Source organism: Abramis brama, assembly GCF_963993115.1.
Source record: "Abramis brama genome assembly, chromosome: 4".
In the NCBI taxonomy this organism is placed as follows: Eukaryota; Metazoa; Chordata; class Actinopteri; order Cypriniformes; family Leuciscidae; genus Abramis; species Abramis brama.
Window position 1 is genome coordinate 55,849,694 of NC_139966.1, and position 125,285 is coordinate 55,974,978.

Consider the following 125,285-nt stretch of genomic DNA (forward strand, 5'->3'; position numbering starts at 1 on the left):
AAGTCACTCACCAGTGACATGCAAGCTACATCCGCTCAGCTTGTAACAGAAGTGGATCCAGCACTTATTCTGCAGCATTAATGCTCAGCTCTCATCCCAGTGATCCCACATTTAGATCTACTGTTGCATTGTGGGATTTCATCTTCTGATGGAACGCTCTTAATATCCAAGGATGCATCCGAACCCAAAATAAATGACTTTTATTAAGAGAAAGAGCGCTCTCTGCTTCATCTCCATCATGGGTTTGATCCCTCTGAGAGTGAACGAGATCAGTCTGAGCAGAGACTGTCACCTGTGTGTTTCACACGTTCACTTACACATCGTCCTCAAAGTCCCTCGGTGTCTAAATCAGGAATCCACTTCACGCATTTCAGGCTTTGTGTGGACAATAGAGTCAGAATGAACAGCATGATTCATTCTTTGTGTTCGTTTATCAAGGGCCATTCGATGAACAACACTCACATTTCTAACCCAGTAATTATTCTTGTGGTTATGAGAAAGTACAAAAATGATCCTGTGAACCATCGTTTCACTCAAAAAACACAATTAATGCATATAATAGTGGTGTTTGCCAAGTCAAGCATGTGAAGTCACCAGGGTCATGACATCATCATCATGTGAACTCACCAGGGTCATGACATCATCATGTGAAGTCACCAGGGTTATGACGACATCTCAGTGACAGGTGGGAAGATGGCCCGCCGCTCTGGAAGCTGCTGTCCCAGCATGCATCAGCAGCACATGTGGATTAAATGACGGCTCCAGCTGTTCGTGAAAATGCATGCAACCCATTAACCCTCCAAAACAACTACATCTGACTTCTATAAACTCAACCAAAATGCCTAAAACACTAGTAATTATTTTAAAAAAAAGAATCCCTTACACATTGACCGACTACTTGAAGGGATTATGGCTGATTATTGGCTGTAGATTATCCCACCTATTACAACTATTTACTAAATAAATAAATGCGCACGATATTTTGATTTTATATTAAATTATTTTGTTGGAAGAACTGGAATTTACTGTTGAATAAATTATATATTTTATTTAACTCTTTTATTTTAATTGATTGGTTACTCCACGCTAATGAAGTGAAGTCTTGAAGCGCCCTCTGCTGGCTATTACAGTAAACGCATCTAAAATGACACAGCACTGCTGAAAACATCACACAGATACAGTGAACACATCTGACATTCACACATACCGCTAATATATCACTTACACAAAACGCTATCAGTAATGAAAGGGTTTTAGTTCAATGAAATACGAATAAAAAATGTTTTTATGAATCTAAAACGAACTACAATAAAGCAATTACACTAGACTGTGCATAAAACACTTTATAAAAGCAAAATTAAAAACGAAACTAAATAAAACAAACTAAAATAAAAAAGAAATACACTCACATATGCATGAAAAAATGTATGTCTCTAAAACTAACTAAAAAAGGCCACAAATTATTTTTAGGTTTTGATAAATGTTCTATTATAAAACTGTACAACCAAATATAAGCAATCCCACTAGACTTTAATTAACTTTATTTAACACAGTTAAAAATGTTTAAATGATACCAGTCAGAAGCACATTAAAAATAAATACAACGAAATTGAAATAAACTGAAAACCAATGATAGTGTGTAAATTAAATAAACAAAAAAAAAAAAAAAAAAAATCATAACTATAATAACTTTTACACAAAACCAATTTAATAAAAATCAATACTGACGTGCAAAGGAAGGAGAAACAATAGTACAGTCTTTTCCATTTATTTGGTGATATGTCACAGGTGACAATAAACTTACAGGAAGTTATTTCTGTAATACAAATAAAGCATGGTCTGTACACAGCAGGAAATCATCGAGAACAGAAACAACAACATGGATCAGCAGGAGTAAAAACCTGTAAAAAGAGCCTGGGGTGAACACAAAAAAGTGAACAAAACGAACAAAGATCTCAACTAGAAGCCTGTGAAGTGTGCAACGTGGAGACGAACACTGAACAGAGTGTGCATGTGACATGGAGTTTGATCCCTGGTTTGGTGGCAGACGATGGCAGATCTATGGCAGCTTTGAGCTCCGGGACGAAATCTAAAACTCACAGTGAGACGCCGAGCCGGACACGTCTCCGAGATCGAGTATGGCACATTCACTCCAAAGTGAGAAATAAAGACAAACGATGGTGGGAATTAAACGGTCGGGTGTAATCCCTCAGACTCCGGCTGCAGGACCCGCTTGTAAAGGCACGTGGTTTTTTCTTTTTAGTAGTTATTGTTGATGTGAGCACATTCAAAACATCTGATTGGACGCTGTGCAAGTGATCAGGTGACCGAACAAAGACACGTGACGGGGGCTATGGGTGACGGCGTCTGGCTAACACACGTTTCTCTAGAAGTACAAAAGGAAATGGGTTCTTTACTATGTACAGGTGAGACGTTAACGCTCTAATCTACTCTCAGACTATTTGGCTTGTTAATCGTACATCTAGTCTGATGTAACATTGGCAGACAAGAGTCAAGCAACTACAAAAAGTACGCAACAGTATTTCCTGCTACAGGTTTACTAACGCCTAGATCTACTGTTTCCTCCGAGTAATATTAAAATGTGACGCTTGAGATACTGTACACGCTTCCTCCAGTATCCTTCCAATAAATTAAACATCGTTACCTTCAAAACACGACTTACGAACGTATGAAATGCAGGATCCACACACTGTGCTGTTAAAAAAATTAAGATTTAGGATGAAATTGTTCCCGGAACAGTTCTTAAATAATACAAAATTTAACCTCGACTCACAACATCCTTCATTCATTTAATAAAATGTTCATAAAATACCAGTAACATCAGCAATATTGAACCTTTTTTTAAAGTTTTATATTCGGGTCACATTTCAGTCCCAAAAAAACAGAGTTTTAGGACTAAAATGCATTAAGACATATTCACTTTCTTAACATTTCCAAATTCTCATTGCTATAATGCATCCATACGCAAATTTTATTTAAATCAGTACAAATTAAAGGCAGTACAATAAATACCATCACGTACAAATACTTAATAATATCTCATTTTTTGGGGGATTATATTATAGTAATGAAAACATTTTTTGTTTTTTTTGCACTTCAGTCATGAGAATTTGGGGTGAAATGTGCTTATTTGACATGAAAATATCATATCAATAGGTTTTTTGTTTCGTTTTTTTTTACCTAGATTTGATGATATTCACCCATTAAGTGTGTATATTGACTGACGTCCTCCACTACGCTCACGGAGGGGTAAAAACAGTGCTAAAATAAATTAAAACCATTGGAGGCTGATGGAGAATTTCCTCTTTTTGAAGAATAAAAGTAAACAGTCATTTCTAAAACATCCCACAATGCACTTCAACCACGGCTTGATATTAGCCGACGATACGAATTCATTAAAAAAAACAGAACGAATGAAAACCGAATGTGATGGTGAGGTGGTGCTAAAGGAGTCTCCCGTTTGAGGAGACCTGGACTCGTTTACTTGAAGATGAAGTTGAGGAGGACCTGGACGAAGATGAGGAAGAGGATGATGGCGAAATCTCTGTGAGTGAGGAACCAGCTCTCCGTCGTCGACTGACTCGCCACTCGACTCCTCAGGGCGTTGACGCTCCTGGATGCAATGTTAAGAGAGGTGAATACTCTTGTTGTTCACTGTGATGCGAGTGTGTATTAGAGATGCGGCGTCACCTGTTAATGTCTTCCTGGGTTTTTCTGATCGACTCAATGGCACTTTGGATTTCACTCAGATCTGTTCCTTTCTTCCGGAGGCGGCTGTTGTGTTTGCTTTTGTGCCCTGAAGGAAAGACCATGATCAGGTGGGGGCATGTTTGAGCATGTGTGTGTGTGTGTGTGTGTGTGTGACGTACTCTCGCTGCCCGACGAGTCCTGTCGGTCCGGCTCCGGAGACGAGCAACCACTTTCAGGACTCTTGGGTTTATCACTCTTGTGTTTCCGTTTTGGTCCCGTCACCTGCAGAAACACACGCAGACGAGAGCCGGACATTCACACAGTTTATTCTTTATATTGTGGTTATGGCAGTCTGAATTATATATGCGATTCTCAGATATTTTTGAAAGGCTGCAAACAGGGTCCAACATGAACTTTTTGCCAGCCATAAATATTTAATACTGGCCATGAAGCTGTATTTTGCATATTTGTTTCCATCCAAGTTGGAAATTTCTATTTTTTTTTAAAAAACATTTATTAATACATTTATTGCTTGTTCAAATGCAATTTAAATACATTTATTATGTATTTATTTAAATGCTAATTTAATTTCTAATTATTTTGTATTTATTATTATTATATGCATTATTTGTTTAACTCAATTTAATTTCTAATTATTATTTTATTTATTATTATTATTATTATTATTATTATTATTATATGTATTATTTGTTTAACTCCAAATTTAATTTCTAATTATTATTTTATTTATTATTATTATTATTATATGTATTATTTGTTTAACTCCAAATTAAATTTTTATCATTGCATTTAATATTAATTTTTACATTTTAAATGTATTATTTAAACGTATATATTTCATTCTACTTCCCTAACCCTTCATTTATTACAACATTTATTATTTAAACGACAATTTAATTTCAAACTATTTATTATTACATTATGTATTTAACTCTTACATTTATTTATTTAAATGCAAATTCAATAATGAAAATGTAACTTCTAATTATTATTTTATTACATATTACTATTTATTTGAAAACAAATTAAATTTCTAATCAATTTTATTGTTACACTTATTTTTTCAAATCTTACATTACATTCATACTTAACTTTTTATTGAATACAACATTTATTATTTATTTAAGCATAAATTGAATTATTATATTTATTATTTATCTAAAATTTCTGAATATCACAAAAAATATTGTTTCCATATTGTGCGCATTTATTCCCATCTTTGTAAAAGCTTTTTTATACGAAATCCCAAGATTCACAAAACAATTCATTTTGGACCCTAGTTTCAAAGACGCATCCCAGATGCAACCAGAAAACAGAAAGATCACACTGGCACGCATGCGAGTCAGTTGCAAACGCCAAAGAGCACAAAGAAAAAACAAAAGCTGAAAATGAAGCAGAGTGGTCATGTGACCAGGTCAGGCAGCAGATGATTGGTTGCATTGCAGAACGGTGAATGGAAGGTTGAAGAATGGACAGAGCGCAGGCGACGGCAGGCGATGATGAGATGGAAGCAGAGAGAGGGATTGTGGGTAGAAGGAGGGAGAGGTGGGGACAGAAGGACGTACCTGGCTCAGGTAATTGTCCCTCCGGGAGCCCTGCTGGGTACTGAGACTAACTACACTGGCTGAACGTACCATAGGCGTCCTGTGGCGCACTTTGGTCTGAATACAGCCGTCTTTCTCGAACTGAATCAGATCGTTGAGCGGATCCCACGGACGAGTGCTAGGACACAGAGAAACACACCATCCTCACAGTAAACGGGACACGCTACAATGCACTTCCTGTCCAGGAGGGGGCAGCGTGTGTTAGAAAACCAACAGTGAGCGCTGGCTGAACTGCTCTCAGATCTGTTTTAATGCTTCAATTCAGTTTTATTTTGATCAAATTCCGTGTTTTCCATAATCAAAAATCATGTCTAATCAATTGAATTCACAAAACGTTAACAACTTAATTAATTAAAATGTCAATAACATTTCACAATAAGGGCCTTGTGAAATCCTGTGTTGAAACATTATATATAAATAAATATATATATTTTTTTTTAAGTTGAACAAAAATGACATTTTTTCACAAATTTCACAAATTCCCTGTTTTCCATTAGAATTTTTCTGGATTCTATTTTTGATGGTTTAGTTAAAAAAATTAATTTAATTTAATCATAAAAAAATCATGTCTAATCAATAAATTCATCAAGCTTTAACAATTTAATAATTCAATACAATTTTAATAATAATAGTTTTTTTTCCGTGTTGTGATTAAATTTTTCTGTATTTATGATTTAATATAAATTTATCATCAAACACAGTGGCAATCAATTGAAGGCATACAACATCACTTGAATGAATCGTAATGAAATCTAAATGTGTGCTTACTCAGCGTAGCGGTAATGCCACTCTCCGGTGGCGGGGTCCTGCTCGAACAGCGCGGGCATCCACTCCTCACACTTGGCCTTGCGCTCGCGCGCCGCCTTCCTCTGAACCTCCTCCAGGATGAACTTCTCATTGGTCGCCTCCGTCTGGTCCTTGTTGTTTATGGCCCGTGTCACATGTTGCCACAGCCTGAAGACGACAGAGAAACACTTCTGTAAATGTGTTCCTTTTCATAATCGGGAAACTATTTGTTATTTCTCATGTCACTGAGCATTAGCATTAGCGTAGGGCCCTATGAAATCCGTTTGATTTTGTCCCAGATTTTTTTCCATTTTAATGGTAAAATTTAATTTAAAGCTTAAAGTTTAACAAAAATTTAATTTTTAGGGCACTATTAAGTAAGTTTTATTTTACCATTTTATGAAATGTGTCTGTTTTAATGGTTTAATTAAATTTGAATAATAAAAAATCATGTCTAACCAATTTAATTCATAAAACTTTTAACAATTTATTTATATAAAAAAAAATTCTAGAAATTCTGGGTTGTAATTAATACAAATGTATTAATTAAAACATGGTGGTAACCAAATAAAAGGCATAAAACATTATTTTATTAATCTTTTAAAGTGTAATAAAAAATGTATGTACAACAGATGTTTACTGTTAAAATAATAAAATAGGAAAGCTGTTTGATATTCCAATAATGTCCAATAGTGATGTCACAATCTCTTCCAAGTTAAACCGAACCGGGTTGTAGAGAAGATCTTTGAGTTTCTTTCTGTGCCGCTCGCGCAGAACATCCAGACTTCAGATTTCAATAGCAGTGTTTTGTGGTGTAATATTCACAGACACTAGTCCATATCACGATTCCATTACATGTACATTTTGATTTATTCCATCCAATTTTTTCCAAATTCCATGGCATTCCACATTATACTGTGTATATATATATATATTTATATATGTGTTTACGAATGAATTTCTACCTCTCGGACTCAAACTCGCTCTGTTCTTCAGGAGGAACGGTGCCTCGGATCAGTCGGTTCTGCCTCAGCTCCGGCGTTGGGTTCCAAAACGTCTCCATCTCACCCGTCTTCTTATCGTTGATGAAGACTTCGCTGTCCTGTAGAAAACACACACAATGACAGTCTGAATCTCAAAGAGCTCTAAGAAGACTTAGTTTCAGATCAAAAGACATTTCGTTTTGCTAAAATCATTAGTTGTGGCTAGACCACATGCTTTAGACTATTCCGGCCAAGAACGGCTCACTTTGACGTTAAAAACGTTTTGATTGACATGTAAAGAGCCCCATTTTGGGATTTATATGTAACCTTCAAGGTCTTTACACACTGAGTCCGAAATTTTAGTTTTTTCGTATTCGTCATTCGGTGGCTCTGAATTGTCAAAACTCCTCTCAAAATGCTTGTTACGGATGCGAAAAACGTAGAAAATCGAACCTGATCCAATGTTTTTTAATGACGGATGAAAGTTTCGGAGGGAGTGTGTAGACGTGATTGACACAACGTGAGGTCGTATTTATTTTTTAACATGCGAACATTTCTGACGAGGACTTTTACAGTTGATTTCTTGTTACTTTTGTACACACACACACACACACTACTCACCCAGTGCCCCTCGAGTGTCGCCAGCACCTCCTTCCCAAGTTTGATCTTCCCGTTGATCTGGTTGACACTATCACTGCTGCCAAGGAACGGCTGAGATGACGGGGAAATATCAGTCATGCCATTGAAACAGGTCATATAAAGCATCATCCATTTGTGGATGTCGTTATCAGTGTGGCATTTAGTATGATGTGTTACGGATGTGATGTCTGTGGCCTTTCTGTCTGCGCCCCACTGTTCCTCTAAATGTCACAAAAGCTCAAAAACACACTGACATGAACACACACACACACACCTTGAGTTTGAACTCCAGCTGAGCGCTGTAGCCCGTCTTCTCACAGGTGATGGACACCTGTCCGCCCAACTCCAGAGTCATAGTACCGTACAGGATCCCTGAGAGACACAGACACAGAATGTGTGTTAATCTGCGTGAGTGAATGGTGTATCTGACTGTTAGTGAATAAACCCATGTGTGTGTGTGTGTGTGTGTGTGCAAGGACATTGAGATTTATTTTATTTGCACAGGTTCTCTTATAATAATAATAATCATATTAATAATAATAATCTTATTAAAAAACCCAACAACGCACATCACGTTTCTGGACAAACAGCCGTAATACATGACGCTTGCTAAGCCAGACCTCAGTCTGCAGGAGAAGGTCTTTGGTAACACTCTATGATAACAATTCAACATTAACAAATACTATTGAAGCTTAACAGATCAAATATGAAAAAAGTACATTATTAAATGCATATTATATATAAAATACTGTTATAAAAATGTATTTAATATACTTTTTCATATTCATATATATATATATATATATATATATATATATATATATAAATAATTTATAATATTGTTATAGTGTATTTACACACAAACATATAAATGTATAATCTTGTTATATGTATTACTATATGCATTATATATATATAATACGATTCATAATTGTATTTGTCATGTATATTTATAAAGATCTATTCATTCATTTATATATATATATATACACACACAATTTTAATAAATATAATTACATAATTTTATAAATTACAATATTTATAATAATTATGAATCATATTAATAATATGTAAAAATAAGTATATATATATATATATATATATATATATATATATATATCATACATTTAGAATTATATTTATTTATATATATAATTAACATTCTATAAATATATTTACATTACAAATATCATTTTACAAGTAAATTACATAAATATAAATCATAAATACATATCCATATAACTAAATATTATATATATATAGAGAGAGAGAGAGAGAGAGAGAGAGAGAGAGAGAGAGAAAGAGAAAATATATATGATTTATGATATAAATAATAAAATATACACACTTTGGGAAATATATATATAAATTAAAAACTATTTGAATGTACATTAGCTAAAGATCTGTTAAGCGTTACATAATGAGCTAATGTTTTTCTTGTTATTATTAAGAGATATACTGTATAAAGTGTTACCAAACCGTCATATTCTAACTAAAATGCAAAATCTAGCCTGGATACTGCACATGTATCTAAACCAGTCCAAACGAGTTACTAGACATGTAAACATACCTAGATGTGTCCCTACAGAAGACAACGGGGATAGCGTTAGTCGTGCACTCTGAGTGTTAGCTGTGCTAACGGGTGATAGTTCACATTAACGTATGTGCATGTGCGCAGACAGACCTTTGCAGTGAGCGTAGGGCATGTTCATCACATAATCCTCCCCTCGGTTCAGAAACGACAGCCTGGCTTCTCCGTCCAAGATGGCCGACAGCGAGTTTCCTAAAAAACACCAACAAACTCACAATCAGACGTGTGTGTTATACAAAATCATGCCATTTAATAGAGCGTATCTTATGTCTCACCGTAAAACTTGGACTTGGCCAGGATGCTGCCGCTGAGACAAAAGCCATCCTTCCTGTTACTGACATAAAAGGCTGAAACTGGAGGATGATGGGATACCTGGAGGACAACACATGTATCATCTTGGTGTGTAGTTCAATAATATACTAACTGGAATCAACGTGGATGTCACTGCTGTACCTGCTCTGCGATGTAGAAGGTTTTGCTGTTTGTCTTGGTGTGGATCCATAAACAGCGAAATGTTTCTCCGATAATGGGGTTATACGGTTTCTTTAAACCCTGTCAATGACGAAAAGATGAAAATATGAAGTAAAATGACAGATTTGAAACGCCTGATGGCTGTAAGTGAATCTGTCTTCACCTTTGGCTTCTTGTAGAATCCAGAAATGTACCATTTGACCACTTTCTTCATCCGGTTATAAGCGTTCTCCTCCACCGCCGCTCTGATGACATAAAACACAGACAATTATGATGAAGCTTCTTTAATAAAACAAACTAAAATCAGATTTTATGTATATTATTATTTTTACATTTTATTTTGCCTTCACACTGAGGACTATATGTGGACAAACAATCCAATGAAATAAAGTACATTTATTTACAATAATAATAATGATCACAATAATAAACAATATACTGTGATTATTATTAATATGAATAAATGTCATTTAATTAATTGGATTATTATTTAGTCACCATGTTTGTCCCACTTTATCCTAAATAATGCTAAAATAATTTTAATATAAATTATATTTAAAAATATAAATAAACAATTTTTTTAACACATTTTTGTTTGTTTTTAAACACAATTTATGGTTTTTAAATCACTTTAATTTTAGAACAACGTATGTTTTTTAAAACACAATATATTATTTAAGTCAAACCTAACAATGCACATTTTCGGAACACTAGATTTGTCCTTTTATTATTATTCATAAACTACTACTAGATATTAATATTTCAAATTGATATTGATGTTAATTGTTAGGTTCATTTTGTAATTTTATGATGTTCTTTTATTAATTGTTATTACTTTATTTATATGTTGCATTATTTTTATTTCAGTTTTAGTAGTGCTTCAACTCTTTATTTCACTTGCCAAGGCAACATTTCTAATGTTTCCGATTTATTTGGGAATATAAAGGACCATCTGAATACTCAGAACGTCACTGTGCCTGTGTGTGTGTGTGTGTTCTCTTACTCCGACAGGAAGTCCGCGTGGTAGTAGTAATCGGACAGTTTGTCCAGGAAGGATCGTGGCTCCAGGATGAAGGTGGGCAGGACGACTTTGGACAGGTCCATGCCGGGCCGGACCTGCTTCAGTAGAGTCCAGATCAGAGATTTATTCTCTTCTGATACTGTCTCTGTCTGAGCCGCTTCGCCAGCCTGATAAACACACACACACACACACACACACACAGATTGAGTGAACAGATTGTGTCATATCCACCACAGACTTTCTGTTCATCTCCCCAGCTGTCTGCTGTAAAAATAGACGTCTGAATATTGTGTTAGCATCTGTGCATTAATAGCACTCCACTCGAGCCAAACAATAATTCATCATGATGATGTCATGATTTACAGATTGTATTGAGCCGGACTTCACTCGCACACGCACCTCTCCGAGCTCCTCGTGGCTCTGCTCAATGTACGGCGTTTCTCGCAGCGTCTCGTTGGGATCCATGTCGACGTACGAGTCTTCCTGTCGCTCCGACGTGTCGCTGTCGCTCTCTTCACTTTTATCCATCACCTCATTTTCCCACTCCTCCTGCTCCTGCTCATTCTCACGGTCCGACTTATCGGAATACAGGTCTGGATCCTTAAACTGGTCACTGTCATTAAACCTGGTGGATCACGCAAACTCTCAGTTAGTACACAAACACAGGACTTGCATTAATCGGTGACTAGTGATGCGCTGACTACATCAGTTATGGTCAATGTAAGCGTATAGAGTCCAAAGGCTGAATTCTGGAAGTTAAAACAGTGGGTTAATAGTGAAAATGCTTTTTGACAACAAGTAATAAACGTTTAAAGACAGACCTACTGTGAGCTAAGAGGTTGTTAATCGATTGTATAGGCTTTTGTTGAAGCCGTCAGCCCACATTATTTCAACTTATTTTTTTAAATAATCATGTTTACCAGCTGAATTTGTGGTGAAAAACTACATTACCCATGATGCAGTACAGAAAATTCCACCAATCAGTGGGCTGCAACAAGCAAAATACGCAAAAAGAGCTCGTTAGCTGTAAAGCATGATGGTCTTGATATGCTTTCCTTCTTTTTTTGCAATAAACTTAAATATATATATTTTTTAATGTCATCGCAATGCTTTCTTTTGTAGTTCTTTTCCTCGCTAAAGCCGTTAACCAAGCAGTCTTGTACAATCAAAGTTTGTAATGTTGTGATTCACCTCATAGCTGGCTGTTTTAGTTCATGGTGTTTAACGCTTTTATAAAGACTATTTTTAAATCCCTATGGGAAAAATTCATGGAAATTAATTATTATTGGTTTTCATATTCCTACCATATTGGTTATCATATTTCTAGTGTACCATAACATAAAAAATAACTATCTGCTATTATATTAGCCAAGACTGAGCTCTCACTAAAGATTTCCAAGTAAATGTCACGGCACTCTGCCGCTGATCGTCCGTCATTAAAAATGAATATGCAAGTTCATGAAGTGTCAGTTTTTATCAATGCTGAATAAAACATGAATCTAAAGAGCCTGTCACATGACAGCTCAGAGTGTTAATGCGTTCTTACTGAAAGCCCTGCATGTTGTGCGCCCGCAGCAGACTGTAGAAGTTGATGTGCGAGTGCTCTGCGGTCTGTGGCGTCTCCTCTTTGCCCTCTCTGATCATCGTTCTCTTCAGCAAACTCGAGCATTTCAGAGCCAGCTCAAGAGCGTCCATCCAACATCGGCCTGCACACATCACGCAAGAGATTGAAGCCGCAGTAAAATACAGCGCTCTGTTTTGTCAGTGTGTTGAGTGTGTGTCTCACCGTCAGATTCTGAAGCCGCTCTGAAGATCAGGTGGCTGCTGGGTAACGGCTGTGTGATGGACCCCACGGCTTCTCCTTTAGGGCCCTGAGACACACACAAACACATTAACACTTCATCCAACTATCCAAATGGCACTTTTTACACTAATAAAAGAATATTAAAAGTATTAATATTAAAGAGTCCATTCTCATAGCATTTTCTTTTTATATACACTTTATATTTCTAAATATTAATTTCTTTATATTTTATATTACACTACCGGTCCATAGTTTTGGGATGGTATGAATTTTTTTAATACTTCAGTAAGGACACATTAAATTGAAAATAAAGACATTTATAATGTTTTCTACTTCAAATTAATGCTGTACTTTTGAACTTTCTATTCATCAAAGAATCCTGAATAAAATGTGTCACGGTTTCTACAAAATTATGAAGCAGCAAAACTGTTTTTAACATTGATAATAATAATAATCAGAAATGCTTCTTGAGCATCAAATCAGCATATTAGAATGATTTCTGAAGGATCATGTGACATAATTTTTTACTCTATTTTTTATCAAATAAATGCAAATAAATCTCAAATAAGAGACTCCAGACCCCAATCTTTTAAACGATTGTGTGTTTTTAAATATTTAATGTATGTTTTATATTATATTATGTTTATATTTAGATTATTATATATGTTTTGTCTTACTATGCCTATAAGACTTCTTTTGGCACTTCAAAGATTAGAGGTGTGTGTAACATAACTGCTCCGAGAACCGAGGGTTGAGGATCCAAACGCAGTTATATTAACCACAGACATACACAAAGGCCAGGCAAAGGTCGAAACACAGATGAGCAGTCCAAACAAAGACAATGTCCAGGGCTAAGGCAAAACCAATGATATCCGGGGAACAGAAATAACAAAGATCGGGGGAACAAGGCTCAGAAATGGAGTACTTGCATACTAAACAAGACCTAGTGAAGAGTGACTGAATTAACCAGGGTAATATAGGCAGAAACTAACAAGCAACAGCTGAACACAATCATGGCTGATAGTCTGTGCAGTGGGTTATGGGTAATGTAGTCTTTGCTAGAGTGATGATACTCTGAGGTGGAGTACTCTCTGATGGTAATCAAGGGCCACTCTCACTGGCGATCATGACAGTATGTCTACTCCAAACATTTAATTTTCAAATGATAATGCAAAACAATGCAAATCCGAAAAGGTTCAGGTAAATCCGAGTTTTCTCATGTACCTTGACGGCCCAGATGGACTGCTCGAGGGGGTGGAAGAGCTTGAAGCAGAACCCGTCCTTCTTCGACGGTCTCTCGATGAGCTCACAGGCGTTGAGCAGCACGGTACCGACCCACTGGCCGTTCTTATTGGTCTTATAGATCAGCAGGACGCCTGGCTTCAGCACACACCACAGCTTGGTCCAGCTCTTCAACGTGCCACGGATCTGAGAGAGAGGAAACGGGCTCATATGAGACTGGAGGTCATTTTAAGGATGTGGTTTGATAACTTGATCCAGACCTAAGATCGATTTTAACTTCCCTTTCTCCTGTCCCTGAAGGTCTTTTTTTGCATACTATCACATTGGTTTAATCATTGTGAGTGTCACTGTGATTATTAAAATCAGTGGTTTACCCCTGCAGCGATGTAAAGACCGAGGAGGAGAGGAGACGTCGAAATGAAAAGTGCTGTTCAATTTTTAATCATGTTTTTGTCCTGTTGGGTTTGACCACCGAAACTCAATAGTACAGCACTTGCATCTGTCTAGTGTGGATGAATTACGTGAGATCCAATGAAGAATAAGACAATTTTTAGATAATTTATGTGTAAATGGACATGCATTATTCTACTTATGCAGACTGTATTCCAATCAAAGATTTTTTCTGCAAATTAGGCCGAATTGCTTTCATATTATTTGTGAACCATACAACCAAAACGCAGACTAGAGCCGCACGATTCCGGATAAAATTTGTTTAAAAAAAAAAAAAGATCACGATTCTGAACAGACAACTAGATAAAATAGCATGTAATTTACTAGAGGTTCTGAGAAAATGTTAAAGGGGTGGTATAATGCCCTTTTCATAAGATGTAAAATAAGTCTTTATTGTCCCCAGAGTGTGTATGTGAAGTTTTAGCTCAAAATACCCCACAGATATTTTTATATAGCATGTTAAAATTGTCACTTTTTGAGGGTGAGCAAAAACGCACCGTTTTGTGTCTGTCCCTTTAAATGCAAATGAGCTGCTGCTCCCGGCACAGGGGGCGGAGCTTCAAGAGCTCGCACACACATGCACTGAACATTTCAAAAACTTTTAGCCTTTTATGTTCAAACCAGATTCAGACAATGATGGAGAGACTCAAGAAGTGACAACATGTAGAAGCAACAGGACATTTCTGAATGGTTAGTTGATGAATTTATGTAGCTTATGTGTAGTTATCTTCTAGTCACTGATTAGCATATTCTGTCTTGATAATCTATAAATCGTGTTCCGGGGGCGGGTTTATGTAAATTTTAGGGTTGGTGATGTCACTAACCCGGGAGGAATGTGGTGTAGTCTCTACCAGCCGTTTGTTGTAGTCCTTAAAAAGCCATTCCTTTAAAAGCAAATATCTCCCTTTGCTTTGAACTTTGAGCGTTGTGACTTTGCAGATGTTGTTTACGCTCAAACAGCAACATTACACACTAACTAAAGTTAAAAAATTTAAATCATAATCAACCATCCCTTTAATTGCTGCAGTGTAATTGAACATCTGTTTGAGTGAATGATTCAATGACTCACTCATAAAGACTGAACGAATCTGTCGAATGAATGATTTAATGACTAATACATTTTTAACAGTTGCTTGTCGCCACCTACTGGTGTACCGATGTCACTGATCCAATCTTTATTTGAAGCATCAAGTTACTTTCAAAAGGTGATTTGCTCTATTTTTATCACTATCAGTGTTTATCTATAAACTTTTATCCCAGTACTTCTGTGATAATTTGAATGATACTGTGTGGTTGAAAAGACTGTTTCATACCTATACATGACAACTGCTCTCACTGATGGACATATCGCCAAATCGCTGTCATTTATGAATATCGTGTGGGCGTTTGAATCGAGACTGTAATCTTTTAACAATTAATTGTGCAGCTGTACCGCAGACACTCATTTTTTCCTGATGCAACTAACTTGATTCCACACTGAAACCTCCAGTATGAAAAAGGCCTATAAGAATAAACACATTTTAATGACACACCTTGAGCCAGTCGGCCATGACGATGACAGACGGATCAGTGATGGTGCTGAGCAGTTCTTTAGTGGCGCGTTTCTTCTCTTCCCTGTAGTTCTTCTTTTGCACCTGAACAAGCATCACAGCCACAATCATTGGTCATCAGTACTCATAATGCATAAACATAGCTATTAAATGCAAGATAAACACAGTGAAACTCTGGGTGCCATTAATGAGTGTGGCTGTACCTTGAGAGACTCCTTCTTTGTAAGTTTGTTTCCAGACGCAGATACGTCCTTGTCTGAGCCATTATAGAGCTTGGTTTCCGACTGTGAAACCAACACAGACTTTAGTAATTAGCACAGCATGCTGTAAATCATGATATTTTGAGCTGCACTTTAGCTTGACCTAAATAAATGTCATAATTCATTATACATGCACACATATAACTATTAATTAAAAACAAAACCATAAAAAAAACATTCATTACATGAAATAAAACCAAGTGAAATGTTACTTTGGCTACTAGCTGAAATAATGTTGTTTTTTTAAATGTTTTTTTTTATTGAAGAATTAAAATAACTATAAATAAACTAAAACACAAAAACTATATGGACATTTAAAAAAAAAAAAAAAATTTTTTTGGTTTAAAGGGACTATGTGTAGCTTTTTAGGTATTTTATTATCTAAAATCAATATTTTTATTAATAAATATGCCCTCAATGGTGTACAAATACCTATGCCAATGATCAGACTAATCCTCGTAAACTAATAATTTATTATCTTTATATACATGGGACGGGTAGGTCCACGGAGGCTTCCATGTAGTTCCGCCATCTTGAAAAACTATAATAGCAGAGAGGGACAAAAAGTACTAGGCCAACGCGTTTCCACAACGCGTTTCGTTCAGAACCAGCGTCACGTGACTGAAGCCAGCAGAAGCGGAGGAGCAGAGCAGTGAGAGGCGCTTGTCACTAGTTTAAAAGGCTGCACTGTACGGTTATTTATACACCGTTCATTCATACATATGCTGAGTCACAGGATGAGTCCTCGTCGTCGAAAAAGTCCAAAATAGACCGTAAAAGGAAACGTCACCGGAGATTACAAAAACAAGGGTTAATGTCGGGATAGCTAATGCAGGAGAAAGCTTTCAGAAGAGACGCTGAAGTTGCCTTGTTAATGTCAATGTTACGGTCTTAATTACAAGCTTTTTTTTTTTCATTGCTTGGTTGTGTGCTTTATTATACAGACAGTAGAACATTTATAGTTAAAAGTTAAACAGGCTCTTTGATGAATAGCAGCTATTGAGTAAAGTAACATTAGAGAAGGCGCTGCCGCTGATGATGATGATGATATCTAACAATGCACATACTTCAAAAAATATAACGAGTAAAGAAGGCATGTCCAAGAGCAGAATGTGTCTAAATATTATACAGAAAACATAGAGAAGAATGTATATGTTTAGTATAGAGCTTAAAAATATGGCTTGTTGGAAAATGTATAAAAATTTAAATAATAAATTTATAAACATGTAAATTAATTAAATAAATAAATAAAATTCGGGAGAAAATTCATTAATAAGAAATAAAAAAGTTATAAATATTAAAAAGAAAAATAATACATTATACAAATAACATTATTAATACTACTAATTACCACAGTTAATGTTACTGTCAGTAATTCATACTGTAGCATTCTTTTTTTAGTTGTTTCAAGTTCCAGTTTGTTTTAAATAACAAACCTGTTCACCCGAAGAACAACTCAAAGTGCTATTATAAGACATCCTGTCATAGCTTTTTGGTACATAACGGCTAGGGTTAGGGTTAGGGTTAGGGTTAGCTAACCCTAACCCTAACCCTAACCCGTAGATGCAACGCGATGCAATGACTCACTCATAAAGACTGAATGAATCTGTGCTTTTGAACGAATCTATTAAATGAATGATTTAATGACAAACTGATTTTTTAACAGTCGCTTGTCGCCACCTACTGGTGTAAAGATGTAATTGATACAATCTTTATTTGAAGCATCAAGTTAACTTCATAAGGTGAATCGTTGTCATTTAAAGGGACTGTAAGTAGGAATTTCTCCCATCTAGTGGTGAAATTGTATTTTGCATTCAAACGAATAATGCTCTCCAGCGCCTCACTTTTTCAAATGCGCGTTGCATCTACGGTTGCCGTTATGTACCAAAAAACTATGACAGGATGTCTTATAATAGCACTTTGAGTTTTTCTTCGAGTGAACAGGTTTGTTATTTAAAACAAACTGAAACTTGAAACAACGAAAAAAGAATGTTACAGTATGAATTACTGACTGTGAAAAACATTAACTAAGGTAGTAATAAAGCCTTCTTTACTCGTTATATTTTTTGAAGTAGGCTACGTGCATTGTTAGATCATCATCATCAGAGCCTTCTCTAATGTTACTTTACTCAATAGCTGCTATTCATCAAAGAGCCTGTTTAACTTTTACTATAAATGTTCTTCTGTCTATATAATAAAGTACACAACCAAGTAATGAAAAGAAAGCTTGTAATTAAGACCGTAACATTGACTTACCTGTCGAGAAGAAAGCAGGCAACTTCAGCGTCTCTTCTGAAAGCTTTCTCCTGCATTAGCTATCCCGACATTAACCCTTGTTTTTGTAATCTCCGGTCACGATTCCTTTTACGGTCTATTTTGGACTTTTTCGACGACGAGGACTCATCCTGTGACTCAGCATATGTATGAATGAACGGTGTATAAATAACCGTACAGTGCAGCCTTTTAAACTAGTGACAAGCGCCTCTCACTGCTCTGCTCCTCCGCTTCTGCTGGCTTCAGTCACGTGACGCTGGTTCTGAACAAAACGCGTTGTGGAAACGCGTTGGCCTAGTACTTTTTGTCCCTCTCTGCTATTATAGTTTTTCAAGATGGCGGAACTACATGGAAGCCTCCGTGGACCTACCCGTCCCATGTATATAAAGATAATAAATTCTTCGTTTACGAGGATTAGTCTGATCATTGGCATAGGTATTTGTACATCATTGAGGGCATATTTATTAATAAAAATATTGATTTTAGATAATAAAATACCTAAAAAGCTACACATAGTCCCTTTAAGAATAAGATCGCATGGGTGCAGCACTATAAAAATATACAAAAATTATAAAAGTATCTCCATGATACTAAAATAACACTGCTACACACATATAATATAATTAATACAATATAATATAAATGTTTAATGTTTCTTGGAAAAATACAAAGGAAAAACAGCTAAAAAAAAAAAGTAGTGTATTTTTTAAAAGAAATAATGCAAAATACAGTTTCATGAATAGTAAGAAGCACTTCAAGTCTGAACATTTACTCCGATCACCTGCCAGGTGGGTCAAAACTTCAACGGACCCTGGTTTCGGGTAAAGATCTATATTTTAATTTCATACCGAAGCCTTTCACAGCCGATTAGGAGAAATATCTTTACGTGAACAGTGATTAAATATGCCTTGAAAGGGTTTGAAAGATATCAGCTAATTCCTCACGTTGCTCTCACGCTCTTCTGCAATCCGGCTCTCGTGTTTGACGGGATGTGTGACTTGGGATTTATTAGGGATTGCGAGTGCTTGTATTAACGGTCTGTCTGGATGTGGCGGCACGCCTATGTCTACAAAACCTTACGAAAACCGGCATGGCTCTGAAGCAATTTGATCATATTACCGAGTGTTGGATGTTAACAGCATCTTCTCGAGGGTTATTTCTGATGCGCTGCTAATCATTGCACCCCCCCGTCACCTCTGAGATGCTCTTCACTATGTATAATTAATAAACAAGGGCTGAAGATTGCTAGAGGACCAGCCGACCCACAATGATCCGATTCCAGTCCTCAGAGGATCATGGGAAGGGAGAATAAACAAGAGCCTGTCTGAGTGTGAGTTTACCTTGCTCTTGGATATGGAGTGTGAGGAGTCTTCTTTCAGAGGCAGGATTTCTTCTTTGCCACGTTCAAAACCTGCAAAAAACAAGACGTTGTAATTCGATTCGACCAGCTAGGCTGATATTTAGCCAATTAGATTACTGGACATATAAAAATATATATCAAATAAAAATATAAAATACTGAAAGGCTTTGGAACCTCTTTGCACTGTTTTGTGTTTGTTCTTGTTTTTTTCCCCTTTCTTTCCTTAACCTGTGTAAAATGTATCACCAAATATATCACAAGTCATGTTATACAATACAAAAAAAAAGTTTTATATAACAATAATTTACAATTATAATAATTTATAATAAGATAATATGTATATGCATGTAGGATTCACATGGTAGCAACACCAGTGATATTTCACTATTCTTGATACAACCTTAAGTCTAATGATTAACTTGAGATAGGTTACGTGTTGCTAATAAACAACAAGTGCAGTTTATACTTTTGTAAAAAGAGACATTTCTCATCAACACTGGTCGAAAAACCTGCATTGGTCAATGTTAAATGTTCACCAAGGTATAAAATCTGATCCCAGACCTGCACTTAGAGGCTACATCTTTCCATTAGAGCAAAATATGAGATTATTTCAGTCCCACGACCCAGGGAAAATATCTCGGTGACGGCTGTATCAACACCCCTGAATGCCGTGAGTCAGAGATTCACAACAGCTGGAGGAACACACACAGACACAAACACACGTTTTATGGGGTCTTTACATAGACATAACGATATTTATAACCCTAAATGTACCACTAAACCCCATCACAGAAAACTTTCTGCATTTTTACATTTTCAAAAAACATTTAGTATGATTTATAAGCTGTTTTCCTCATGGGGACCAAAAAATGTCCCCATAAGATTAAAGATTCCTGGTATTACTATCCATTTTGTCCCCACAATGTAAGGAATTACCTGAACACACACATTTGCTTTGACAGATTGCACACATGCTACCTCATCTGATCTCTGAACGACACAAACGGCTCCTAAACATCACCTGAAAATAAAAGGTGTAGCAGGAATCATCATGTTTAATCTATAAATATTATGTCGCAAAATAAATCATATATATATATATATATATATCAAAAATGTATTTTTATGATTTTAGTTTTAGTTAACGATAATAACTTTGGTGTGTTTTGATGTTGGTGGACGTGTCCTATATCTAAGGCCTTGAAAAAAGAATAACACTTCTTCATAAGTAAAAAACGAAAACAGTTTCATTAGATAAGGCCGAGGACGATCTGTCAATGTCACTCTGTCAAGACTAGTTAGTTTCTTAGGCATGAATAGCACAACTGTCAATTTAAATAACATCTCTACTTGACAGAATCATTGTCTTGACTGTTGGCTGGGAGTGTAATAAAACAAAAGTTGGCAAGTTAATTCAAGTTATGACTGAAGACCTTATAGAAAAGCTTAATAAACAGTTTTCTGTCCAATGCTGACATTTTCTATTGACAGTAAGACCGGGTTGGCACAAACATTTTAAAGAGCTATTAATTATTATTTAAAGTCAATCTCAGACAAGAGAGCACTTAAAAAAAGTGGTAACACTTTGGTTTAGGGTCCAATTCTCACTATGAACTAGTTGCTTATTAGCATCCATATTATATTGGCTGTTTATTAGTACTTATAAAGCACATATTAAATGCCTTATTCTGCATGATCATATTCTACATCCCTTAATCCTCTCCAATGTCCAAACTTAACAACTGCCTAACTAACTATTAATAAGTTATTTGAATTGTAGCGTGGCCAAAGAATTTCTAAGGATGACAACTTTTCCCCTGAAGACAAAGACTATAACATTTTAACTGCGTATACACACTAAAACATTGATATAACATAAAAACAACTTTTTGAAGTTGTAAATAAAACAAAATTGGAGTGCGTTTCACAAGAAAATACCATTACAGTCAATTCAACATGCCACTTGACATTTATTTGTGAAATGTTAGCAATTTCTGAGAGAAAATTGGCCCCTTTTTTAGTGTATCTGCTAAATAGTTAATTTGATCAACTTCATCATTTAGATTATCTCAAAGCAACAACTGCTGAAAACTAATTATACGATTCATTATAACTAAAAACTTATTATATTTCAGCCCAGTTTAATCACAAAGGCACAACAGCAGACACTCTTTCATGCTATAAGAGTCACATAAGATGCTTTAATAAAGGAAACTTGTGCATTTTACTGACAGAACTGGACAATTTTCAAGCAGTTCCAGCATCTGTATCCAAATGAACAGTGAGCAAAGATGCACTCCTTGATGTTTTTGGACCAATCGAACCGCGATGGATGTAAATGACGACCCATCGATCAGGTTAAATGGGTCTTTTGTCTCTATTGTCGATTGCTGGGCCAAGCATTGTGCTCATCTCAGAAAACACTGCACTCCAAGAGCTCTTAAACATGTTAATCATACGCAGAAAAACCCACTTGTCCTCAAGAGAGCATCAGCATAACTCGTCTGTTAGCATATTAGTTACCTATTCTGCTGTCGCATAAATCTGCATTAACCACGCTTTTCATTTAACAGGCTCATATTTACTTCACAATCTGACTGGAACTGACGTCACTTTCCTGATCCTGTTCCCATGCCATCTTTTCCTGTCTTCTCACTGCTATCCTATTGATAAAAGTGGGCAGAAGTAACACTGTGAATAATGGAGGTCTAAGGACGAGCAGCTCTCAGATCAGATGTAATAGTTCCTCTTGTGCTCAATATGCTGATGGGACAGCTGGGAAATTAAGTATTGAATACAACATGTGATGCATACACACACACACACGCACTCTCTCTCTCTCTCTCTCTGATATCTAGTCTATAACCTCAAGTCTGTCCTTAAAAACATCAACAATAAGCAATAAGTGACCTTAAAATGCATGTGTGCTATATCAGTTTAGATAAAATGTACATTGCATTTAAATGCAGAAAGAATGGGAGTCTAAGAGAGCAAACAAAATTGTTTTCAACAACCAAACAGATTATTAAGTGCTGTTATAACAGACATGCAGAACCGTTTTATTTCTCCGTTGACACAAACAACCCCCTAACAACTTGCATTATCAATATTTAATAAAAATGAAAGCAATAATGATATTCCTAAAACATTCAAATGTTTTGTTGCAGTATAATTATATTGAATCATTATTGTAATATTTTTGATAACAAAAACATTGACAGCTCAATATTATGACGTATATATATATTATAGAATGCAGTTAAAATGCCCATAAAAATATAAGATATCAGGGCAAAAAATGCCCTGTATGAGTTTTAGTCGTTTATTTAAATCATATGATATAGGCTAGTTAAGTCTAGTTAGTTTATGTCCTGAAAAGCATGAGTGCAAATGTGATATTGATTTCATTCAACAGTTCAATAAACAGTTAATATTGTGTTATATTTTAGACACAATATTGTCTGTTCTTGCTCGAATTTGCCAACGAAAATATTACCATGTATCAAGATGTATTAAGCCTAACCATGTCCTTTTAGGGGCTTTGTTTCGTGCCTTTTCGAATTCGGATAAAGGCTTTGGGAACATCCCTAATACAAACACACACACACACTCCAACCTTTATATGTTTTACATTAATCTTTTATGTCTTACAGTTTTCTCTGCAAATTAAACTGGGATTGCAGAACGCATTTTAACATTCCCAGAGTGAGTCGAGTTCATCTGTAAATAATGTCTGGGATAACACAGACATTTACCACTGAGGAAGATGACAGCTCACTCCACAAGGAGGTAGAGACGACATCTGTGTGTGTCTTTGTTTAATAAGCCATGACGCCGTGTGAGTAATAATACACACATAAAGCAGGAGCTCACAGACAGCTCTGATCATTAGCCAGACCTGAGCCAGAGAGAGAGAGATGGAGCTAGCTGGGACTGGATATACATAGAAAATACATTTAAAAATAAATATTAGCGTGGACAAAAAACCACTGATAGATTCATGTCAGAAAGCACTGCAGGCTCACCTGCTTATTAAACATTCAACACGCGTGCCTACAGTCACATGCAGAGAGTACAGGCAAAACAACTGCACAATAACACTGCAGTGAAAACAGCCAGTGCTGTCGGCTAAACAACTCTTTTATTTGAGTAATGTACACAAAATTAACCCCAACATGAAGCCTGAGCTTGAGTTTTCTTCCGGGAACGAACACGTCACAATATTCCTCATTTAAATAATTCCCGCCCAAGGCATTCGAGAATAAAGGGGCGGGGCCTGGGTTAGTTAGTTAGTAGTAGTGTGTTGAAACTCACGAGACATTTCCAAAACACGCTCAAAGCGCTTGACCAATCACAACACACTGCTCCAGCCGACCAATCAGAGCACATTGCGCTTTCCGGAAGGAGGGGCTTCATAGAGACAGGAACTAAACAGAGCGTTACTGACAGACTGGGAACGAGGAGCTGCAACCAAGGGGTGTAACGATACCCTCATGTCACGATTCGATACATATCACAATACTGAACTCACGATACGATATTATTGCGATACTCCAAGACATATGATAAAAGGTTAACAAAAAATGTATTGTTTATTAAACTAATAAATTTGATATTACATTGTGTGTATAAATTAATATTCTTGGGCTTGGTGCTGAAACCCAAAGCACAGGACAATAGAGACACCAGAATAACAATATTCATGATTCTGAAGCTGAAAATACAGAATTATTTTAGACGAATATGTTTCTCTGTCACTGACTAGATATATTTAAAATAATGTAGGCCACTTTTTTTACACAGATATTCCCCTATTGCATTATTCTACATTATATTCAACATTATATATAATATTTTAATGTAGTACTGACACTAAACTGACACTAAACTAACCCTAACTCTGAAAACTTAAATTTTTTCTCACATAGTAATTTTTATTTTGGGTGAACTATTCACGATACATATTGTCACTATTCACGATACATATTGTTGCATTTTTGTATTGCGATACATTGTGACACGATATATTGTTACACCCCTAGCAACCATAGATATATACACACACAGATGCCTCATTAGCGGCTGTTTCTATTGGCCGCTTTAAATCTTGGCGGTTTTTACAACCAAACTGTTCGATGTTGTGGCATCTTGAAAAATTCATTGATATTTACTGTGAGTGATGACATCTGATCGTTCCAAGATGGCGGATGCATCAAAGTGAATGTGGTTTCTACATATATATATACATATCTATGTCTGCAACAATGTAAAATGTGCATGTTTTTGAACATGCAAGCCTGAAAACTTGTTCTAGCAGAGCCCACAAACAAAATCAAGACTTTGATGTAAAAGGGCATTTATGACCCTAATAAGCATTGTGCATTAATGGTCTACTTGTGTGTTTGTGTCTCTCTGCTGTGAGACAGAGACGTGTCTGATATTTCCACACTCCTGCGGCGTCCTTGACTACGGCAAACCAGCAGCGGCGGGTGTAATTCCACCCCGATCGGCCGAACGGAGGCTCAGTCCGTCTGAAGGGCAGAGAGCATCGTCTAGAAACAGAGACAAACTATTCCGTATAACACTTAATACGAGCAACGTGCCATACATCATTTTAAAAAAGCATAACGCAACTTACACAGCATAATGACAAATGGAGTGTTATTGCGAGTCATCCGGTCAGCACACAGGTGCCAAGACGGGGAAACGCACCTGTGTTTTTGTGCACGCCATCTATTAATAATCACACATCTGTGCTAATCTGCCACCTCATACAGTAAAGTGCAGATGATCCTCTCGTTCGGAGCGGAGCGGTGAAACATTGATCTGTGGGATAATGAAGCTCAACTTGTTCCGGAAGTAAAAAATACTATTCAAAATGATTTTAGGTGATAAAGCAAAAACCTTTAAAGACAAAAGCAAGCGCTCTCATGTTTTCAACTGAATTCACCTTCGTTAAAATTGTGTTTGTTATGAGTTCAAGGGTTATGTAGGCTAGGATAACGTTACTGATAGTAAACTTGAATTAAAAAAAAATGAAAAGTAACCTTTCATTAACATATAATCACTTGCTCCACCTCATAAACAACTTTCCTTGTCAGCTGATCACCAAGGACACTTTTCACTTTAGGTTTATTAGCTTGTTAGCTTAAACTGTGCAATTTTACATGCAATTCAAATGCATGAATTTTATATTTTTTGTGTGCAGATTTTATTAACACAATAAAAAACCCCAAAAATGCCAATGTTTGATCATAAATCCTTACGGGATGAGAAGTTCTTTCATTCTGCAAATACATTTTACATTGAAAGAAATGTGATTCATTTCTGAGCCGGCCAGTTTAGTTATGCTTATGGAGAAAATTAATATACAAAAAATACTCGTGAAAAAAAGTGGGCAGCCACTGCTGAGCTCTGCATCTTTATCCACTATAATGATCCATCAATCCGGATTTGAGTGATTCAGTATTAAATCAAAGCCATTACCCTTTAAGCGAACTCTGCTATTTTCACACAGGTGAACGTGACGCGCAGACAAGATTTGTGCAAATGCAATACACTCTGGGTCCATTAGCTAATCTCTGCTCAATGGACTCCATTAAAACGCTAAAAAAAGGATAACAATAATGGAAATGCCGGGTAAGCGTACAAATGTGAGTATTAAAATAAAAACACCATCTCTGAAGCATGCTAAATGAAGACTAGCATCTGCCAGCATCCAGAGCACAGCGAGCGGCCTGTGCGCGTAAATAAGAGCTTTTAATGCATCCCTCTCTACTTAAAGTCATAATCATGATGGATAAATGGAGCGGAGGCCACACTGACAGTCAAATTCACTATGAGAGCTGAAGCTACTCAATAGCTGCCGCAGAAACATCTGCGTTCTGCTGAACAGCTCGATTTACTGACCTTGAGTAGATGACAAAGAAAAAACAGTCCTTATTTATGCAACCCTAATGCAAACCATCAAATGAGGTTTCTGAGAACTACGGCTGGGAACTGAGAACTGGCTCTTATTCAGAACCAGCTTGGCTTATTTTAATAATAAAGAGAAAAAAAACACTGAAACTGAACGATTTAGTTCTTGGACATTAATCTTCAGTCAATGTAGACAGAATGCAGTAGTAAAATAATAAAAATAAAGGCAAGTCTCAAATCGGTCGGACAAGTACTTCACTGAAACTGGAAATGAACCGAACCATTACTAAATCAAATGTATATTACTTAATCGTGAGACTTAAATCAGTACAATTAATTAACAAAAATTATATAAATTCAATTTAGGCTCCACTTTATTATTGTTTAACACGAGTAAATAATAATTTATCCTTATGTACTCAACAAAATATCAAACAAAACCAGTGAAATATTTGTTTGGCATATTGTTGAGTTCATAGTTAGGATAAATTCTTCTTTAATGATTAAAATAAGAGTAAAGACGTTCAATGGGACCCAAATCGTTGCAATGTCGATATATAGTATTGACTACTGAAAAATGTAGCTGGAGGTGTTATTGAAGGCTGAAAGAGACATGGTGCGTCACACACTTGAAGGATAGCGATGCAATGAGTAACACATGCTAACGTGCTGTCAGTTAATATGCACTTTAAATTGGAGGGCAGTCAAGAGTCAAACGCACACATTCAGTCGACAGCAAGTTGCCAAAACTGTAAAACTTAATAGACTTTGGCTACACTCATGGTTCACACTGTAACCAATCCTGGCACTAATGCAGAGGAACGTGATCGAAACTGCCTGCCAGAGAAATAAAACATGTAAAAGTTTCCTGATTCACACCAGGATGATGATGAGACCCACCTGGCAAGCAGACAGAAAGCTCGTTGTACCCCCCAAACGAGGCGTTGCGAATGAGTTTGCGTCCGTCTGGATGGGGCGGGCGGCCTGAGATGGTTCCTCCACAGGTGGAGAACCGGCGGCGGCCCAGAATCCCTTCTTGCTTCATCATGAGGGCGGGCGTAGGACGGCCTCACCCCGAGGAGGACGAGGCTGAGGGGCTGCTGTGGTAATTCGGCAGTCACCACAAACACACGTACACACACTCAGACATACTCCACTGCTGCTAGTACTACAGCTGACCAACTGCGCTCTGAAAACACACAGGCTCTCTCTCTCAGTGTTACTCACTGCAGCCCGCCCTCCCTCTCCCTCTCCCTCTCTAGAGCGTCTGTGTGTGAGAGTGAGAGAGAGAAAGAGCCCCGTCTCAGATTCTTGGAAGGCACTGACAATCAGTGGAGAAAAAAAGAAGAAGCTTAGAGCCGTTTCGTCACTAGATCTGTACCTCTTTCTTATTCTTTTCAGTTTCATTCTGATCTGACTGCATGATGTATGTGGTAAATCTGACAAAAACAGGGATGGATGGATGGATACAGGGATGGATGGATGGATAAAGGGATGGATAGTTTTTATTTTATATATTTTGCATAAGGACAAAAAAAATAATTGTATTCCACACACACACACACACACACATATATATAGCAAAGGAAAAACACTGATCTTTTCCTGCATTCTTTTGGCAAAATTAATCTTTTATTCCATTCTCAGTATTCTCAATTACACCGTGATGTTTTATTTAAATCAGCATAAATTAGATGACAATACTATAAAACTCTCATAAATACTTTCCATTTACATAATATATTTCCCATTATAGTATTGAGAAAGAGATTTGTACGCATTATGGAAATTAAAATTGTGCTTAAGCTAAATGTCATGAAAATAATGTGAAATGCAAAAGCACATACAGTATATACATGTATGCAAAATATAAAACTGTTTCTTAAAACATATTAATAAGCCTTTGTCAGATTCACTCAATCATTGCATGTTTCTATATTTTTGTGACTGTGACTCAGATCGGATTTTCTCTTTCCTTGTCTCTCTTTCAGAGATCCTGTATTAGAGAATGTTTAATGAAGGATGCTGTAGCTGAATATCTAAAACACATTCACGCCTCCTTCTCCTTCTCAGTGCTGGTGAAAACAGAATCAATCACACTATGAACTGTCAAATCTCATTCGGCGAAGATACAGCCGCATATACATCCATCTTTCACGAGCCTTTCATGAAACTAAAAGGTGTTATACGGCACTAAAGCAGGTTTATACTGTAATAAAACAATGTTACACAGCCAAATCAAACTTACCATAGTCTTACACTTAGGTTACAATGCTAACTTTTCCAATAAAGCATCACTGACTTCACTAAACCTAAGCTCTACATGAGCAAGCACCACTAATTAAATATACATATGCATAAAATCTACATAAGCCAGTCAAAGATGCCTAAGTACGGGGAATTAGTTTGAATCCCTGAACCTAACTATGACGATAACGGCACTAACAAGCTGTGCTAAACAATCCTAGTCACACTCAGATCTAGGGCTGCACAATATATCGAAATTATCGAACTATCGCAAATGTATATATCGCGATATGCATATCGCAACGGCTTGCAATAACTGGGGTCATGAACAACATACAAAGAGAAAATCACTCACTGCTCTTGTCTAAATAACTTTAGTAGCTTTAATAAGAATCAGTATATATTTAATTCATACAGTGAAAACTAAGCAGTGTTTTATTTTTACATAGGTTTATTTAACAACAGAAACTAAATAATCCTAATGTAGGCTTTCCTGAACCCCTAAACCCCGTGGTTTACACTGATGTTAAAATAACACTTCTAACGCTACAGTAAAACACTGATGTTCACTTTCAGAAGCTGTAGGGATGTTTTCTAGCAACATAAAGAATGTGAAACACGTATGTAGGTTATATAGTTAAATAAGATAATTGAAGTTTGACACACTTTAAGCATTATCGTATCGCATATCGAATATCGCATTATTTAATAAGTTATCGCATATCGCATTTTTCTTCAATATCGTGCAGCCCTACTCGGATCCAAAGGGGGGTAAGTGATTTTCTTCAAGTCAATTTAGAAGCTGTTTGAGAACAGGAGTTTGAGTTGGTCTCAGACTGTGAAGCTCTAAAGCTCAGTACAGCGTACAGTGTTTCTGGTCAGTGAACTGGAGAAGAGCTCCAGATGAATCAGAGTAAAGGATAAAGCAGTTCAAGAGGCTTTTAAACACTTTTTTTCTTTCCAATCATAATTCACACTGGGCATCTTAACCAATCAGAGCATTCCTCCCAGAGTCTTGCTGATGTCACTCTGAAGTTGCTAGGCAACAGTCTCACCAAAAAGAACCAGGAGCACCAAACGGATGAGACAGCAGGATGGCTGTGAATGATGCCCTGATTAACATAACTAATTAAGATGCTCTGGTGGATGTATAATTCAAAGCCTATTGCTCATTATCTTGTACTGAATGGAAGTTATGCTTCATTTGAGCGGCATTTAACAACCCAAGACCTCTCTCTCTCTCTCTCTCTCTCTACTGACCAACCAGTCTATTTACGACCTGTCTGTCTATCTATCCATCGCTCTATCAATCTGTCTATCCATCCATCCATGTATCTACAGATCTATCTATCCATCTGGCTATCTATCAATCTATCTGTCTATGTATCAGATCTATCTATTAATCTGTCTATCCATCCATTAATCCATCCATGTATCTACAGATCTATCTATCCATCTGTCTATCTATCCATCTGTCTGTCTATGTATCTACAGATCTATCAATCAATCCATCCATCCATCCATCCATCCATCCATCCATCCATCCATCCATGTCTCAACAGACCTATCTATCCATCTGTCTATTTATCTATCCATCTATTTGTCTATGTATCAGATCTATCTATCAATCTGTCTGTCTATCCATCCATTAATCCATCCATGTATCTACAGATCTATCTATCTATCTATCTATCTATCTATCTATCTATCAGATCTATCTATCAATCTGTCTATCCATGTATCTACAGATCGATCTATCTATCTATCTATCCATCTATCCATCCATCCATCCATCCATCCATCCATCCATCCATCCATCCATCCATCGGATTCAGGAATTTGGCTGTTTAATTGTTTACTGCACTCTAGCCATTTGGTCTTGAGCCCATCAGGAGAGTCTTTACGGGCTGATTGTGTCTCTGAATTACCTGATATGGCAGGCGAGTCAACGGCTAACTTCAGCAGGTATCTCTGCTGGTAATCCGTAAAGCTAGCGAGCACAATCAAACACAGCAGGCGATGTTCCTTTAGCCAAAGATTGGTGAAAACATGCCCACTTTAGCTCTGAGCCGTAAGCTGTGCGCTGATGACGGCAGTCATAGATCTGGAGGCATTCCTCTGGGGACGAGGATCTGTTTATCCACTGTGGAGGGGGAAGTCAGACCATCTGACCCACACGTATAGTAAACTATGTGGAAAAACACCCGAGGTCAACACCATGTTAATCTTTTCCATAAAAAGCCACCTGACTTGTACTCAAGTGCAGTCTGTTCCTTTAATTCTTAAACCCTTTGTATCTTATGTTGTGCTACGTTCATTGAGCTCAATTCATTTTCTCAGTAGTGTGTTATCTGCAACAGTCAGTGTGTGAGAGAGTTTTTGTAGTAACCTGAACAGGTGTGGGAATTCCTCATGCGAAACTGATCTCCGCAAGAAAAACAGTTACGGTTTGAACTCTTTCCCACTCAACTAAATGAGTAACTCAGCAGGTTAAACTGAACTAGCGTATTAGTGTCAGCAGCAGCCGAGCGGTTAATGATTCAGACCACTGTACTATTCACAAAGACGATTCAGAGAACCGTATAACCGTGCCTGTGGCTGTAACGAGTGGTTGACTATAGTTTACGCGATCCTTAATGACAGCAAAGTAATCTAAATGTATAAATACGGAGAAAAAGCAAGCTCATTTATCTAATATCAGCTGATATATGCAATATTGACCGATAGTGATACATTGAAAAACACTAAAATCAGCCGATAACCACTAGAGTAGATGTATTGTGCATCCCTAAAACAAATAGAGAAGATATAAATTGTAAATTAAAAAAAACTAAAATTGCAGCCAACAAGTGCCCAGCATATTTTAACTTTAGTATTGTGTAAAAAGCATCCCAGGATGCACCTCATGACGCTGGTTGAATATAGCTCAAATATACGACTCCAAATGAGTGATAAAATAAGCAAAAGCAACAAATATGATGCTTTCTGACAGCATGTGTTTGAGACCTGGTCAATGCACTAATGGTGCTAAAGTCTTCGTCTCTGGAAGCCTTATGCAATCCGGCTATGAGCCTGGATTACCAGCCTAACAAATAAGCGTTATGAGTCAGACAACATTTAATTCTACTAAACAAACCTCCCAGACAACTAGTATCCTCAAGAAACCAATCTCATCTGTCATCTTCAAGTTGAAATACTCCACCACAAAATCACTTTATGACATTTTAATGAGTAGATTTACTAAAACTTGAATTCTGTTCTCACCAGGTACCATTGTAGGCAAAGGAGGCTATAACTATACAAACAAACAACATGAAATAATTATACTAAGCATACTCTAACTACCGGTAAGCAATAGAGTACTAGCACTAGTTAAGTACTTGCCTTGTGTGCAGGAAGATTAATAAACAAGTCATTCATACAAAAAAGTTTTACGTCCAACCCTCTCCATTGACGATCAAACATTCATTGGTCCACAGAACTGCCATAATATTCCCAGACAGTAGACGAAATGTGAAAAGCATGCTCACACCTGACCTCCCATATGCAAATTACCCTGCGTCTGATTGGCCACAGTGACGGAACATCTAGGAAAAGCAACTTCTGATTGGCTGAGCTGCGTTCTGTGTGTGCATATTAACCTCATTTACTGACGGGCTGTAATCCAATAAATCCAGGCCAAGCACACATGCTCTTGTCTCAAACAGAGCAAGAAGGCCAGTAAAGAGGATTTGTGCGCATCTCAGTTGGTGTGCTGATGCTATTCCGGGTGCGTTCTCACCGGGAGAAAGCTGTGTCTCGTGTCGGGTTGCTGCTGAGAACGGCACTGAATAATTGAGTGAAACGTGGCCCACATCTGCAAGATGAACTCACAATGAAACTTTCTATTATACATCTGTAATCATCAGAACACACCCAAACTGCCCTGATTCATCCGAGAATACACAGGAGAGGTTGAATGGGCTTTCAAAAGAATGGCGAAGTGCAATTACTGTTGCTATGGAGACCTGACATGATGCGAGAGGGTTTCGAAGGCACTGAAAGGTTTTGTGCAGATGTGATGGTGTGTGTGTCAGCGTCAAGCCTTCCAGAACCGTGAAAAACAACTGTCACGCCACACATATGACGCTCCAAACGCAACACTTGCATCAGGGAACACACGATAAGCTCTACAAACAGGAACGCGGTGCATTTAATCAGATTAAAATCATCATTATAAAAGCCAAATCCTCTGAAAACATTAATAACTGTGGTGTACAGATGTGAGACTGGAGTGTGTGTGTGTGTGTGTGGCTGTAAATGACAGGGATTATGGCGATCACATGGACACACCACATACCATCAGTGAGCGTGAACTTTGACCGCACAGGACTGTCAGGGTCTAGCACCTTTTTGCTCTACTTTTTGGTTTTCAAGGTTTACAATCAGAATTCGCACTTATCAAACAAAATCTTTATTATCTCTCAAACCCTTAAAAAGGATAAATAGATAAATTAAAATATACTAATAAAACAAAATGGTACAAATAAAGTGCAGCACATGCAAAGTATGCAATGACTGGCAACTTTTAGTATGGGAACATTAACAAAGCCCTAGAAGAGAAGAGCAAATAGAAAGAGTGCATGAACGTGAACAAAAACGCACCATTTTTGTGTGTGTCCGTTTAAATGTAAATGAGCTGCTGCTCCCGGCACAGAGGGCGGAGCTTTTACCTCACACAGACATGCACTGAAAATGTAAAAAACGTTTAGCCTTTTATGTTCAAACCGGAGTCGGACAATGATGGAGAGACTCAAGAAGAAGTGACAACATGTAGAAGCAACAGGACATTTCTGAATGTTTAGTTGATGAATTATGTGTAGTTAACTATCTTTGAGTCATTGATTAGCATATTCTGTCATGATAATCTATAAATCGTGTTCCGGGGGCGGGTTTATGTAAATTTTAGGGTTGGTGATGTCACTAACCCGGGAGGAATGTCGTGTAGTCTCTACCAGCCGTTTGTTGTAGTCCTTAAAAAGCCATTCCTTTAAAAGCAAATATCTCCCTTTGCTTTGAACTTTGAGCGTTGTAACTTTGCAGATGTTGTTTATGCTCAAACAGCAACATTACACACTAACTAAAGTTAGAAGAGTGAAATCATAATCAACCACCCCTTTAAAAGACTAACAGAAGAAAACAGGATTCCAATATAATGGCTTGCTTGCACTAAAAAATATTTTTTGTTGTTGTTTTTTAAACTCAAATTACAGATATAAAGTATCCAAAATACTACTTACAACTTATTTAATAATATATATTAAATACAAAGTTTGTGATGGCTATTATTATTCAACAATTAATATTTTATATAATAATGTTGGCTTACTAATCCCCATAACAATTGAAAGGATACTATGACAAATATATTGCTTTCCTCATTCAAACTGCTGTCAATGAAGGAATTGCTCAAAGAGTGATATCTTGCTAATAAAATAGTGCAAAGTGTAACCAGAAAGATTCACTACAGAACATTTCTGTGACATTTTTCAAACTGCTCTGGTAAAGTCAACAAAGTGTTAAAGTCAAGATTGACTTTGCTTCTGGTCCCATTATACATGATCTACTGTTGTTTTCAAAACCTTTAAGAACAATGTAATAACCTCTTTGCAATGAATATTTGTACTGTAACAAATAACTAGAAGTCCTCGTGCTCTGTGTATAGTAGGGCTGTCACTTTTGTGAAAAAATCCTGTTCGATTTTTGAGACATAAGTGTTCATTGAATCGATTGTAAAATCAATTTTCCATGTCTAAAGACGTTTCCATTTTAAACGCCAAATATGGGCAAATCCACGGACAACTAACAGGCATTAGGACGAACGTAAAGAGGGCGCTTGAGACGTGCACAAGTCAGCAAATATTTCTGATGATTTATTGGCGTGAAGTTTCATGCACAATGACAAACAGGAGTGCAACATTCTCGAAAAACAATAAGCAGAGTGGACTGCCATAGCATAAATGAAAAACATCACTGCAGGCTTCAACATGGCTGTGTTTACCATTAGAAATGTCAAACAAATTTCGCCTACGTAGGCGATTGTAGACCGTAGCCCGAATCTGTATCTGCATGCATGAGACTGTCTGAATACCGGCAGAATTCACAGTTTTGTTGTAAAAAGAGACGCATTATGCAGAAGTATAATTTGCTGTTATGTGTGTTTGTCAGAGCCTGCAGTTGCTGTGTGATGGCGTATCGTGACGAGCTGGACGCGGTCCGAGAAAAGACCATTAAAATCGATTCCCTATTTTCGTTTTCGAAACTTGCTTTGGTTGTTCCGATCGATTGTGCAATCGATTTTCGAACGTAAAGTGACAGCCCTAGTGTATAGTGTAATATTGTATTGTATACATTGTTTGCCACTGTACACGTGTCTATTGTGCATATATCCTATACTTGTTATCCATACCATCATGCTTTGGAGATTGCACCACCTGTACACTTCAGGTGTTCATGGTGTAATGACAATAAAGTGATTTGATTTTTTTTTTTACCTCTCAAACCACTTTACAGCTGATGTAACCAGGGAAATGTAACCTGTAAACTGAACTGGTCTGGGATCAGATTTCCACTCTCATGCAGATGAGACCTTTAAAACGTCTCGGCCAGACTGACCACAGAGCCTTCAGCCCCTAGAGACTTCTGGGGGAAATCCAGCCGTGGTGGTGTGTGTTCTCTTACCGTGGGTGTAGCTGACGCCCGGGCTGAGGGAGGGGCTTGTGAGCAGGTCTTTACTGGGCGTGTGAAGCCCCGCCTCCTTCCCACGCTGACTCATCCTTCCCGGGGTCAGAAGCGCCGCATCATCACCGGGCATTAAGGCAGCTGTGGAAAAATAACAAGGACAGAAGATGCATTTAGAAAACAACTGAACGCTGAATCAGTGGTTGTTTTTCACACTACACACAATTTTTTAGGATTGATCTGGTAAAATCTGGTTTTAAGGCAATACTCTACAGGCAAAAACATTTTTTTTTCAGGCACTGGTCAATTTTGAGATTTTGGGCTATTTGGCTTTTCATTACATGTTTATTTTTTCATTCTACTGGAAAGACACAATTGTAACACTTTAAATAAGGTTCATTAGTTAACATTAATGTACATGAACTAACAATGATCGATACATTTGTTACTGTATTAGTTGATCTTTGTTAACGTTAGTTATTAAAAAATACAGCTGTTTATTGTTTGTTCATGTTAGTTCACAGTGCATTAACTAATGTTAACAAATGCAACCTTTGATTTTAATAATGTATTAGTAAATGTTGAAATTAATATTAACTAAGATTAATAAATGCTGTAGAAGTATTGTTCATTCTTAGTTCATGTTAACTAACGAACCATATTGTAAAGTGTTACCAAAAAAAAAAAAAAAAAAAACATTTGAGTGTTTAATACACTATTTATTTGATGTCTGAAGATTTCATTTAAAATAATAATAATAATTATAATAATAATAATGTGTTTAATTTGTATAGTGCCTTTCCCAAGCTCAAGGACGCTTCACAACAACAGTAAGGAACAGACGGTCGCTTCAAACATAATCAGTTAGATGGACAGTAGACATTTGCCAAGTCCAAGACATGAGCGATTGCAGTTGCATATCACATAATGCAAACAGTCGAATACACACAGAAACCATAACATTGTAATTACAGAGAGTAAAGCAGTCCAAAACAGTAATTAAATGAGTACTATTAGAACAGGGAGTGTCGATATGGATGTTAAAGTCACCGAGCAAGATTACTTAGCACAAGCTAACGTTAGCAGTTCATGGAGTTCGCAGAAAAAATCGTTTTGCTGGTCTATAAATTAGGATAATTGTGAGGGGACGGCACATATATCATTTGCCTGATTTACTTCCTAAAAACAGGGTGATTTTTTTTCTGTCTGTTGACAATATTTTCAAATGTATGGAGTGATAAAAAGAGATAAACTTTAAACTCTAATATATCAATAAAATAAATCCTGGCTTCATCCAATGTTCATCTTTCTGTTCTGGAAATGTATGCAAATGAGTGCATATTTAATTAGATAATGCTGCATTTGCATTTCAGAAAACTAGTACAACATTTTTTTTAACTTAATTGGGGAAGTATTGTGAAATCTAGGAGTTATTTGTATACCCTATTCTTAAGGCATCTTGCTTTAATTGGATTTAATTGGACATTGTGATTCTTTTGATTTCAAATGACAAAAGAAATTAAATAGCTTTGAGTTGCATACACCAAAAAGCCATATTTTTTTGCTGTCTGTCTGACTCCGAGATGCAGATTTTGTTGTACAGCGCTCCCTCTAGTGGCCAATGCACAGAATAAAAATAGGCACAATTATTACATGGTATTGTGCTGAAACTCTTATCTGTAATACTATTATTAATTTTCTCACTGCAACAAGATTGCCGTAAATCAGTAATGATTGTGTTTGTGCACGTCTTCAGCTGAGAAAATTAAATGCACATCAAAATATGCATAACAATGATCTAATGACGCAGTGCAAAATGTGTAAGGGGAACTAACACAAGCTTCTTGTGAATACGTACATAGCACCCACACACACACACACACCCACACACCCACACACACAAACCCACGCACACACACTGCTTAATGTGATTAAAAAAAGTAAAAGAGAAGCTGAACCGACAAAGCTGAATCATTTTTATGCTAATCATTCATTAGAGATGCTTGTTTGAGATGAAATCTGAATATTTTACCATCACTGAAACTATGAAACTAATTACTAATTAGCCAATTAACCAAACAGCCATGTAAGAACATATAACACACACACACACACACATTTTCAATAAACATTGTTTTGCATGATTTATAAGCTGTTTTACTCATGAGGACCAAAAAATGTCCCCACAAGGATTTCAGATATTGTGGGGACAATTTTTCCCAAAATGTAGGCTACACACACACACACACACACACACACACACACACACACACACACACACACACACACACACAGATGACACACAGGTGAATGTCAGCTTCTTACCTGTGGTGACAGGGTTCTCTCTGCTCTCTGCATGATGCTGAACACACAGACACACACACACACACACACACACACACACACACACATCAAGGGTCCGCCAGGCAGTGTTGGTTTTGGTGTTGGTGAGATTTTGTGCGTTGTGACACGTTGGCAGCAGACAGACAGACGGCATGGGGAAAAAAGGACAAAAAAAGACAAACAGGGGAAAAAAGAAAAGCAGCATTAGTTAAAAATGACAAACACAATGACACACAAGACACTGGCAACAAAATCAAACTGAACAGACACTAAGCAGAACACACACACACACACACACACACTCCGGACAATGTGGATTAGCACAGATTATAGCTCTGGGATTCTAATTGGTCGGCACATCTGTCAATCACAGTACGACAAACACACTTGTGACAGTAATTGGCAAATGAAGCCGGTTTGAGGTCATGTAGTTTATCGTTTGATTAATAAAGATGTCAGAGCTGCGCTGGATGGGTGTAATTGAATTAAACCTACAGAACGTGTTCATGATAATGCCTGAGCACGAATGACACCTCAAATCATGAGGATTGCTGTTCATTAGCTTGCATAATCAAAAAGAACATATTTGGCATTTAACTAACTAGTCTAATCATGTCCGTCTGTCTGAATTAACGATAAACCAGCCTACCTAATCTGTTGCAATATTTTAGCTCTGTACAAATATAATAACAGTTAGAGCGGATTGAAAAGCTCAAGGATTTATGATGTTTGACCACTTATGACAGTATCAAAGCTGTTTCAGCATTACTGGGATTAAGGATATAAAACACAGAATCAATCCAAAAAAAAGCCTCTTTCACTTTGAATAAATAAATAAATAACAACAACAACAACCAGGCAGCTAACAGAATAAATAAGATGAAGTTGAAGTAATAAAATTACTAAAACTGAAATAATTATTTTTAGTTAATTAAGTTAAAGCTAAATAGAAAAAAAAAAAAACTTCTTAAGATTTCAAAACACTACACTGAAAATATAAAACCAAAAGCCAATTCAAAATATGAATAAATACTATAATAGTATGTAATAATACTAAAACAACACTGCAGAAGGTCATCTGGCTATTTAATGTACACAGAAGATATGAACGCTATAATATGCAATGCACATACTGCACTAATAGGAGTATCCCATTCTCCAGCTCAGTCAATGAGAGCAACTGAAGCCGTTCTTATCAAAACATATTTCTACCATGAACAACGGCATGTTTTCATTGCACAGCCGGAAAAGCATCTGTTCGATAATCCTTAAACAACTCGATGTCGGCTCCGCTTCCTCCTGCAAGAAGTGTCCAGCATCTGTGTTGATGTTACTGCCCATGCTTGTCTATTCTGTTTCCTGATAAAACTGTCGGATGAGCAACAACTTCCTGAAGATTCTGAAGGCCTCAAAAGTTCCCATTCACTGTAGTCTGTAGTGATCATCTGAGCCTTTTAACCAAACCATGACTATTTTCATTAGGCTATCTTCTAGACAACAGAGTGATGGGACATTTCTCCTTAAGAATTGGTGAAGATTTCAATTTGATAATATGTGACCCTGGATCACAAAACCAGTCTCGAGTCACACGGGTAAATTTGTGGCAATAGCCAACAATACATTGTATGGGTCAAAATTATTGATTTTTCTTTTATGCCAAAAATCATTAGGATATTAAGCAAAGATCATGTTCCATGAAGATATTTTGTAAATTTCCTACTGTAAATATATATAACATATATTTTTGTGAGTGAATGCAGCACAATCACGGACATAAATGCACAACTTTAAAGGCGATTTTCTCAATGTTTCAATTTTTTAGCACCCTCATATTCCAGATGTTCAAATAGTTGTATCTCGGCCAAATATAGTCATATCCTAACAAACCATACATCAATGGAAAGCGTATTCATTCAGCTTTCATATGATGTATAAATCTCAATTTCAAAATTGTGACCTATGTGACTGTTTTTGTGGTCCAGGGTCACATGTTAGAATATTAAAAGGTGCACTCTGATTTGGCAGTCATCTTGAACTTGCCAAATGCATCAAGCAAAAGTGTTTTGGCTATCAATGCCACGATTCAAAGCCAGCCCTCTTTAATTTATTCAGAGCGCAAAAGTGTCTGATAATAAGACGGTTAGCAAGATAGTGCAAGTATTATTCAGCTGGTCATGTGATGTCGGCCCCCATGACGTCGGCTCATTACCATGTGAATGAAAGGTTTTTTAAAGTCTTTTATGACTGGAATCTTCCTCTTACATCATTTTAAACCGCCTTTTAAAAAACACTGAACATTTATTTAGGGGTCAAACTTTTATTACAAATTGCAGAGCGCACCTAAAAATGTACATAGCGAAGCAAAACATGCAACTTTTCTGTGACTCAGTCATGCATTACCATTGACATTATGTTTAGCTTTTTTTGTTTTTACAGAAATTAATACTTTAATTTACCAAGGATGCATTAAACGGTTGAAAAGATGTTAACTATAACATTAACTATACTGTTACAAAAGCTTTTGATTTCAAATAAATGCTCTTTTAAAAAATGTATTCATATCCTGATGAAAAATGTATCATGGTTTTCACACAAATATGAAGCAGCACAATTGTTTTCAACATTAATAATAAGAAGATTTGTTTTAAAGCCCAAAATCGACATATTAGACTGACTTCTGAAGACACTGAAGACTGCAGTAATGATGCTGAAAATTCAGCTTTGATCACAGGAATAAATTACATTTAAAAAAAATAATTATTTTACAAAATTACTGTTTACTTTTTACTATATTTTTTGAATAAATAGATGCAGCATTGGTGAGCATAAGAGACTTAAAAAAAAAAAAAAAATGAAAACGACCACAATTATTATTTTGAATGAGCGTGTATGTAGTCAGACTCACAAAGAAGTCACAGGGCTCTACGCTAACTTTTTTCCCAAGGAGTACATGTGCTCCTAAATGAAAAAATTTAGGAGCACACAAAGAAATATAGGAGCACAGTGAAAAAAGTTGACTGAAAAAACTGCTCAATTCATATGGATTAGTTTTATGATCTTTTTATGAACGTTTTTCGAAGCATCAAAGTGGTAGTTGTGTAGGCTGTCAATGGAGGGAAAGAAATCTCTCAATTTCATCAAAAAGTTCTTCATTTGTGTTCTGAAGATGAGTGAAAGTCTTACGGGTTTGGAACAACATGATGGAGAGTACTAAATGACAGAATTTTCTATTTTGGGTGAACTAACGTTACCTGTTTAATAATTATGCAATTATTATTTTAACCTACTTCAAAATATATAAAAAGAATGAACACCTCAATAAAGTATAAAGTGCTAAAAACAAAACAAATGCCTGCTTGCTTTTTTCCTTTGCAGTACTTGCAGTAGCCTATATTAAGTTACATCAAAAATGAGTTTTTGTCGTCTTCCTGTCCTCAGTGTGGACTGTTTTGGTCGTAACTTCAGTTTATGCACTTGGTCTTTTGGTGGGACATAATTAAAATAAAATTTGGTGGGTTGCTAATAAAATTTTGATACTCATTTGCAACTAGGCCTATTGATAGTGTGCGGGAGTTCATTATTTAGTTTTTTTTTTGCACTTGGTCTTTTGAGATAATGACTATAGCCTAGGCTTCATACTGTGTTGCGTATCTAGCTCACTAAGTGTTTACTTTACTTTTTTATGGTGTAGCGGCCTGTTTACACCTGGTCACTGCATACGTTTTTACTGATCAAAATGATTTCATGCGTTTTTACTGATCAAAACGATTCCATTTACACCTAGTCACATTGTGTGTTTTCGCAAAACTAAATCGGATCTTCTATTCCCGCGTTATATGCAGATTTAATGTAGGCCTAGTTCACGTCACCAAAAGCAACAGATATGACCAGCATTTTATTGATCATCATAAGCTCATTTCAAAATCAGCGATAGGAGAGAGCGACAGCAGCACTGGTAACCATTAGCCTAATATAATTTCGTTTCTTTACTATTAATGAATATGATTGTGTGATGAGCACTGTGCTCGTAATTCGCGGCAGTTTGCGCGTTAGCTTGATGAATGGATCGCTCATCTGTCGTGATGCGTGTTGCAGTAGCGTCATCATATCTAGCTATAACATGACATATAGCCAATAACACGCTCTCACACGTTTATTTTTAGCACTGTTGGGAGGACTCTCTCACTTAAAATCCAGCAGTTCCCGCACATTCCCACACTATTTCAATGATTGGCTCAATGGTTGCGAATCGTCGCTCCCATTTGAATAAAGTTAAGCGCGTCATCAAATGTTCACATCACGCAGTTGCGACCCCGTCCTCTTGCTTGCTTTCCATGTGAAATCAATGCTTCGCTTCATCGCGCTGTTGTCTTCAGTGTATTGAGAACAGCCCGTCACTCGCGCACTGTGCTCGTAAATTATTTTTCAAGTTCGCACATAACTATTTTTAGGCGCAAATGCGAGTGAATTACTCGCACTGTAGAGCCCTGAGTCAGTCAGTATATTCTCAGATTGCAGAACGAACTAAATGCTGACGTAATGCTGACGTTCTCAAGGTTTCTCCGGACACATATTTAGTTCTCCTGTGGTGCCGGTCTGATGCAAAATTATGGTAATGACACTCGATTCTGTCTGGAGGAATGAATCAATGCAATTGCTCATCACCAGCACCACATGGAGTCTGTTTACTCCCTCTTCAGCACTAAATATGAGAGAAAAATCAACATAATTCTGCTAAATGAATTTACATATGGTCAAACAGAGCTGAACATATGATCAAATTAGGAAAGATATACAACGAACATGCAAGGCCCAAACATGGTGCAAATGATCCTCCAAATAGCATCCAGCACATCGATCCGATCAATCCGTGCATCAGCCGGTTTCCTTTTGAGCTTCCTCAAGCTTTGCCTTTGACTCATTCAAAGTCAATATACTCACATAGTGGGCATAATGAATGACCTAAACATAAACACACACACATGCCAATACACTGATAACTCCTAAAAATCAGCTAATTGGATTAACCTGTTTACATACAAACCTATAACCTGGCAACGCAAGTAAACCACGTTTACAATACTTTTATATATATATAAAAAAAATGATATGTATATATATACTGACGTCAAATAGTCATCATTCTTGTATCAGACTCATGAGTATTTCATTTGTTATGTGAGATGTGATGTTCAATAAATAAGCAGTATTTTGACTGTACCACGTGATGAGAACATATTTCTATAATTGCTTGCGTCAACATAGAGTCGGAGTTTGCGATATATTTCCTCCTCCAGTTCCACAAACGCTCGCTCTGTCTGGATGCACTTAAATTAGCAGCAAGGTTGGTTTTCTGTAACGTATCACACATGCGCACTTCAATAAACCAACAGAATTCTGGTTGAGTTAGTTAGTAGTGTGTTAAAGGGTTAGTTCACTTTCAAAAAAAATGTTGCGGATAATTTACTCACCCCGATGTCAACCAAGATATCCAAGTCTTTCTTTCATTAGTCGAAAAGAAATTAAGGTTTTTGAGGAGAACGTTCCAGGATTTTTCTCCATATAATGGACTTCAATGGCAACCAACTATTCCAATGTTCAAAGAAGGTTCAAAGTCTCAAAATGATCCAAGTCGAGAAATAAGGGTCTTTTTATTTTATTTGATTATTATTTAAAAAAAAATTCGTGACCTTTCCAACGTGATGATGTAATACTTGGCGCATCTCAGAGATGGTACAAGACTGGAATTTGTGATTAAAAAGTGTATAATTGTTTGTTTGTTTTTTAGAAAATGACGATCGTTTCGCTAGATAAGACCCTTATTTCTCGACTGGGATCGTGTCGAGACTTTGAAGCTGCATTGAGACGGACATTTGAACCTTCTTTGAACATTGGAATAGTTGGTTGCCATTGAAGTCCATTATATGGAGAAAAATCCTGGAACGTTCTCCTCAAAACCCTTAATTTCTTTTCGAATGAAGAAAGAAAGACATGGATATCTTGGATGACATCGGGGTGAGTAAATTATAGTGAATTAATCCTTTAAACTGGCGGTTATGGTAAGGGGCGGGACATTTCCCAAACACGCTCGAAGCACTTGACCAATCACAACACACTGCTCCAGCCGACCAATCAGAGCACATTGTGCTTTTCAGAAGGAGGGGCTTCATAGAGACAGGAACTAAACAGAGCGTTACTGACAGACTGGGAAGAGAGGAGCTGCAACAATTTTACATTAAAGCATGAAAACCTTTTCCAGCAGAGCCCAAAAACAAAATCAAGACTTAGTGCATAAATGGTCCCCTTTAAGCCATTTATGATGACCTTACTCTGATAAAGATGATTTATTTTTACACGACCACATGCATTGTCTTATTATTAAGCATACTCAGGTTAAGAACATGCATGTAAACATGCATAATAGATGTTATTTAACTAAATACAGTAAGAGGAGTATTTTGTAATTCAAGGTGCATGATGTGACTGACTAAGAAAGAATATTTCACAGATGCACATTTTTTGCACACTGATTAATCTAAAGGTGCTTTCGGCACTCGGCTCAGCGGTCTTGTTTAAAGTTTAACTATGTTTCATACCCCAGCTGCCAACATTTTGTGAAACCACCTTGATTTACAGTCCCGTAAACGACTGTTTAAGCATCTTCTGGATGAGTCAAGCGGCCTGCGAAACAAAGACGACAGCTGATGTTTTAAACCCTCAGCGTTCGGGTGTTTTCCAGCAAATCCACAGGGAGATTAATGTGAAACACTCAAGAGCATTCGACGTCCGCTTGCCTGCACAAACACACGTGGATTTCATCAGCAGTCACAGTCGACGGGCCGATACGTGATTCCTGCTGGATCAGCACTGTCATGACCTTAACACCAAGTCACTAAAAAACAACAAGAAAAACCCCACAGAAGCATCGACAGCCAGAGCAGAAGATTTCTGAAACACCTAGAAAGAGTCGTCGCTCATCCGGAGGCGGTACAGTCGGTCCTGAGGGCACAATTACAGAGAAATAAAGCACTCACAAAAGCTTTTAGGAATGTGCAAAACTCTTTTCAGTCGTTCAGGCAAACCACAGACTGGATGATTTTATGGATGAATATATGTATTGCACATTCTTTTTGGTCTTCTGAAAGTCATGGATAATTAGGCTGTTCATTCACGACGTGCATTCAAAAATAGCTTTAAGGAATACTTGTAACTAGACTCAATCTTAAAAGCAAAATGATTGCGACAGGACAAAAACTGCACAGAAATCAGACATAAATTGAATTCTAGATACAGGGGATTATACTCATTGTTTACGGGACTGACACACAATCAAAGTCTATTGGTTTAAAGTTGTGGTTGAATTGAGTTGCATATTTGGTTTGGTCTTGAAGTCATCCCATTATCATTACTTCTTACATTTAGCTGTTTTTAACATGCTAACTTTTGCTGCCAGAACATTTTTAGTCCATCTTTCTGTATATTCTCCACAGTTTCTGTTGATCCAACTGTATTATTCTTTCTGAATAATTATTATATGTTAAGAGATTAAATTTTTGGGTTGTTGTGCAAGGAAAAACATAGCAAATTATGTGTAAAATGATATTTATATGGCCAGGCAAGAGACTTGGTTAAAAGGGTGTAAGTGGTATGCGATAATAGCCAAAACTCACTTTTGTTGAAACCTGCCTTTCAACAAATCATGTTACACAACTTGGCAAATGGTAATGCATTTCACTTCATTAATATTCATGAGCTGCTGATCTTTATTCATGCTCCTGCTTGCTTGCTTATAAATGCATTTCCTGTTCGTTAGATAAGTAATAATCCAGTAATCGTGTAAACAAACTGAGGGATGCACTACAATTATTGTCTACAGCCATTGACAGCATTATATAAATGCTGAAAATACTTATTTAGTGTTTATGTTTAGACTCTTTCACAGTCAAAAACTCTCCTATTGCATAAGCAAATAAGCGTTTGGGTAACAAGAATGCTAAAAGAGAAAGAAAACACATATTGGTGTATACAGTATCAATCTATCACTGGGATGCTTTCAAGCGCTTCTCATTGGCTGGTAATGGGTCGGGATCCCTGTTGTTTTGGTCCAGGGATGGATCCTATTACCTCTGCCGTGTTCTCGCTGATCTCCAGTCAGCCTTAATATTGACCGCTGGCCCATTTCAGATGGTGGGACAATTTTTAGCTCCAAATCTCCTTTAAATTGTGTTCTGTTTGACAGAACATTGTGGAGACAGAGTGTGGTAATGTCTCTAAAGCACTTTCCATCTATTTCAGGGGAGTGAAGATGTCAGTGAAGTCTGGGAAGGCAAACGCATCTGATCGGCTAATGCTGTCAGTCAGCTGGTGGGAGAGGAGTCAGCAAACACTTGCTAATGACAGACGTTTAACATCACGCGCAGCTGACGTGGATGAGGTTCATCTGACAACCGCAGAAGATGCCAAAAGATGAGATGCCAAGAAAAGAGGAATGGAAGAGAGGTGTAGTTTTACTGGCAAAGAAACAGAGCAATAAAAACAAACAGGAGGACAAATACTGACGGAAAATAAACAAATCTTGTTTTGCATTTAAAATGACCCGAGAGTGAGAGCACTAGAAACAGTGTTCACATGCTTATGATGAAACAAATGACACAAACTCTCAAATAAATGAAATAATGGATAATATCTAGTAAAGAATAAAACATTTAGAAACATGTATGTGTATTTTATAGGGATGCACCGAAATGAAAATTCTTGGCCGAAACCGAAAAAGAGGAAACCAAGGCCGAAAACCGAAAACCGAAACACCGAAAGAAATTATGCCAATTATTGTTAGTACCATTGCATTTATGGCTATGACTGTGTACTAAGTTTACTAAAATCAAGGCATTGCAATTGCATAAATTAATATTAAAGTTTCAAAGAATAAATCCATTAAAATTTTATGCAAATATTTATTTAGCATTTGCAAAGTATAAAATTAAATGTTTAACTTGACCCCACTCATGTGTACATTAAATAATAATGTAAAAGCCTACTGGCCTGGAGAAAGGTTTAAAAATGAAATGTTCTCTCATAAAAACAAAGTGCATTTAGGTCAATACTGCCATAGCCCAAAATAATATCTGCAGTTATATGCTCATGGACGTGAGTTGCAAAAACCATAAACAGCTCAGGTAAACCTCTGAGAAATGACGGCTGCTCTGCACACACACGCAAAGGTCTCTCGCTCCCTCTCTCTGCCGCGCGCGCTACGTATGCGCGCTCATGCTCGCTCGCGATTCCGGGAGATTTAAACTAATTTGCGGGCATTAGGGAGCCGGTATCAATACGCGGGAGACTCCCGGAACTTCCGGAAGACTTGGGATGTCTGTGTTTTGAAAATCGCTGTCCGTGGGTCACTCTTAGATATATTTAAATACGTCCACACCGCAGATATGTAATGTTGCTTCAGACAAGCACGTGCAGGTCGCGGTGTCTGCTGTTTGCGTCATCACAACATTTCGGCCGTATTGTTTCGGTGATAAAAGTCTTTCGGTGGCCGAATATTCGGTGCATCCCTAGTATTTTACTCTATAATTCTATAGTAAAAAACAAAATTTAATAAATCCTTTCTAAAAAATAATGCATAAAATAGTCTGAATTCTCAAATATATATTTGAATGTTTGATAACTGAATGTCATTGTTTTATATATGAGAATATATACATATTTTAAATAGAATTATAAAGATATAATATTATTATAAATATTAAGATTTAAGAATTCAATGTTTTGTTAAATATATTTTGTGTTAATATATAACTTTTTTTTATACGTTTGAGAATTATATTAATAAAATAACAAATTATATGTTAGATTGTAGTGAAAGGTAAATCAGAATTTTCATATATTTTTTGGCCATCATGTCAAACACCATTTCGAAAAACATTTTCTTCATAAATGTACAAATCTAGTTTTCTATTGTTTTATTAACACACAGGCGGTGAGACCGGGTCACGCATGACACGGGACTTTCCATATAGATGATGTCCTGATATGGACACAGACGCACACATTCCCAGAGGCCTGCGTTCTGAACAGTACGGTCATGCTTTGGCCAACCATCCGCAGACAAACCACTCGCACAGATTACCCAGCAGCTGTCTCGTGTCCAGAATTCACAACACACACACAAACACACACACACACACACAATGCAAATGCTGTTACTCCAGCATCTAAAGTTGCAACATTACCAGAGCCCACAGATTACCAGAGTTCAGTAACTGTTCAGAAAGAACAAAAATATGAATCACACAATCTGCACGTCTACAGCCCAACAAAATCATACAAGATCATTCAAGAGCATACATCATACTCATCACACACTCATACACCAGTGCAAGACTCAGGATCAACACAGAACGCCGCCTACACCCAGCGATCCATCATCCGTCTGGATGTATCATGAGAGCAACAGAGAGAAACGGAGCCCTATCCTACCGTTAGCAAGCCAGAGCCGTCTGCGCAGACACAGAGATCATACAAACACACACTGTGTGTGCCGGACAACACACTCGCGCTGTACTGATCTACTCTTTCCCACACACTCCTTCATCTCAGACGCTGCTCCTCCCTGTTTCTCTTCCCTCTGTTGATCATTAAATGATCGTCTGTTTGCTCAACGTTTCTCACGACTGGACAGTCAGTGAACTGGACACAATGAAAACTTACACACACACACACACACACACACACACACACACACACACACACACACACACACACACACACACACACACACACACACACACACACACACACACACACACAAACTGATGTTTACATGACATGCAGGTAAAAAAAAAAAAAAGTATTCTTTTTAGGAAGCGTTTTATTTTGATTATGATTTACTTAATTATTAGTTACTTTATGGAACCCCAAAGAAACTGAATAAAACTTGCATTCATAGAAAAGCAAAAAACATTATTAACTAATAATTTCTGTAAGGTCAGTAAGTTAATACTTCAATTCAGCAAGGATGCGTTAAATTGATTAAAAGTGATAGTAAAGGCATTTTTTTTAATGTTACAAAGGATTTCCATTTCAAATAAATGCTGTTCTTTTGAACTTTTGAATAATAATTAAAAAAATCGAATCATGTTTCAAGGTTTCCACAAAGATATGAAGCAGCAAAACTAATTCATATTAGAATGATTTCTGAAGGATCATGTGACACTGAAGACTGGAGTAATGATGCTGAAAACTCAGCTTTGATCACAGGAATAAATTACAATTTAAAATTTTACTGTATTTTTATTTTTTTAATCAAATAAACGCAGCTTTGGTGAGAAAAAAAGACTTCTTTCATAAACATAAAAAGAGAGATCCAAAACTTGAGAACTGTATAGTGTCTGAATGGTTTCTTTATGACAGTGTTGTTTATGTTCTGCACACAGACACACACAGTTCACCTAAAACAACTTATTTTAACGTGTTCTCGTCGACCACGTTCACTTAGACGGCATTCATTCAAACTTTCCCAAAAAGCTTCTTATATTTATAAACCACCCTGAATATGCATAAGTTGACATGTGGATAATTGCACCAACCCATCATGACTCATTTTCCATGATCTGACTATTAATAATTCATCTTTCATTCATTCATCCATTTTAAAACGAGCTTCATGAGGCCATTACAGAAAATACAGAATATAAAAACTCAAGTCACTTCACAATGTGATTAAAGACTATGGCGTTACTTTACAAGTGAAACTCGAAAAATTTGAATATCATGCAAAAGTTCATGTATTTCAGTAATTCAAATTAAAAGGTGAAACTAATATATTTAGTATATATATATAACTACATATGCATGATTATATTTTCAGAGGGCCGACATTTCTTTATTTAAACAGGGGTGCAAACACATGTATGGTCAAAAAAGAGAGAGGTAATCGAAGCCCTCGTCCCGCGGCAAATATCCAGATACTACATTGCCACCATCCCCAACCCACCCCTATAGGCACATAGAGTCAAATGAAATTTAGAAAAACTATCTTGCACTTCTTCTTCTTGCTTTACTGCTACTTCCTGAAAACAATTTCACCTGATGATTTGAATAGCTCTTTTTGTAAAGAATTAATAATTCTAGGATGATTGGGGTAATTGTGTAGGGTAGGCCTAGTGCATTTGCATAAAAACTAATAAACAAAATACAAATATAAATACAATAAAACACAAATACACGAGAAATAAAGCAGTGCTTTATGTTTTTCAGGTAAATTAACTGTATTAAGTATTAATACAGTTTATCTTTTGACAAAACGTGATTTTTCTCTTTCTCTTTTGTTGTTTGATTAACTTTGGTGACACAAACAGCTGCAGGTATATTGGGTGCTGTCTCTTTAAGACGAATGCACGTATCTAATACCAGTACCATCCGTTTTATTTTGACTGCGTTTACGGGGAAACTCGTTGAGACGGACACTGGCTTATTTTTTCGTGCACATGTCTGTTCAAACACAAATAGATAAGAAAGAAAAGGGAATTCGGTGTTCACGAACTTCACGTGCTGTCTGCGACTGCGTGGCTCTGTGCGCCGACAGACCATCTACATTTGGATGTTAAACATAATATATATAGCCTGATACAGCAAAGACAACGTCGGTTGTTTTAAGGTCAAAATAGGCTACAGAATATTTCGTTCTGTAGGCCTATTGACAGGGGCAATATTTGAAAATCGATAATTAGGCCTATTTTTTAAATTACAATTATATATGCATTTGTCAAAAACCGAGAGACTTTCAAGCATCAAAATGTAATTTATTAATATGTTTTTGCGCCTTCTATTTTGTCTGAAAACTTCCAACACTCTTGCGTGTCGCGTGAAAAATAGGCGTCGGTTGCGGTTCTATTTCTAGCACGCGGTTTCGGCGCGGCTCGAGAAGTGTGTGTGTCACGCAGTGTTCTGATTCGCTTATTTCCTATTTACTTGTTGGTGGACGCAATCCAGAATTACTGTTGGTTAAATTATAATCAGACCCTCTCAAACCACCCCCCCCCTCCTTAAAAAAAAAATCTTCGGATCTGCACGATTCACACAAGTCACCCAAACTGACGTGAAAAAAGCGGGAGGCGCCGAAAAGCGCGCTGTTTGCACCCCTGTTTAAAATCCTTTTTTTAAATTGATTTCATGTAATATTCTAATTTTCTGAGATTTTGAATTTGGGGTTTTCATAAGCTGTAAGCCATAATCATCAAAATTATAACTTTTGCACGATATTCTAATTTAATATACAGAGTTTCACCTGTATATAATAATCAGTAAAAACGAGGCTCATTAGTAAAATAATATGACGATGTTGACAAACTATAAATAGCGGAAGTGTCAGAGCAAAATATAGATGATGTTCTGAACTTCAGTAGAAGTAATTACTCACAATATGCTAATAAAAACGAATTAATTTACATAAACATGAGTCTATGAGTCAGGTCACGATGAGCAAACATTTTATTTTCTCAGACATAGCTGAATATCTAAATCAAACATCTCCACTGGTGTTTGTGCATCTCGAAACATCCCGTTGGTGGCCTCCTACGTCTGACATCTACTCTCAGATATGAGACGCTCATCTGCCGAAGACAGGAAACCAGTGGCAGAGGTTTCCTGCCAAACACAGAGTCGTTGTCTTCCTCCATCTGATGTAAAATTATCACCAGCGTCATCCTGCGTTTCCTTATCAGTGCGCATATATAAACACATCAGACGAGGTCACGGGGTCACTCTGATGACTATTTGACAGTTCAAACTTCATTAAAAGTATTTGATTGTGTTTCACATACTTTTGAATGTCAACAAACATACATAAAAAGTTAATTAAATAAAACCCTGAATATTTTTTGAGGTAAAGAAGTAAATGTTCATACAGTCACTTCGACACACCAGGTTGTGAATATAGGAAGAAGTCTCACACACAAACTGAGCTCCAGTGCATCTTGGGATAGCGCTCAGACCGAAAGTATGACAAACGATCCTGTAAATAAGGTCTGGCTCTCGGGTCAAGGTTTACTGGTTTTTCCAGCAGATGTCATAAAGTAGCTGTAATTTTACATCCCTCCAAACTTTACAGCTCATCGTGTCTCTCTCCGTTCAGATGATTCAGAGAGGAGGAGTGTGAGATTTATAACTCAAAGCATTGGAGTAATAACGCCAGTCGATTCTTATTTTCAAACCAATTTAGGCGTCATGGCTGATCAATCATTGTGTGCCCATTAACAGCAAAGAAGAGAATCGAGGACTGGAATGACAATAAAACTGAAAACGTAAAAAAATAAGGGTGAATCTCACAACAATAAAAGCCCAAGTTATTTTTCACCCCCAAAATCAAAAGCAATTTTTGTTTTGTTGAAATTATACTCTAAAATCTAAAAGAAAATGAATCCTACTTCTAGGATCATGAGCGTTTTTGCATAATATTATTATTAAATACATTATTTCCTCCCCAAATTCTAATTACCATAATGTGTTACCATTACTGCAATATTATATTATATTAAATGAAAGGTACAATTGAAAGTTTTTTATTTATTTATGCAACATTTAATTATTTTTAAATGTATCAGGACAGAAAAAAGATATATTTTTATTACAGTAGAAATATGATGCATGTCATTTCATTTACATTTGTACAACGCAGATTATTCATTTATATTAACAATGTTATTATTAATAATATTTTTTTTTGGTGATATTCACCCATAAACCAAAACTACAGTGTATTCTTCATCCAGATGTATGAGGGGTTGTTGAGACACTTCAGAAGCCAATGCACTGCAATTAATTAGCTAATACCCCGATGCTGATGCTTCTGTGAATGAATGAATGGTGTGCGATGGTGCAATTACAACCCATTTACAAGGAACTAAAAGCCAAAATTGTCTGGCACACAGTGACTTCCTTCTCTGCCGCTTCAGAGAGCTGAAGATCTGATCTCAAAGTGGACACTAAACCTTTATGTATTTTCTGACACGTGTGAAACAAATAGAGACGGAGGATTATAAACCACACTTTACCGAAATTAACAATAAACAAACAACCCTCACAGCTCTTGTTCCTATAAACGGCTTTAATGGCTCATGAATAAAGTAACAGCATCTCCTCCTCAACAGACATTTATTTAGGTTAATGAAAGTGACAGAAAGCGCTTCTGTGTATGTGGCTCACAGGTGCATGGTGGGTAACACCTGAGGCTTGTGTGTGAAACGATTCACTGGTAGTTTGTACACTAGCAAAACAGCCAGAAATGCAATACAAACACTTTCAAATGCTCAATAGTGAACATTTAATGTGCTTCTCTTTTTTTTTTCCGGACACATGCATTGTGACTTTATTTTTATGACAATAAAAAATGTTAGCTCTGGATTCTTATTATCGCAATTAATTTTTATGTCAGGCATTTTAGATTTGATCTTTTATCTAAAGTGTTTCTCATTCCTTTAACAGTATTTTTTGTACTGAAACTGGAAACAATCTTTGAAAATTAATTAGCATGCATTAAAGGCAGTGCAACAAATTCTACCATAAATTGCTTCTCTTAATTGAAATATTAATAAAAAAATAAAGATATATATATATATATATATATATATATATATAAAATTGCAATATAATCATTATAGGTAAAGACAAATAATTCAGGAAAACGAAAAAAGGGCTTAAAATGTCTTAATCATCATGAAATTAATCTCACAACGCAAAAAAAAAAAAAAAAACAGGGTTATACATGTTATTAAATCTATTATTTTGGGGCAGTAAGAAGCATCCCAGCATGCATTAGTTATTTGTACTATTCATTATTCACAGGCTCGCTCTCAAACACTGACAGCTGAGGAGCATTTCTGTCTTTTGTAGTCGCTAATGGGAGAGAAAGTGTGGTGTGGAGTTTGGCGTCAGCAGCATTAGCTTTGTTCTTGTCATTGTGAAGGCCGATACATGCTCGTGTGAGCTCTAATGGCTCATTATATTCACATCATTATATTCACACTCACCTGAGCTCTCTCAGGATCACCCTGAGACTCGGCACAAGACTCCATGTTTCTCCAGAGAGCGCCGGTCAACGCTGTTCACAGATCTGCATGTCTGCGGAGACACAAACAGATTCACTTCAGACAAGTACATTACGATGCATGTTTATGCTAGGCTAGCCAAGCAGCTTAATCATAATTAAAGGAATAGTTCAGCCAAAAATTACAATTATTATTAAAGAATTGCACACTTGCACTGCGTTCGAAATCGAATACTTCCCTACTATTTAGTATGCGAAAATAGTATTCACACAGTAGGTGAACAGTATCTGAATGACCTTATACTTGAAGTGTGCATTCGATGAACACTTTACTATCCCATGAGGGCACGGGAAAGGGTTTTGTGAATGGCAATGAAGCAACAGTGCGAGTGACAACATGGCGGATGCAGTACGTCTGAATTTACACACATTCATACTATATAGAAGTAGAACATGTTTATTAACGTCAACAAAGTAAGTTTCAAACCAAATGTAGCACCTAATATATCCAGTATGTGATATTAGAAACAGGGTTAGAGAGGAAAAGACCATCAGACTGGCATTTAAAGCAACCAACCACAGTTTGTATAGCAAAATTCCTCTATTTTCTCACATATTTGCTAGACTGTAGACATTTTTTGAAAGTTATCATTAGTTTATCAGGACATTTCATGACAATATCTGACGCAGACAGCTCTTATTTGAAGCGCAAACATCGATGGCTCTCAGATAATTTGCTGGGCTCTTTATCTCGGCTACAACGCCGTCAGGTGCCACAAGAGCAACGAGCAGCACAAGAGTCCTCAGGTGCCACACAGACCCGGATTCAACGCATGGCCTGTCAACTGCTCAGACCAAACTTTCACAAGCGGAAACTTTTGATCTATAATTAGCAAAGTAGGTCATGAAGGGGAAAAAACGATGGAGAGAAAGCAGAAGCGGTCCAGGAGGCCTCGTAGACTGTGAAACTGTAACAGTGTGACGTGATGCGGCTCAATTTACACCCTTAAACTGACCTGACGTCCTTGCCTTTTTATTGTGCGCATATACTAATGGTCAAAAGTTTGGAATAATTAACATTTTTGATGTTTTGAAAGAAGTCTCTTATGCTCACCAAGGCATTTATATAATCAAAAACAAATCCGGTTTCCACAAAAATATTAAGCAACATAACTTTGACAATAAGGGACATTATTCATAACTAGGCACCAATAATAATTAATAATAACTGAGCAGCAAATCTGCATTTTAGAATGATTTCTGAAGGATCATGTGACACTGAAGACTGGAGGAATGATGTTGAAAATTCATCTTAAATTAGGAATAAATTCAGGAATATTTAATATACATAAAAATAAAAAACAGTTCTTTTAATTTATAATAATATTACGCAACATTTTTTTTTTTCAATTTCATTTTTGATCAAATAAATGCAGTTTTGGTGAGCATACGAGACTGATGTTTCAAAAACACAAAAATATTAAATATTTCACCAGTTTGTCAACTCTTCCCCATTCCTGTCTCAGACAAAGATGTACAATAGTTTGAGAGTCACAGCTTACTGACTAGTCAACACAATGTGTGTGTGACTTCTAGAGAGGCCTTGTCAAATTAACACTCCGCTGCGGGATGCAAAACCTCAACCAGAAAGTGGTAGACAACTGTTCTTCTGAACCAACATTCATGCCTCTTCAATCTGAATATGAACAACAACTGCTGGGAAATATCCAGAGCCTGTGGCTGAAACACATCGGCTGGAGATAATGGTCCGCACACACACACGCACACACACTGCAGACCAAAGGGAATAGAAACAGTTGCAGGCGCGACTTCAAAGGAAACTTCAATGCGTTTTGTGAAACACAAAGCCGGTGCAGGTGAAAGGCTGTGGAGGGATGCGCTGGTCTGAGAACAGTGAAGTCCAGCTACAAGCAGCAGAGAGGAATATTTAGCTCTCTAAACGCCCCTCTGTTTATTTAACACCTATTCTGGCCTGTTAGCATGCTAATTTCAGTCACCGAAAGCACAAACCTTCAGATTTTCTTATGCATATAGGCTGGGTAATATCGATAAAATTCAATATTGAATACATGCATTTGCTCTGAAATGGCACAAATAAATAAATAAATAAAGGAACCCATATTGATCAAACAGTCACTGTAGTAAATTCACTTCAAAATGTTAAATTGTAAAATACAATAAAATGCAGTTACAAAAATAATCAGACGTTTTTCAAAAATTGACCAAGGAAGAATATTTAGCCTAATTTGTTATTTTCTTAATTTAAATGCACCAATATAACAATCTATAGCAAAATAGCAATATCTACCTATAAAAATAAAAAACAATGCCACCATGAGATCAAAACAAACTGATTCCCTAAAATGGATCAAACCTCCCAAATCATATATTAGAGACACTATTAAAATATCTCTCGTCTTAACACTCTCTCAAGTCATATCACATTAAAACTGAGTGCTGTTGTTTGACCTTAAAAAGCAGTCTGAAGCACCAAGTGGACGAAGAACAGTCCCCGAAGGCTGTTTCTTCTTATTGATCCCTCAATGCAATTTTCCAAGGACATTTATTCTTTATTTGAGTTATTGACGTCCTGTCAGGGTGTAGAAACAGTGGCGTATGACAAGAACTAGCCTAGCTGGTTTAGGTCAGTGCCACTCAGTGGTCACCATCAACTCTGAAGATTTTGTATGTTTTCCTTATCAAACACACCTGAATAAACTTGTGAGTAGAGACTCCAAGACCTCAAATGTGTGTATCAGATAAGAGAGACAAGAAAACTGTGTACAAAAAAACGCAAGAATTTAATTTGAGGCCAGAACAAACCACAAAAGAGGAAGAAAGAGGATCAAGAAATGCTAAAACTGGAATATATATTTGCAGAAGTAAAACCACAATGAGGGAGGCGCTGGGTGAAACAAACCAAAAGAGTGCAGAACAACAAACAACGTTGTTTCAAAACCATTCCTTAATTAGCTTTGTGATTTCACACTGAATAATAAAGCAAACATACAAAACCTTTATGCACATTTCCCACAGATGCCTGTAGTGTAAGTCTAGACGTCAGCCTGTGACCGTCAACACTCCCACACTCAATCTGTGTGAACATACGTGACAAACTCTGAGAACTTCATGCGACACGTCGAATCTGTGAGCAGTGTGAGAGAACATGTCCAACCTACTGCCACAGCAGAGCAGTGAAAACATTAGGGTAGACGGTCTAATTTGATTCAACCTGCATGACCCAGTTTCTCTGCATGCTGGAGGGTTTCGTCTTCAACAGCACTAACTCTACAGACGGTTGCTTATGGTTCAGGCCCTGTTTACACCTGGTATTAAGATGCGTTTTTGGTTGATCGGATCAAAAGTAGACGAGAGTCACGTGTTTTAATCCGCCTCTTTTGTCCACTTTCATCCACTTCTGTCCTGATTTCTCCGAGGGGACTCAGGGGAGGGTCTATGTATGGGCCTTTTCAGATCTTTCGATCTAACGGATGAAATAAGCTCCCGCAATTTACATATGAACACGACCGGAGACGACGGGAAAACACACAGAGAGAAGCAGCTTAAAGCCCCTTTCACACAGCGCGTTGATCCCGGGAAATTGCCGTAAAATTGCTAGAGTGCCTTCTGTGTGAACGCAAACACGTCCCGGGATTGATGCCGGGATGGGGACCTAGTAACATAGCCGGGATCAGTCCCGGAACGCACCCTGTGTGAACAAAAGCCAGGACCAATGCCGTAAGGGGTGTGTCGTCGTGATGACGGGAGTTATCACATCTTGACGTCACGTGTTTTTAGGGGATCTTTACGGGATGTGTGTGAATGCACTCAGAGATTCCGGAAAATCACTGGCGATCCCGGGACACATTATCCGTGTATTTTCCAGAATCTCTGTGTAAAAGGGGCTTTAGTTTCTGCTCTGACAGACGCAAGATCAGACGAACACTGTGAGTGTGTGTGTGTTAGAAATCAGGAACGTTGAGAGAACATTGTGCTCTGTGCGTTTTTCATCTTCAAACCAAACTTGGGTCTTCAGCCGACAAAGTGTGTTAGACAAATCCCGTCTGGCTAGAGCTCTTCCTATAATGTTTAGGCATTATGTCAGTAGGCGAAGTTTTGCAGCTGTTTGAACACATTCAACCACATGATCGTTTACACTACGAGAGCAATCCGGTCGAATGCGTTTTCGACAAGCTCTGGAAGTGGTTGAAAGTGGACAAGCTCAAAACGTTTAAGAACCTGTTTATACCTGTATTTAGTGTCGTCCACTTAATGAAAACATTTCTTAATACCAGGTGTAAACAGGGCCATAGTTTTAGAGATGGAGTTATCTCTAAAGATGGAGAATCATCACGGACAATGTCATTAAAGATTATGGCGACTTTTACCTTCAGTAAAAAGTTCAAGAAAAATGACCTCAGGTAATGCTAATCCCGTGCGAATAGACCCGCTGTAAATATGTACATAAATATTCCGTCATTCCCTGTTTAAAAGTAGTTTTCCGTGGTTTTTCAAGTATGGAGATATTTTCCACACATCATTCAGATCAGAAAGAAGATCGAAAGCACTTGTTAGAGGCACGAAACATCTTTTAGCGTTAGGTAAGTGCCTATTACCAACTGTGGTAGATTTTTAATAGATAAAATAGTAAACTGTATATTAAACTAACCATGTCTCTAACATCTAACGTTACTTCTCTTTCAGGCCTAACATGATAACACTTTGAAACACAATGTACTAAAACGTTCTGTCCTGTGTTTTTGAATGCTGTATGTTGTGTTGCCATACCCCTTTTACTTTGGTAGTGTGAGTGTAAAAATAACACATTTGGGAACTGAAACTAGACAGATGACTAAATTTGAACCTTGTGATTAACAATGAAGTAATCATTAAAACAAAGTTTGCTTTACCTGTTAACAGAAGGGTTTGCATATGAAGAACCAATCAAATAGTGGGGAAATTATGTAATGCAGCATGACATTTATGCCATGCCTCCTTATTCTATAAAAACTGTTGTATTCGTGTTAGCTGGTGGGATTCTCATTCTTGGGGGAGATTCTCTGAGAACTGCTCGGGAAGATCTCCTGGCCGTGATTAAAGCATTTAAAGGACATTTGCTAAGGTCTGTTTGTCAATTATTCCTACGCAGGAAGTAAGCTAGTTACGGGAACAGGTATTAGACTCAGCCGCTGTCGATGTGTAGACGCGCTAGAGTTAGGGGTGGAACGGTACATGTATTCGTATTGAACCGAAACGGTACGGGGGTCACGGTTCGGTGCATGAATATACATGGAGAATACACGGTATAAAAATAAATAAAACTCGTGTGCAAATTAATTAATGTAATGCGGAACTACTGTTAAATACGCAGGTTCTTTAGGGACACATAATCTGTAGCTCCGCCTTAGCTCTGAAGCTTCGTGGCTATAATGAACAGGCTGCGAATCTGCGATGTCAAGATTGCAATGCTGGAATATGTTGTGTGTGTGTGTGCGTGCGTACGTGTGTGTGTGAGAGAGAGGCGCGGGCGCGATCGAAAAGTGGAAACATAAAAACATACTGTCATTTTTTGATCATACAGGACATCGTTCAAACTGCAAAGTGTTTACTTATATTTGTGTACACACAACATTGTGCTTGTGTCAAACTGTAAACTCTTTTCAAACTGTACAAACAAACCTACAACTGTTACCCAACCAAAATCACACACCTACTGTTTACAAGCAAAAGATATTTATCCAACCCGATTTAAAAACAGTCTGTGGGTGCCATCTTTTGGACATTCATCATATTGCATTGGTTTTCATTTCTTGTCCTCAAACCGAGCACTAATCTATTTATTTTTAAGTTACACATTCTACATTGATTAAAAAAGAAAATCAAATGTGTTTTTAATGGTAGTATTATTTTATACAGAAATCAATTATTTATAATTCAGATGAGAATAAAGTTAGTGTTAATTAAAATTTTAAGGAAAACAAATATATTAATCTGAAATATAGCAAATTAATTTTAAATTCATTCAGGTACAATTACCAAACATATCTCAAGGTCTTTGTCTTTTTATTAATTTAATTAATAAACTAATTATATAAAACTATTGTCAATGCACTACAAATAAACTGGTTCTATGGTTCCTTTACTTTATTAATAAAACTTATTTAAAAAATACAAGGCTAAAGACATTTATTTTCCTTTGGTGGTACAGCCTGAGACATGCACAGTAAAAAAAATTGCCTACATTTTTATTTTCCCTCCATTGTACCGAAGTCGTACCGAACCGTGATGTCTGAACCGAGGTATGAACCGAACCGTGACTTCTGTGTACCGTTCCACCCCTAGCTAGAGTATAAATATTACAGGCCCAGGTAGGCTTAGGTCAGATGAGATAGGACTTAGTTAGGTTTAGGGAAAAATCCACTACACAACACAATCCAATCAAAAGCTAATTAAATATAGGTTATATGTGTTTGCGCACATGATATCAGGAAGCAACGTAATACACACATGACGACATGAGGGTGACGGCGATGCACAAATTGAGGTACTCTCCCACGTCTGCTAATTTAACTGAATTGGCCATTAATATTACAGACGTCCTGTGGTAAAATAACATTACTCCTTCTACCCTTGTAAAGTTAATCCTGTCCGAATAGGGCTTAACACTCAAAAGTTTAGTCATACTTGACTGAAGTCATTTTTATCATGAACTTTAAAACCTCAGATTGCTTGAAATTAGTTTCAGACATATAGGGTTAAGAGCATCCCGTTACATTCATATGGACAAACATATGCATACGCTCTGAAGTGCAAGATAAGTGATCAAATTCACTCCCAACAACTCACTTCAACAGTGAGTTAAATCCCAATCCACAACAGGAACCAATAACTATATTATTCCACTGAATAAACAACCATAAAAAAAGAAGCTGTGATTAATTTGAGTGCTTGATTACTTTACTGAAAGACAAACTAATAAGTCTCAACTCAACACAATCTCTCTCCATTATTGTGCTGTTCCTCTGTGTGTGTGTGTGTGTGTGGCCCAGGTGGCAGCAGTAGATAAAAGGTGTGTTTTTTCAGTAAAAATATCTTTTTTTCACACGTCTCTTCCCAGACTCCCTCTGAGCTCAAGCAACTCATCTACCCCACCGAGACACTAAACAAACCACCTCGTATCACACACACACACACACACACACACACACACACACACACACACACACACTGTCCCATATGGATTCACACAACCACAGAGGCTCACATGTTCATTTAGATCAGAGCCAGAAATTTTTGCTTAATGAGTCATATTGAGCATAACTGCAGCATTGTTCCTCTAAAAAACACTAATAATGCAATTAAACAGGCTGTTTTTGGCATTTTAAGATTTATATATAAATATATATATAAATGTGTGTGTGTGTATATATGTAAATGTATTATGTGCATCTGATTTATTAATTTACTATATATTTTTAAACTACTATATATAGAATTATATTAAATTTTATTTATTTTATTTTAAGTCATTACATTTTATTATACACAATTATTTTTAATTAAATCTATTATATATATAATTATATAAATGAATGTATTTATTTTATTTATTATTACTAAATATTTTATTAATATTTTTTATTTATTAAATATGTATTATTTAAATTAAATTTATATATATATATATATATATATATATATATATATATATATATATATACACACACACACACACTAAATAAAATTATATATATATATATACACATACATACATACATACATACATACATAACACAATTTACTGCATTTATTATTTTTTTTTAAATAATATTAAAATTAAAATAATAATAAAAATAAAAAACTGTTAGTAACGTTACCGATTTAACAAAGTACAATTACTATACTATACATACAATAGATTTTTCTTTTCTTTTTATGTTTCATATTTTTATATCTTCTATCTAAAGTGATTTACAGCAACGTCCTCCCGTCTTCCTCAAGGCCCCGGTGCGGATGGTCCACGCATGAACCGCCTGAACCTTCCTCTCCTCAGCTCGACGCACCGCTCGCTCACTCCACAGAGCTGATGATGTGCCTGTCAGCACGCCGATGTCACTCTCGTGCTTTCTCATTCTCCTTCTCTTTTCAGCACCAGGCTTAGGCAGATTAGCGGGTCAGATCGGTGTTACTAGGGAGAAGTCTCTGCCCACATCAGAGCGGGTTTCCATGACGTAACCTCATCAGTTAGACACCCTGATGGTTCCCGTGAAACGTTCTTCAAAAAAGACTGTGTTCCCGTCTCCCACCCCTGAAGCACTTATAGAGCACGCAAAACCGCTAAGCCGAGGGGATAAACAAGTGTCGACTAAATCTAATTCAATCTTCTAATGAACAGACCACTAGACATCTGTTATATGACTTTAATTGGCTTAACTTCCTAGACTTTCTAGTGTTTTTGCACCAGGAGACGAGGAGTAACTTCACCCAAAGATTAGGATTTGTACAAAAAAAAAGTGTGTGAGAAGGAGTTATGCACCAAAGTTTAATACTTAGCATTAAATCTTAAAATTTAACAAAAGTAATGCTTGACGGCTACACTTTATTTTAAGGTGTCATTGTTACAGTTTAATTATATATTTAAGTACTGAGTAATATTAAGCAACTACATGTACTTACTATAGGGTTAGGGTAGGATTAGGGTTTGGTTGAGGGTTAGTTGCATGTAATTACGCATAATTTACTGTTATTACTATGGTAAGTACATGTAACAAGGACACTGTAAAATAAAGTGTAACCTGCTTGACTAACAACGAATTAAAAGACAAAAGGGAGGAAGAGGAACTAAAACGTATTGGTCTGAAGTGAGAGAAGCAGATTAAAAGCTTTTTAAAAGTTTCATGCAGCGAAACGAGGCTCTTCAAAATAGTTATTATCGGCATTCAGGTGAACTTCCACGTATGCCAGAAGGCAGAAGTTTGAGATAACAAAAATCACCCGCCCTGACAGACATCCAGCCGGCTTGTGACATCTCCATGTGACATTTTTATGAAATTCATTTAATAATAGAGACGGGAAATGTAATTATGTAATAAGAGCCACACAAAAGCCAAACTGCGTCGTACATCCTTCACCTCCGGGCACCAGCTGCAAATACTCTCAAAGATTTCCCTCCAAATAACAGCCTCTTCATCCTTTAATATTCAATTAGCGAACGTGCACATCTTAAAGTGGCCTGAGCGTGTTTTCAATTAAAGAGAATTTAAACCTCTGCCCAAGGCGAAGCAATAATCTACACAGACTAAAGACAGACGGCGAGAACAACAAGCAACCGTCTGCGTCAAAGTGTCAGTGATGTGTGAAAAGGCCACACAAAACTCGACTATTCAGTGCAGAATAGCAGTCATACCAACCCATCATCAAAACGAGAGTCACACCCAAAGTAAAGCGTTCAGCGCACCACCAGCCTTCTCACTGCTTGATAACATCTGCTCTGTGCACTATTTTTAATGCAACTTCACCATCTATCCTATGTTGTTGTAAAATTCTGGTTTAACTAGAAGTCGAGACCCATTTATTATTAGGGCTGTGCAATTAATCGAAATCGTTATTCGTAATAAGCTCACGATGTGAGAGCATGCATGATTTCTAAACCAAAGAAAGCATGATTTTTACCACCAACCCCCTCTGTGTGCAATCAGGACCAATCACAACGCAGCATGCCTACATCTAGTGCCAGAACAGAACAACAAAACAGAACGTGTTAACCATTATGACAAATTAAATAAATAAATACGTTTAGAAAGCACGGACACAGGGAGATGAATTCAGGGAAGGATACAGACTTGTAAAAAATAAAAATAAAAAATAAAATCAACATCCGCGGGGCCATTCACATACAACGTGTTTTTGTGTTTTTTGTCTTAGTGTGAAGAGCATTTTAAAAATCTAAAGAAACTTTTTCCACTACAAAGAACCTTTTGTGCAGTGCACAGATTTCATGGATATTAATGGTTCTTCATGGAGCCACAGGCCTTGTTTACACCTGGTTTTGAGATGCGTTCTGGTCGATCAGATAGACGAGAGAGACACAATTCCCGTGTTTTTTTTATTTTCAGTTTTTGACAATAAACATGCCAGAATGAGAACATGAAAACACGGATGAAATCAACTACCCACCTACCGATCCCTCCCACCCCACCCCAGCCCTGCCCCACCCAGCGGTCTCTTTACAATGGGGAACATAATGGAAAGATAAGTCAACAGAAAAACAGCCACAGGAATAATAAAACATAAAAACAAGAAACAAAAACAAAAAAAACAAGTGGGATAAACTGTTAAGGTATTCAATCTGAGTCCTGATCATTGCTTTGCACAATATACTTAGAGACCTTCTCAGCAGCTATAGTCACAATTCCTGTGTTTTAATTATAGAATTCTATTTAATTATTTAATTAATAATTTAATTTCTTCAGGGGGAGGGACTATGGGCAGGTAAATGTATGGGCTTTTCCAGACCTTTCAATCTAACGGATGAAATAAGCTCCCGTAATTTACATATGAACGCAAAAGGAGACGACGGTAAAACCAACAGAGATCATCAGCTTTAGTTTCTACTCTGACAGACACAAGACCAGCCGAACGCTGTGAGTGTGTGTGTGTGTTAGAAATCAGGAATGGTGAGAGAACATTGTGCTCTGTGCGTTTTTCATCTTCAAACCAAACTTGGGTCTTCAGCCGACAGAGTTTAGCCTAAATCCCGTCATGATCCGATCGACCAAAACGCATCTATTTTTTTTAAAGGAAGCTCCTCTTTCTGTGCCTCTCCTCACAGTCGGCCTTGTTCCCTACCGTTCACCTCTGCGAGTGATATATATTTAGTCCAGCCCACAGAACATGTCCAGGAGCCCCCAATAACAGCTCTGAGCTGAGAATCTGAGCCACGCGGGAGAGCAGGATTCCTTCAGTCGAAACGAAACCTCATTAACACGACAATCAAGTAACCTCCTCGTCCCTCGGTCAAACTAACAAACACTGACCTCTTAACCAGAGGGTATAGTGAAGGTACAAAACAGCTGATTTTAGACTTGATCTTATGTAGTTTAGTAGTTTGAAATCTATTTTTAACAACCAAAAGAAAAAGGATTAGGTTTAGGTCATTCTCAAGGAGAAAACAATAAAAGTGAAACTTCCTCTTCTGTTCTTTCTCTTTCAAGCATCTCAGCAAAGGCCTCAAGCTATAAGCAATGACAGTATATTTAACAAAGGGGATTGAAAGTGCATTGCAGCAACACGTCTCTCCTTTCTGCACAGATTAACCAGTCAGGGCACGATCAATAGCACACAGAGGAATGTTTAGTTGGATTAATTTTTCATGCAGGATATATATTGCTAACAAGGTAAGAGTCTCATTTATGCCCCATTAGAATCACCAAACAGGATTTACAGAACAAAAATAAAGTTTCAAACACTCCTCCGGTCAGATGAACTGGTAACTAATACTAAAACTATTAAAAACGTTGTTCATTTAAATAAGACAAACATCTAAATTAAATGAAAATTAGAAATGTTGAAGCACTAAAATATCATTATTTACTACTGGTAGATTATTGGTTATTATTTATTGGTAAATTAACCAAAGGATTAATCAACTATTCAGAAAATAATCAATGGATTAACATTATATAGAATAGGGGGGATATAGGATTAGATAAACAGAAAAATAAACAGATTAATTGATTAAAAATATAATCGGCACTAATTCATACAGTGTTCAAATTATATATACTGTATGTCCAGAGATTTCACACTCGACGGGACACTTATTCGTAGAGCGAGATGTTGCACCTCCATTTTTCCTGCATCCGTCACATATGTGGGTATGCAAGTTTTGGGTATGGGTTTGCCTACGTCATTACCAAAGCAACACATCCAGATAGGTTTGGTTATGTTTGGACACACAAATCTTATCTGATCACTTGCAGTATAGTGCGGACAGTCTGGCTGAAAAGATCTGATTTAAGAGAAAAGAAACCTGATTTGCCTGCAATCTGAACGCAGCCGGTCCAGCATGTCTGTCGAGAAACACATTATTCACTCCTGACTGACATCCCGGCTCTGTTCTGTCCTCACAAGCTCTGTAAACTGAAGGAAAGTCCACACCATTAACCTCAGCTGACACCACAGCACAGACCGAGCTGTGCCGGCACAATAACAGACTCAAGAAAAGGCATGCCGTGTGCTTATAAATCAAACCACTCATGACCCCGAGGCTGTGTTACACAAACGTCCCACCTTAAGTTTCTAGTTAAAATCTAGCTCTTGATCCTCATTTTGTCCAAGATTTTGTTGAAAACCTTGTGTGTCCATTTCAAAAAATGGTGTCAAAGTTGATATTGTGGCTTTATAAATGGTCAGACACTTGCATGTGTCATTATATTATTAACATTTGACCAAAATCAAGCTCATATGGAGTTCAAATGTCAGACATATGTGTTTTGTCCGTTATTAGAAGGGCCACATCTGAGGCAGTAAGTGCATTGTGTAACGTTTTCACCAACTTACAGGTAATAAAGTTTACTGTACTGTAGGTATCAGGAGCTCATTCTGTCATTTGGCCAACATCTCGTTATAAAAGACGAAGTGCTTTGCACAGGCTGTTTAAGACAGCATTAGCTATGACTCGATGACAAATGCTAGACTAAGACACTCTTCTCAAATACATAAAACACACACATACATATATACATATATATATACATACATTCACGATGGAGGAGGGGTGGGGTTTTGCGATTTGACTGACAGTTTGAGGATCCAATGGAGTTAAGAGGTTCTGCCACAAACTCCTTTTAATACTTTTCATTGGTTAAATATTTGCAAAAACTTCAGAAAGACATAAAGGGTTACCAATAGTAATGATTTATGAAAAAAAAAAAGAATAGATATGACAGTCATAATAATTATTTTTTTTAAATACTTTGGCCAGTGGCCAATGAACAACCACCTAGTAACCACAACAACTCTTCACTTCTGCACTAATTTAGCTTATACTTTAAACTTGGCATTTTGCTCTGGAAATATTGTTGGCTCTTATGAGAAAGTGCTTGTGGTTAATTATGCTCTTTTGTAAATCACTTTGGCTAAAAGCATCTGCTAAATAAATAAACGCAAAAGTAGCACAGGCAAGTACCAGTCACATTTTCTACTCATGTAGATAAAACGTTTCTATTACATTAAGCACTTCATCTCAGCCAGGGTTTGAATCAGATTATATGTTGTGCATTTCCTGTTTTAAGAGTTTCGACATCAACATGAAACAGGAAACAGCTTCTGTTCTCACCTGATGTCTGCATCATTTCTTACAATGAAGCATTTCGAGCACGTCACGGTGTGTTTATGAATCTACCCGTCAAATAATAACACACAAATCGTCTTCGTCTTATTAAACAGCTAGAGAGCATTGATTCACACATTTTCCACAGGCCAGTTTCACTCTCTCAAATCACGAAACGCAGCTTCAGATCTCAGACGCCCCTTCACAGGTTTGACATTCAGAGTCTTGTGAAGGACACAAGAGAAACCATAATGAAGCTGACGGATTTAATGAGGATTAAATCTTCATTTGAGCTGGTATTCAGGCAAAACTGAAGGCAATACGGAGAGATTACGGCCACAGCCTTGAGGGCGTCCGTGTCAGCAGGACGGATCATTAATATAAACGAAGCGTTGCAGTGACTCTGCCGGGGTGCCGAGGGTTTGCACCTGAGCACATGCCTCATGACCAGCTCAGAATAGCTGTGAATTTGTATGCTGGACATTACCATTTGGTACTAGAAAGATTCAATTGTTAATTGTTAACACAAACATGCCTTTGAATGATTCAATACAAGTAGAGATGCACTGTCCAACAGTTTTTTTTATTTTTTATTTGGCCAATCTCTGTTCTGGACTCTGTACATAAACAGCAATGCAATCATTTCCTAAAATGTTAATTTGTGTGGAAATATTACGAAGTCTGTAAACAGGACGTTAGCAGGCCAGACGGGACACTCAAAAGAGGAGAGAAGAGCAGAAAATACTGTCCCAGGCTCGAAATATTGGATGAAAAATATAGGCTAAATACTGAATTTAGGCTGGGGGTTTATATGAATGTATCTCTGAAGGAAACTGTCTTCAGAAATGTTTCAATGCATTTTATTTTCCTCTTACCTCCGTATAAAGTAGAGTTTATAAGCACAGTGCTGTTTTTTATGGAAGCTTGTTTCCGCCACAGAATAAAACATTTTAAAAGATAATTGCGACTTTTTATGTCACAATTGCACATTTCGCAATTCTCACTTTATTTCTCAGAATTCCGAGATATAAAGTCAGAATTGCGTGAAATAAAGTCGCAATTGCGTGATATAAAGTCAGAATTCAGACTTTTTTTCTTGCAATTGCGACTTTATATCACGCAATTCTGACTTTATAATACGCAATTGGGAGATATAAAGTCAGAATTGCATGATATAAAGTCGCAATTGCGTGTTATAAAGTCAGAATTGTGAGATATAAACTATTCTGAGGTAAAAAAAAAAAAAAAAAAGTGTATTTTTTTCCCCCTTAGAATTGGACTTTATATCTCACAATTCTGAGAAAAAAAAGTCAGAATTTTTTTTTTTATAACACGCAATTGCAACTTTATTTCACGCAATTGCGACTTTATTTCACGCAATTCTGACTTTATATCTCGCAATTCTGACTTTATAACACGCAATTTCGACTTTATTTCATGCAATTCTGACTTTACATCTCACAATTCTGAGAAATAAAGTCAGAATTGCGAGATGTAAACTCGCAATTGTGAGATAAAAAGTCGCAATTATCTTTTAAAATGTTTTATTCTGTGGCGGAAACAAGCTTCCATAGTTTTTGCTTAAACATGATAAAAAAATAAAAATCAGCATCCGGTCTCTGATTCAGCCCATTTGCTTGTAAAAATCATGATCGGTGCATCACTAATTACAAGAGTGGTTTGTTGTGAATGGGACTACACTTAACTATTAACCTCAGTTTATCAGGAACTAGATCTTCTAGCTTCCAATATAAAATGGTATGCAATTGCATCCAGAAATAGTCGGACAATGATTTGGATTCTGTCCTCAGCTGCTAACACTATGCAAAATAAGATGACAAACACACCAGCAGCGTCAATAACGCACAACAACGCAGGAATGGAAACTCTATTTGACATGCAAATGACGATCACTGTCTCTCGTAATGTTGCACATCCACGCTTTCCTACGAAGCAAACAATCTGTAGGGAAATTGCTGATGAATAATGTGGCGACAATGACCATAAACATCACGTTCTTCCTAAGTTAGGATCCTGAACACAGATCTATATCAGAGTTGGAAGACAGTGTTTAACATCATGTACAACGAGTTTAGGATGACGTGTTTAGAGAGCAGTTGTTACTGCTAATACTTCTCCTTTAAGATGCGCTCTCTTCTATTGGGCTTTGTTACAACACACACACACACACACTGAAACTGTTACAGGTGCTACACCTCACATTTCACAACCTCAATCCAACAATGTGACACAGAAAGCTATGTGGAAGTGTGCGCTCGGGTTTCTGAACGCCTCTGAAGGGGAAAGTGGAAACATGAACCTTTACGCAAAGGTCAAAGATACACACAAAAGCATGATCCGCATCAGGATTCAGGTGTGTATCCGTTCTCGTCTAATCGAAGACATTAAAGCATGAAACAACAAAAACAGGCTAAACTGTGTAAATGAGAATAAGTTTCGTGGTCAAATTAAATAAATGGCCAAATTGCGTTCATGTTACTGAATACTAATTAACTAGATCATTTTGTGAGGATGCTTCTAATGACACATTTACTGTTATTACATAGTAATTTAGTACTGTGATACGTTATCCATTAATTAGGCTACTTTTATGGTCATTAGAGATTTACCACACATCACACAGAAATCATAACACTGGGAAATGGTAAATATTCACACCAGTCACTAACATGATGTGGTTTACTTTGTATTTCTTTGCCAGAAATGTACAATGGTAACCATTGCTTCACCATATTTAATAAAAAGTGTCCTTTAAAAACAATTAATCAAAGAAAAATAATACCGTAATAAGCTAGTACCATGGTTTACTGGTGGATGAAGATACAATCATGATACTGTTTGATTATCATAATAATATAACAAGTCAGTTATTTATCGGGTCAGAGGTCAATCTTCCACCGGAACTCGACTCGCGTATGGCCGTTAGCGGAGGCTAGTGATTAAAGTTTATTAAGTTAGAAAAATTGATATTTTTCTTACCAAAATGCATCGCTTCGCTTCAGAAGGCCCTTATTAAACACCCTGGAGCCGTATGGATTATTTTTATGATGGATGGATCCAATATTTGGGCTTCAAAATCTAAGGTACAATTTAATCCTATTATAAAGCTTGGAAGAGACAGGATATTTTTTAATATAACTCAATATACACCTAGGATGGCTTGAGGGTGAGTAAATTATGGGATAATTTACATTTTTTGGGTGAACTAACCCAAATTATACCATGGAATTACCATTATTACCATTAAAAATGTCATAGAATGAAAAAAAAATGTGATACTTGTTATACTGTACACTGTGTCCATGGTACTCTTTGGAAATGGGGTTGTTTGAAGTAAACCCCATTTTTGTTTATTATGATTTCACTTTCATAACAATGGTATTGTAAACTCTGGTTAACCCTTGCAAATATTTATAAAGGACATCTGCATTCCAGATAAATATTATTGTTTATATTAGGGACAAAAACAGCCCGAGTGTGTCACGTTAGCTATTACATAACATACATGCTCACTGCAATCAAACCACTAAAATCAACCTGTTCGTATAGATTTGAAGACATTCACATTTAAAATGCACATAAAAATCGATCTAAATGATGGAGGATGATCCATGCATGCATATGTCCATCAGCAAGACCTGCAAAATGCAGACAGTGTTTCAAAACCTAGTTTGCAGCCTAGCTAGACCGCATCAGGGTTGTATTATAGGTCGAATATAAGGTAAGTTACATTAATGAATACCATGGAATATTGGACACTGGCACTACTATGCTTTTCCATGCTATTTTTGGATGGTAATGGTGCACGTGCTGTTGATGACCAAAATACAATGTAGGTTGACAGCTGACTGTATTTTGAGAGACAGTCTATATATTGCTCAAATATGCTGCATAAATATGCCAATTATTCCCGCCCAAAAACGCTGCACGCGCTGATGATGCTCAAACCTATGGCCCAAACATGTTGTCTAGATAGGCAGCTCACTAGGTTTTAAGACACAGCCGGTAGAGTGCAGTCTACGGGTTATTCGTACAGAAATGTAGAATTACAGTCAGAAACATAAACACCAACCTTAATTGTCTGAAGTCCTCCTGATGGAAAACACGGGCTTGAGAGAATTGAGAGAATAAGGTAAAATGTGAATTGTGTACGTTAGATTGCGTCGTCTGAGGAGAATCCGTCTGTCAGTCCATCAGTAAATGGGTTAAAACTTCGCAGACGTATTCTGACAGGTACGATCCTACATAGGCAGGGGGCTGATCTAAAACGCTCTAACTGTGAACCATAAACGCGTTATGTTGAAATATTAAAGCCATGAAGTGCTATACTACAGCCCGCCTTCGCTCGCACGTCTGTCTTCCTTCTTCAGCGCGACTGTTTATCTGCGATCGTTGAGTTCTGTCTGTCTGCCGCGCTCGAGAGATCGGCGTTCGACTGGGCTAAAAATAAATAAAAACACACGAAAGCAGGTCTGGAATCAGTTCTGTGAGATGGAACACGCAACGACGTCAGTTTGATATAAACATTCAGGCAGACCGCAGATCAGTTGACTGTTTTTCCGGCTGTTAGGCGGAGCCTGTCACGTATCCAGAGGCCTTTAATAAAAAATAATATTAAAAGTCTAACGTGTTGTGAACCTGTAATGTTACTGAAGATGGCCCATATCCTTATGTTTCATATGTAACGTATATGGCAAGCCGTTTTAACTTTTATTAATTTCCAGGATACTAATTCTTGATATCAACAATTCAATTTTTACTAGTTAAAATTATAGTTATTTATATCAGGAATTAGATTTCTACTATAACAACGGCAATTGTTATTTCCACTAGTAACAATGCTAATTCTTGATATCAACAATTTAATTTCAACTAGTAAAAACTACAATTCTTGATATCTGTAATTGTATTTCACTAGTGAAATGTCACCATAGGCTGCCATTCAAAATCCATTGTTGATATCAAGAATTGATTTCTTAGTTGAAATTCCAATTTCACATCATAATACAATTCTTATAGTAAAAACCTTTATTTTTGATATCAAGAATTAATCTGTCACTAGTTGAAATGTCTATTCTTGATATCAATAATTACATTTTCACTAGTGACAATGTTAATATCTGATATCATGAATGTGATTGTTACTAGTAAGAAAGCCATTTTAGATATCTGAAATAATATTGATATCAGAAATACATTTTCAGATATCAAAAATGAAAAACTTTACTAGTAGCAATTCAGCTGTTGATATATCAAGAATAGACATTTCAACTAGTGACAATTGAATTATTGATATCAGTAATTCACATTTTTACTAGTAACAATGTAATTATTGATATCAAAAATGATATTTCTACTAGTAAGAAATCAATTCTTGATATCAACAATTGATTTTGAATGGCAGCCTATGGTGACATTTCACTAGTGAAAATATAATTACAGATATCAACAATTAAATTGTTGATATCAACAATTACATTTTTGATATCAAGAATTCAATCGTTGATATCAAGAATTCAATTGTTGATATCAAAAATCTAATTCTTGATATCAACAATTCATATCCTGGAAATGAATAAAAGTTAAAACGGCCATAAACGTATGTGTTTACTGTTTTAAACAGATTTATTTTAAATGTAATGTGCAATACAATGTCACAAAATATTTCATATATTCATATATTAGCAGAATAAATTTGGACCTGATCTAAAGAATCTGAACATTTTCACTCACATAACTTTTGTTTTGGTTAGCATGGCATTCTAATAAAACATGGAAAGGACTAGAAAAATATATAAGCAATCCAATGCTGCCACCACGTGGTATTGAGCGTCCAAACAGGGCAAAATAATTTTCTTTTTCTTTCTTTTTTTTTAAAATAAAAATATTTCACGACATTCCATCTGACAGCCATGACGTAACCACGTTGCATTTCATATCATTCCATGAACGGAGGATGATGAGCAAAATATTTAGGCAAAAATAAATATAAATAAAACTGTTTCATAGATAAGGTTTAAAAAAAGGATACGCACATGTAGAACAGACTTGTATATATTTATATAAAGTGATAAAGTAGTTTGAAGACGTAATGCAGCAACAGTAGCACAGGCTACCATCGGTTTTATGTCCAAATTAAAATTAAATACATTTCTTAGGCATCGGTGCATTGATATAAATAGCTCTTTCTGTGATCTCTGTTTTGATCTTGTAATTATAAGAGCCTGGATTATAATTAAAAGATTCTGGATGTTTTATATCGAATGAATTCTGATGTCTCCCTAGTATTTGAGAATGTAATTCTTGGTTTTATAGGTTATAAAACAGGAAATAAATTTATATTTGATCCATCCTCTCTTTTTTTGGCTAAATATTGTGTACATACACGTTTTAACCTATTTTATGTGAAATTGAAAAAAAAAATACTTTGGTTATTATTATTGATGTTTCTATCAAATAATGATCTTGTATTGATTCTTTTTTTAAAAACGCTATGGGAATAAGGCACTCTAAAACTGATAATATTTAAGAATATAAGAATATTGAATATATACAGAAAATAATCAATTGACCAGGTCAAATCACACGCGAGCGCGCACTGCTTCCTCATGTGCGCGCGCGTGTCTCCTGTTTATCGCCCCCTAAATGTTTTTCCCGTGATGCTCCGCGTGGTCGAGCAGCAAGATGGCGGACGCTCTGGACGAATTTGAGAAAGAAGCTGGATGCGTCCCGATCCTCCATCCCGAGGTAAAAAATACAGCGTATATCCAGCTGCATCACAGCAGCAATCCTAAACGAAGCCGAAGTGATTTCACGTCCAGTAAAAGCGCTATTTCTACTGTTAACTTCTCACAATGAAGGAGAGGGGCTGAATCCCCCCCACTGCTGCGTAATAGCATTGCTGCTAACGTTAGCCTTTCATATCCATAGATTTTATTTTTGTTTTTCGCTTCATCGCACGTCTAATCACACGTTTTAAGGCAGGGGTGCTTTATTTATTCCATATTGTGCAATGACAAACGTGACATGACGGTATTATAGAAGTATTCCCAGTGTGTTGTGCTGCGTTTGCATCTAAATGACAGACACCATTCACAAACATCATCATCATTTGCATCCATTTACCTTCAGATTTGAACATTAATTTGGGCATTTTTTTATCAGAAAAAAGATTTGTCTGTCTGAATCTTTTTGACTGTATTTTTGGTGTTTATTTCGCAAATGTGACAGATTTGCTTCAGAGCTGTCATTGTTGTGAGTTATTTGCAGGCTCGTAAATTTCATAAATATATTCATTAATAAATGCTATTATTTGAGATTTGCATGTTTGTATAATGATTCATTTGTGACTTTGCATTAACAGGCGAGTTTCACATGAAAGAACTATAGTCATATATGTGCATTAGTAGTATTCCTGACAGCTTGCTCATATGAGACCTCCTGCTGTGAATTATTCATGCTCAAGCAGACTGACCATACAGCTGATCACACACACACACACACACACACACACACACACATGTAGTCTCAGTGAGTGGCAACTGGCTTAAAGTCATACTAACACACGCTGACCTGTTGGTCTCAGCAGACCTAAGCTATTCTTTTTATTGCAATGTTTATAATTATATATTTGACCGGTTTCACAGAAAGCTTAATCTTAGTCCCAGATTAAAATGCATGTTTGAGCTGTCTTCACTGAAAACAACTTGTTTCTTATATCATATGCACTGATATATCTTAAAATATGTCAGGGTCATTGTTTTGTGTCAAGATGCACATCAGTAATATTTTTTTTTCTAAGGCATGTTGAAAAAAAGCTACTTAAATGCCCTAATTGAACTAAGGCCTAATCCTGGCTTAATCTAAACCCTGTCTGTGAAACCAGGCCATAATGTATTAATATTATAGGTTATTAATAATTAGTGGTCGACCGATATGGGTTTTGAAATGACCAATGCTTATGCTGATATCTGTAGAGCAGGGTTGCAAAGGCATAGTGCATAATAAAATTGTAATAACAGAAGTGCAAAGAATGCTTATTTTACAAATATTATGTCTTTGTAATCTTTAGTGTGTTTGCTGTGTGTGCCCTGGTGTTCAGTGGGATGAGCTGGTTGATTTAGAGGCTAGAACATGAAACCATGATAGAGGTGGTGTTTTGCATGTGGCTGTTCAAGAGAAAGAAATAGATTAGCTGTCCTCAAGATTTGGCTTGTGATGCATCATCAAAAGGTTATTATCATGTGAGGAATTGTTCTCTTTTGCTGATTTAAAAAGAAAAACACAGCAAATATAAAAATAATTCTGTTTAAAATAAATAATAAACTCTTATCTCAGTGACTGGACTGAAAATCCCAGCAGAACAGAAAGAAACCCCTCTGCTATGAAAGACACAGTCTGTGCATTTGTCTTTAGTTAATCAGTGCTGTTAACCAGTGGGAAGTCGACAGGGTCCAGTTGTCACCTGGGTGGACGGCAGTCATATAGTGAAGAGCCAGCCATCTGTTCCTTACAGTCACCCATCAGACCTGAGGTTTCCTCTCAGATGATGCTCAGAGGGCTCAACGGGAAGGTGTGTGTCTGCTTTAGTCAGAAGTGTGTCACAAATATAGTTTTGTGGCATTTCATTTTTCTGCTGTTCCGTTTCCCGTTTCTGCATTGTGGGTGGGATTTCATTTGTGTGAAATGTGAAATCACACTACAAACAAGAAGTTACTAACTCTGAGTTAAGTTGTAAAAAAAAATTAAAAAAAATCCTTATGTTAATCCTGAGATGAAAATTAAAAGCAGGATGGATTCTGATTGGCTGTCAATGCTTTTATTCTTCATAATCTGAAAAAAAAAAAAAAAAACGCTCTGAAAGTGATTTTAACGATTTGGTTTAACCGTGTTGTTATCGTTACAGTTGTGGTGTGGACTGCTATTCTTTAACAATTTTATAACTATATCTGTATTATTATTATTGTAATTGGTGTGAATGGGCCTTTACTGTGATGCATAGCTGTGGCATTGCCTTGACTGTGTGAATATAATTTCATAATGGCTGTTGACGGTCAGTCCAGACATGTTTTTATGGACACTGACATGAACTAAAGATAGAAATGGCAGCGCAATTAACCGCATTAACAGAAGCTGTTGATAAAGCACACGCTCTCCAGAGCAAGATCTTAAGCTGCCACAAAATGTTTCATTTTTTTACTCCCATTTGGACATAGATCGGAATTTGTTGCATACGTGTAAACACCAAAATTAGATTTATTTTCTTTTAACTTATCCATGCTGGCAAATAATCAACGTGAATTATATAAATCATTTTAGCATGGCCATTCAAAACCCGAGGGCCAACCATGTTGCACAGTAAAGGAATCATCACAGACTCATTTTGTGCGGGGATTACACAGATATCGGATACCAGTCGTGTCTAAAGTGAGTGTAAACGGACTGGGACAAAAAAATCTGATGATATGGTCAAGAGATCAGATCTGCACATTAAGAATTGCAGTGTAAACGCAGCCTAAATGTCTTCCTGTACACTGTAAAAAGTGAACAGTTGGATCAACTTAAAAAAATTACTTCAATTGGTAACACCTAAAGAAATTAAGTTTTCTCAACTTAAATGATCACGTTTTATCGTGAAAAACGTGATAATTTAAGTTGAGAAAACGTCATTTCTTTAGGTGTTACCAATTGAAGTAATTTTTTTAAGTTGATCCAATTTTCACTTTTTACAGTGTAATAGGAAGCCAAGCATCTCAGTGTGTGTCACATGGTCTCACAGATGCTGTAAGCACTTGTTTCCTCACTGGCAGGAGGAACATTAGGCCCGTATTGAATTAGACCAACTGTTCTGAAACCAGGCACAAAAATATTGAATGAAACAACCAAACTCCTTTCTACAGGCCTGCCGGTGCTGCTAAATCTCCCAACTGCTCGCTTTATCAGAGTCGCTCTGTTTGGTGGTCTGAACTGGTGGCATGTCTAGCATAGCATTATTGCTTTTGCTAATTCTACATGTGATATAACAGGAGTGTGCTTTCAGATTGATCACTGTGAATTAAGAAGGATCTGAGACGTTCAGCTCAGGATTGCTCATGAGATCTGTTTCTCTGATCTCTAATGGAATATAGAAACCTGTATTAACACTAATGCTGTGCGTATGAGTAATAGATGTGGATTAAGTGCACATCTGCTAGCGGTTCAGCCCACCCTGCTGTAAGGTCACTATTACCATGGCATTACCATGGTTTTGAAAGAAATGGCATACTGTACTGACAATATGTATATATTTAAAATATAATGTGAATAGTGGTTGAACGATATATCGGCATGGCTGATATATCAGCAGATATTTGGCATTTAATTCATTTTCAATCAATCCAATAAGTTTTTCTTAAAATCCTTTATATACATATTCATGTCATCTGTCACTGTGTGTAAAGTTTGAGGTTTTTTTAATCAAGTTAAAACTTTTTTTTCCATATTGATTCGTTTAACAATTATTTCTAATCTAACATCTAAATTTAATTGCAGCAATTAAAGCAAATTAAATAGTGTAATATCATTAATATTGGCCGTCATCGGCCATCAAAAATAATGTTTAAAACATTGTCATATTACCTTAGTACATTTACATTTTATTTTGGTGAGTGGCATCCAGTTATCATAATGAAAATAATGCTTTTGTTAAAATTAGTCTTTTTTTTTTAATCTCTCGATTCAATTGTGAGTCAAGTAAAGGTTCAAATTCGTGGTTATTGCCTCTGGTTCATTTGTTGAGCGCACTGCATTATTGGAAATGCGGTGTGCATCATTCAGTAAAGACAATATTTATTTACCATAGTCAAATCGTAGTTAGTTATACATTCAATATATTTTTTGACTTATTTCATTTTTCCAGCTGCTTTATGCTTGGTGGCTGTATATTGTGATGGATTTACTCAGTACTTGTACAATGCACTTACTGTTGGACTGACCTCTGACCTTTTGGAGAGCCGTTTAGAAATGAAGATTTGACTCGGATGTTAATTTATATCCCGTTCACGCAGATTCCCTCGTTCTGGATGCTTTGCTGTAGGGAAACTGTGGCGTTCAGATCATCTCACTAGGGTTTCCTCTGGAAGTGTGGGGTCATGTGACTGCTCACTGAATCTTTGTGTTGATCAAATGAGTGTCAGATCAGCCTTCCATACAGAGACTGAATACATGTCCAGTGTTATGAAGGTAATAATTACAGACCCACATGGAGAGACAGGGCTTCATATTTAGTGTTTGTGGGTGCAAGTGTGCAGGTTCTTGCTGGAAGCGTGATTGTGCTGATAAAACACAAGGCTTTATCACTGACCTGTGTTTCTCTGTCCAGCTGGTTACGCTTCACTAATGGATTTGTTTAGTGCTCCATATAGAAGACTTTTATTTTAGGGATTAAATGCTACCAATTATGAATGCATACGGTCATCTTTATATGTGAATCTCTGGCTAGTGTGTGTGTGTCTCATCTCTGCTGAGCTGGCATCTCTCTCTCTCTCTCTCTCTCTCTCACACACACACACACAGAGACACACACACTCACACAGAGACACACTCACACAGAGACACACTCACACAGAGACACACTCACACAGAGACACACACACTCACACAGAGACACACTCACACAGAGACACACACACACACACACACACACACACACACACAGAGGGAGCTCGGTGTGTTTGCCAGGACTCCCCTGTGTCCTGTGGGTGTTTTCTGTTTGCTCTTTGCATCTGTTTCAAGCTTTTGTTAGAATGCATCTCATTTGACTGTTTTTACACATCTAATTAAAATTTCTGGTGTGTAAAACTGTAAACTGTGTTTTTCTGAAGAGTAACGACTAGTCTGATATTATATTGACGATTTTTCCTATGATTGTGGTTTATAATTAGAAAGTTAGTATAGGCCTAGTATTTGGTTATTATTTTGGTTTAAAACGAAAGGTTTTATATACATAGATTTTTTGTTGTTGTTGTTGTCACATTTTATTTTTGGATTTGCATGTTAATTCAGAGAGACAATCATCTGTGATTGGGGCTAAAAATCTGAATTTATAAAGTAGACAATGATATAAAAAAAGGGGCAGGGCTGCAGTAGTTGAGTTATCTCTGAGCACTGGAAATACAAGAAAAAATATGTAATAGAATTAATAAATAATAATAAAAAATGTTTCTGGAAAGGTGTATAGGATAAAGATAAAGGTTCGGGTCAAAATGGCTCGGGTCATTTCTGGGGTTTCTATCGGACATCAGCATCCCTTGGGCATTTAATACAATAGACAGAGACCCTCCCCACCAATCAATAGAGCCGAAGCTTCTGGACATCTGCTGGTCATCAAACGCCCCCTGACCTGTGAGCCAGTCTGAGGGGTATTAGTCTAATTATAATGTTCAACAAAGTTTCTTAAACAAAAACAGGTCAGAAAGATTTTCTGCTTTGTTGCTGATATTATGATATGAGTATTAAACAGACTGTTTTTACTGCTGTACTTTTAAGATGATGCATAAATAGCAGTTTGTTATGATTAGCTAACGTCAGCATGGACTGGAAAGGGCTTTATGTGTAAATGTGGGCGGTCATGTTAATATGCTAATAGGAGAGCTGATCAATTAATCAGTTTTTATTTTATTTTTTTACAACTTTTTAACAACATAATTACGTTTCTACTTCCATTTGCATTGTCACTCAACACATCAAACTCCTATTTCAAAATAGCAAGAAAGTCCTGTTTTCCAGGATACGGCCCTTTTAAAAGCACCTTTCAGTTTTATTTCAGCAGTGTGTGTGTGTGTGTGTTTGAGTGAGATATCAGAGATGTCACCATGGAGACTGACCGTATATAAAACACGTCGTGTCCAAAATCCTCTGTGTCATCCTTCTATCGGTTTGCTCTAGAGATGATAGAGATGAACTGACTATGTTTCTCTCCCACAGGAAATTAAATCCCAGACTCACTATAACCATGGCTACAGCGAGAGCGTTAGCCGCAAGAGCCACGTGGACGACTACAGCACTTGGGACATCGTCAAAGCCACCCAGTGAGTCCACACACACACACACACACACATCCATCTACGCAAATATCCCTTGCCCAGAAACATCTAGATATATAAATAATCATCCAAAAGACATCAATTGAGCCGCCTGGTTCTGTCCTGTTTTGGTATTGTGAGTGAACGCAAAACACTGTACATTTGTTTTTGTGTTTGTACTATTCAGGGATGAAATTATTGTGTAATTTGAGCTGTTTGTGTGTTCAGGTATGGCATATTCGAGCGCTGCCGTGAGCTGGTGGATGCCGGATATGACGTGCGTCAGCCGGATAAAGAAAATGTCACACTCCTGCATTGGGCGGCAATTAACAACCGCATAGACTTGGTCAAGTACGTATCTGTGTGTGTATACACATTCCCCTTCCTTTTCTGGATCTGAGGATTTTCCTAGCTAGTATTTCCCTCCCGTTATTAAGACACCACATACACAGAGGAATAGATAGAGTTATTACTCTCAGCATTCAGACGAGCAAAGAAGAACAACCTATTTCCATTATAGGTGTGTGTGTGCAGATCTTAATGAGAGCCTGCTCTGTCGCAGTCATTCATTTTACGCTGCTCTCTTTTGTAACAGACATTTAGCTGTATGATAAAGCCTAGATGTCTCACTTCAGAAGTCCACTCATCTCCTGAATGCTGTCTGTCTGCTCTTCATAGGCATTACATATCTAAAGGTGCCATAGTTGACCAGCTGGGAGGAGATCTCAACTCTACGCCACTACACTGGGCTACAAGGTGACTTATTGAAGAACAAACACTATATACTGCTAACTATTTATCAAACTATTTAATAATATACTAAAATATTGTTGAACTTTCTGGTTCATTCATCAGACTGGACATGGAAGCTCAACTTGAGCACATTCAGTGCTGTGTTATTGTTCACTTAATCTAAATTAAAAGCATTTTCTGTAAGGGAAATAAAGCTGAAATAAAATATAAATGTTTGATGATAGACTTAAACTTTAGAAAAGTAGAAATGTTGCCTTTGTAACTAACTGAAATTAAAGTTTAAAGGGTTAGTTTACCCCAAAATTAAAAAATCATCATGTTGTTCCAAACCCGTAAGACTTTCACTCATCATTGAAACACAAAATGAAGATATTTTAATTAAATCAGGCAGATTTCTGTCCTCCGTTGACAGCGACGCAACTACCTCTTTGACACAAAGTGCATAAAGAGATCGTAAAACAAATCCATTTGAATCGAGTGGTTTAGTCCAAATTTGCAGAAGAGACAGTATCGCTTTATATGATTAGCAGATTTATTTTAGGCTTTTATTCACATATAAGCTTTCATCAACTCACACATCAGTTATGGCGAAAATTTGGACTAAACCGCTCAATTTATATGGATTCGTTTTACAATCTCTTTATTTAACTTTTTGAAGTGTCAATTGCGTAGCTGTCAGTGGAGGGACAGAAATCACTCAATTTCATCAAAAAGATCTTCATTTGTGTTTTGAAGATGAACAAAAGTCTTACGAAAGTCTTTGGAACGACATGAGGGTGAGTAATTAATGACTTTTATTTTTATTTTTGGGTGAACTACCCTTTAAGTTGAATTATTAAATTAAATACAAAAACGAATAAAAGTTGAAATAAAAGTTAAAGCTAACTAGATAAAAATAAAAGGACAAAAGCACATTATATTACTATAAATTAAACTAAAATTAAAATGAACTGAAAATATAAAAAGCTAATTCAAAATATATTTAAAAAATACTATAATAGTATATTTATACTAAAGAGCATAAGAGCATAAGATTTGTTGTATACTGCAGATTTCATATAAATTGGTAGGTCATGGAGGTATTAAATTCATACTGTGCATACTGTAATGTAGAGTGTGTGATGTTTTATTAATTCACATCATAAAGCACAGGGTTAGTCTGTGAATGACCCTCGTCAGCTCTCTCTCGTTCAGACAGGGCCATCTCTCCATGGTGGTGCAGTTAATGAAGTATGGTGCGGATCCGTCTCTCATCGATGGGGAGGGTTGCAGTTGTGTGCACCTGGCCGCTCAGTTTGGACACACCTCTATTGTGGCTTACCTCATCGCCAAGGGACAGGTACGCTTGTTTATATAAAGCCTTCTCATAAAACGTTCTGTGTGACGCTGGTCTCATCAAAACCAAAGCCCGTCAGAATACCTGTGATTAATTTGTAGCTATTGTTACATACAGCCTGTGCCGGCCTATGCAACAGAGAGGGGAGACCACGCGGATTATTTGATTTCAAAAATATATTTATTAAAGATAAAGAATGAGCAACTTAAAGTAAATAAAGTCAGTGTAAGTGTTAAACTTAAGAAACGAAAACATATGCAATCAGGGTGTATGAAGTGTCTTGCAAAAGGAAACAAAATCAGCAAAACGGTGCAGGAGAGAAGGAGAAGCGGCGGCCTCCTTCAACCATGTCTGGAGAGCTTTTAACACCCAGGATACTGGAAACAAACACACGCGGTCCTGGAGCAATCACTCACAACACGCCACACCTGTGCTCCGCTCACCTATAGGGGAGACGTAACAAACAGGCAAACCGCAAAGGAGGAGGAGCTAACAGGTCCGAGACCGTAACACTATTGTGAGCCAATGAGATTTCAGTGTGGGCGGAGCTACCCAGGAAAACATGACGAAAATAAAGTAACCAACGAAATGTCTCATCCAGGGTTCGTCAGTGCTACTGCTACTCATGTGCGTTTGCGATTAAAAAAGATGTGTGCAAAATGTTTTTAGTGTGCGAATAAAGTTTTATGCAATTTAAGGGCAAAGAATAGCCTAAATGGATGTAAGTGTGCATATTTTATCTCCTGCATCTTTTTGGGTCAACATCCAGCAATAGTTAAGCATAAAATAAGAGTCCCAGTGTATTTCGGGCCCGTTTGAGTCATGCATTATGCATAGAGTTTTTCTTCCGGTTGTTATAATTGGTATATTGGTGACAAAATAAACGGAATCTGGCATTTTATTCAATAAACTCTTTGAGCTTCTGTCTGGGTGAACCCATCACAGGAAGGAAAGGCTAAGAACTTTATTTAACACATTTAATATATAGATTTTAGTAATACTGGCACAATAATATGTTAATTAAATATGCACAGTTATATATAGTTTAAAGTAGGCCTATAAATATTTACATGGTTATTAAATACAGTTTGAAGCAGAAATATTTAAGAGCCTAGTTTACTTTTTACATTCTAATAAATGTAATACTTTTGTTATAAATGTCTTCATGCATCCCTTTATTAAGGAAAAACATATGATTTGATAGTTTTTTATTGCGCCCCTCAATGCACTGCTAAATATTTAAAGTTCAGGGAACACGTGCTCCTCGTCACTTAATACTGTTTATTAAAATGTAAAATAATCGATTCATTACATGATACTTATTGTCCTGCTTAGTCCATCTCAGCCTGCAGGGGGCATTTATGACATTTCTGTCCACAGCAGTTTGACCTCTAGGCAAGATATTACATGAACCCATAGCATTTGATCTCAGCCTGATCCTACTTTTATATTTTGTTTTTTATGTGTCGTCCTCCAGGATGTAGATATGATGGATCAGAATGGCATGACCCCTTTGATGTGGGCGGCTTATCGGACGCACAGGTGTGTGTGTGTGTGTGTGTGTGAGCGAGAGGAAATGTTTTCATTTGCCATTGTTAAAATGTAAAGCTAATAGGTGTGATCTTCTGCGTTCTCCCGCAGTGTTGACCCGACACGACTGTTGCTGACGTTTAATGTGTCTGTGAATCTGGGTGATAAATATCATAAGAACACGGCTCTGCACTGGGCGGTTCTGGCTGGAAACACTACGGTCATCAGTCTGCTGCTGGACGCCAATGCTAACGTCGATGCGCAGAACATCAAGGTAAAGTCCAGACGGCCACACCAGCACACTGAAATGATGTGTGTACATGACATCTGATCATATTTGTCGGTGGCAGGGGGAGACGCCGCTGGATCTGGCCAAACAGAGGAAAAATGTGTGGATGATAAATCATCTGCAGGAGGCCAGACAGGCCAAAGGTTACGACAGCCCTTCGTACCTGAAACGACTCAAAATGGACAAGGTAAAGCAACTTGTCCTGTGCAATCACTTGACATTAAGGAGAAGTCAAACTGTAATGAATGTTGAATGAGGCAGGAAAACACAACATGACTTTTACACCAATTTCTGCCCTGATGGACGAGTTGACGCTAGTTGCCAAAAGTCAGTGCCGTTTTTTAACTATGTTTTTTAAGCCTCTGGAGTTAGATTCACAAAAGATTCTTAAGAATAAAATTCAGTTAAAAATATTATTCGGAAATAAAAATATTCTGGGGGCCATTAAAACTCGCTCGCTTATTAAAAGTGCTCGCTTATGATTATTACGTTAATCCGTAGGCAACGCAAACTTTGAGGCATTTGATTTGACCCCATCAGTTTCAGAAAAGAAAAAAAAGAGATTTGAGAGCTTAAAAATGTGAGAATTACACTTAAAAAATGTACTTAACCTGTTTCTTCAGAAGATTTTTGTGAACCTGGCCCCAGACTTTGACTTCTGTGTCTGTTCGCAGGAGTTCAGGCAGAAGGTGATGTTGGGAACTCCGTTCATGGTGATTTGGTTGGTGGGATTTATCGCCGATCTGGACATTGACTCTTGGCTCATCAAGGGTGTGATGTATGCAGCGGTGTGGCTCGTCGTGCAGTTCCTTTCCAAGTATGACGTGCATGCCCTTATAGCCATCTGTAGTGCTGCTCAGGCTCTTAATGCATTCTGATGTGAGTGCGGACCATCATGGCTAATGATTTCGTCTCTGTTTCTAGGTCTTTCTTTGATCACTCCATGCATAGCGCTCTTCCTCTGGGAATCTATATGGCCACTAAGTTCTGGATGTACATCACCTGGTTTTATTGGTTCTGGAACGATATCCTTTTCAGTTGCTCCATTTTCTTCACTTGCTGTGCTGTCAGTTTGATGATCATAATATGGAATGATACAACCTAAATAAGTTGATACAATCCACTTAATCGGAATATTGTATTACAAAAAATTCAGTATTATCCAGAGTGACTTACATAAGCATCCATTTGTCTATTAGAGCGGCACGATCTCGATCTTGATTAAAACACCCACACAATCTTGTTCCTAAATGACAACTCGTCTATTAAACCTTTGACAAGTACGGTCACGGCAAACATTCAAATCTGCGTTGGCGCTGCCGCTGATCCAGAGAGATCCGTTTTCATTTATAGGTTTGAAACAGTATCACTATTTTTGTTACAATAATTCAAATTATCACAGAAATACTGAGATAAAAGATTATGCTTAGAATATAAACAGTGATGTCTACGGTAGCGACCAAAATAGAGCAAATCACATTTTGAAAGTAACTCAACGCGTCAAATAAACATTGTATCAATGACGTCGTTACACCAGTAGGTGGCGACAAGCAACTGTTAAAGATTTATTTTTCTTTGAATCATTCATTCAAGAGATTTGTTAAAAAATGCTGTTTAATGAAACAAGTGAAGTCTTATTCTTTCATCTTTCACCATTCAAACCAATTTTCTTTAAGTAATTGATTCAAATTAATTCAATATTTTTTTAAATATCTTGCAGCTGCTAACATTTTGTCAGAACCTCTAGTAAATTACGTCATTTTGTTTTTCTTTTCAAATTCTTGCAAGAATCGTGATCTCTATTAAAAAAATAATAATAATTTGATTAATAATTTGCACCAGAATCGTGCAGCTCTAATGTGTATCTGTTCATCGGAACGATGAGCATCGGAATAAGAACGCTGACACAGCAGGAAAACCAAACATCTTCGTTTGAAAACATCTTTTTCTGTCTTTGTTGTTTTCCCTGCATGAAACTTAAATCTGGGTCACTGAATTGACCCAGTTTATACGGCTATATCTCACTTTTCGATGTTGAAAGGTCTGAATGTGGTAGAGAAGCTCACAAGACCTTTATTTAAGCATTCTCTTGATGTGATGCACCTAATGAAAGCAACCGAGGATAGAGATGGGAAGTTGAGCAGTGCTTCAGTGTCTGAAATATTTTGTCCGTTTGCACTTTTTTTTTTTTAACAACATAAACCGAGATGAAAATATCTACAATTCACTCACGGTTGTCTGGAGCTGATTTGTTTCAAGTTGTGTGGTGACATTAGGTTGACGCTTCATACTGTGAAACTCGGCAGATGCATCATCTTTGACAGATTTAACATGGATATGGCTATTTTTCCATGGAATCAGGAGTGACTCACACAATAAATGTAGTGGAATTGACACTTTAAGTGATATTGTGTGGGTGGGAGGAGGGCTGGACGGCTTGACAGTATATAGTGTGCAACGCTAGAAATGTCTCGTCAATGTGAGATTATGCTACACTATATATCTGCTAGATATATCTATTGAATTGAGAGAGAGAGAGAGACAAAACAAAAGTTTAGCAAAATAATGCAATTCAAAATATTGAGTATCTTTTGGTTGGTGTCCATCAGTTTTATCAAAAAGGAATATCCAAAAACCAGGCATTTCTACATGGTTATTTAATAAAAAATAAACACTTTTTTTTGTGTTAAATGTCCAGCAAAAACAACATTGTGCTATAAATGGTCACTGTGATTACAATTACTCATACGGTGATATAAGATTCTGTTCATGACGCCCACCGTGGTGTGAGAGAGATCTAGTACAAACAAGAAAGCCGAGTTCTTAACAGCAGGAAAATAGGATTTCTGCCCAAAGCTGAAGCATTTCCTCCTCTTTTGAAGGAACCACTCAAGACGTGACTCATGTCTGGATGTGCTTATTGAGTGAAGCTGCTGAAATGTGCTTTGTGTGGAGTAATGTTTAGTGTGCACAGAACCGCCATGTGTCCAGGTGTGTCTCCAGAGCTCAGGAATAGAAATAATGCACTCAAACCCTGCAGCTCAAATCAGATCAAGAGCTCTGGGTGGATCCGTTTCCCTCTCGCCCTTATCATCCAACAATAGAGCATCTCCTCAGAGGATTGGGCTTTTTTCCTGCTGTAATTGTTGCCCGTGTGCAGCTCAGCTCAACGAAAACACCGACCCACTTACAGAAGAAACAGATTTTCTGCATTTGTGGGTGTCTTTTTAGACGGCATGTCCTTTCATTTTCTCTGGTTGAAGGCACTCGTGTTACATTTCAGATGTCAAACAGGAAATGTTACTTTTTTTGATGGAATAATTCACTGAAATGTTTCAGTCTCAATTCAAAAATTCATATATCAGATTCTTGTGGGATTTTTTTGTAAGATAGAAAGTAATTTTCATGAAATAACTAATCTTGCGACTTTTTATAAGAATCTTGAATTTGCTTAAAGGGATACTCCACTTTTTTTGGAAATAGGCTCATTTTACAACTCCCCCAGAGTTAAACCGTTTTCGAATCCATTCAGCCGAACTCCGGGTCTGGCGGTAGGCTACCACTTTTAGCATAGCTTAGCATAGATCATTGAATCGGACAGGACCATTAGCATCTCTCTCAAAAAAATGACCAAAGAGTTTCGATATTTTTCCTATTTAAAACTTGACTCTTCTGTAGTTACATCGTGTACTAAGACCGACAGAAAATGAAAAGTTGCGATTTTCTAGGCTGATATGGCTAGGAACTATACTCTCATTCCTGCGTAATAATCAGGTAATAATCAAGAAACTTTGCTGCCATACCATGAGTCCAGCAGGTGTAATGATATGACGCAGAGCCTGAAAATAGTCCCCAGCTCGGTAACTTCCAACGTGACCGGGACTAAGTTTGTCTAACCTATTAGACCAATTTTCAGGCACTGCGTCATATCATTACGCCTGCTGGACTCATGGTACGGCAGCAAAGTTTCTTGATTATTACGTTAGTTCCTAGCCATATCAGCCTAGAAAATCGCAACTTTTCATTTTCCGTTGGTCTTAATACACGATGTAACTACAGAAGAGTCAAGTTTTAAATAGGAAAAATATCGAAACTCTTTGGTCATTTTTTTGAGAGAGATGCTAATGGTCCTGTCCGATTCAATGATCTATGCTAAGCTATGCTAAAAGTGGTTCCGCCAGACCCGGAGATCGGCTGAATGGATTCGAAAACGGTAAAACTCAACAGTTTAACTCTGGGGGAGTTGTAAAATGAACCTATTTCCAAAAAAAGTGGAGTATCCCTTTAAAAGCTTCACAAGTTAGATTGACTGACGACTAGTTATTACTCCCACATTCAGTCTTTGTTTTGTGATTGAATCATTCTTTAGAATAGGTTCTTTTCGCTTTAATCATTTGAACCAGTTCACAAATTGGTCTGAACGATACATTCAAATCAGTTTGACTTGAGTTTTGACAATATTTTTTTTTTAAACTTTCATCAAGTAATCACAAACGATCCTGGGAATTCATTGGCCCAAAATATTGCGAGTCCTGTTGTTTGATATTAAATGAAACTTCCTTAACCCTCCACACTTCTCCCGTTTGTCACCATCCACCTGCCGTTCCTGCTCAATAGCCTGGCTCTCTTCTATAACTTTGGCAAGTCCTGGAAGTCTGACCCCGGCATCATCAAAGCATCTGAGGAGCAGAAGAAAAAGGTCAAATCTCTAACTGCAAATGAGTTCATCTAGTAAAGTTCATCCAGAACACCTATGCTTTATGCACAAGAAAGCATCACTTACATTTTCCATTCGTTTCTCTTGTCCTCTCTATTTAGACTATAGTTGAATTGGCAGAAACGGGCTGTCTGGATCTCAGCATATTCTGCAGCACCTGTTTGGTAATTATGACTTTTCCATTCTGCACACAATTGCTAAAACACATTCGTCGTCTCGTGCGTTGGCCGGCTGATAACCCAACAGTCTGATTTGCATTGCAGTTTCCATCGCTCATAAAACACTCATCTTACGACCTGTGCTCCACAGATACGGAAGCCCATCAGATCGAAACACTGCGCCGTGTGCAACCGATGCATCGCCAAGTTTGATCACCACTGCCCTTGGGTAGGCAACTGCGTAGGTGAGTTTTCCAAGTGCAGATTTTCCATCATTTTCCCCACTGGCCTTCACCAACCTCACCGCTCTTCCTCCTGACATTAAAATGAACAGTCACAGATTGCTCAAATGTTCCCCCAGGAAAGTCACTATAGTCAAGAAAGCTGCATCCCGTAATAGAAACCTCATAGTACTAATTTGAGCCAAAGGCAGAATAAGAAAGGGTATGAATCATTCCTTTCATTTGTCTGGTTTTTTTTTTCCCTCATTGTTTGCGGGCAGGAAGTGGAAACCACCGTTACTTCATGGGCTACCTATTCTTCCTGTTGTGTATGATCTGTTGGATGATATACGGATGCATTTGCTGTGAGTACAATTGAGTTTGCATGGTTTTGTACGAACAACGTGACGATAAATGAATATAAACACCTTTCAATTGCTGCTGCTATTGATTTTGCATTAGTAGCATACATATTTATAATCTTGATGCATTGAAAGTTATTTTGGACTTAATACGCCACTGTTTCTGCAGACTGGAGTATTCACTGTGCTACCAGCTACACTAAAGATGGCTTCTGGAACTACATCACGCAGATCGCCACCTGCTCGCCGTGGATGTTCTGGATGTTTCTCAACAGTGTGTTTCACTTCATGTGGGTCGCTGTGCTCATCATGTGCCAGCTCTACCAGGTGAGATACGCTCAAGTCTAGAGAAGACTTCTCATCATTAAGCCCAAAGTATACTTCGGGTTTTTCATGTACACGAGGGTCTGTGTAAAGTGCGCGTGATGCAAATTGCGTCACCAGAATAGTGTGTGTGTTCTGTACTTGCGCCACCTGATTTTTTATGTTCTTTGTAAGCACAGGTCGCACATGCGCATCGCATTTGTTTTGCACTAATCAGTTGTTCCACAAGGTGGCAACACTGATCCGGCCGTTGTTACACAGTAGAAATCTAAACTAAAGAGACAGAACTACAACAAAATACCAGAGACTGCAACAACAAAAGACGCTCGCATTGACAAGTGCTTGTGTGAGGGGGTTATGAGATAGTTCTCTTTTAAACTAAAGTTGTGGCTAAGACATTTTGATTCGTCATAACTTCTGGAGAAAAATACACTGGACAACTTTGAAAACTTTAGTGCATGTGTCGACCGCCTGCGTTTGCACACACTATCAGATAGAGTATACTTTAAAAAAAAAAGCTACACGTTCGACTGTACGCATGCATGCATGCAAAAAAAAAACTAAGTATACTTTGGGCTTTAGACATAATAAATGCTGTCTTTTTTACAGTCTATGGTCTTGACACAAAATCCTATAACATACCTTATGGTCTAATTTTATTCATATGTTGGAACAGGTTTTGTGTGCATTTGTGGTTTGATGTGTATGTTGCTTGTTTGACTGTCTCTTGATAGATCGCTGTTCTGGGCATCACTACAAACGAGCGAATGAACGCAAGAAGATATAAGCACTTTAAAGTTACAGCCACGTCCATCGAGAGCCCTTTCAAGTGAGTCCTTTAAACTCATTTCAGGTTTAGCTGGCAGCAGTTTATCTGTACAGCACTGAACACAGAGGACGATGTCAAATGGTTCATTTGTCAAGCGTATTGATGTTTGCATAGTCAAAATTAATCCAGTCTGTAGAATGTAATCTACAGTATAAGATACCCTTAGTAACTTCAAAAAAAGTTTCTGTTAGTGCTTGTTTAGACGCCAGCAATTTAGAGAAAGATGCCATTAGATTAAATAAATTACCTCAGAAATTATTAATGAATGTGTGTGTAGTTATTAAAAAAGTCTTCCATTATGGGATTGACTTTATATGATGCTAATATCTATAGAAAAAAAGGTGGATGATGGGCGATGTTTTACCAAAATATAATAGTTTAATGATGACAAATCGCTTTGGGTTTGGTTTTTTCAGTACTCATAAACTATTTAACCAAAACTCAAGAAGAAAAAAAGGAAGGAAAAACTGTAGGAAGAATTGGTTTTAAACCAGTTGTTTTTGAAAACTAAAACTATTAAAAACATTTGTTAATTGAAATAAAGCTGAAAAAATATATAAATATTAGATGAGAAAATTAGAATTACTAACTGAAATAATATTAAAGTACTTAGAAATATTTTTAATGAACAGAAACTAATAAAAATGACAAAAGCACATAAAATTACTAAAAAATATTAAACTAAAACGCTAAACTGAAAATATAAAAAAAAGCTAAATCTAAATATTTATATAAAAAATATATTTATATAATTTTTTTCATAATAAAAATAACACTGTTTGGGACACAGCATGATGATTGACTAATGTATATAATCTAAAAAAAATAGTTGAACCTGAGAAATATTCATGAAGGAAGTGTGGTCTGGCAGTTTAGTCAAAACTATGAACTTCTCAAGATTTGTTTAGGAAGCCATGGTTGTTTCTGGTGAAGTTGTTTTTAAGCCAAAGACTCATGTGTATGATTCCCAGTAGTGACACTGCTCCTCTGTTTTTCCCGTGCAGTCACGGCTGTATGAGGAACCTCATAGATTTCTTTGAGCTGCGCTGCTGTGGTCTGCTGCGGCCCGTGGCCATAGACTGGACCTCTCAGTACACAATAGAGTACGACCAGACGTCCGGCTCAGGATACCAGCTGGTGTAGTGAAGGAGTGAGCGAGAGGGAGAAGAGGGGAGAGGCTGCTCACCGGGACCATCCTTCACTCAGACTGCAAACCTCACCCAGTCAGGATACGCATGCTGTTATTGGTTACCGCCACCAACTCCACCTGCACCCCTGCCATAGACGGGGAACAGGAAGAGGAGGAGTTTAATGGCTTCAGGGGTGTATGCAGTACAACAGACTCTCCTCGATTGGTCAGCAGAGACGTTTCTGGTTTCTTTCGCACATCGACTTACGTTTTATTTCACTTTTGTTTTCTTCCTGTGACCCTTTTCTGTTGCTTTTAAAGTGATATCAGATCTTCATCGGTCGGAAGTCCTGGTTCAACCTGGAACTGTGCGTAGGAATGAGAACTAGCTTCGCAGTCGCTGTGGCGTTTGTGGTTTTACGGAATCATTCTGTGAATTTTGTCATTATTTGCTCGCTCTCGCTTTGAGCTTTCTCTCTTTAAACACAAAGGGAGATGTTTAGAAGAATGTTCACGCTGTTCTCTTCCATACATTGAACGGGAAAAGAGCTGCGTGATGATTTTTCAAAGTTTCTCCACAAAAAATATGCATACAGGTTTGGAACGACGTGGCGGTTAGTAAATTATGACAGAACTTTTCCTTTTTAGGTGAATGATTCCTTTAAGCTGCCTTGATTTGTCCGATCATGATTCTGTATGAATGTTCTGATGGTTTGATATTAATCATATAGACTAAAAACATTCATAAGTCTAGAGAGAGCCCCTCGTTAAATAATGTGACTTACAACATATTTATTTTAACCTATTTATATAGTATTTTTCAAAGAGTTGCAGTCATTTTACGTCACTTCAGTTTTTACACTCATCATATATGTACATTTCCGGCATGTTTAATAGTTTAGATGGGAGAATCCTGCGAAACGTGTCAAGAACATGAACCTGGGTTACATTTCACCCTAAAATCCAAAGAATTAAATGAGAAATTGTATTTTGCTTAAACAAAACGAATCCTGTTTAATAGTTCTCATTACCGTAACGCACAAAAACCTCCTCCCCATTACTGTAATCATTTAAACAGCAAAGTATTTTTTATTATACTGCCTTTAAATTATACTAATTTTTTTTTTTTTTTATCATTGTATTACATTGTTTGCTGTGAAACAATTTTTAAAATACTGTATTACAATGAGAATTAAAACAAAATTGCCTGGGTGCATTACGGTAATGAGCGCTGCCGGAGAAATGTGCTGAGTAATGTCACGGTGCAGAACAATCTTCAGTTTCATGAAAATATACTTGATTTTGGGTTGAAATGTGACCTGGACACGCTCTCGACGGGTTTATGGGATTGACCCAGATGCCCTTCGAATTTACAAGAAATAATACGCTCGTATGTGAACCTCGATATTTATTATGTATATGTAGTTTTAGGAAGTGTACACATTTAAAGGTAAAAATGCTGTTGAAAAGCCATTAAGTGGACCTGATAGCTGTACGATCTTAATGGAATATGCGTTTATCACGCCAGATGGGCTTCTTCCATTTTTTTTTTTTTTTTTTTTTGTGTGGCGGCGATGATGTTTGTCTGCCTAAAACAGTGCACTGATCTTTTTGTTGTTGTTATTGCTCATTGTTACTGAAGAAACAAGCTCGCTTTCCCACCGTCGCAGAGGGATCGTCACGTTTACGTAAAGAGGAAGCTCCTCCCCCTTTTGCTCTCCTCCATTTCCTCTTCCTGTTGTCATTGCAACAGCTGACAGGACGAACTGATGTAAAGAATGTGCATCTGTACATAAATGAACTAGATTCATTATTCTGTGAGTGACTTTTGTTCGTTTTTTAATTTTGTCCGTGTTAGTTGAAGCTGCTCCTAATTTTTTTTATCTTACCAAAAAGCCAGAAAAAAAATGGACTATTATCCAAGTGTATGACTGTAGCTTTTAGTGGCGTCTGGCACTGCTGTGTATAGACCTTTGACCTTGCAAGTCTCCACTGCATGTGATCACCCTGCCATCCCAGAGACGCTCCATCTGTAAATAATGAATGTTCAGTATTTGCAGCTGGGTTTTTTTTTTTTTTTTAAATCCTTTTGTTTGTTTGTTTTTACATTTTAAACCCATTGTGTATATCGTTATTGCGTGTCCCTGCGGCCGCTCGGCGCTCTGCAGATGTATTATATCTGAATGTCCCATTCTCGTTGATTAATATCCAACCTAAAGGGTTTCTTTTGTATGTTTCATTGCTGGGTTTGTTGTACCACTGGATGTACAAATTGTAAATGCCAGAGAAGTAGACGTAAGAAACGCTGTAACTCAAGAGGGCACATTGTGATGACATCACTCATGGACGCAGTCGATGGGCCCCCCGTACTGTAATATTTCGGATTGGGTCATTCATACATGTGACACTGTTTTTAGGGAAGATACTCACATATTGTTGGCCGGCTGTTTTCCCACCATGTGAAAAGCACATGCTCATCTCCAGTGCCTCAGCTGAGATCAGGACGTCACCCTACTCTGCTTCAGATGTAACTTATTGGGCATGGTTCAATTTTAATGGCTTTATTAATAAAACATTCAAAGGTTGAAAGGCCTGTGCGGTAGTTTTCAATCAAAGCGCACTGAAAACAAGTGTTTATTTCACATTGAACATGTTTATGCTTGTAAAATGTACTAGTCTATGAACTATTAATACCCAGTAAAGGGTGGGAAAAAAAAGTTTGCATAAAGGAAATGGACCATTATTTATTATTTGGGGGGGGGAAAGACATTACCAAATTTTCATTGCTGTAATACCGAATTTTTTGTATTACAGAAAAAAGATTGTATTTAAATTGATACAAATTGTTAAAAATCAATGTTTTACATTATAGTTATGAGAATTGGAGGGAGGGGGTGTTTAATTATGAAAATATAAAACTTAATGGTCTTTATCTTATTGGACTTTATCTTAATGGACAATAAACTATGAACAATTAACATCTTGTTAAAGGGATCAAGAATATCATGCATAAAGAAAATTAACTTAGAAAAAATTGATTGTGACATTTTCATTACTGTAATACCGTATTTTGTTTTTAAATTAAAATCAACCATTTATAATAATATAAAGTATTTAATATAAAGCAGTAAAAAAATCTATGTTTTTACGTTACGGTAATGAGAATTGGTGGGGGGGAAATTTGCAATGCAAATTGATCAAATAATGTTTTTTTAGCATTTACAAGCAAAATAAAGAACATTTTACAACAAGGTCCCATTAGTTAATGTTAGTTAATGCGTTAACTAACATTAATAATGAGCAGTAGCTACATTTGTTACAGTAGTTATTCTTTGTTAACGTTGGTTAATAAAATACAGCTGTTCATTGTTTGCTCAGGTCCATAAAATAATATTAATAGATACAACTTTTGATTTTAATAATGCATTAGTACATAAAATTAACATCAACTAAGATTAATAAATGCTTTAGAAGAATTTTCCATTGTTAGTTCATTAATTAATGAATTAACTAACGGAACCTCAAGGTAAAGTGTTACCGAACAATAATAAAGAATCAGAATATTTTCAATCCATGTTTTAGTCCAGATTATAATGTGAGGTTACACTTTATTTTAAGGTGACAGTTACATCGTACATACTGTACATATCAATTAGCTTCACGTACTTACTATAGAGTTACGGTTAGGGTTTGGTTAAGGGTTAATTACATGTAATTATGCATCATTTACTGTTATTACTATAGTAAGTAGTACATGTAGTAACATGTAACTACGTCACCTTAAAATAAAGTGTAACCAAAATGTGAAAATCATTGCCTTTTGAAGTTTAATCATCACATTTGGCTTTATTGCTGGGTTTCCATCCCCAAATTGAAGACCTCTTAAAATGACATTTAAGATATTTAATTTTCATTTTATTCACACTCGTGCTCCTAAATACATTTTACAGTTCGCACATGCGAGTAAAATGCTCGCACTGTTGAGCCCTGTTAATTGTCATGAAAATATAACAAAATTACTTATTTAGTAACAGCCTCTTGAACAATAGTAAAGGACTCTCATTGAGCGTGAACCAGAGCTCCTGCTCCCTGACCGTAGCCAAATCCTTTAGGGCCGAAGTTCTTTGCATAGCATGCTAAAAAAAAAAAAGAAAGAGAGAAGAAATTAAGCATGAATGTAGTTCATTAGAGAGCGACATGTTATACGAGTTAAGAGAGAAGAGATTGTCTTCATCATGTTACATCTTTACAGCAACTCATGACTGATTCGTGTCTTGTTTCAAGAGTTTCCTGGTATTCTAGTTATACAGGTTCAAGTTTTGACGTTGCTTTGTTAATCAGAGAATCATCCTGACAGACAAACACCGTCTCAAAAGCTTGAAGTTGGTCATGATGCTTAAAGGGGTGGTTGATTATGATTTCACTCTTCTAACTTTAGTTAGTGTGTAATGTTGCTGTTTGAGCATAAACAACATCTGCAAAGTTACAACGCTCAAAGTTCAAAGCAAAGGGAGATATTTGCTTTTAAAGAAATAGTTTTTTAAGGACTACAACAAACGGCTGGTAGAGACTACACCACATTCCTCCCGGGTTAGTGACATCACCAACCCTAGAATTTACATAAACCCGCCCCCGGAACACGACTTATAGATTATCAAGACAGAATATGCTAATCAATGACTAGAAGATAACTACACATAAGCTACATAAATTCATCAACTAAACATTCAGCAATGTCCTGTTGCTTCTACATGTTGTCACTTCTTGAGTCTCTCCATCATTGTCTGACTCCGGTTTGAATATAAATGGCTAAAAGTTTTTGACATTTTCAGTGCATGTCTGTGTGAGTTAGAGGTGGGCGGATCGATCCTAAAATATCGATACTTCGATACTGACGTGGTATCGAAAAGGATCGATCCTCACATAAAAATATCGATCCAAATGTGTGTTTTTTTTTACCAGTAATTTTTATTAATTTAGCACGCAATTCAGTGCGTAAAATAAGCTTCTAAGTGGAAAAATAAGCAAATGTTAGCGGATAATTGTGTAGGATAGAACTTTTTCTCCTAGTCATCTGGATACAAGACGAAACCAATCAATCACAGAGAGCGTTCGTTGCTGGTGCTTCACTGAGCTCACAGGCAGGTTTGGGAAACGAAGCCTTGCTTAGATGACAGAGAAACAATCGGGAGTTATTTTGCAATAAACAAAGCAAAAGTGTATATAACGGTTCAAAATGTTGAGGACAGTAAGATTTTTTTTAATGAAATTAATATTTTTATTCAACAAGGATCGATGCATTAAATTGATCAAAAGTGACAGTCAAGGGTTTTTCACTGTTAAAAAAATCTACTTCATATAAATGCTGTTCTTTCAACTTGGTTCATCAAATAATTCTGCATCATGGTTTCCACAAAAAAATATGAAACTGTTTTCAACATTGATAATAATAAGAAATGTTTTCTGAGCTGTAAATCAGCATATCAAAATTAATTATCATCATGGAGTAATGATGCCGAAAATTACGCTTTGATCAAATGAATAAATTACAGTTTAGTATGACAGAAAACAGATAGCCTATGTTAAATTGTAATATTACAGTTTTTACTGTATTTTTGATCAAATAAATGCAGAAGAGAATTAAAAATCTTACAGACCCCAAACTTTTGAACAGTAGGCTAGTGTACAATAGTACTTTTACTATAATTAGGGTAGTTTTGTAAAAGTCACTGACTAATAATTACAGGCGAGTTGAGAGCACAAATCACAAAATATTTAGTAGTAATGAAAACGTTTTCAGATTTAGCATATTAATGATGCATTCACCTCATAAATCATGACACACTGCTCTAGCACAGGAAAGTGCATACAAGTTCAAGTGCATGCTTTTAAAATTAAAAAGTATTGGTATCGGTATCGATATCGGCGATACTGGCCCTGTATTTACTTGGTATCGGATCGATACCAAAATTTGGAGTATCGCCCACCTCTAGTGTGAGTGCAAGCTGTTGAAGCTCCGCCCCCTGTGCCGGGAGCAGCAGCTCATTTGCATTTAAAGGAACAGACACAAAACGGTGCGTTTTTGCTCACCCTCAAAAAGTAACAATTTTAACATGCTATATAAAAATATCTGTGGGGTATTTTGAGCTAAAACTTCACATACACACTCTGGGGACATCAGAGACTTATTTTACATCTTGTGAAAAGGCATTATACCACCCCTTCATCCAGTTTGTTTAATAGGTGTGACCTGATCATAACCACTGGCCATTTAAACGGCATTACTCTGCATTAGGATGTAGTGCTGACCTTTGCAGTAGATTTCTCCATCTTTCTCCGTCTGAGTGGTCGACTCCAAACTCTTCCCACATTTGGCACAGCGAAAGCAGTTCTTATGCCACGGCTGGAAGACAGACACAGATAAAGAAAGGATGAGTATAACCAGCTGACATCATCGAGCACTCATGACTTTCTGGTGATTAAACTGAGAGCGACAGAAACTGGAGCAGATGCTTCACACTTGGATCTGATGAAGGCTGTTTTCTGGCAGTAGATCTCTAGCATCTGCAAACCCTCATGAAGACGTAAAGAAAGTGTCAATGGAGTCGTCTAGTTACACACTTGAAGTGAACTTTTGAACCCAGTGAACACAGATGATGTCACTGTGATATCTTGACAGTATGAGAAATTATGATTCCCATATTTGATTAGTTATCTAAAAACTCTCCATTAGACCTGAAGCCAATCTTACTGCAAACATCTAGATCAACAAATATATCAAGAACACTCCTCTAAATATTTGAAATAATTTCCTCTTGGGCGTCAGTGGGATTGGGAACTGTTTGCTATTATTGTTGTATTACCTTTATTACATTAATGTGTATTAGTACCAGTAAGAACAAAAAATTTTAAGCATTGCATTTTTTGCAGCAGTATTTCTATTCATTTTTATTTTTTATAATTATCGACCATTTGGCGACACCTAATAGTTCAATTAAACTTCTCTATAAAAAAGGAGTGAATGTTAAAGTAATAAAAATAGACATTGAAACTAAATGCCATTAACATTCTCAAAACAAAATTTCCTTTTAATAATTTTCTTTGAACAATTTTTTAAGCATCAGTGGGATCGGGAACTGCTATTATTGTTGTATAACCTTTATTGCATTGCTATTAATGTGTATTGATAGTGGTAAGAACGTAAAACAAGCATTTTGCTTTAAAAAAAAAAAGCCAGTTTAAAGCATTGCAGTTTTGAAGCAGTATTTATATTAATTTGATTTTTTTATATTTATTGACCATTAGCGAACACCCAAATTCTTTCAATTTTAAAAACGTGAATGAAGAATAAAAAGTAATACATTTTATATAATGATAAATTAAAAAAGAAATTCTTATAATAATGATTATTTTTTTTAACCTTTCTTGCATCAAACTGGTTTTTGCTGTAGTTTTTGTAAAATTGTAAATTTCAAAGAATTTTTAATTAATAAAAAGGGGGTTAATATAGCTTTGTAAAAACATAAAAAATTTGCACATTCACTTATTAATGAGAAGCTACGGATCAGAAACAATTTGGTTTTAGTTGAAAAATATGAAGTTATGACTGTTTTATAAGCTTACGATCCACAATGCAATGTGTGTATACAGCCTTTTAATGCATTCCAAGGGTTAAGGATGTAAACGGGTCAGTTTGAATGTGATGTTTGATGTGCTCACCTTCCCAGCGCTCATCACCTTCTCCGCCGCATACACACACTCTCCGCAGCGCGCGCACTTCTCCGAGCCGCCGAACTTCTGTGCAAACTTGGACGGGTTTTTGTTGGTGGTGGGTCGGTGAGTTTGGGTTCTGGGGAGGAGACGGAGAGGTCAGATGTGCTTTTCTGGAGCTCAGTCGAACAAACGGCCCTGAATGAGCAGCTTTGTGTTGGCTGGGCATGAAGAGGGCGCCTGGGGTCTGTGCAGGAGCTCCGCTTACATAATAGATTCTTTCATAACAATAATCACCTGACGGCAGGCTTGAGCACACGAGAGAAGACGGATTTGCAACCAGAACAAATTTACTGTTTAAAATACTCTAGAAATCTTACACATACATCTTACAAATTACATAATAATAATAATACTGGATTTTAAGCATTGCTTTTGCAGCAGTTTATAATTTATAATCTTTTTGTGCAGTAATTACAATCACTTTTGAAACTAATGGCCATTACAAATAAAATAATATACACCAAAACACAATGCTACTTATCACACTTATGCATAAAGATAATAATGTAAATGCCATTTGTTATTTCACATGGAAAACACACAATGTTATTTATCCATATAAACTTCTTGAACAATGAAAAGTGAAAATGCTCACTCTTCAGGTTTGATGCCCAGCCTCTCGCCGCGGTCCATATTGAGCGTTCCCGCTCCCTGACCGTATCCGTATCCCTTTGGTCCGTACTTTTTACCGTAGCAGGACTTGCAGTAGATTTCCTGCTCATGGATGGCCAGTGTGGTGCTGTCTAACCCTTTTCTACAGACCACTGGAGGAGGAAAAACACGGATTTTAAGGTTTTCTCAAGAAAATAAGTGGTGCTTTCCCATGCAAAACTCAATGCTACAATGCTAGAGTGCTGATGTTTGGTTTCCCAGGTGTTTTGAGTGGATCTCAGCATGCAGCTATGCAGTTTTTTTATCATCCGCCAGGGAAAAAAGGTATGAGCAATAATAACAGTCATGCCACCAATAATAATCTATAATTTTAACTCCAGGATTAGAGGCTAGAATGCATGTGATTTTGACTGTTTCATCAACAGACTTTATCTTAGTATGGGATACTGTCCCGAAGAGAGACAAACATGATTCCACAGCAGGGAGGTTAACGCCCTTTCCTATTCATTCAGCTGAACAAATCATCCCTGGACAGCTTTCTCATTATACATAGTGTAAAAACCTCACATTTGACCACTAAGATTCTAGAAACATCTAGAGTTGATTAAAAATTTTGGTCATAAAGGAAATGTGGTGAAAACACAGAGAGAGAGAGAGAGAGAGAGAGAGAGAGAGAGAGAGAGAGAGAGAGAGAGAGAGAGAGAGAGAGAGAGAGAGAGAGAGAGAGAGAGAGAGAGAGAGAGAGAGAGAGAGAGAGAGAGAGAGAGAGAGAGAGAGAGAGAGAGAGAGAGAGAGAGAGAGAGAGAGAGAGAGAGAGAGAGAGAGAGAGAGAGAGAGAGAGAGAGAGAGAGAGAGAGAGAGAGCTCAACTCATCATCGCCTTCCTCTAAACAGAATGGCTTTTGTGGCGTCCCACCGCGAGTAAACACCACTCATGTGGGCCGGATTGTTTTTGCCATTTTGGTAGCAAAGCACTAGCCTGACTACGTCAGACTTCGTACTTCTGCTCAATTTCATTTCACTTGTGTACTCAGTCTGAGACAGCGTAATAGCTTTCCGTTTTCCTCCGGCCTGAAAACAGCCGGCCAATCAACGAACAGAGGGCGGGCTGAGAGCCGTGACGACGTAGACACTGATTGTACCGTGGATGCGTAGATTTACTTCACATAATCTGTAAAAGTCGTTCACAGCCATGTTCACTCCGGTATTTTGCTCGATGGTTTTGTTTTCGCATCATACATGTGTTTACAGTGGAAGTTAGATGCGGCTGAGCATGCGCATAACACACGCCATAACCAAACGTTATGTGATTGGCTTACGGGTAACCAATGCAATCCAACGCGCCCCCCCGCGAGAAAGAAAACGCTTTTCAATTATGCCATGCCAGACTCTTTCTACGAAGCAAAGCGAAGTAGCAGAGTTTGGTATTACCAGGCTAGCAAAGCACTAATGTGAAGCATGTGCACTGAAGCATAGCGAGATCTCACAAAAACATCTGACATAGTTCACTGCAGGACCAGTGTTAACGTATTACAAGTAACGCCACTTACAGATGACTTTTCCAAGTAACTAGTAAAGTGATGCATTACTTATAAATTGAATGTTAAATTACACAAATATACTTCCCCCCGGTTTCACAGACGAGGCTTAAATCCCAGAATATAATGCATGTTTTACAAATGAACTAAGGCCTAATCCCTGGCCTAATCTAAGCCCTGTCTGTGGAACCAGGCCTTTATGTATTTAATCTCACTTTATTAACCAATGTCTTTGCTGTTGACCTTCGATGACCCAATTTAACCATACTAATAAGCAAAAATTACTTTAAACTTCACATTTGTGTTTCATTTTGTATTGCTGAAGTACGAGTGTTGAACTTTCTTCTCCTGCGTCCTATTCTTCTGTAATTCAGAATGGCAGTACAGCTGGTTTGTTTGAGCAGCGCCCTCTACTGTACAGGCATGAAATCGTATTTCCTTCAGCATGAGGCCTTTTCATTTCACTTTTGATGTGAAAGGGCCTTAACATTTAATAAATAAATAAAAAGTTATATTTTTTGCTAAAAGCAAGCAAAATCCCAGCCCAGGAGAAAAAGTAATGCAAAAGTAACGCAACTTTTCATAAAAAGTAACAAAGGGAATTACTTTTAAAAGTAACTTTCCCCAACACTGTGCCGGACAAATTAAGTCATAAAATATATTTGAATATTGAGGAATTTTAATTGTTGTAATGAGGGGAAAAACCAAGTCAGATCATATAGAACCTCAAAAAAAGTAAAAACATATTTTGCTCATAGAAATTAAGCCCATTTAAAGGATTTTAAGCATTGCATTTTCTTGTAGCCGTATTTATATAATCATTTATATATTTTTTATATTTAATAACCATTAGATATACAGTTTGTTGATTTTAACATGTGTTTATTTATTTTTTGCAGTAATGAGAAATAAAATAGAATAATAAAATAAAATGAGAATTTAAAGGAAAAACATTCTTAATTGTCATGAAAATAAAGGCTCTGTTTTTGTTATGCAAAACATAATTTCCTTTGAATTTGGGGTAGAAATTTGACGTGGACACATCATCGTGAGTTTCACCTGAACAGTAAAGAGTTGTTTTCACTTACTACAGAGGAAGCAGCACTTGTGGAAACTCCCTCCGTCACACTGGACCTCTTCGGCGTGGTACACCGTCCCATGGCAGGCGCCACATTTGTTTCCTCCACCCCAGTTTGGCATGATAAATTAACTATGAAGAGAGAAAATACAATCAACTCTTGAGTAAAAGAAGGGAAACACATCCGTCCCACAGAGTGCAGAGATCAACCTCAGGAAACTGCCCAGGTGAACTTAGTGTTAGTGAGAGCGTATCACCACTTATGACCACATACCAGGGCACTAAATTTGCCTCGTTGGACATAAATTCCTTCATAAAAACCAACTGAGTCTGTCTGGACTAACTGCAGACAGTGAACACCCTGTAGGCGTCTGGAGACCCCAACATCAAAACACACGGAGACCACCAGGAGCTACAGGACAATGGAGGGTCAAATGGAGCCAAATGATTATTTTGTTAAAAACAAAAACAAAACAATGTTCTATATTTTGCAGTAACAATGTCTGGAAGTATAAAGCAAAGCATTCATAAAAATAAAACTGCACCATAACAATTCAAAGGATCATTGTGCAGTCAAATAAATGATATCAGACCTCTCCAGCTATATTCAAATAAAAAATGCTAAGCACTCATAAAAACGCATTTGTCACTTCAACTCTCCAGGAAAACATGAGCAGCTCTCTGTAAATGACATCATAACTCTCAGAATATAAATGTTTCTCATGGCTTCACGTAAATCAAGCAAAGGAATGATTACAGACTGAGAGAGGACAGACAGACATCTCAAAGCCTCAAAACAACATTAACTATCCAAATAACCATGTGTGAATACATGAGAGTAATCTCCACTATTAAAGAGTTTTACTGTTTATGAGTCTGAGGACATTACAAAAAGTACCATAAATCCATGGTAATGTTTTGAACCCTACCATAATGGTAAATGAAAATCATGAAAAGTAGCTATAGCACAAAAAATATGAATATATATATATATATATATATATATATATATATATATATGATAAGTACTGCCTCAGCACTTTTTGTCAGTTCATAGTTTAAGAAAATGTATTTCACCAATCATGCAAATTGCATCTTTATCGATGAGGAACGTTTGCATATTTATTTATTTATGCACATTCTAACCAGGTAAATATTAAACAGCTATTAGGAACATTTTAAACAGGCAAGTACTAGATAAATATTAAATGTAAATTTTAAACATAAATATTAAATATGCTTATTTACTGTGGTTATGTCATTTTTAAGTATTACGAAGAAAACTCTGTAATGATATGAATTTGAAATACTTGTTGCACTACGATCGTTCCCAAAAACACTTTTACACACAAATATTAAGCAGCGTCTCCTGACTTTTAATCAAACCATTGGGAATGAAATCATTAGAATAAACCCGATTCAATATTATACTTCTTTATGACTAAATATTTAAAAACAGTTTCTCACACAGACACTCGGCAATATTAAAACTTTCCTACCTGAGCTTCACGTGTGTTTCCCAGCGGATTCCCAAACTGATCCAGTGTGCGCGGACTTCAACAAACAGGCTGGAACGTCATCACGAAATTATCAAGGAGTGTTCAAAACACGCACACACACACCGCACGCACGCGCGCGCACGCACGCACACACACTGATTACGTCACTTCGTTGAAAAAAGGTTGGCAAACACTGCATTACGCACTTCGCACACTTTATCATGGTAGTGGGTTGCTTAATAAACTAATGTTTGAACACTTAAACTTTTGTAAACACATTATTTTTCCAGATTAAAATCTTCAGTTGTTTATTTATACATTAAGAAGAATATAAAACCAAGATAAAGTCCGACTGAGATGCTTCACTGTTGAGTGTCCGTTTATCTAAAAGGCATAGTTAACCCAAAAATGCTAATTCTGTTACTCACACTCATGTTGTTCCAACCCTGCTTGAGTTTCTTTGTTATGTTGAACACAAAAGAAGATATTTTGAAGAATGTTGGTAACCAAACAGTTGACGGTAGCCATTGATTCCCAAGTAGAAAACAAATACTGGAAGTCAATGGCTACCGTCAGCTTGTTGGTTACCAGCATTCTTCAAAATATCTTCTTTTGTGTTCAACATAACAAAGAAACTCAAGCAGGGTTGGAACAACTTGAGAGTGAGTAAATGCTGACAAAATGTTCATTTTTGGTGAACTATCCCTTTTCAGTTGAGGCTTTTTTAACTCCATTCTTGATTTATACTGCCTGTTATGTGTTATCAGACATACCTGAAGAATATTAATGATATTTACTGCAACTTTTGCCATTTTAAAGATGGTAAGATATTTTATTAAGTGATGGAGAGCGGTGAACATCATGTTGGCACGAGTGCTTCTCATCAACACTACCACAGATCATAATGTCAGTGAGTGAACTATGAATTATTATCATACAGTGAAAATTAATCATTCTTTTAAGGGGGAAAAAAAAACCTTCTAAGATTATTTTTCTGGCCTTCTTAAACTATCTACATGCCATGTAGCTGTTCACACAGTTTCTGAAATGCGAATGACCTCAAAATAGTTGTAGTGGGTTATATGAATAAATGGATTATTATTATTATTCATACAGTAGCCTAGCTCTTGTCTTTTGGAAAGAAAGTATGAAACGGGCCAGAACAAACTCTGGCACCCATGCACATTTGAAATGATTAATGTTGATGGCTCCGCCATAACACACAGACAGGCATCATTAATTATACTAATTAAGAAGAATTTCAGTCTGCAGTGTGTGAGGTGTGGTGTAGATGAGTGTGTGTGAGAGCAGTGTGATGAATGACTCAGTAAAGACATTCAGACAATCAGCTCCTGTAAATTACCCAGCATGCATCACTTGTCAGTATGGGAATCAACCCAGTTGACAGGGAACGTTCTCTCAAAGTTCTTCCAGTAACATTAATAGAATGTTTGTTCAAACTGATCAAGATTATCAAAACATTAGCACAAAAATGTAATTTATAAATCATTCATTGAATGTTTTACAAATGTTATTTCTTACTTATTTCCAGATGGTTTAGAGAACATTCAAAAGTAAAATTACTTGCAAAATGAGAAAACATGCCCTTAATATTTTTGCTAACGTTCACATAACCAAGATAATTTTTAAAAAACTAAATGTTTTGAATGTTCTGAGAACATTTAGAACTAACGTTTTAGAACTTAACAGGAACGTTAGCAAAACGTTCTTAAAACATTTCAGTTAGCTCAGGTGGACGTCAATAAAATTTACCAACAATGACCCCAAAAATGATTTGTCGCCTACATTTTTAAAAACCTAAATGACACAGAATAAACATAAAATATCAAGTCAAGCGTCATTTAATTGAAATGCTTTTCAAGCAGAACTTTTGTGAAAAAGAAGTTTGTTAGGTTCAAACAATAAAATAGGTGTTAAAAATTTGTGAAAACAAAAGCACTGTGCATATTGCATAATTTGATATTTAAAAACTTTCACATTTTATGTGAAATAAGACAGCACAATAGAAGTAGGCGGTCAGTTCTTCCAGTTTCTTCATCCAAGCCTTCAGCTGGAATGCACATTACAACAAACTTCCTTTAGAAGGAATTTATAGTGAACGGCACAATATTGGAAAGAAAGAGGGAATGAAAAACAGATGTAGCTCTCAGTCATTCCTTCTTATATGGTAAAATCGGACTCTGGCTGAGGGATGGCATGTGTGTGAGAAATTACACATAAGATTTGCTTATTTAGGTTTCCATGCATGTGTCTGTTTCTGACGCTTGGAGCCGGTGGAGGAATGCAGTGTCGATCAGACGGACTGTGAAAAGGTGTTTTTTTTCCCCCAGAGATATAGAAGAAAAACCTTTTTAATGAACAGAACCATTTGTTTTTCTTAGTTTGAATAACATTATAAAGAACCTCTCGTGAAATGGAAATATTCCATGCATGTTAAAAGTTGTTAATGGAACCATCAAAGAACCTCAAGGCTATTTGTAGGAGTTTGTTTACTCAGATATGACATTCTTCAATATTCTCCATATGTATTCACAAACGTTGATCGATTTGGTGTCATTTTTGGTTTCAGACATGATTATTTCTGAGAACTCGACCGTGTTGCTGAGGTTTACAGGCCTGTAAATGGTGAAATGCAAGTTATTGCTGTTCATACAGGGTTTATTGAGATGATAAAATGGGTTTCCAGGTGTATTTGTGCGTAAACAGCATTAATGAACATTGACATGTTGCCAAGCGGAGTACTGTGCTGGTCTACACTAGATAATACAGACCACACGCACACTCACTACTAATGCTCACACTTACTGATTTAAACACTCTTAAGCTTAGGTATTAAACTTAAATGGATAGTTCACCCAAAAATTAAAATTCTGTCATCATTCACAAACCCTTATGTTGTTTCTTTCTTCTGCTGAACACAAAAGAAGATAGTTTGAAGAATATGGGTAATGAAACAGTTATTGGACCCCATTGACTTCCATAGTATTTTTCTCCCTCCATACTATGAAAGTCAATGGGGTCCAATAACTGTTTGTTACATAGTGTACCTTCAAATATAGGACTTGGCAGACAATAACTGTTTATTTTGTGTAAAGACCGTTATTAATCCAAATACAGATGCATTAATAAAAATTGTGATTGTGTTTTATTATCATTACCTCAGAGGCCAATTAAGAAAGATTTTGGCTTTTGAATCCGAGATGTTAATAGGAAATGTAATGTATCAGTCTTTGTCTATGCTGCCATCTTGTGGTCGCCCAAGCCTGTGCGCCTTCCCATTTGAAATCAACAGAATTTACCAAAAATTTCATTTTACATATATTTATTTTGCATTACATGTACGACACCTGTGTCCATACATAAAAATGATTAAAAAATACATCTGACAAACACAAAAGCACCATACAGATTCATCAGTGCAGCTCTAAACACATTCAACAGACAGAAATGAACGTTTACAAAAATATTCAATGCTATACGAGTTACAGTATAACTGTAAATATTATATGAATTACACCCTGTGGTGTAAAGCTCAATCCAAATGTAACTCCTGTATGCTTCCAAAAATAATTTATTACTAGTCTAAGAACAATTCATTCACAAACATACTTTGTTTTAAACAGTACAGTACTGTGATACTTCCGCTTTGTTCCAGTGATTGCAGATCATATTCACCGGTTTATTCAAGTATGTATTTGTTTCCTTTTCATTTCAGACGTAGCACCTCAAACTCAAGCAGAAAATTACAACCACTATTTTGTTCTTTATCCCCAAACACACTTTTCTACTTATTCATTCTTAGTGGTGAAGGCATCATGTAACAAACACATTTCTAAGGCATGTCGGCTTCACCAATATGGCACTTTTTACAATCAGCAAAATACAAAATACAAACGAACGTACTATTGTAGCAAACGTGTGGTTTTCTCTCAGAAGCCGATCCAGACTTAATTAATTTTCACATTTTTAAATACGTAGTGCTAAAAACTGGATTGACGATTTTAGCTTCTGGAAATGCTATAATAAATAATAATGGTAAACAAAATCAATGACAAAATACTATCGGAAATGGTATGGGGGAAAAACAAATCGAGCCACAAAAGGGCGTGTAACCGAATATCGCACTAAAGACCCGGAGTGGGACTTTAGCATCTGTAATAATCTGCCCTCTTATACTGATGTTAGTAAACAGGAAATGTTCATATACCAGAAATAATTCAAGTAAAATATTTGCTGTGTAATGCTGTCTTTGGCACTGTAGCACCACAGAAGCCTGAAAGCCAATGACACACATGCAGCGGCTAATTTAATTGGCTGCGGTGTGTCCGATGTCCAGCCTCCTCTGGGCGGAGCCTCTTTTGCGCGCCGCTGGTTGGCTGGTGAGAGACCCGAAAGCTCCAGGTGTCTCAAAGAAAGATTTGTGCACCAGCAACGCTTCCTTTGGTGTCAGAGGAGTCTGAAACAGCAGAAGGGAGAAGGTTACAAACACTATAGAAAATGTATTTAGCGATTAGCATTAAGCTTTGTATCAGTCGAAACCCGGTAGTATTTTCGAGTGGCCGTGCTTCCCTCCCTCATGTCCCCCTGAGACGAGAGATTTCTGTATTGTGTGTCTGGAAAAAAACCTCAGATGACGCAAAAATCGTCATTTAGCTCATCAGAGGCTTTTCTGTCCAGAGGCGAGAGACTCCAGCCAGTAGGAGGAGCTCGTCCCGCATGTCTTCAACCCGCCCATAGGGGGATCTCACCATAAAACGCCGTCTTTTCAGTTTCGAGTCGACTAGTAGCCTAGTTGTATCATTTCTCCCGACACTGCCCTCGGTGACTGGGAGGCGTGGCTTGGGAGTGTCCTCGTAGGGCAGCGAAGCAAGTGCATTCTGGGAGTTGTAGTCTTTCATCCACATGAGCCAAAAATACATTTTCTGACTTTTCTCAGTCTAGAAGGCACCAACTTCTAAAATAACTTCACATTTCGACTACATAAATGACCCAATTTAAGACAGATTGGTTAAGAAATAACCCTTTAAGACAACAGGTTAAGTAAAAATATAATTAATATGTAATACAGTCCATGCAAAATGCTCCTCTCCAGAGTTATTTTTTTTTATAGCTAACTAACAAGCTATGGCTAATGCTAATGGCTTTCCTGAGAGATTTATTTCATGCTCTAACTAGCCGTAAAGAGGAGAGATGATGGGTTCACGGCACATTAAAGAGCGTCAAACGTTTGAATTTCGTGATCAAATTGACTGAAGTTGAAAGCTTAGACTGTTTCATATGAAAAGTAACAACGCACAAAATGCTTAGTGTTAGGATAATGTTTAGAGTTTTGTTCACGCATCAACTGAATACAACAAGATCTCAGTTCAGACAAAAGCACACATTAGTGAACTGACTGATGTGTGTATGTCAGATCTTCTAGTGCAGTTTATGCACACTGTGTGCATGAAATAGACGCTTGACTGTGTAAACATGCCATTGGAGAAGCGCTTAATTAAACTTTCAGGATTTCCCGTTTCGGCTGAAACCGAATATAAAGTTTCGGAGCATCACTACAAACTGTGTGCAGTACACTGACCTGTGTTTGTGCCGGCTGAGGGCTCTCTTGTACTCGTGGTCCCTGTGGTGAGAATGTGGCCACTGGTATTCTGTGCCCATGATGCTCAGGGGTGTTCAGTGTTTCAGCCACATTAAATGCCCCTCCTGCCATCACAAACTGGGCTGGTGACAACATGGTGGGCATGCTGAAACTCAAACCGCTGCTGGCAACCCCCTCGGCACTGGAGGTGGGCATCGTACCTGTTATGAGTGGCGACGGCACCAAAAAATATGGCATAGCTACAGCTGGCACACCGCCTTGTGTATGTCCTGCTGGCATGAGGAAGTTCAAACCGTTCAGACCTACAGAAAAAACGTTAGAATGAGCGTGCAATCTGAGAGTTTGACATTCACTGGTGGTCGTAGACACTCGGGTTTTCCCGTACCTGCTGTGTTTGGGACATAGAGGTAATGAGAGGACATGAGGGCATCTTTGGGACTGGATGTTCCGGCGTCTTCCTCATTCACTGGCCCAAACGAGGCCTCGTCCCACGGGGAACCTTCTCGAGAGCAGATCGGAGACCTTCTGGCACTGGAGCGCAAACTCTCAGTCTCACCCTACGAGACATTCACACATGTCAGAGATCAAAGAACAGCTTTCAGAATTATAATAGAGCTGTTGACACTGTTTATAAAAGAAATACGCCACTCAAGGCTGTGCATTACAGTCATTTCACCATGGTAACATCTGTACCTGTATGTAGATGCATATATAATCAGATACAATATGCGCTGATGTTAATTTTATTGCAAACATGCTAATTATTCAAATTTTTCCTTAATATATTATTTTATTGTATTAATGTTTTTATTATTATTTTCTTTAATTGTTCTTGTTTTTTTTTTTTCAGCTGTTTTTAGAACCTGAGCTACATTTTATGCATGAAATTTGCTTTCCAAAAAATAAAGTATTACTAAATTAAAGTATTTAACAAAAAAATGACACATTTTAATTAATATTACATTTTACACATGTTTTTTAATATTAAAATGTTCTGTTATTTTGTTAACTTCAAATTCAAGGACCTTTCAAGGACTTTCCAGGTCCAATATCCTCAAATTCAAGGACTTAATGTGGGGACACATTTCAAATGAGAGCAAGGTTACATTGTGTTACCTTATAAGATACATTGTTACAGTTTTCATGAGTCAAATACAACTATGCAAAAAAGCTTCTTTTTTTTCATTCGTCATGGCAACGTACAACACAAAGTACCTCACGCGGGAAACACTTAACGTAACGTATAAATGCGCGTAACTAGCGTAAATCAAGCCAGCTAGTATGCATAAGCCACGAAGTGTTGGCGAAATAACACATTAGCGAAACGGAGGGAATAATATGGAACTTTTTCCAGAAAACTTATTGCACAAATTAAATTCAAGCACTTTCAAAAGCACTTGTTTATTTTTAAAAACTTTCCAGGGCCTTGAATTTTTTTTTCAGATTCACAAACTTTCAAGAATTTCAAGGACCCGTGGGAATACCAGATATGCATGTCGATGTGGATGAATACATGTATGTAAAGTTTTAATCAGGCTCATAACACTCACCGTTTCACTTTCTATGGACACAGAGCGTTTGCTTCGTTTAGCTGCCTGATCATCTTCCTCTTCCTCCTGTCTCTCCCTCTTCTTTGGATTTCCCTCCCTGTGGCCTGAGACGGGTGACCTCTGGTTGATGCCCTCTGGGACGTGTCCGCTGTACACCATGAACAGGGGTGTTTGTGGCAGACCGGACAGGTACGCTAACTGGTGAGGAGCGAACTGGGCTGAAAAGGGCAGTGATGCAAACGGGCCGTCAGCCTGAAGAGGCACTGCTAGTCCCACAGCGCTTCCTGAACAGGCCTGAACACTGCAAATACACACAACACACCAGTTACTGATCACTGTTGGCATTGTTAACCAAAACTAAAAATCGTTTTTTTCAATTTAAGCTGAATTATTACTTAATATTAGATTTTAACATTTTTTTTTTTATAAATTTGATATAAACTTTATTGAACTTCATACATTTTTCATTTATCAAATTAAATTATAAAACAAATAAAAATGAGAAAAGCACATAACATAATCAATAAAAAGTATATAAAAAATATATAAATAATACTATAATAACACTGGGCACAATGGTTCATGCATCAGCTCTGGGTTCGAACCTACAACCTTTCAGTGCCAGGCTCAGATCTTTACCCAGTGCACCACAGAGTTTGTAAATGATTTAAGTTTGAAATATAATACAAATTCTGTACAGGTGGACTCACCTGTCTCCAAACTGTAGTTGACACACTGCAGCGCTGTTCACACTCTTCCTGGAGTAATCCACCGGCTCGTCTGATAACACAACCATGAAAAACATCGTATTCAATTTCAGTTTCATCAAATTGTTGTTGGCTTATGCTTTTCCCGCTCTCGCTTTGGATAAAAGTGTCTGCTAAAAGCATGTAAAATGCTAGTGTTCTGCTCAGTTCTCACCTGTAGAATGTCTTTGAGGTGTGCTGGGGGCGGAGCTTATCCGTCTTTGATTGACAGGAGGGGCTGGAATGACCTGAAAGGAGGAGTGACGTGTCATCTTCTCCCGTCGTTCGCCGGTGCCCGTCACGGAGGCACTGATCTGAGCTTCTGAGACCCTCAAATCATCTGAATCTTAAATGAATAAAAGACAAATAATCACAAAATAATCATACCGAAGAGACTATTTTCCAGTGTTTGAACAGGACGTACCACTGCTGCTGTGAAAATCAGCAGGTCCGATCCATTTGAAGATGGGTTTACGGCTCTTCTCTTCCCTCACGTGAAGTTTCTTGATCAGATTCAGGCTGGTCAGGACATTAGCGATATCATACAAGCGTCGTACCTTAGCTGAACAAACACGAACAAATGGCAAATAGAGATTGTGAGCTACACCTTAAATCAATGAAAATACAAAATATGAGAGCTCAAAATGATTGACGTCTTACTTTTATACTTGCTGTGGCTGGACTCATCCTGACCCTCCTCGATCAAAATCTTAGCAGCTGTATCGAGGGTAACGGTCTGTGTTTTGGACACCAGGAACAGCATGACAAACTTCTGGCTCATGATGCGAAGCGATTTATCCTTCCGTCTGCTGGAAGCCGCTGTATGAGAGAGATAAACCATGCTTACAACACTGTAAAACATGTGAAAGTTGTGGTTTCAGGAATGGAAGCACCACTCTTTAAAATAAAGGCCTTCAGAGAACCACACAGCAACTTAAAGCTACACTGTGTAGGATTTTCTCCCATCTAGCGGTGAAATTGTTTATGACTACCAACTGAATATTACTTTCTAGCCCCTCCCATTCCGAGGGCGTTTTAATTCCTACGGTGGCCGTATTATTTCAAATCTGCCGGCAGTCGCGAGTAATCTCCCCCTCGCATTCGTCATGGTGCCACTGAGTGTCAAAACGCGAAAGGCGAAGCTTGAATTTCCAGGTATGTCCCTCTTTGGCTAATGTATTTTCAAGATGGAGGCGCAACATGGCTGCCGCCATTCGAGCGACTCGCTCGTATGTATTCTAAATGGCAGATTCTACGCTTATGAGAATACTTGATTAGTTGGTAGAAGTAATTACACATATCATTTTGAAAGAACAAAGTGTTTTTTGCTAAGAATAAACTAAAAAAAATACACAGTGTAGCTTTAAGAAACAGTGAAAATGGTTCTTGATAACAAGAGGAATTTGGCTAAATGATGCTCCTTCAGTTTTAGCAACTGTGGATGAATGAATACATTTGATGTGACTGGCAGGAGAAAATCAGAGATAGTGGAGATGAGGAATGGCATCAATGGCTGGCCGAGTGACTCCTGCCCTCATGACGGGACCGTAATAAGCTTTTGTTAGGAAGCAAAGCTGTTGCTTAGCGACAGCGGCCACATGGGAAAAGAAGCCAGTGAACACAATGACCACATTAGAGGTTCCAGACGAGGACAGCAGGACGTGAAACAGATTCATTTCTTTATCAAGTCATCAAACTCAAAGACATCCATTTAAAAGCTTGAATGTAATGCACACCGCCCTCAATGTGAAATGAAACATGCAATTGTGCAATTGTCTAAAGATTCCTGAATTAAGATTAAATTTGCATGTCAATATTGCATGTGTATATTGATTTAAAGATGTTTAGATATTTGTATGGGGAAAAAAGGACAAAAATACTGAGGAAGATATTCTTTTTGTTTTTTGCAATGTATGCAACATTTAATGCAATGACTTTATGAATTTAAGACCTTTTTAAGGCCTTAATTTATGAATTAAGACTTTATAAGACCCGCAGAAACCCTGTTTTTTAAACAACGGACAAACCGTGTCATTTTAAAATGTCAGAAATAACTAAATCTTTATATATTGAAATTATTATTACAATTATAATATAGTAATTTCTACTTTAGTAAAACATTTAGGGCACAATTTTTTTTTTTTTAATATTTGTAAAAATATTACTATATATCCTAAAACCATGTCTGCTGAAGTTCCGCTATATATGAAGTATTTTATTACTGAATTGAATGTGGTTGCTTCAAGCAAAGGTCAACAGTGATGTGATTTAATCAGGTCACCCCTACGAGAGTTTAGCAGACAGAAACATGTCTAAACCTGCATCTTCATCTTCCTCTCTGAATAATTAGCTTCCCTCCTCAGCCTGTCTGTGAGAGCGGGGCACATTTATAACAAAGAGTCCCTGAGCTGGGATGGGATTACCTGTGATCAACACAAACACCTGGTAACCAGAGTTGTGAAGCCGGAGACACTGTTAACGGGTGGCCGATTAATAGAGCACAAGGGTACGACACTAATAATGGAGTTAATGGGGCAACCGTCATTATGGTTTGAATGACATCAACCGAGCAAGTGCAATCAATGAATCAATCAAATGATGGTATGCATCATGCAACTAGTCAGACGTTACCTTTTTTTGTGTGCATACTCTTGATAAATGCAAACCAAATGCTTTTAGAGGATTATGTGTGTGTGTGTGTCATACCGTGTGTGTTTTGCATGTGATGGGCAGCATACGGGCTGCTTCCTTCTCTCTGGTCCATCTGCAGATGGTAGCCCTGCTCTCGTCCCGCCTGATGGAGTTCCTGCAGGGTCTGTGGTAGCCTCGAGCGCCCATGCCACACGTACAGGTTCTTAGCCATTCTGCTCACCAGCATCAGAGACTCCAGCACATTCACGATGTCGTAGATGCGTCGCCTCTCAACACCTGAGACGGTTTAGATCTCGGTGTCAGTCACTACATGTTATGGTAACACTTTACATTTAGTTCACATGAACTAACAATGAACAAAATTCAATACTTTCCAAACCTCTCTGTAGATACACCATATTTAAGATAAATGGTTCATATAGCATTGCATTTGGTATATAGTACGGTGATCTGTAAATATTTGTATTTTCTCAGGTTTTTTTATTGGTTTCTTACATGATGAGAAGAAACCTAAAATGCTTTATAACCTGCATACATTCACCTCTGACACGTGTTTGATACTGTAATCATGGTTTGATGTTGAATGAACATCAAACAGCAAAGTACAGTCTGATGATCATTTGCTCTTTTATCTGTTGCTGGTTTGAGTGGCACACGCACATTCGATTAGAAAGTTCAAAAGAGACTCGCTTATGGTAAAAGACAAAGAGATTTGCGTAATGAAAATGTGCGCCTTGAATTTATTCAAATATGTTCAAGGATCACTAAACTTTAGCCATGAAAACACTTGTATGATAAATTTATCTTTAGAAATACTTAATTTTATATTTTAAAAAAGCTAAATAGGGTCAATAGTCTGGAAAACACAAATATATTTCCATACCTGGAAATAAAATTCCATACTTTTCCAAACTGCGTAGGATATACTTCTCCAGCATCTTATTTAATGTTAATTTCAACATTCACTAATGCATTATTAAAATCAAAAGTTGCATTTGTTAACATTAGCTAATGCACTGCGAACTAACATCAAGACTTATACATTTACTAACATTAACAAAGATTATAAATGCTTTAAAAAAAGTTAATGTTGGGTAATGCATTAACCATGCATATTATACAGAAATGATGGGGTTGATTAGGTTCTTTTCTGTTACCCAATCGAGAGGCCACCTCATCCAGAGAGATGCTCTCTGAGGTTTCTGGGTAATCAGGGTACAAGGCCAGAAATTTCTGACACAAAAGACCCAAACTCTTCTGTTTGCGACTCGGTCTCCTCTCCGAATCGTCTAAAGCTTCATACTGAAATCAAGAGAGAATACAGTGGATAAAACTACAACTTCTGAACATATTTACCATTACTTGTTTGTTAAGTCGTGTCTTGCTAGATGAATAAATGTAAATGCACGTACATTTCAAAACATCACACTGATTTAGACGACGACTTCTTCGTACCTGACACGAGTCATCGAGTTCTTCCTCATCCTCCTCCTCCTCCACAGCTTTCTCTTCATTTTCAATGGGTCTAAAGAGGGTTTTCTTCATCTCTCTGTCGCGGATATCTGGGCTGGCGGCACTGATCAGCATTTTCAGGTTGGCTGTCGGGGTCCAGGGGTCTGGGTGGGCCCTCTCAGTGTGTTTAATAGGGGTTATATGGGTGATATCTGGGCTGGAAACTCTCCTATGTCCGCTCACAGCTGCCGGCACAGACTCACACTTCAGCGGGGTCGTTTTCCTTCGGTCCGTGCAGATGTTCTCCTGAAATCAGGGTATTAGTTCAACATCTCACGAGGAAGTAGATGCATTACCATACAATTCAAACACATTCATTTCATCTTACTTTATGGTCATTCATGTTGACAGGATCATCTGAGCTTGTCTTATTCACTAGTGTCCTCACACTATGCAAATCCTTTAAAGTTAAACACTTCATCTCCATCTAAAAAAGAAAACTGAATCAGTTATAGTCAGCACATTTAGACTAATAGTGAACCAGCTCATTACTGAGTTATTGATATGAATGTTCCTATATTTGAATAACACTGGTAAGTTCATATTAATTTATTACATTATTAATATATAATACCAACAATCTGTAAAGCATTAATTTTATGTTTATTAACTTATTAACTCATGATAGTTAAGTGTTGCCAAAAGTGATTTGTCCAAATTCTACTAAGTAAAATTACATTATCAGTTTATTACATATTATATTACTTATTACACTACTACTGCATTAAATAAGGAACATATGAGTAAAAAAAATATATATTAGCTACATATTATAGTACTACTGCATTAAATAAGGAAAATATGAGTAAAAAAAGTGATATTATATTACATATTATATTACTACTACATTAAATAAGAAACATATGAGTAAAAAAGTGATATTATATTACATATTATAGTACTACTGCATTAAATAAGAAACATAGGAGAAAGAAAAGTGATCTGATCTGATCTGATGGTGGAAAGATTTTGGCGCAAATATCTTCACCAGTTGCCTGGTAACGAAACCAGATTATCAAGGAAATAACATTAATTAAACGTTAGAAATCATTTATATTTATATTATTGTCACAATATTGTATATATTTTGTTTTACATTATACTGTAGAAGATCAGCAGCATAATATATAAATCCTCCCATATACATCCTCTTTTTCTTATTATTTGAATACTGAAATGTCTGTCAGTAAAAATCAGATTTGAGTTTAAGGAAATTAATTTAATTAATATTTATATATCATGTAACTTAAGTCAGATAGAAGATTTAACTCTATATTCTTACCTTAAACTCCGTCCTTGTGATGAATAAAGTCCTAAAAACGTAAATAAATCCTGCGCAAATATGATCCTTCTTGTTCCTTCTTATCTGAACATAATTTTCTCTCTAAATCAGAAGATCTGAGCAAGTAATCTTCTTATTTCAGTCGCACTGCTGGTCAGGCGACTATGAATCACCCGCTAAAGCTTGTTTTCTGGCGCTCTGAAGAGCTGCACCCTCCCTCAGCCAATCACGAAAGCGATGTGTAAAAATACCGACGGTGATTGGCTGAACGAGGAGGAAATGCCTCTGAGCGACCATTGCAGCCAATCAGAGAGTCGCACTGACCAAGCCTGTGGGGGTTTGTTGGCGGGGCAGTGCGCGCGCTCTTATTGATGTGCTGCGATTAACAAGCGCGCCTGAAGTTTTCAAGGCTCAGCTGTATCTCAGCGGGGACATAATTAATCGTCACACATCATTAATTGCCATTACATATATGCCGAACGTCCCATGACAGCTTTAAATGACAAGCTCAGGCAAGAATAAAGGTGAGTTATACAGGTGGGGTTTTGGCGCGACTCAGGGTTTTCTCGCGGGAAAGTGTGTAATATGAGAGGACACCCCACACCCACTAACTACCCCCACACATAAGGGTGTAATCTACCTAATAATAGCCTTAAGATGATGTAAATAAATCATGTATCTGGCCGTCTGAGCAACTAATGTACCGGTATGAACAGAATACATTTAAACTGTCATAGTTGTCGATAGAAAAACTAAGGAATCTGGAAAAACAGATCAATACCATATATTATTCATTCATATATAATGCTGCACGCGTCTTTGACTGGTAATGTAACGTTACATTATAACAATTACTAATGCATTCAGTGTTTTATAGCTTTCAGGTTCATGTTTTTTCCCCTCACATATTTCAGTGGTTTTCAACATTTTGTACAATTTTTGTTCAAGGTATTTACACTGACTGCTTTTGTGAGAGCTGACTGAGAGTACAACAAGATGCAGGGTAAGGCTCCATATAAGATAATATTAATCTCCATTAAAATCTATATAAATCAAATCAAATCAAGTATATTTGTATAGCGCTTTTCACAATACAGATTGTATCAAAGCAGCTTCACAGTATTAAATTAAAATAAAATAATACAACAAGGTTTGTTTCTAGTGGAATTTATTGATTGATAGAATAAAATTAAATATCCCCAAAATATCCCCAACTGAGCAAGCCAAAGGCAACAGTGGCAAGGAACCGAAAAAACTCCATCAAGTGACCTAATGGAGAAAAAAAAAACCTTGGGAGAACCCAGGCTCAGTCGGGGCCAGTTCTCCTCTGGCATTTATGAACTAGAGGCCGGATTGTAGTTTGAACTGTAAGATTAACAATATTATATGAATGCCTGGCCGAAAAGATGCGTCTTTAATCTAGTTTTAAACTGGGAGAGCGAGTTTGAGCAACGAACAGTATCAGGAAGACTATTCCAGAGTTTCGGAGCCAAATGTGAAAATGCTCTCCCTTCTTTGGTGGATCTGGATATCCTAGGTATGACCAAAAGCCTCGAATTTAGTGATCTTAAAGAGCGCGGTGGATTATAGGGCGATAGAAGATCCGTTAAATAGACTGGAGCTAAGCCGTTTAGGGCTTTATAAGTCAGTAGCAATACCTTATAATTAATACGGAACTTTATAGGTAGCCAATGTAGTGATGATAAAATTGGTGTTATATGATCATATTTACTTGATCTAGTTAGAACTCTAGCGGCGGCATTTTGGACTAACTGTAGCTTGTTTATTGAGGATGCAGGACAACCGGCTAATAAAGCATTACAGTAATCTAGTCTCGAGGTCATGAATGCATGAACTAACTTTTCTGCATCAGAAACTGATAGCATATTACGTAGCTTAGCAATGTTTCTAAGGTGGAAAAAGGCTGTTTTTGTAACATACGAAATATGATTTTCAAAAGACAGGTTACAATCGAGTGTAACACCCAGGTCTTTTACTGTAGAGGATAAAGTAACAGGACATCCTACGATGTCAAAGTTGTAGTGTGAGAGGTTCTGTGGGCGGTTTTTTGAACCGATGATTAGTACCTCTGTCTTGTCTGGATTTAATAAAAGAAAATTACGCGTCATCCAATCTTTTATATCTTTAACACACTCTGTCAATTTGGATAATTTAGCGTTTTCATCCAGCCGTGATGAAATATATATTTGAGTGTCATCAGCATAACAATGGAAACTAATTCCATGTTTCCTTATAATATTTCCAAGTGGCATCATATATATTGAGAATAACAGAGGGCCCAACACAGATCCCTGCGGCACTCCTTAGTTTACTGGAGTTATGATCGATTTTTCTCCATTTAAATAGACAAAATGGTAGCGGTCAGATAAGTATGATCTGAACCAGCTTAATGCTTGTCCTTGAACACCAGTATAATTTTGTAGTCGATCTAAGAGTATTGTGTGATCTATAGTATCGAACGCAGCACTAAGATCAAGTAAAACTAGTATTGAGAAACAGCCTTGGTCAGAAGCTAAAAGTAAATCATTTGTGATTTTAACGAGCGCAGTTTCAGTGCTATGATGCGGTCTGAATCCTGACTGAAACTTTTCATAGATGTCATTTTCTTGCAAGAAAGAGCCCAGTTGAGCGGACACAACTTTTTCTAGTATTTTAGACATAAATGGAAGATTTGAAATGGGTCTATAATTTGCTAGATTATGTGGGTCTAATTGTGGTTTCTTAATGAGTGGTTTTATAACTGCTAGTTTAAATGTTCTAGGAACATGACCTAAAGATAAAGAGTTAATAATATTGAGGAGAGGCTCTTCCACTACAGGTAACACTTCTTTCAGTAATTTAGTTGGTATAGGATCTAATAAACATGTTGTTGTTTTAGATGAAGTGATACGTTTATTTAACTCTTTTTGTTCTATAGTTGTAAAGCACTGTAATTGTTCTTGCGGGGGGATAATTGAGGCTGAATTATAAGGCGCGATTGAGGATTGAACGTTTACAATTGTGGTTCTGATGTTTTCTATTTTCTCAGTGAAGAACTTCATGAAATCATTACTACTAAACTGTAACGGGATATTTTGTTCGGGTGACATCTGTTTATTTGTTAGTCTAGCCACGGTGTTAAATAAAAACCTAGGATTGTTTTGGTTATTTTCTATTAGTTTGTGGAGGTGCTCAGCCCTGGCCGCTTTTAGGGCCTTTTTATAACGTGACATACTGTCTTTCCACGCGATTCTAAAGACCTCTAAATTAGTTTGTTTCCATTTACGCTCTAAATTACGGGTTTATATAAGATGTACAATATCTATAAATTGCTTTATGCAAAACCAATAAGTCTTGGGTTTGTTTATCAAGTCATCAAACTCAGAAGATATCCATTTAAAAGTTCTAAAGTAATGCACACCGCCCTCACTGAAAATAAACACTTGGCCACTGAGCAAACAAATAAATGGTAAATAAATACACTGACTTGAGCCATTTGAGTGAAGTAAAGGAACAATTTAGTCATTATACAAAAATATAAAACAATAGAATGACTAATGATTTGGTGATCAGATTGTTCTGGCAAATATTTGGGGCTTTTATTTCATCATTGACTGATAATGAAACCAGAAAATGTCAGAGCTTTTTTCTTATGTACACTTTAAAAATTATGACAATTTAATTTGAAGCATGCAAATTTATATACCGGTGCTTTATTGTGAAATTTATTTTTTAAACAACAGACAAACGTTGTAGATTTAAAATGTCAGAAATAACAAAATTATTAAAATATTGTAATTATTATATTCTTACAATTATAATATAATTTCCATATTAGTAAAACTTTGCATAACTGAGGTACATGATGCAGGGTAAGGCTCCATATAAGATAATATCAGCTCCATTAAAATCTATATAAGATGTAAATCATCTTAAAATTGCTTATTTGTTTTACATAAAGTCTCGGGTTTGTTTGGGTGCATGTTACTTTAGATCATCTTCACTGTCATTATATATCCATATATTTAGTTATTTATATGAGGCCACTACACACATAATTTGTTTAATTTTTCAGTGAGCAGTTAGTCAAGTGGATGAATAGCATTTGCATGATTATGCAAAACTGGTGACGAAGAGAAGTTGAATTAATGTTTTTAGAGCAGCACACTTGCAAGCCCACAGACAGCGCATATTAAACACCAGAATCTGGGATTGTGCCATTTAGGTCAAATAAAACAGTGTGGAAAGAGTGTAAGCTGGAGACAGACATGAGGAGGATTGCATGTCTCTGAAGATGAGCTGAAGAGTCAGATCAATATTAAGAGGCAGGCCTACAGTTATACAGTTAACAGACTAATGTGATCACTCTCAAGCTGTTACTTAAAGGAACACGCCGACTTTTTGTGACTTTAGCTTATTCACCGTATCCCCAGAGGTAGATAAGTCCATACATACCCTTTTCATCTCTGTGCGTGCCGAAACTCTGTCTGACGCACCCACCGCTAGCCTAGCTTAGCACAAAGACTGGAGGTAAACAGCTCCAGCTAGCATACTGCTCCCAATAAGTGACAAAATAACGCCAACATTTTCCTATTTACATGTTGTGATGTGTATAGTCACAGCGTGTACAAATAACAAGGTCACATGAGACACAGCCATCTTCTAACTGTATACATACTGGGAACCATATTCCCAGAAGGCGAAGCACTGCTACTTGAGCGGAGCACCTGAGAAGCCCCGTGGTGAGGAGCAGAGAGTACGCTCAGAGTTGGAGTAAATCACTCCGCCCAAGTAGCAGTGCTTCGCCTTCTGAGAATATAGTTCCCAGTTTGTATACGGTTAGAAGATGGCTGTGTCTCATGTGACCTTGTTATTTGTAAAACATTTCTTTGCTTATCGCTATTGACGAGAATTTTAATATCACTACATCCCTAATAGGGATGGGACGGTATGAAAATTTAATATCACGATTATAGTGACCAAAATTATCGCGATTATCAATATTATCACGGTTTTGTTAAAACGAGATGAAAGTGTTCAAAAAGAGTTGATGATCACACTGAAGACATTTCAACAAGTTTTATATTTGAAAATCAACAAACAACAAATAAAACAAGCAGCTCTATGCACTTTTTAAAGCATTTCTTCCTTATAATGACGGTCGTCAATAGCAACGCATTATAACACCGCGCACATCCATTGTAACGGCCGCCTAGTGTTAAGTAGTGTTCATGACATGAATGTGGATGTGTCTTTAAGATAACTTCTTCTATGGCGTACGTTATTGTATGCATGCTGATGCTGTTTTTATGTGAGCGCGCACGCATAGTGAGAGTGAGATTGCTCGCGCAAAGAGGAAGATGACCGCTCTACTGCTGACCGTTGTTTTATTATAATGTGTTTACTTCCACTTTGATTTGTAGCGTGTTTTAGAGTGTTTTCTTTTCCCTTTTAACATTCGCTCATCGACATGTATGTGAAGTGTGCGCTTAACTGAGAGAAAACATCTGTAAAAGTCTTGTGGAACTACCAGTTCATTTGCACTGTCTTCAAACTCTCTGACAGACGTTACACCATGTATCACAACGGAAGCGCTCTCTCGTTTCATTCAAATACAACTTGCCGTCTTGCGTCTCCGTTTTTAATTGTATTGAAAATTAAATCAGAGTTGATTTATTGTTTGCAGAGTTTGATAATATTGTTGTGATCATCTTGTCTGAACGATTGTTTTGTACGCTGTGCATAATGGATTTATAAACAGGTAGATTTAAAACATTAATCTCAATTCAATGTCCCCGTAATTATGTGGTAAAAAAAATCGGTGTAATAAGTGTTTAATGAATAAAAATTATTATCCCTTAAATGTCACTCTTAATAGTCTTGTTTGAACTTGTTCATTCGTCTTTGGCTCAAAGCCACTTGCTGCGAACTTTTCTTTGCGGAAGCTTCACGTTTATTTCAAGTGATTGATATAAAATAGTTCAACTTAAAACAACATTTTATGCCCAATTATTTCCCAGACGTAGTTTTGGTATTGAGGTCAAAGTTAACTTGCCTTGCGTTCGCTATACAACAGTGGGTAATGGTCACACAAGACGACTCGGCAGATCTGAAGTTTCCCCCTATTGCAGCGACTTTTTCTTGTGCATGTTCTGCTGACAGGGTGACCATCCTCGATTAAGTTTCCTTCAGGACTTTTGTTAAAGCCAAAATATGACCACACCTCAGAATTGGTCCTCTTAAAAGGCTGAAAAATCTCCCGAGCACGGTCACTGCCTACCGCAATTCCTTCTTGAATAAAAAAAACAAAAAACCATTGCGCGCTGCGCCTGCGTCAGACTGTTGCTGGCTGAACAGGATCTAAAATCGCGATAATCAAACACGGTTTTAATGATAATTAAATTTTAAACGATATTACTAACCGTCAGTACATTTTATCGTGGTTTATAGTGAAACCGGTAATCGTCCCATCCCTAATAACTAGTTAAGTCCGTGACCTCAAATCTTTATCCATAACAGCAGCATTAATGCATCTCACTGTGTTTTCTGATCTGTCTGTCAACAGGAGGATGTTCCCTTTCCTCAGCTTCAACATCAGCTCACTGGATCCCTCGGCTCATTATAATATATATGTGGACGTGGTTCTTGCTGACCAGCATCACTGGAGATACTAAGGAGGCAAATGGGTCCAGTGTGGAAAGGCAGAGGGCAACATGCCAGGTATCCGATAGTAATACGCTACCTTTTCCTGGCCACTATCTACATTTAAACCCTACAAACAAGATAAATGTCTTTATCCGAATTGTGGTTTTCACGGTGTGGGTGCTTTCTGAGCAATGCAAGAAAACTTCACACACACTGAGCTGAGTCTTTTTGTGGCTAGAAATGTGTTTCTGATACCACCGTATGCCACAATCAGAGGAACCTATAAGCATGTGGCCCACCACAACATCTTGCACTGCAACTGCTGTTCATTAAGAGTGCAATGGCAAGTGTTTTACACCAGCACTACAATGCAATCTCCATTACATTGTAGTGCTGGTGTAAAATTGCCATTGCACTCTTAATTGGCTTATTCTAATCAATTCACAAAGTACAACATTTTTTTGCTGGAAATATACTCATACTTATGTCTTTCTTTACTTAAACTCCTTACCGATCCTTTCCTAAATATGGCACATACCCATGCAGCAAAAAAAAAAAAAAAATTCTAAGAACACTTTGCTAATATTCCCCTAGAGTTACGAAAACCTTACTTCTGAATGTTCTCTCTATTTAAAGGGTTAGTTCACCC

The 125,285-nt window shown here is 37.0% G+C and overlaps 4 protein-coding genes across 11 annotated transcripts; 1 reads left to right on the plus strand and 3 right to left on the minus strand.

The window, feature by feature from the left end:
- Positions 1-1,752: 1,752 nt before the first annotated feature.
- On the minus strand, positions 1,753-71,826 carry osbpl8 (oxysterol binding protein-like 8). Of its 8 annotated transcripts, none has more exons than XM_084111166.1 (24): positions 71,494-71,826; positions 54,030-54,120; positions 37,978-38,014; positions 35,653-35,793; positions 19,748-19,818; positions 16,077-16,157; positions 15,856-15,957; positions 13,856-14,059; positions 12,614-12,698; positions 12,374-12,533; positions 11,227-11,452; positions 10,810-10,994; positions 9,970-10,051; positions 9,789-9,887; positions 9,611-9,707; positions 9,429-9,527; positions 8,019-8,116; positions 7,727-7,816; positions 7,088-7,224; positions 6,105-6,290; positions 5,367-5,454; positions 3,891-3,993; positions 3,712-3,817; positions 1,753-3,634 (listed from the first exon to the last, which is right to left on the minus strand). In XM_084111166.1, exons 2-24 carry the CDS (start codon positions 54,072-54,074, stop codon positions 3,502-3,504), a joined length of 2,655 nt encoding a protein of 884 aa, XP_083967292.1. In that variant the 5' UTR covers positions 54,075-54,120; positions 71,494-71,826; the 3' UTR covers positions 1,753-3,501. The 8 variants fall into 8 exon arrangements, with proteins under 8 accessions (XP_083967292.1, XP_083967291.1, XP_083967294.1 ...); XM_084111165.1 differs by having other exon boundaries at positions 5,298-5,454; XM_084111168.1 differs by lacking the exon at positions 37,978-38,014 and having other exon boundaries at positions 5,298-5,454.
- Positions 71,827-74,057: 2,231 nt separating this feature from the next.
- On the plus strand, positions 74,058-94,719 carry zdhhc17 (zDHHC palmitoyltransferase 17). Its single transcript, XM_084111179.1, has 17 exons — positions 74,058-74,168; positions 80,385-80,488; positions 80,711-80,833; positions 81,161-81,238; positions 82,430-82,574; positions 84,049-84,113; positions 84,213-84,375; positions 84,452-84,577; positions 85,065-85,207; positions 85,315-85,415; positions 88,965-89,089; positions 89,209-89,271; positions 89,417-89,510; positions 89,768-89,851; positions 90,018-90,175; positions 90,907-91,001; positions 92,006-94,719. The coding sequence occupies exons 1-17, from the start codon at positions 74,106-74,108 to the stop codon at positions 92,142-92,144; spliced, it is 1,869 nt and encodes a 622-aa protein (XP_083967305.1). The 5' UTR covers positions 74,058-74,105; the 3' UTR covers positions 92,145-94,719.
- On the minus strand, positions 94,184-104,792 carry csrp2 (cysteine and glycine-rich protein 2). The gene is made up of 6 exons (XM_084111191.1): positions 104,630-104,792; positions 103,141-103,262; positions 100,499-100,667; positions 99,850-99,979; positions 98,440-98,533; positions 94,184-96,266 (listed from the first exon to the last, which is right to left on the minus strand). Exons 2-6 carry the CDS (start codon positions 103,250-103,252, stop codon positions 96,190-96,192), a joined length of 582 nt encoding a protein of 193 aa, XP_083967317.1. The 5' UTR covers positions 103,253-103,262; positions 104,630-104,792; the 3' UTR covers positions 94,184-96,189.
- A 3,172-nt stretch (positions 104,793-107,964) lies between these two features.
- On the minus strand, positions 107,965-118,183 carry e2f7 (E2F transcription factor 7). Its single transcript, XM_084112010.1, has 13 exons — positions 117,992-118,183; positions 117,038-117,136; positions 116,653-116,955; positions 116,355-116,499; positions 115,252-115,473; positions 113,206-113,364; positions 112,970-113,107; positions 112,721-112,891; positions 112,510-112,579; positions 111,800-112,100; positions 110,635-110,806; positions 110,229-110,551; positions 107,965-109,106 (listed from the first exon to the last, which is right to left on the minus strand). Exons 2-13 carry the CDS (start codon positions 117,134-117,136, stop codon positions 108,957-108,959), a joined length of 2,253 nt encoding a protein of 750 aa, XP_083968136.1. The 5' UTR covers positions 117,992-118,183; the 3' UTR covers positions 107,965-108,956.
- Between the last annotated feature and the right edge of the window lie 7,102 nt (positions 118,184-125,285).

Excerpts from the sequence above, each read along its gene's own strand:
- osbpl8 (XM_084111165.1), bottom strand. The coding sequence starts at position 54,074 with ATGGAGTCTTGTGCCGAGTCTCAGGGTGATCCTGAGAGAGCTCAG. Across the intron at positions 7,817-8,018 it reads AGCTGGAGTTCAAACTCAAG|CCGTTCCTTGGCAGCAGTGA; the intron begins GTGTGTGTGTGT and ends CCGTCATCTCAG. Across the intron at positions 7,225-7,726 it reads CGACACTCGAGGGGCACTGG|GACAGCGAAGTCTTCATCAA; the intron begins GTGAGTAGTGTG and ends TGTTTTCTACAG.
- csrp2 (XM_084111191.1), bottom strand. The coding sequence starts at position 103,252 with ATGCCAAACTGGGGTGGAGGAAACAAATGTGGCGCCTGCCATGGGACG. Across the intron at positions 99,980-100,498 it reads CTGGGCATCAAACCTGAAGA|AACCCAAACTCACCGACCCA; the intron begins GTGAGCATTTTC and ends TCTCCTCCCCAG. Across the intron at positions 98,534-99,849 it reads AGGTGATGAGCGCTGGGAAG|CCGTGGCATAAGAACTGCTT; the intron begins GTGAGCACATCA and ends TCTGTCTTCCAG.
- e2f7 (XM_084112010.1), bottom strand. The coding sequence starts at position 117,136 with ATGGAGATGAAGTGTTTAACTTTAAAGGATTTGCATAGTGTGAGGACA. Across the intron at positions 113,108-113,205 it reads CAGCCACAGCAAGTATAAAA|CTAAGGTACGACGCTTGTAT; the intron begins GTAAGACGTCAA and ends GTGTTTGTTCAG. Across the intron at positions 110,807-111,799 it reads TGTCCATAGAAAGTGAAACG|GGTGAGACTGAGAGTTTGCG; the intron begins GTGAGTGTTATG and ends AATGTCTCGTAG.
- zdhhc17 (XM_084111179.1), top strand. The coding sequence starts at position 74,106 with ATGGCGGACGCTCTGGACGAATTTGAGAAAGAAGCTGGATGCGTCCCG. Across the intron at positions 80,834-81,160 it reads AACCGCATAGACTTGGTCAA|GCATTACATATCTAAAGGTG; the intron begins GTACGTATCTGT and ends TGCTCTTCATAG. Across the intron at positions 82,575-84,048 it reads ACCTCATCGCCAAGGGACAG|GATGTAGATATGATGGATCA; the intron begins GTACGCTTGTTT and ends GTCGTCCTCCAG.